Consider the following 140535-nt stretch of genomic DNA (forward strand, 5'->3'; position numbering starts at 1 on the left):
AGCAGTGGTTCTCAACCTGGGTTCGATTGAACCCTACGGGTTCGGTGAGTCGGTCTCAGGGGTTCAGTGGATTCTCCGCCACAGAGGTCCACCCCTCAGTCGAGACTGCAGTTAGTAGGCACAGTCATTGGAAGAAGGGTTCGGTGAATGAGCATATAAAACTGGTGTGGTTCGGAGCCTCCAACACGATTAAGAACCACTGCTTTAAAGCAAGTCCAACTTTGACTCCAATGATGTGAAAGTGGGCTTTCTTACTTGAAATCATGTCAACAAGTACTGTCACGCTATATCTACGAACAAATTAAAATAAAATACCAGGTAAAAATTGGAACTTTTACTCATCCTATGAGTGAATTGAGAGTCGCATTTTGTTGCAATTTGAGGGTCGCGTGTCTGTAGCCACACCCCTGCTCTGACGTCACCACGCCCACATCTCACATGGACAGCAACCTCCTCCAGTCTGATGCATTCAAACTTCGGGACCAGGAGAAGAGATGTAATTTGAGCCATCAACCTTGTTAATAGAATCCTTAAACAAGGCAACGTAGAAGAAAGAAAAGAAACCCAGATGAGCACTGACGATGATTGTGGATTATTGTGGATTTTTTTCAGAGTGGACCCGTTTTGAAGCAGCAAATGGTCAGTTCGGAGATACACATTAATTTTAATGGGGGTATCACCCCAGAAATCCACACACGCACACACTTGTAATGATAACATTGCGCTCAAATATTTTTGTTTTTGTTTTTGCTAACAGGTCCATACGTTGCGAAATATGATGAAGGCAAGGTATATATATAATAGGATTTAAAAAACGGTACAGTACAGTATATTGTCAATGATTACCAAATAATAATCACCACATAGTAATAGCGGTGAATAAAATGCAAAGCAAGTGTGAAGTTTCGTGTCAGATTTCGCCCTAAATTTAATCGAAATACTTTGAATTGAGTAATCTAATTGTATTCATGCAACAGCAAATTATTGACCGTGTTTTAGCACTGCCAGTCAGGTCACCTGCTAATCTGGAAATCAGTCATTTGACACGCGTTTGTGTGTGCGTGCGCGCGTGTGCGTGTGAGTGTGCGTGCGTGCGTGTGTGTGCGTGCGTGTGTGTGTGTGTGTGTGTGCGTGTGTGGGTGGTTGTGTGCGCGTGCGTATAAAAGAATGCAAAATGAAGTGTTGAAATTATTTAAATGTAAAAGCTAAATATTTTATTATTTAGCTTTTTATTTAATAAAAAACACCTCCTTAGCAAAATTAAACAGATGTAAAAAAGGATCATATGATTTTGACACTTATTGTGTAGATCGCAATACTCAATACTTTGTGGGGGAACATTATGCACATAAACACAAATAACATCCATCAATCCGTTCTCCAAAACGCTTCTCTTCATGAGGGTCGTGGATATGCTGTAGTAGCCTATCCTAGCTATCTTCCTGGATCCCAGCCTATCGCAGGGCCTCCATAGAAAAACAACCATTCACACTCACATTCAAACCCTAGGAAAACTTCAATCAGCATTCAATCAACCTACTGTGCATGTTTTTTGAATGTAGGAGGACACCGGACTATGCCAGAAAACCCACACAGGCATGGGGAGAATATGCAAACATCTAACTGAAAAGCCCAACATCAAAACTAACGAGTCACCCACAGTGCCACCACAAATAGTATCGCGAAAAAACAATTCACATAAAAGGACAAAATAATACAACACAACAGATAAAACACCGACATTTGTGAAATCTTAACCTTTTTTTCCTGCATATACGTTGTTGTGTGAGTCAGTACTAGACGAATAAAGAAGAAAAATAGAAAATGAAAGATGGATCAAAATTAAAGATACTTATTCATTTTAGTACTACAGTGTATATTTTTTTTTGATCAGCGCTCTTCTCTAAAAAGTGTATGTTACACCACAGCAATTATTTTGGTCTTTCCTGACTGTATTTCACATTTTACAGACCAACGTTCATAGGGTGTACTGCTAAAGATGTCACAATATAAGAGATCTTTTCAGCATTGAATGCTCCAGTCCAAACAAATAAATTTTCATTCATCTCCAGATGAGAAGCATTGAATGAGGCTTGGCCATGGCTGCCCATCGAATCATCAGCATGACGAGCAGCAATCACCTCCTCCCTCGCTGCAAGTCTGAAGGGATGCTTGTGGATCTCGGCAAGGGGACTCCAGCTGGCCTCTCACAAGTCGATCAATTGTTCTCTTCAGGTATTATTCTTTCAAGTAATCATTTCATTTGCTTTCATGTAATTGTTTTGACCTGCTGAGTGGTGTTGTCTTAATGTTTGGCACATATGACATCATATATTACTCCAGGAAAATCTTGCAGTATATGAAAGTTAGATATCAAAGGAATGATACGGGCAGACTATATCTTCTTTTACTTTCGGCTTTTCCCTTCAATGGGTCGCCACAGCGAATCATTGTCCTCCATCTTCAAAGGTTTGATTCGCATTTTAATTTTGGCCAAGCTTTTACGTCGGATGCCCTTCCTGACCCAACCCTCTGTATACTACATACAAAATGTAAACATGTATTGTTCTTCCTGAAAACTTTCATTTGAGAGAATTATTGGAATGAGGGCGGAATCTTCTTGAAGCCCTTTCAGCTTCAATCGCTCCTTGCACAATTTTTAAATTGTGCCAAGCTAACAAACTAACAGTCAAAGAAACAAACAAGCTAACAGAAAGTAGAAATTGGGGGGAGGGGTCTCCTTTTTCAGAATCAGAATCAGAATCAGAATCATCTTTATTGCCAAGTATGTAGAACACACAAGGAATTTGTTTCCGGTAGAACACGCTGCACTAGTATCATCGTCAAAAAACTGCTAAGTGGCACTATACAGTTCCATTTTGACTACTGTTGAAAGAATTCAAAGAGTTCAAAGAGTTAATGGCTTGGGGGAAGAAGCTGTTTAAATGTCTGCTGGATTTGGTGCGCATGGATCGGTAGCGCCTGCCTGAGGGGAGTAGCTGGAAAAGGTGGTGGGCAGGGTGCGGAGGGTCCAGTAGGATTTTCCGCGCCCTAGTTTGGATTCTTGCAGTGTGCAAGTCCTCGAGAGTGGGTAGGGCGGTGCCAATGATTTTTTCCACCGTCCTAACTGTCCGTTGAAGTCGGATTTTGTCCATTTTTGTGGCGGCCCCGAACCAAACGGTGATGGAAGAACACAGGATGGATTCGATGACAGCCGTGTAGAAATGTTGCAGCACCTCCTGTGGCAGGCCATGCTTCTTTAGCAGCCTCAGGAAGTAAATTCTCTGTTGGGCCTTTTTCAGAATAGAGTTGGTGTTGACCTCCCACTTCATGTCCTGGTAGACTGTGATTCCCAGGAACTTGAAGGTCTCAACGGTTGACACAAGGCAGTTGGATAGTGTGAGGGGTAGCTGTGGTGATGGATGTTTCCTGAAGTCCACGATCATCTCAACTGTCTTCAGCGTGTTCAGCTCCAAGTTGTGACGGCTGCACCAGAGCTCCAGCTGCTCCACTTGTTGTCGGTACGCAGACTCGTCGCCGTCTTTGATGAGACCGATGACCGTGGTGTCGTCTGCGAACTTTATGAATTTGACAGCTGGGTGCGTTGAGGTGCAGTCGTTCGTGTAGAGAGAGAAGAGCAATGGAGAGAGGACGCATCCCTGCGGGGCTCCAGTGCTCGTGGTTCGTGTTGTGGATGATATATTTCCCAGTCTGACCTGTTGTGTCCGTCCTGTCAGGAAGCTGAGGGTCCACTGGCAGATTGTGGGGGACACACCAAGCTGGAGAAGTTTGGGGATGAGGAGTTCTGGGATGATGGTATTGAACGCAGAGCTGTAGTCCACAAACAGGATCCTTGCGTAGGTTCCTGTGTTGTCAAGGTGGTTGAGGATGTGGTGCAGTCCGATGTTGACTGCATCCTCCACAGACCTGTTTGCCCGGTAGGCAAACTGAAGAGGACCTAGCAGAGGTCCGGTGATGTTCTTTAGGTGGTTCAGCACGAGGCGTTCAAAGGACTTCATGACCACAGACGTCAGAGCAACAGGTCTATAGTCGTTGAATCCCGAGGGTGCTGGTTTCTTTGGAACTGGGACGATAGTAGACTGTTTGAAGCAGGATGGGACTTCACACTGCTCCAGGGATCTGTTGAAGATTTGTGTGAAGACCGGAGCCAGCTGGTCAGCGCTGACTCTCAGGCAGGAGGGGGACACTCTGTCAGGTCCTGCCGCTTTCTTGATCTTCTGCTGCTTTTTTTTCCTTCGCTGTTCCCTTCCTTGTGGAAACGTGCACAATTTCAGACTGTGTTGTGGAAGAGAAAAAAAGCCATTTACCAACTGATGAAAATGTTTGATGGAGTTTGGGTCATGCCTCTCAAGCGCTCCCACACCAGGCATGTAAGGTATATCTGGACCTTGCATGCTCAATGTCCTCAAATTGCTACATGTCGCAACATATATTCACTTCTTGTCTCATAGAATTGGGTCATGATTTGTTGTATGAACTCTGTCCGGATATTTTTTTTGACTATTGTTGATCTCTTTTGCTTTCAGTGCCTTCTCCCAGTGCCTTAAGACTGGAAACGTCCGCCTCTTATGGAGCTGCACAGGAAGTGGTCGCCATTAAGGATTATTTGCCCAGAAGTTTAACAACCCTGAAATTTTCCAAAGGAGATCGACTCTTTGTTCTGGACACATCAGGGGGCGAGTGGTGGTACGCGCATAATAACAGAGAGATGGGATACATCCCGGCTGCTTATGTTACTTTGCTCAACTATAGGAATGGTTCGCTAAGTGACAGTGGAATTATTGACAGTCTTGGAGAGGAGGAAGGGATTCTGAAGGACTTTGAAGCATTAGGCGAGTGGACAGGGACTACTGTTAAATCCTTGCCAACTAACAACATGCATTCATTTTCTAATAATGCCATCATCCATCCCTTAGATTGGAACTACAGAGAAGCAAGTGTCACAAACTCAGCTGACGTGATTCTTTTTGACACTCTTGCGCATCCAAGCGCCTCCAACTTTGATACCAATAATTGCAGTCACCCCAACCAGGCAATCCAACACCGCCACGTGGATAATACTCTTTCAAGGAATAAACGTTCACAAAGTCTCTCCCAGCTCGCGGTTCTACAAGCACAATCAAATCCAAACATACCTTCCTCTTGTTTCTTCATGGGAATGAAGGCCCCTTTGCCAGAAGAGTTTCAGAGCCGTGAGGACTTCCGTACAGCGTGGCTCAACCACCGAAAGCTGGCCAGATCGTGCCATGACCTGCAATCGCTTGGCCAGAATCCAGGGTGGGGACAAACCCAACCGATTGAGACCAGCATCGTGTGCCGATTGGGTAGCGACGGAGGGGTTGTTGAGCTGCCTGACACCCATATCACCATGCACATTCCTGAAGGTCACATTTATCATGGTGACCAGCAGCAGGTCTCCATGAGAGCCTTACTGGATCTCCCCTTAGAACTCAACAATGACCGTTGCTCCACTGTCAGCCCGGTGGTGGAGATCAAGCTGACTAACATGGAGATCAGGTCTTTCGTCACTTTGGAGATTCAAGTATCTGTCACGTTAAAGGAGAACAGTGGGCACTCTGCCAAGATACTTTGTGTTCGGAGTGACTGCAAAGATGGGCCTTACAGACCTATTCAAGGTTGTTACATTTATAATGACATGGTCCAAGTACGAATGGACAGTCTTGAGCCATGCATGTATGTGGCGATTGTGGTTCAGTCCCTGCATATGAGTCATGGCCTGACCGTGTGGGATCACATGCAGAGAAAGGTAACACTTGCTGTTTATGGACCCAAACACATCCATCCTTCCTTTAAAACAGTTGTGGCTGTGTTTGGTCATGACTGTGCCCCGAAGAGCTTAGTGGTGAGCGAAGTTGGTCGCTTAGCTTGCTCCAACCCTCCAGTCACCCTCCAGTTGTGGGGAAAGCATCATTTTCTCCTGGGGTTTCCGCAAGACCTCCAGGTGGGGCTGTACCCCAACGTAGCCAACTATCAAATAAAAGCTTGCGATGCAGTTGGAGTGATCCGGGGATTCCAACTTAAACGAGGCAAGGTCAGCCGGCTCATTTATATGGTGTCATCACATGACCCCAACACCATCTCGGACTTCACTCTCAGGATCCAAGTCAAGGACACACTGGACTGCATCATCACCCAGTTCTGCATCCAAACGCCACAACCATCTCCACCGTCTGGAATAAGGCCGACAGGCCCGAGGAGATTCTTGAAAAAAAGGGAGATGGACAAGATCACCCTGTCACCACTAGCTGTCACTTCTAAATATCCTAAATTTCAGGATCGCTGCATTACCAGCCTCAAATTTGGCAAGCTGTTTAAAACGGTAATACGGCAGCACAAGAGTCACTACTTACTGGAGTACAAGAAAGGCGATGTGATCGCCCTGCTTAGCGAGGAGAAAATTAAGCTAAGAGGACAGTTGCGTACAAAAGAGTGGTACATTGGGTACTATCAAGGAAAGATGGGGCTTGTCCATGCCAAGAACGTTTTGGTTTTGGGAAAGGTCAAGCCCATTCATTGGTGTGGGCCGGACCTGACAACAATGGTACTGCTGGAACAAATCCTCAAACCTTGCAAATTTCTTACATACATCTATGCCACCGTGCGGACAGTCCTGATGGAGAATGTGGCAAACTGGAGGGCGTTTGCTGATGCACTGGGCTATGGGAACTTTTCACTTCATTACTTCTGTCGGACTGAGCTGGACAATGAGCCGGAGAAGGTGGCATGTGTTCTGGAGAAACTCAAAGAAGAGTGCACCAATATTGAGAACCGAGTTACGAAGTCGTTTCAACGGGAGTTGATGATGGTGAGTAAAAGTATCGTTTTAGCAACAAGTGGGTACGGCAGTTTATTGTGAAACCATTTTCAAAAAGACGCAGGACTATCAATAAGGAAGACGTCAAACATACTTTTGCAATGCATGTCCAATACATCAGTTGGATAATTCACCAACGAGGGACATTTGCAGGTTACATGTGTATGTTCGAATGTATATTTACAAAGTCAATACTTTCAGTATAGCGTCGTGCACAGAGTTCAACACAATAATCATTGCTTTTAGTACAAATAGGGCGGTGGCTATTGAGTGTTAACTTCACTCTGGTCAAGACTTCAGGCCTACTGCTTCTGATACCATTTTGATCCTACATCAGAAGCCAGTTACACTTCATTCCCACCCTCCTCACCCGCATCTGAACCTCCCACAAAAAGCATTGAAAATATCAACTGAGAAAGACGGTCGGAGAGAAGATACAATGTGCAGCCTTATTTTGACTTTGATCTCGAGAGTCTTTGTGTCGTTTGTTGGGTCTTCATTTTTACTAGCAAAAGAATTAATTGAATGTATAGGTTACAATAAATCTTAAGGAAAAGACACTGTTGACACTTTGGACCGTAATTGAAAGCTGCTTGTTCTCACGACTGCTGCAAAGCATTCTGGGTCTATGAGCTGCGTTTCCCGATAAGTTTCGCGTGCAGAGTGTCTCAAATCCAGGAACCGTCACCAGTCTGACATAATTATTACTCAATCAAAAATTCTCAGACCCTGAAAGAAAATCCTTGACTAATAATTAAGCTTCTCATTCTTTTTTGTTGCTCATAAGTGAAGCCAGATTAAAATGCATGAGCAGCTTTGGGCTAGAATCCGGTTGCCAAATGGGGGATGGCGCTGTGAGAAGCTGTGGGAGGTGAAAACTGATACCGAAAGGAAACAAAAAACGGGGGCGCACCCCGATCATATCAGGTCGCTATCAGTTTCATCATTCATCAAGACAAAAATTCTGTCTACCTTCATTTGGAACACAAGTAACAAACTGTTTCTTCATCCTCTCACCACACTCATGGCTTGCAAAATCACTAAAAAATTGATTTTTTTCCTGTCTCTTCCTTTGTAAAATGTGAGCAGGCGACCTGGTTGGACATCCGACACTTGCTCTGCAGATCTCTTCAATCACCGGACTGGGTTACAAGAGAGAAAAGTTAATTAGCAGAATCATGTACATTTTTAAATGTCGGATGGACACGAGCATCAGACACTTGACAATAAATTGATCTGGACTATCCAGAACGGTCCTCGGTTCAACTTTAACACCGATCGCTGCAAAGTTTGTTTGACCAGCTTGACCACTTCCGACCACCATCATCTAGTAACTTGTACGTATATCTCAGTGGAGGATGATGATGGACACCAATTTGGTGCTTCGGTTCATATCGGTTTCAGGTTCTGGCTCTTGATACCTCCTGAACTGTTTTGAAACAGCATCTGTTTCACGGTGGCATCTTGTTACTGGCTTAAATGACTATCCAAACTGTCCAAAGCAAAGCTGTTTCATCGCATGTAAGGCCATTGTGCCCGTGCCACAGACGGAAGCCTACAGTGTACGTGTGTGTATCCTGCTATATTTAGAATCAAGCCTTTGTGCAGCTTAAATCAGCAGATGAAGGGCCGCACGTTAGAAGGCTGCCGCTCTACTCTGCCAGGTGGCAGACAGAGAGGAGAGTGTGCCGGCCGGTCAGGGATGATGGCGTTGGATGAAGTACCGTATTTTCCGGTATATTAGGCGTGCCGTAGTATAAGGCGCAACATCATTGAATGGTGTGTTTGCATACTTTTTCCATATATAATGCGCTCCAGACTATAAGACGCATCTTCAATGAATGCCAAACATTTTCCAAATATAATACAGTAAAGTCTCGTTATATCGATATTCAAGGGAGTCCGAAGAAATATCGATATAATCGGGACTATCGATATATCCGACCCTGTTTGCATGTAATTTTCTCCTCGTGTGCCTAGAAATAGTATCGATATAACCGGGACTATCGATATATCCGATATCGATATAACGAGACTTTACTGTATATGAATATATGTAAGTTTTCCAAATATAAGTCAGACCACATTATAAGGTGCTACAGTAGAGGCTGGGGTTATGCACAACTTATTCTATAGGGGGAAATGAAGTTGGTGGCTCCTGCCAGTAGTTGAGAGACCTGTTGTGGCTCAATATTACTTCACATATAAGGTGCACCTGCGTATAAGGCGCAGGGTTGTCTTTTGAATAAAATCAAGGCTTTTGCGTGCGCCTTATACAGCGAAAATACATTAAATGAAAGGGATCTATGAATGTTTATCAGTCTTGTGAAAACTGATCTAATGGGTGTCAGGATTAGCGTTGCAAAGTAGTCAAACATTTCCGGTTAGTTTACTGTAAATTTTTGTGCGGCGCTAAATTGGGACTTGCAGGACATACAGAGTAAAACTTTATGGAATGCTACCAGCATACATATAAACATTTCGGTTGGTCATATGGACACATGCATGCAAAATGCAGAACATTCAGATTTATTTATAAAGTCTGACTTTATCAATTTTTGAATATCTTATGGAACACTAAATTGCTACATTGAACCAACGCTTTCCATCAAAACATATGAGCAAAGTCCCATTCTGTATGTCAAATGACTATTTCCACAATCTTCCATCCACCTTTAAGAGCCTTGAGTTTTAGTTTCCTTTAACCCTACCTGCTATCCAATCAGGCTTTGCTCAAGATGGACTGCCAGGGTCTTGTCGCCAGATTGGTTCTGGACTTTGTCTTGTTGACCACAGCAGTGGAGGTGGCATCCCGTTGGAGGGAACTTGCAGAAAAACTGGCCAAGGTGTCCAGACAGCAGATGGAGGATTACGAGGCACCGCATCGTGATAAAAGTGGCGTGCTGGACCATGAGGTGAGAACACCCTTTGGGTGATTGTCATTTAGGTCAGGTATTGAAAGCTGCATTTTGGCCATTTTATTACACTAAGCAGCGAAAATAATCTACACCGCTGGCAAGATACGCCTTCAAACGATGCAGTGCTAAGTAGGGTCACAAAGCTTTGTAATATTTCTGGAAAACTTTTGTGGATTTCAATTAAAATATCCCAAATGTAAAACTTTTCAAAGTAATTGTTTGAATGAATTGACGTTTATGGAAAGTAAGGGAAACTCAATGGAAAAAAAAAGGTAAAATTGTAATTCATTATATCATTACACTGTACATTAGAATATGCGAATAAGGCGTGTACAGTATATTCAAAGAAGTGCTGCGAGAGGTGGACAGAGAGATGCGCCATGACAGTGCTTGTCTGCTGCATGGTTAGTTTTACGATGGGAGGGTCGTGATAGGGATTCTGGGTAATCTGGAGAAAAAAAATTCTAACATCCTCAAAGTCATTGCTGCTGATTGAAAACACGATGGCAAATTTCATAATATTTGAAGACAATGGGTGCCATATTACTACTTTTGGGTTAAAGGAAAGAGATTGACTATTGCTGATTTCCCAATGAAAAGAAAGTGTGATTGAGCACATTTTTTGCCACCTGGAGGTCAGAGTGACATCATGGAGAAAAGTTTACCTTACAATCTATCTTGACTTTCATCGTTCACACAAAAATGGTCGCAATCTGTTTTTGAAGATTGATCAAAAATTCCTCTGTTTAACATGTAAATGATTCCCCATAACATTTATATTGCCACTAAACATTGCCCTTTATCCAATCAGTCCATGTGGAAACCAGCCTATGACTTCCTATTGACGTGGGCAGCACATGTCGGGGACAGCTATCGTGATGTCATCCAGGAGCTCCACGTGGGTCTGGACAAGATGAAGAACCCCATCACTAAGAAATGGAAGCACCTGACTGGCACGCTCATCCTGGTCAACTGCCTCGACATCCTCCAAAGTTCAGCTTTTTGTCCCACCGGCTACGGTGACTTTGCTGTCTGATTTAACATGATTACTACTGACACAAACAGAAAAATACAAGGACGGTGTTGAAATTCTTCAGCTAAAAGTTGTCAAACATGCTCAGGCCAAAAAAAAAATAGCTTGGCTCATTGATGGCCTCATATCTGCCAGCTAAAAATGCTTCATGTGAAATAGGAAAAATGGAAGCAAATAGTGACTTTTGGGCCACTGCTACAACACAAATTTCTGTTAGAGGTGATAATTATTGTGGGATTTTCGGTAGCCTCTGGTCCTGCAGACTAATCATTCAGTATAAGCCAATTCACATCTCTTCGCCAAGCCCTGAAATAATAAGAAGCTACGTAAAATGGTTTCCTATTGTGTATGTACTGCTGTATGTCAACAAACTGTTTTTAAACTCAAGCAGAGGTTTTGAGACAAATTCAACAATATGCATTTGTTTTTCATAAGGTTTGTGTAAAATTCTGTGCTGAAAATGTAACCGTAGTTTTTATTCATTGCTGCCTCTCTGCCAGGACTACCGATTTCTTTTGTTTTTAAATGTCAATGCGATATTTCCAAGTTCAATAAAAATAAAATAACGACTTTGAGACTGCCTGGTCAAGTCCAACCTAGTCTCAGAAACGGAATATTTATAATATTTATGATTTCATATCATTTACGATTTATATAATTTGAATCTCTAAACTTGAAAACATAAATTGAAAGCCTAACTGTGTTTTTGATGCCACGATTGCCACGTTCTCAAGTGACGAAACATTTTTGCCATCTAGTGTCCAAGAATGGTAAAAAGCCCCGATGGATGAAAACAAACTGCAGACGTCAGGATTTTAAAAAATGAACAGAAATAAATAATAAATGACGGTATACAGACAAGTAAAAAGTTTATATGTTTAATAAAAACTTTATAGCTTTGCAAGGATGCCTGGGCTCAGTCTGGTGAAAATTTTGTGTGCAGAGGAAATAGTCCAGGAAGGGTTTCAGCTTTTGGATTGGATTGGGTATTCCTTTATTAGTCTCACAGTGGAGAAATTTACATTTCACAGCAGCAAAGTGATGAAAGGAATTTTGAGTTTATATAGTCAAATTGCATGCGAACACGCCCACTGTTTTTTTCTTTTGTTTTTCCCCTTTCAAAACCGGATATCAGTTGTCATCCATTCTTCTGCAAACATTTTGGTCGCTACTAGTGATGGGAATTCCATCTCTTTTTAGAGAACTGCTTCTTTTGGCTCGGCTCACCATAACGAGCTGGCTACTTCGGCTCCTCAAATGGCTCTTCTGTTTGTTTGTCGCTTAAATTAATTTACTACCCAAAATAAGGTAAAATTATATTTAAAACGAATTATTAATCTAAAAAAAGCATACAATATATCATTTGATTTTTTTTTAACATGGAGTGCTACAAAAAATGCTTTTAATATACATTAATATGCTTCTGAACATATTCAACATGGAGTAACACATGGAGTGCAACAAAAAAAAAGTACAAAAAAATACCCATCTCAAAACAAGGTCATTTTGATTGTGTATATTTATAAACGTTTAACTATTTACAGTAAAACATCATACGTAAGCTTTGATTACCAATGATGAGTGTGTGCGTGCGTGTGTGTGTGTGCGTGTGCGTGTGCGTGTGTGTGTGTGTGTGTGTGTGTGTGTGTGTGTGTGTGTGTGTGTGTGTGTGTGTGTGTGTGTGTAAAACTTCCCCCACGGGTTTTGACCAATCACGTGCGGCTTTAACAGAAGGTGCTCCAATGAGCGCCTACCTGTTAGGGACCGGCTCCAGCCGTTAACCTCAAAGATCCTGCTCTTAAAGCCAAATCGTTTGCGAACGGCACATCTCTAGTCGCTACATAGCTTGTTTTTCACTCACGCGTAACGCGAGAGAGTGAGTTAGCAAACTCAGCACCGCGACATTGCAGACGTGCGTGGGGACTAATTGTGACATTTACACTTTTTGTCACGAGTGATCGTGGGGTGACACCAATCCGCGAATATGCGGGGATGCGGAGGTTAAGGAAGGTGAGAAGATGAATTCACGATTTCGGCAACCGGAGCGCCTCTGCACCACCCTCCAGAGCCGCTGCCCTTTTTGAAGCATCCTTCCATCCCAGACTTGATGTCGCGCATGCAGGCTCTAGTCTTACAAGATGGGGACTAGTTTCTCCAACCTGGCAGCCTTCCAGTCTCTACACATCGTCATGTTAGGCTTGGACTCTGCGGGTAAAACCACCGTGCTCTACCGGCTCCGATTCAACGAGTTCGTCAACACGGTGCCCACCATCGGCTTCAATACAGAGAAGATCCGGTTGGGCGGTGCAGGCACCTCTAGGGGCATCAGCTGCCACTTCTGGGACGTCGGCGGCCAAGAGAAGCTGCGGCCCCTGTGGAAGCCCTACAGCCGCTGCACGGACGGCATCGTGTACGTGGTGGATTCTGTGGACGCCGAGAGGCTGGAGGAGGCCCGTGCCGAGCTGCACAAGATCACACGATTCTCCGAGAACCATGGGACACCGTTGCTGGTCATCGCCAACAAGCAGGACCTGCCGCGAGCCCTGGACGTGGCGGACATCGAGCGGCAGCTGGCCCTGTCCGACCTGAGTCCGTCCACGCCATATCACGTTCAGCCCGCCTGCGCCATCATCGGCGAGGGGCTGCATGAGGGCATGGACAAGTTGCACGAAATGATCGTCAAGAGGAGGAAATCACTCAAGCTGAAGAAAAAGAGGCAATGAGGGAAGCGATCATATTCATTTCACATGACGGTATTGAACACGTTGCGAGTCTCTGTATGTGATCATTTAGAATATTGATTTGAGTACATTTCGGGACAAAGCACTTGACAGTTCAGAGCGGGGGCTGTTTAGTGCTTAACACTTGTCATTAAAACGACAAATCTTAATTTCTGACTTTGCCTTTCACACCCAAATTTGAGGTGGCCCACTGGGCTTTGCAGAGAAGTCTTGAGCATAAACTATCATAACATTTCCCCCTTGTAATTGAACCAATTCACTGCCATTCACAAATTTATTCGGGAATTGAAAATATGACATAGAGCTCCATTCCCGAATGTGTTTGGGTTTAGTTTTTTTCTTGTTTGGGTGCCGATAAGCGCTGACCATGGCCACTGGCAGTGTTTTTCCCTCCCACAAGGGGGCATCATTTCACTTTTTCCATGTTAGCGCTTTGTTCCTGATTCAGCTGTTGTTAGAGCGCTATATCAACCAATATGTATGTATTGCATTGTATTATGGATCCTCATTTCAAGCTCATATAATTCCAGACCCATAAAATTTAGGAATTAACTCGTTTTTTTTTCTGATGAAAGAAGAGAGTCGAAGGTATCTTACGCTGCATTGAATTGTTATGTAGTCATAAAACTCAATATTCTGTGGGTCCTGGAATTTTAGTGACAATGACAAAAACCCTGGCACTGCAGTGGACACATTTTTGCACATCGTTTGGCAGTGAATGAGTTTTAAACAGGATCCTCTGTACCATATAGCTGCTTTTTGCCATTCAAAACAAACCGTATGCATACATGTGTGTGTATGTATGTGTGTGTGAGTGAGGAAAAATAAGCTGTTGGAGTCACTGAAATTTTTGAGCAATAAAACTGAATGTCATTTTGTTTTTCTTTAGCTCATATACATACAAACTGAATATGTGAAAAAACTCAGGCATTAAGTCCGTGATTATTTTCAACAAATATTGGTTGCATTATTAGTACATTGTATATTGGATGCAAATTTGGATGTTAACATTACATCAAATGTGCAAATCAACTGAAAAATGTTTTGTTTGCCGGGAATCAATTTCACAATCTGCCATTCAAAAGACATGCATCCACACAGGCAATCGGAGCCACTTGAAATCTACAAGATGAATGATAACTGTAATTTTTGTCCCCGTGGCGACATCACCACCTCGTCATCCATCATGGATGTCAGAAGAGACCATCCCCGCACGTGGAGTCCTGGAAGACAAGATGATGTCAAGGTCATGTAGGCTTTAAACAAAACAATCACTCATGTGGAATCCCCCAAAGGAGTGAATTGAAGTAGGCCCCAATGCCTTTGAACTTGCTACTTGAATGACTGTTATATTGTAGCATCTTATAAAAGCTTATTTTGAAGTGCCATACTTTGCACATTTGCTGGAGGAACTGTCATTTTATTCCACCTCATCTCTTCGCAATGTAACCACCAAGTAGCGGAAGATGCAGCATGCGGGCAAAATATGCACAACGGCAAATACATTTTTTGTCTTCTGTGTATCATTGCACCTTGAGCAGTTTTACATCGAGGCTATCCATACTGGGGTACATTTTTCTTTACAATAATGAATAAAGAAAAAATAAAAATGCTTTGCTCCACTCTCTGCTATGTGTCAATGTTTAATTTGAAAACATATCAAATTATAGTGCTCAATTAACTTAAAAAAAAATCCATATGAACAATAAAAACATGATTGATGAGCACGAGTTTGGTCACATCTGGTTTAAGCCTTTAACACACTTCTGTTGGCGAGAAATGTTGCTCAGTAAGTTCAGGTACTTTTTAGGCCGAGTAATTCTAAAAATTTTCTCCCGCCTCCCTCCTATTCACGTATGGGATGCCACTTGCATAATGGCCTTCATTTTGGAAGACATCCATTCTCATGTGCACTTGCCATAACAATTGACACATTTTGACCCAAAATGTCTACATTATTTTCTATTCAGTCCAGAAATCTATACTTGAAAACTCAGTCTTGAAAAATTGCTTTAATAGTACATCTGCAATTGAATCAATTTCCTCGTTCAGACATTGTGGGTTGACAAAATCGCTATTAAATTAAAAACGATATACAGTAAAGTCTCGTTATATCGATATCGGATATATCGATAGTCCCGGTTATATCGATACTATTTCTATGCACGCACGGAGAAAATTACATGCAAACAGGGTCGGATATATCAATAGTCCCGGTTATATCGATATTTTTTCGGACTCCCTTGAATATCGATATAATGAGACTTTACTGTATTTGCTTATGCAGCTCGTTACAGATACAGTATGCTAACTCTGGCCAGCATGCTCTTCACTAGCGACTAGTGATATTATGATTGGCTAGTGACTAGCCATTCATGGGACTAGCCAATCATCATTTGTGAAAACTCTGACGCCGCCAGCGCCTTCGAGCAGGCCTTGGGTTGTCAACTCGAACTCTGATTGGTTAAAGCAACAGTTTCATCGACATTGATTTTTATACTCCAGGGCCTGCAGAACTGATTGTGAAGGCAAAGTGGTTAAATGCTTAAATACGAAAACACGTCTAAAGCAACACAACAGGGGAAAAGCAATGAAAGGAAACTGAAAGACAATTTAGAATTATTTAATAGGAATTCATGGACAAAATATAATTCACATTAGTCCGTGATTCATTTTTAGTCCTCCTGACGGCCCACCACTGCGTAATTGTAACCAATAATAAAATACAGTGAGCTCAAAGACTATCCACAATTTAAAACGATGGCAACACTGGTTACACCCCTGCCTCCCACCCCCCACCCCGCTTAAAAAGAAAAGTCTACCAGTAGAGCCATACACGACACTATTTAGCTCTCAACTCATATCAACCAGCAGCAGAGAATCGACTCATAGACAATTCCCAAGTGAAATGTCTGCCGGAACGCCAGGAGACACTTTGTTCATTTTTATCAACGGAAAAAAGGTAAGTTTTCCGATCTTCCCCCCCAGTGTCGCTCAGTGGACGTCAATGTCCTGCTTCAACTTGTGTCAGATTTACAAACATACTTCATTAAGTAGACTTGTACAACCTAAAGAGACACGATTGATGAGCAGTTTCTTTTCATTATGTGCAAACGAGACGGCACGACATGGAACGGTGAGCTCGTCGGTCTCTCGATGCAGAAGTGCGATTCCCGTGTGCACTTCCCATGTTCTCCCCGTGTGGACGTTGGTTTCCTCAGGGTGCTCTGTTTTTCTTCCACGGTCGTAAAAAAACATGCATGGCAGTCAAATGGAACATTCCTCGACCCCAAATATGATAGTTGTTCATCTATGTGTGCCCAGTGATAGGCTGGCAACCAATTCAGGGTGTCCCCCACCTTCTGCCGAAAGACTGTTCTGGTTGTGATGGGCTCCAGCACGCCTGCGACCCTCGTGAGGGTATTAGAGGATGGATGGATATGTGCAGATGACGTGCACAATATTAGAAATACATTTCACAGCAGCAATAACATATGATATTGGCTCAGTGTCAATGTTAATTTTGTTGGTAGTTTTGTAAACTCATCAGTTGTTCAGATTTAGCCAAGGAATGCCTGGTGAAGCAAATTTTGGATAACAGATTGGGATTAAAAATATACAGTGGTGAATAAAAGTGGCGGATTTAGTTATACATTTCCTCTGATTGTTCAAGTGTAGCTGGTGTGTAGAGCTGAGTCCCATATCTACGCACACCTTCATAAAAATAAAAAACAATATGAGCGAAAGTGGCTGCCTTTCCAGCAGCTCCTGTTTTTTGTTTTTCTATTTCTTTCTTTCCTTTCCTCTTCCTTTCATAACTTTGCTGCTGTGTTACTTTCCGGTAGAGTGAACGCTGACACGAATGGCAGCCGCTGCTCACCCGCACAAAAAAATCCCATGTCTGTAAAGTGTCCTTGAGAGTTTTGAGAGGCGCTTAGAAATTAAATGTATTATTATTATTATTATTATTATTATTATTATTATTATTATTATTGTATATGAATTAGTAAGTGTCACACCTACCCCGGTTCCACCTGGTGGTACGAGAAAGAATAACTGAATGACATTTTGATATAAATTTTAATCCAGGACAGTATATTTATGAAGTACAGATCAATTGAATTATATTTTTACCGACAATACATTTAAAGGTAGTTCTAAGAGCTATTTTTGTACTTTGAGAGCCAAGTATTTTTTTGATATAACAAGGTTAAGAACCACTATTATAAATGAGGGACAAATTGATTTCCGAATTTCAAATATAAACAATTTCATTTTCAGCATTTGTTTGGGCTCGCAGCTGCACACCGGGAAGAAATGTGTGTTGAATTTACTCAATGATACTTTTTTTCAAATAGTTGTATCCGACCCTGTTTGCATGTAAATACATTATTATAACCGGGCCTACGATATAACGAGACTTTACTGTACATTATTTGGGCCCACGTGGTTTTATTTTGTGCAAGCACTTGACAACATAAAATTGAGTAAATTCACCACCAACAACAACAAAATTCAGTTCACACAATATGTTGGCATACTTTGCTCTTCAACATCCAAGTCGTCATATAAACCGAGTACTGTACATTAAGTTGATGAACATGTCCACTTGCATTTGTGATGCATTTTCCCCCTTCCCACGAAATTAAATTGTTGAAAGTAGCGTGAAAATCACTTGACTTGTGCTATCAACAGGTGACGGAGAATCATGTTGATCCGGAAACGACGCTACTGTCTTTCCTCAGAGAAAAGTGTATCCTTCTCTTGCCCTCGCACAAACAAGATTACAGTACTGTATGCGGTCAGTCATCATAAGAGATCATGTGAGTGTTATCCAAATGTTACTGATTATTGCAACTTGACCATGATGTGAAGTGAGGCTAACTGGGACCAAATATGGTTGCGGCGGAGGAGGCTGCGGGGCCTGCACTGTGATGGTCTCACGCTATCGACCTGCAAACAAAAGCATTTAGTATCCTTCAAAATACACTCTTCTGCTACTTTTACCGTGAATCAAGGTAAAGAGCATTTGCTTCATTAGATGCTGAGGGCGGTACAGGACACTGAATATACAGTACCTGATAGTCAATAATTGTTCGCTGCGGTGTGGACTTGATGAAGCAATACAGTACTTCAATGTGAATCCAGGTAATCATTATACAACAGTGGGCAACGGTGAAATGCACTGCATATTTGCTCACTCACTCGCTTTTCATTGAAAGTGCCCATTTTATAACTGCATAGAGAACACCTTTTTTCAATTAGTATTGCAACACAAACCGAAAAGGGGGGGGGGGAAGGGAACATACAAATATCACATCCAGTAAATGAGTGAATGTAATTTCTAAACAAAGTGCAAGTGAATGCTGGAGAGAATTACTGTAGATTTCTGAATGTCTTTTATTTTATTTTTTTCTTTAAAATACTGATAAATATTCACCCCCACGCGTAAATTAACAAACCTTATTTCAACAATATAAAAATCATTTCTGTCAAGCAGAATGTATCACTTAACGTTAAAATTAACCACGATGATTGCGGGCTTGCTGTTTGGGTGAATATAAATATGGACAGGAATGGCAATTATTGATAAAATTTGACAATATTGCTCCGTTTTCCCATCAGTACTTCACAGACCGTTGGGAAAGGTTTGAATTGGTCATGAAATATGGCATAAAACAAGGCCTTTCGTAAGGAAGGAATCTCGTGACCTTTGCACATCGAGGTTCTTCATTTGCTGGTTTTCACATGTTTGATAATTCAAAGAGGAAAAATGACCCTAAGAAAGTTTGAACACCCTTACCGTTTCGTCAGTCATTACTCTGCCAATGCCTGCCTGCTTCCGCTCTGCCAACTTCATGGAGCCGCCATCACCACGGTGGAAGGCATCGGGAGCACTAAAACCGGGATCCATCCGGTCCAGGTCAGGCCTTCATCCTATCCCTCAAATGATAACTTAACTCATTCACTGCCAGACGATGTGTAAAAATGTGTCCAATCCAGTGCCAGGGTTTTTGTCATTTTCACTCAAATTCCAGGACCCACAGAATATTTAGTTTTATGACTACATTCAATTCAGTGTAAGAAACCTTAGACTCTTTTCTTTCATCAGAAAAAAATGTTAATTATATGGGTCTGGAGTTATATGAGCTTGAAATGAGGGCGGCTGTCCAAAATACAATGCAATGCGTACTGTAAATATTGGTTTATATCGCGCTTTAACAACAGCTGAAGCTGTAACAAAACATGGAAAAAAAATGGAAATGCTGCCCCCTCGTGGAAGGGGAAAAAACATTGCCAGAGTTCTGAGCAGCGCTTATTCTGCACCTCCCCCCCAAGAAAACGCAAAACCCGAACAAATTCGGGAATGGCCCTGAATGTCATATTTTCAATTCCTGAATAAGATAAGCAGGCGGACATAAGGGCAGTGTTGGGTATACATTGGAAATGTTTTGTCCAATGTATGTAGCGGCATTGAGGGGGCCTGTCCTACGAGACATGTTTCACTTTAGGGACACCATAAAAAAGTCTAATTCAAATTCAAGTCTGTGGGAGCGGGTGGAGGGTGCTGTTGCTCCATGCCCAAACGTGCGGTCTTCATCAGCATTTGTCATCGTTTGTCATCTGCATCGCATGTTGTGTTTATAGGAGCGAATTGCCAAGGCGCATGGCTCACAGTGCGGCTTTTGCACTCCGGGTATGGTGATGTCTATATACACCCTCCTTCGAAATAACCCTCAGCCCAGCCTGGATGACATCACCCAGGCACTCGCTGGTACTTCCAGACTGATAGGATTTGTATTTCACTCTCCTACTGTAAATGAGCAGAGGGCATTGATCAGACATGTTATTATACATTTGTCCTTGGGATTCAGGAAATCTTTGCCGCTGCACTGGCTATCGTCCAATCATTGATGGCTGCAGGACCTTTTGTCAGGTCTGTCTGTTCATTGAACCCATTGCAGAAATTAGTTTTTGGTAGCCAAACATTGAAACTGAAAATATGTTTAACCCAAGCAGGAGGCCAATTGCTGTCAACTCAATGGAGGCATTAGCAGTGGCAGTAAAGAAGAAAACCCTGAAGTGAGTTGAACTGCCATTTCTTTACTTGGGATTTCCCATGAAAAACTTTTCATAACCTCCGGTTCAGCATGCATGACAAATTCTTTACTTGGACATGTGATGTTTTACAGGGAACTTCCTTGTTTGACAAGTCACAGTTCCTGCCAATCGATGAAACACAAGAACTGATCTTTCCCCCAGAACTGATTGTAAGTGTCTTCACACACAAAGAGTTCCATTCAACATGTACAGATTGGAGCAGAATAGTGGTGGAGTGGTTAGCAAGTCCGTCTCACAGTTAAACGGGCCCATGTTGGAATCTTTGCTTTGTAGAGCTTGTACACTCTTCCCCTGACTGCGTACTTTAGGTTTCCACTGACTTCCTCCATTCCATTACAAAAATCATGCTACTTTGACTTTGACTATTCAAATGCTTCATATTTTTCAGAAATGTGAACATGAGTGTAAATGGGTGTTCATCTATACATACCTTGCAAATGGCCATGTATCTCGCCAAATCAGCTCATGCTAACCCAAAATAAAAGAGATAGAAAATGGACAGATGGATGCCAAGTACTGGACTGCTCATTTGGCATGTTGTTTTCTTGAACGCAGCTGATGGCGGAGACCTCTAGCCCGCAGACACTCACCTTTCGTGGAGAGAGAGTTACATGTGTGTCCCCTGTCCTGCTTCAAGAACTGATCCAGTTGAAGACCAGCAACCCAGAAGCTCCACTTGTCTTGGGAAACACTAAATTAGGTCAAACTGAGTATCATGTCATCTGAGGAGAAGAATAATGAATCCAATTTACTGACCTCTGTAGTCTGTTTTAAAGGTCCGGATTTTAAATTCAAGGGCGTCGTGCATCCATTAATGATATCGCCCATCCGAGTCTTGGAGCTGTTTGAGGTGACTGAGACCACACACGGTGCGTAATGTCCGTTTGACTCTCCTTTGAGAGACAATGATTGTTCACATCACCAGTTTTTGGTTCCTTATAGGCGTTTGGGTTGGAACCGGCTTCCCACTTTCCGAGATCTGCTCTATTTTGAAGAAGCTCTGTCGCCAGTTTCCAGAGGAGAAGACAGAGCTTTTCAGTGCGCTGATCCAACAGCTGCAGAATTTGGGGAGCCAGCAGATCTGTAATGTTGCTGTAAGTATACCGTGATCTCTCACTTATCACGGTTAATAGTAACTAGGATGCCATGATAATTGAAAAACCCAAGTGAAAAACAAACGACTGAAGCAGTACCTTATACACTACTTAGGATTGCATTACCTTCTGAGTGAGGCGTCCTCAAATGCAACTCACATTTTATTCTCTCACAGTGTTGCCACGGTTAGCCTCCATCTTGCTCCTGACCACCAATCCCTGTGGGTTTACTTCTGATTAGACAATTAACATTTTGCTTCTTTAGACCCTTGGAGGACACATCATGAGTGCATATCCAAACTCAGACCTAAATCCAATTCTGGCTGCTGGGAATTGCATCGTGAGCACAATCTCCTCTGGTGAGATTTTGACAACAGAAACAGTGGACACATTCGATGATCAGCACTGGCTCACATGATTCCAATTGTCAATCACCAGGAGGATGGCGAGAGGTTCCCCTCAATCAGGAATTCTTTCTGAGTTTTGGGAAAACAGTGCTGAGGCCAGAAGAAATTATGGTCTCTGTGCTGATCCCATTTTCCAGAAAGGTACAACTGTTCGTTTGAGAATATCTAAAAAGTAGAAACACTCATAACAACATAAATATTTGATCCCATGCTATGTTTGTGCGACAGGGAGAATTTGTTCGAGCATTTCGCCAGGCTCCAAGGAAGGAGTGCGCTTTTGCCACAATAACAACTGGGATGCGAGTGTTGTTCTCCGAAGGATTTGGATTTGTGGAGGACGTCAGTATATACTTTGGTGGTGTCGGACCGAAAACAACCAAAGCGGCCCTAACTTGTGCCGCTATTGTTGCACGGTAGGCCGTATTTGTTATGTGACCACATGATTAAACAATAATACATTGTTTATTCTTTATATGTTTTTTTACTGTTTTGTGTTTCTTTTTCTCAGTCCACAAATATTAGGTCCAAGGCAAAGAGACAAAATCTTCATTCTTGAGGAAGTTTAACTTTTTAAAGCCTTGTTATTTAATGGTGTTGTATTGTGTATTAATCATATTCAGACCTTGGAATGCCGAAACCATTAGCCGGGCTTATGAGGTGCTCATGAAGGAGTTTGACTTCGCACCTTTAATTCCGGGAGAAAAAGTGGAATTCCGTCGCTCTCTAACTCTTAGCTTCCTCTTCAAATTCAATCTTGAGGTCCTGCAGAGCCTCAGAAAGATGGTAACCACCTGCCTCAAAAGCAATCTTGTTTAGGCTACAGAGGTTTCAAAAAAAAAAAAAAAAAAATATATATATATATATATATATATATATATATATATATATATATATATATATATATATATATATATATATATATATATATTTTTTTTTTTTTTTTTTTTTTGCAGAATGTGATTGAAAATATTCTTGTGGAGAATATTGAACCACTACCCAGAGAAATCCAGCAGAGCCAGCAGAAGTTCCAGGTATGTCTTGAGGGCCCAAAAACATCGTCCCATCGCTACTGGAGAAGATGAGCTAGGTTTCAAACATGTACCAATGAAAGTAGGTAGTATATTTGCGGAAGACGATTACGATAAGAGGAAATTACAGTAAAGTCTCGTTATATCGATATTCAAGGAGACCGAAAAAATATCGATATAACCGGGACTATCGATATATCCGACCCTGTTTGCATGTAATTTTCTCCGTGCGTGCATAGAAATAGTATCGATATAACCGGGACTATCGATATATCCGATATCGATATAACGAGACTTTACTGTATGATGTAATGAATAGGAGGGATTTTAGGATGGAGCCTTGAGGTACACAGATTATGACAGTTAATAGATAAAGTTGAACGAACAGATGAAACCAGCAGGAGGGATTTAAAGGAGTGTAAGATACCATCAGATGTGAGTTTATTGAGGACAATGCTGTTGGATGTGTATTGAGGCTTAGTTTTGCTGTACTGTACTTAAAGAAACAAGTTTGGAAATCAATGTTAGAGTTTTTTTCAAAAGCGTATATGCAAGCTGTGTTAGCTGCTACAGATGTAATCCAAACCTGCAATACTACCCAGTTTTAGTACCACATTAGGTCTGTTTTTCATGGTCCTATAAAGTAACGGCTCCCAATTGTTCAGCAAGTGTCTAAGGGCCAAAGTGACCAGGACCCCGTGGGCCGTGCCATCATCCATAGCTCCGCCATAAACCAGGCCACAGGTGAGGCAATTTACTGCGATGATCTACCGAAGACTGATGGCGAGCTTTTCCTGTGTCTGGTCACCAGCTCACGAGCGCATGCCAAGATCATGTGAGGAAAACAGACCTGGTCACTATCATTTGTTCCACATGATTTAGAAAGTTTTGTCGTTTTCTTTCTTTCTTTTTTTTAAGTCATGTGGATGTGAGTGATGTGCTGCGACTTCCAGGTGTGGTTGATGTAATCACAGCAAAAGATATTCCTGGGAAGAAAACCCACATCTTCTCAGGTTATGCTGAAGAAATCCTCGCTCAGACACAGGTAAATATCACAGGTTGGGAATAGCTGAGTTGGCGTTTCATTCAAATTCAATCTCTTTTCATCAATGGATGCTATAGTTTAGTGTTTGCTTTCAAAAGTTGTAGCAGACGTACACATTCCACCATGACATCTCTGAGCCATTGGTGAAAAGAAGGCTTCGATCCTCTCCTCTTTCATCTAAAACTGCTTAATGCAACAAAGAGGGTGCAGAAAGTGTTTAAGATTGAAGACTGTCTGTGTCTTTCGTGTTGTGTCACATTATTTGTTATTTATTTATTTATTTTTTTACTTCAAGATGGTGCCACGAGTGGCTGACTTTAGAACAGCTCCTGTATTTTATTTTTGCTGATGTGAAATGTAAATTTCTCCACTGAGAGACAAATAAAGGATAATCTAATCTAATCTAAAGCATGTCAGAAAATATGTAGAAACATTGATCAGTTCAAGTGTACGTGTATCTTTGAATTCTCGTTTTGCTTAAAACATGCAGACATTTTGCTCTTATGATGGATAATAAATAAATCTAAAATCTAATTGTAGTAAAATTTCGAGAATATTAATAAGGTGGTTAAAAAACATTATTTGGTCTCTACAGGAAGCAGTATTTGAATGCAAGAACATAGTCATTTGTTCACCAAAACTGCTTTACTTCTGAAATATTCACGCTCCCTTCAACTTCTGCCTGGCGTCTTGCTTGCATGTTCACATTCTGATTCTGCATAATGTGTCCAGGTGTCGTGCATCGGTCAGATAGTGTGTGCTGTTGTGGCAGACACAAGAGCTCATGCCAGAAGAGCCGCGTCAGCAGTGAACATCAGCTACGAAGACTTGCCTGAACCGATATTTACTATTGAGGTGTGTTTACCAATTATGGTCCTCCAGGCCCACTATGCACAATGTTTTAGATGTCATTAAGATGTGCAGAAGCCACATCACAATCATGATCATTTAAATAAGGTTTGTTAAAGGAAGGAGACATCCACCACAGTATGGATAGTAGTCGGTGAAGTCTGGTTGACCGTAGCGACATACGAAAGCACGATGGCGTCTATATGAAAGAGCGTTTGAGACAAGTGTTCCACCCCTCTATGAAACAGGACGCCATCAAGAGGTCATCCTACTTTGAACCAAGGAGGAAGCTTGAAAGAGGAAACGTGGAAGAGGCCTTCAAAAATGTCGATCTGGTTCATGAAGGTAAACAGCATTCAAACTCAGTGCAGTAGATGACTTCAAAATGTCAACTTTTTGATATTTTGTTCAGGGGTGATTTGCATTGGTGGCCAGGAGCATTTCTACATGGAGACTCAGAGCATGCTGGTTGTTCCAATGAGAGAGCAGGCGGAGGTTAAAATTTATGCGTCTTCTCAGTGGCCGACATCGGTTCAGGTACGTTGTATCCATCTGTCATACATTTCTGCCCGCTTTACATTAGATAGGGTTGCGTGTCTCCTCTCTGCAGATCGCCGTCTCTGAGACGTTGGACATTCCAGCCAACCGAGTTACCTGTCATGTCAAGAGACTGGGTGGAGCATTTGGCGGCAAATATTTTAAAACCACGATACTAGCTTGTATCACGTCTGTGGCTGCGTGGAAGTGGGTCTTCATCTGTCAGAAAGTCAAAAAATGATTTCCTTTACGAGTCTCAAATTTCACCAGAGATTTTTTCCTTTCAGGACTAATTGTCCAGTCCGCTGCGTTCTGGAGCGAGGTGAGGACATGCTGATCACTGGTGGACGACATCCTGTGCTAGGAAAATATAAGGTAGTGGACATATTTGTCCAAATGCTCTGACTTTTGAAGTTCGGCCACTTGCAAGCAAGTGTGTTTGTTTCAGGTTGGCTTCCAGAAAGACGGAAGGATCCTCTCGGCAGATATCCAAATTTGGACCAATGCTGGCAACGCGGTGGATGTATCCATCTTTGTACGTAACACTTTTCACCAATGATGGTGATGACGATGGTGATATACTCAGATGTTACCGATCTTCCAGGTAGCGGAGAAGCTCCTGCTTCATCTGGATAATGCCTACAACATTCCAAACCTGCGCGGCCGAGTTTCCGCCTGCAGAACCAACCTGCCATCCAACACCTCCTTCCGAGGCTTTGGGGTGCCTCAGATCGCCTGCGTTATGGAGGCCTTGATCAGCGATGTGGGGCTCGTGCTACAGTGTCCTGTGGATCAGGTCAATTAAAATCAAATCCTCTTCACGCAGAACTAAGTTGACTTATTAGTACCCCGATTGACAAATTCTTCAAGTTACTGGCTTTCACTCTTTCGATTTTTTTTTTGGTTGGTGTTGTAACATACAAGTTAAGTGTCACGATTTGGTCGGGAGACTCCTGATTTTGACCAGAATACTCACGCCTCACGATTAGAGAGCCAAATCACCCGGTTTCCCCAAAAAATCTAATGTTGTATTTTTTGCCGCTCTAATTTGTCACAGTTTTATAACAATACCATTTGTATTTTGCCTCAATCACCTTCATTTTATGCCAGCGCTCAAAAAATGGGAATCGAGGATAGGTCGTCTCGCAGTGCATGTGATCTCATACATTCCAGAACAGCAAATGAATAAACATGGCAAATAGGAGCAGCAAGAGTCCAAAGTTTCCTGCAAATAAACGAAGACAGGAATGTGAATTTCAGTCAGGTTGGCAAACTGAATATTCTTGGATAAGAGCAAGCGATCGTGGAGTGTCATTTGCATTTAATTTTATCAAGCAACTATTGACACAATACAGACAGTTCATTTGTATGGTGAAACAAAAGAAAATATAAAATACAATATGCATTTTTATAGCAATTGAATGTATAAATAAACAGTGAAAGCATTTTTGTGTTTTATTTACTTCTAATTTACACTTTTGTAACGCTCACATTATTTTAACATGCACCACAGAGTCACAGGTATGAAAATCTCCCTATTTAGGATTTCTGAAACTTAACATGTATGTTGTAACCAAAAACTGTTGGCTAGCGTAATGCAAGCACATATGAAAAATCATATGTCAATATCAATCCTAGTTTAGTGAATAAAAAAAAGTTTGTTTCAAAGGAAAGGATTTATGGCTTTTGAATAATGTTAACGGATAAGGTTGACTTGATGAACAATTACTTGAATTACAAGTGTGCTCATGAATTATATCTGAGCCATTAATCAAGGCACCAAAGGCACTTAAACGTCTAACTAATTGATGATTGATCAGGTTCGGGAGATCAACATGTACAAGGGGCCGTCAATCACCCACTACAAGGTGGAATTCAACCCGGAGAACTTGCTCCGTTGCTGGGACGAATGTAAGGCCAAGTCAGACTTCTGCGCTCGCCGCATTGCTGTGGACACATTCAACGAGGAGAACCGCTGGAAAAAGAGAGGGCTTTCTATCATCCCAATCAAATATGGCATAGGCTTCTCAGAGGGTGTCATGAATCAAGTAAGCTGTTTGTGTTTGTGCGCCGTCTTCAAAAAACAAGGTGGAAGACGTTCTGTGTATTTAGTCTGCGGCTCTAGTGAACATCTATCAGGACGGATCTGTTTTGGTAACTCATGGCGGGACAGAGATGGGTCAAGGCGTCCATACCAAAATGCAGCAGGTAGTTAAAGGGGTATTGGCTCAGAAGCAAAAAATCCTGAATAATCATTTAACACTTGTTTGTGGGCAGGTGGCGAGTCGGGAGCTTCACATCCCAATGTCAAAAGTCTACATCGGTGAAACCAGCACCAAAGCTGTTCCCAACACATTTATCTCTGCTGCCTCCTTTGGCACCGATGCCAATGGCATGGCCGTCAAGGTCGGCGACCTTTACCTGTTACTTTGACTGCTCATTTTGTTGGACTTTTCTCTGACTCGTAATATTTCTTGGCCTTTTAGACTAACACTTACAAGACGATCAAAACAACAATTCCATCATGTTAGCCTTGTCTTCTAATCAATCACTAGCCCACCAACTGCACGCAAAATCTGTTAGGGTGAACAATTGAATTTAGTGCCTGGACTTTTATTAACCCTCATATTATGTTGAAAAAAATCACATTGATTATGTCATGGGTCATTTTTACCTTATGTAAAAATCTTTTACCCCTATGTAAAAATCCACACAAAACTGTTATTTGTTTCTGAGACGTTATAAACATACTTGAAAAGAGATACAACATATTTCCGATCCCAATGGGATATTTTAGAACTCTTTTGAAGAAAGGATATCCAGTGCTTTCGTGAACACAAAAACGGACACGGGTAAAATTGACCCATAACAAAATATGAGGGTGAACTGAGGCCCGAGTGGTGGCTCCGTTCATACTCCCATAACTGTGAATTATTTTAGTCGAACTCTTGGTCAGCTTTCTAATTTTATGTTGTTCAGCCCACAGCTGCAGAATTTGCATATGTTTATTTGTAACTTAATGATACATATGTGAGCACATTGTTTAACCCTCATATTATGTTACGGGTCAATTTTACCCGATTCCGTTTTTGTGTTGACTAAAGCACTGCATATCCTTTTTTCCTTTCTTCAAAATCCAATGTTGTCTCTCTTTTAAAGTATGTTTATTACATCTCAGAAACACAAAACAATTATTTGGTTGTTTTGTATGGATTTTTACATACCGGTAAAAATGACCCACAACATAATCAACTTTTTTTTTTTTTATATATAAAATGAAGGTTAAAATTTGCATTTCTTTCTTTAGAATGCGTGCCAGACTCTTCACCAGCGACTGGAGCCAATCCGACAGAAGAACCCAAAAGGAACTTGGGAGAGTTGGGTGGGATGAATTGAGAAATTGGATTGATGAAGGCTGATCCTCACGCCGAACAGCTTCAAAGTACTCGATGAATTTCTTTGCAGGTCAGGGCAGCCGTTATGGAGAAGATCAGCTTGTCTGCGACTGGATTTTCCAGGTGAATGTCCAACGTAATAGGTAGAATTGACATCTTAAAAAGACAACAGGACATCCGTCTGTGTAAACTCTCAGTTGTACAGGAGTGGTCAATTGATGAAAAGGTTTCCTCAGTCATCATCTGTACTTTTTTGAAGGTGTCAGACGTTTTGCTCCTCATCCGAAAAGCTTCATCAGCAAACTAAAGTTAAAGTGAAGCTATACTGAAAAAAAGGAGTAATCAGATTAGCTTCAGGGAGTAGTCCACGGCTCCCCCCAACGTTAGAGCAGGGACCTTCAAAGCAGAGGTCTGGCACCGCCACCTCTTGTCGTTTAGGGATATGTATAGGGCCAGAGCTACCAGCACAACTTTTGCAACTTGTATTTGCTTTAGAGGCGACGGTGGTTGTGGATCCCAAAAAAGCGGGCAGGAGGGAGCAGCAGGATGTATTTGACAAATTGTAGTAAAATAAAGTCAGCAGGAACAAAATCTAAAATATCAAAGTCATCTGAACAGAAAAGTACAAAGTATCCAAGAAAACCATGAGTAAAAATCTGCCAAAATGAAACAAACCTGACCTGACCCGGAATGGTTGTGCCGGGACTCCTTTTAACTGCCACTGATGAGGATGACCAACACCTGTGCAACTGAGGCCGGGGCCGTCAGTGCTATCCGTTGGTCGCCAACCAGAACGTGACAGTCTGCCACGGATTGGAACGACCAACACCTGTGCAAGTGCCGGCGGGGCCGACAGCGCCACCCGTTGGCCGCCAACCAGATCGTGACAAACTTTAGTTCACTGACATAGCTTTTCGGATGAGGAGCGAAGCATCCGACACCTTCAAAGAAGTACAGCTGACGACTGAAGACACTTTTTCATCGACACAACAGGACAGTACATCAAACACAGTTTTAGAGAAACGTGAAGAAAGTCAATGACATGCCAAAAAGTACTATCTATGGCGCTAGTAAGGGTCCATGTAAGCAAATACTGAGCAGGAAATGCCTGTAAAGCTTCAGTTATGCCAGCGAAATGAAAAACAATTGATTGGCCATCAACCTACTTACATTTCAGTTTCTGAGTACTGCTGGCGAGAGGCGGTAGGGGTGCCAATGTCCGTGCCCCATTATCAGAACTCACAGTATTCACTTTAATGACAGTGGGGTGTTTGTGAGTAGGGTGAGGATTCAGCACTATTGGATGAATCAAGCTTTTGAACTTGTTCAATTTTAGTTCAACCTGGCTATTTTTCATTGGTGTCGTACTTGCTAAGGGCTAGCACTTCAAGGCATCATCTGCTTACAGCTAGGGACCAAGTGGATAATTCCCGAAAAACAACACCAGAAAGAGTGAATCCTTTGTTTTAGCATTTGTCGACAGGGAACTGTGTTACAGTGCAATTTAGGACAAACCAAGCAGTTTGGTGTGAAAGGAACAACTCAAACAACTGAGCATGTGGTCATACTGTTTTCTGTGTGTTCAGGGGCCCAGACAGCTATATAGATTGGGACAAGATGGAGGGTCAGCCCTTCCCTTACTTCACATATGGGGTCTGCTGTAGCGAGGTAGAACTGGACTGCCTCACCAGAGACTACAGGGTCCGTTCAGCAGCAAGTATTAGTCTGTTGCTGCAATAGCATACACTCACATGTTGTTTTTTTGGGGGGGTCTTTTTAGACTGTGAAAACAAACATTGTTGTTGACGTTGGCCAAAGTTTGAACCCCTCCGTGGACATCGGCCAAGTAAGGATATCCAAAACCTGACGCAATTGAGAACAGCCTGCTGTTTGTCTGACATGGTCATGCAATTTATTACAATATTTCTTTTGTGGCAAATCGCCTCGTGCAGATTGAAGGCGCATTCATGCAGGGTCTAGGTCTTTTCACAATGGAGGAATTAAAGTATTCCCCCTGCGGCCTTCTGTACACCCGAGGACCATCGCAGTACAAGATCCCAGCTGTGTGTGATCTTCCGCTGAGCTTTAACGTCCACCTCCTCTCTGACTCCCACAATCCCCATGCCATCTATTCTTCCAAGGTCAGAGGTCACGTTGAGCAGGTATTTGTTTTTGTTATAAGTTAACTGTCGGCACTTTCACCTATTGCAGGGTATCGGCGAACCCACCCTCTTTTTGGGCAGCTCAGTGTTGTTTGCGATCAAAGATGCTGTCGCAGCAGCACGCAAAGAAGTCGGCCTTTCGGGTCCGTTTTCTTTGGACAGCCCAGCTACCGCAGAGAGGATTTGCCTTGCATGCGCATCTCCATTCGCCCAGGTGGGAAGCTGTCCTCTTCTTAACTCATTCACTGCCATTCCCAAATTTATTTGGGAATTGAAAAGAATGACATGGAACGCCATTCCCAGATTTGTTTGGGTTTTGGTTTTTCTTGCGGGGGTGCCGATAAAGTGTTGCTCAGACCTCTGCCAATGTTTTTCCCTCTCATGAGTGGGCATCATTTGTACAACCGCCCCCATTTCAAGCTCAGATACGTCCAGACCAATGTACCTTAGAAATTAAGTATTTTTTCTGATGAAAGAAGATGGTCTGAAGTTTCTTATTGTCATGATCTGGTTGGTGACCAACGGAGGGCGCTGTCGGCCCCGCCTGCACCTGCACAGGTGCTGGTCATCCCGATCAGATTAGCGACCAACGGGTAGCGACGTCAGCCCTGCCGGCAGCCTCGCAGGTGCTGGTCGTTATAATCACTGTCACTTAAAAGGACACCCGGCACGACCATCCGTTGTCGGTTCATTGTTTGCTGCTTGTTTGCTGCAGGCGTTGTGTATGTGTTTGTTTAACCTTGGCGGTCTTTTACTTTTGGTCTTCTTTTGCTACTTTGTATTTTTTCCATTCAGATGATTTTGATGTTTTACATTTTGTTCCTGCTGACTTTAATTTAATACAATTTGTCAAACAACCTCCTGCTCCCTCCTGCCTGCTTTTTGGGATCCGCACCCGCCATCACGACCTTGCAAACCGTGACACTTATACTGCATTGAATGTTTATGTAGTCCTAAAAGTCAAAATTCTGTGGGTCCTGCAGTTTGAGTGAAAATGTCATAAACTCTGGCACTGGAGTGGACACATTTTTGCACATCGTCTGGCAGTGAATGAGTTAGTATACATCAACGTCATGACTTATTTTGAAATATTTGGGGTGTTTTTTCTTTGTGTTTGTTCTTTCAGAATGGGGTTTGAATCTTGAATTTTCCTTGTCTCGCATTTATTGTGTTCATGCTTGCTTGAATGGATGAGAATTTAATTTAAGTCACAGTGTTGTGTGGCGTCACAAGACAGTTAATGGTGTTATGTAGTATGGAATTTTCGAAGATGAAAGTTTCATGCAAAATGGATTAGAGTTGCTTCAAAAAGCTTGTAGACAATTTCTCTGTCTGGTGCTGAACACAAATACCTCTCATAGCCTTTTCTAGTCAGAAGAGAAAAATCACACATTTAAAGAAAAAACATAAAAAAATGAAAATTGATCAAATTTACATGTACAGTATTTTAGAAAAAGATGGTTGCTATTCGACTTCCTTGGGTTTGTAATTATATTTATGAAAGCAGTATAATAATAACCATACTACCATTCAAACAATCATGTTTTATATTGTTTTTAATTATGCATTTATTTATTTTGTTTTAATTTTTGTGGTCTTTCAGAATCAAGAGAAGAACATCATGTTTCCAAACCTGGGCTAAAAACATCTAAAAGGCTCAGTCATTTATGGCGACTCTTGACAGTTCTCTTGACTCTTGCACGCTGGGTCCGAGAGGACATTAATTTAATCTGTGCTGTATGTCATGCATATTAGCATATTTGACAATAAAGCTGACTGTGATTAAAAAAATTCCAACATGAATTTTTTAAAATTACAAAAAAAAAAAACAGTAAATGCAAACGAAGAAAGCATACATTTTTGGAAAACATTGAAATTGGAATGATGAGCTTAATCGAAAAATGTGGAAGGAGTAGCAGGTCAAGAAAGTGTGAGAAATAAAATAGAATGCTCAAAATAATAATCCAAAATACATTTTAAATTGTAGAATAACAACTGTAAGGCCTCAGCATTCACGCAATAAAAATTAGACCCAATTCTATTTTGTTTTTCTTTTCGATCAAAGCGGAAGTGAATGTTTCAGGCGCATGCGCAGAGGGTGGAGCCTGCGGAAGTCTTGACGTTGAGGTCTTTTTGTTTGGGGCTCTCTAACATTCCCGACGCTCCATTCGAGTCCTCTGGTTCACAACCGTTTTTTATCTGCATTAATTTCGGTGAGTAGTCGAATGTGTGTTGGCTTTGTATTGTCTTGGCCGTCATCAGATGATTAAAGACGACACGCAATGTGATCCGATGGCGTTAAAATAATTCGTAGTTACACGTTAGCGCTTGCCGTCATGGGCTACGTTCGAAAGCTCATTATGCTAAATTAGCCCAATTTACGGATTTTAACCCATTCGCTGGTACGTTGCAAAGATTGCCAGGTGACACTTGGCCCACGTTGTTTTTTTCACGTGAAAGGGCTCCCTAAAATAAATCTCTTCACGTGAAATTCGTCCGCTGTCAATTTAGTAGTTCAGATTAACCAGGTCGTTGCTGGGCCCAGCTAACTTATGCTAGCCCAGCGCATGGTAAGGGTAAGGCCCTCGGGGAGCTAACGCTAACAGCTAAAGCCATATCTTGTCCGTTCTAGCCAGTTAGTTTTCTTATTTACAGCATTGTATAAATACATTCAATTTTAGTTCATTTGTGCAACGCTTTCGATGTAGCTGCGTGGAATGTCTTAGTCTTTGTTAGCTCTTGGTGACATTTAAATGTTCGGTGAACTACATTCCAAGTAGTTAGTCAGAGCGCACCTGGAAATAACACTTGTGACATAGGTCAACCAATTTAAACCCGGTCTCATCTTTTGCAAGGTGTCTTTTATGAATAATCTAAAGCAGCAAAAGCCGACGCTAACAGGCCAGCGTTTCAAAACTAGGAAAAGAGGTTGGTGGAACTTATGTATGCTCTCCTTGTGATTTTTCGTGTTCTCACAAGCGCGCGCTCTCCCTCTTTAGATGAAAAGGAGAGGTTTGACCCTACTCAGTTTCAAGAAAGTATCGTACAAGGCTTGAATCAAACTGGCACTGACTTGGAGGCGGTTGCGAAGTTCCTTGATGCTTCTGGCGCCAAGCTTGACTACCGCCGCTATGCTGAGACACTCTTCGACATCCTGGTGGCCGGTGGAATGCTGGGTATGTTGTGTGGAATTGCCATCAAGAATCCTTGTATTTAGCTGATTTCTAATTGTACTTGCGTTCTTATGCAGCCCCAGGTGGAACTCTGTCTGACGACATGACCCGCACAGAGTTTTGCCTCTTTACGGCACAAGAAGACCTGAAGACGATGCAAGCCTATGCTCAGGTAGGTAGAAAGTTTAGATAATAACTTGTAGCTTGGGATGGATGTCTTTCTATTAATTTCTGTAAACATTCAGGCAAATTTTAAAATAATTATAATAAAGTTTTGGTGGGCATTGCGTGTACAGTGAGACCTCAGCTTATGAAGTTTACACAAAGGCGTTATTTAGTCGATGCTTTCACGTGACTAATAATGCGTTTTATTCCGCATCTGTGGAATCATCGGACTCGCGCCTTTTGTTGTAATAAAATCTGCCAGCACCTACGGGACTCGAAGTGGATGCTGATGACATTGAGGAGCTTGTTGCTGACCATAATGAGGTCCTCAACACAGAGGATTTGCGCAAGCTTTTATTGAACATTTCCATCCAGAAAAGGCTATGAGAATCATCAACATGATGAATGATAATGTGATGCCTCAGTTTCGTATGACTTCACAAGTCAGAAAGCAACATGTGTCAATTAAGAGCCATCGACCATCACAAATGTAAATAAAGTGACTTTTTTTTACAGTGCAGTGTTTCTTTCATTACAATACAATAGCACATTTATTATACATAGAATGAGGTATGTTGTGTGTAGTTTTAAGGCTTATTTAGTTGAAAAGTATATTTTATGGAAACCTGGGAACGGATTATTCCCATTTTAATGGTTTCCTATGGGATTCCCAGACTCTGTCTGGGAACCAATTAAGTTAGTAATCTGAGGTCTCACTATCACAAATTGGATTCAAAATGGTTGAATGAATGCAGCTGCACCTGTTTATTCAAGACATTAACTTTAAAATGTTTTCACCTTTGGAACTTGGAACCTTTGGAAAATGCCATCGTACCATCTATTGATTAACTTGCTTGCAATGTTCCCCAAAATAATTCCTCCTCAGGTTTTTAACAAGCTGATCAGGCGTTACAAGTACCTGGAGAAGGGTTTTGAGGAGGAGATCAAGAAGGTAAGCACATTTATTTTCAAGATCGGAGTTGGTCGTGAAGGCATGTTGTGAACGACAGGTGTTATGCGTTGGACGGATGATCATGACTGAGACTACAGCCCCCCACAGTGTCGCATTTTGCTAAAAGACAACTGCATGAAGATTGCTAATGCCTCTAAGTTACCATCATGTTATTGTGTGCACAGTTGCTGCTCTTTCTGAAAGGGTTCACTGAGTCTGAGCGCAACAAGCTGGCCATGCTGACTGGCATTCTGCTGGCCAATGGCAACATATCAGCCTCCATCCTCAGCAGCCTCTTTAACGAAAACCTTGTGAAAGAGGGTAAGGGGCTGGTGTGTCATGCTGAGCGTGTGTGGGTGGGACTGTCTTCATCACAGACATACTCTTTTGTTTAGGAGTGTCTGCAGCCTTTGCCGTCAAGTTGTTCAAGTCGTGGATCAATGAGAAAGACATCAACTCAGTCGCTGGCAGCCTCCGCAAAGTGGGCATGGACAACAGACTGATGGTAAAAGATTTTGTCATGTGTTTATTTCCCTGCGCCGTGTTTTCTGACACTGCTGCCTCTTCCCTCCAGGAACTTTTTCCTGCCAACAAGCGGAGCTGTGAGCATTTTTCTAAGTACTTTACCGACGCCGGGCTGAAAGAGCTTTCCGACTTCGCCCGCAACCAGCAATCCATCGGTGCCCGCAAGGAGCTGCAGAAGGAGCTCCAGGAGCAGATGTCTCGCGGAGACCCACTCAAAGAGGCAAGACAACCTAGCTGGGAGAGACACACCTTTCTGGTTGTTCCCCAAGATCAACTTTAACGCTATCCTGCTTCCACAGATCATTGCGTTTACCAGGGAGGAGATGAAAAAGGCCAACCTCTCTGAGCAGGCCATGATTGGCATCATTTGGACTTGTGTGATGAGCTCTGTGGAGTGGAATAAAAAGGAAGAGCTGGTGACCGAACAAGCCATCAAACACTTGAAGGTTTGTTGACGCCCTCTGTGCGTTCATGGCCTTGCACTTGTTCAGCACAACAGATGTGATGTGATTTTATTTAGCTTTTTTTCTGCTCAACAGCAATATAGCCCTCTGCTGAAGTCCTTCACTTCCCAGGGTTTTTCTGAGCTCAGTCTGCTGCTAAAGATCCAGGAGTACTGCTATGATAACATCCACTTCATGAAGGCCTTTCAGAAGATCGTGGTGCTCCTCTATAAAGGTTTGCCGCGTCCATGCGCACACACACAACCTCTGCCACTCAACTGTTATACGTGTCCATCTCCAACTGAATTTGGTGTGATGTGAAAAGTAGTTTTGCCTGCTGAGGAAAAAAAAGTGGTTGCTTTTTTTTCCTGAAAAATCACTCATTTAAAGGACAAGTGACAAAATGTTGTTGTTTCCTGACATCAGAAAAACGTTTTATAGCATCTTAAATACCCAAAACACGCAGGCTGATATTTTTTGTCAAATGCAAAACACCAATAAAAATGAGTTAGTGTCCCAAAACTACTTCAAAATGACCTCGGAGATGGTGAGTTTCAGAAGGTCCCGCCCCCTTGTTCGTGACGTCACGCTAGGACGTCTTGCCTTGCTCTAGAATCAAAACAATTGCTTCAGATTCGTAGAAGATGCTTTGTTGTTACTCATCCAGTTATGAATATCATTCAAATAGTTCTGAAGAGGAAAGTGTAAATGTTTGCAATCAATTAAAGAAGTCCCTCCGTATCAATTCGAGCCGTCAGGACTCCAATGTAGCGTCCCAGAAAATGCACAAGATGGCGCCTAAGCTCCGTTGGAAATAGGCTGATTTGTCTGCTGGGAATCTGTGTCAAGTAGTATCAAATAGTAGTCATGGTGCAACAAACAATGAGTGTGTGTTTTCCTTCTAATTTCGCCATCAACAAGAAGTTTTCAGACCGAACAAAGTACCCATAATGCATTGTGTGTCGCTTTCTCAGTCAGGGGCGTTCCTGACATGATGTCACATCAGGAATCGTCGCCAATGCAAAAAAAAAAAAAAAAGACTTCCTGAATATTCAGTGCGAGTCTTAAAACGTTAAAATATAGCAATATGCGGTGGAATCTTTGTAAAATATGCTCAGAAGTCATTTGAAGTGATTTTACAAATTATGGACACAACTTGTCCGCAGGCGTCGGTTGTCCTTTTATTGATATATTGTTATTGATTAGAAAGTTTGAGTATGTCACTGTTGCCAGCAATTCCCATTATTGTAGGGCTTCCTCAGCCCCACACAAATGAAGTGTCCATTCAAGTCCCAACATTTGCTCACACGCAACACTTGAGATTGGTTGATAATTTGTAAAAATAAGACAATGGAAACTGGCAAATGTTTATGAAATTCGTTTGTGACAAAATACCATATTTACCATATTTTTCCGGTGTATAAAAGACTCACCCCCGCTCGTATATAAGGCGCACCAGACTATAAGGCCCACCCACAATGAATGAAGAAAGCCAAATAAATATAATACATATATGAGTTTTCCATATATAAGGCGCTACAGTCAAGGCTGGTTACGCACTACTTTTACGGGGGGAAATGGAGTGAGTGACTGCTGACAGTAGTTGCGAGACCTGTTGTGGCTCAATTTTATTTCAAGACGGCGCCGGGTGAGTGGCTGCCTTTCCAGCAGCTCCTGTATTTTGTTTTTCTACTTTCATTCCTTTCATAACTTTGCTGCTGTGAAATGTAAATTTCTCCACTGCGAGACTAATAAAGGCAAACCTGCATATAAGGCGCAGGGTAATGTTCAGTCAATGAGTGAGGCTGTCGTGTCACCTGTTTTCTTTTTAAATGGCGACGTTTGACGTATCAATATGACCACAGGGATATTTCCATTGCAGGGAGGCTTTTTAAGGGAGATTGTCCAGTTGATTCTAATCAGTTGTTGCGCAGTGACCTTTTAAAGGCCTTTGGGTTGCCCACATCAACTTGCAGTCATGGTGATTTTCCCTCCCCTTTTCGTCTTTCTCAGCGGATGTATTGAGTGAAGAGGCCATCCTGAAGTGGTACTCTGAAGGCCACGTCGCCAAGGGGAAGAGCGTCTTCCTCGAGCAGATGAAAACGTTTGTGGAGTGGTTGAAGAACGCGGAAGAAGGTGAGAACGCAAAGTGACACAATGCATAGGAGACTTTTTGTGCAGCAAAAGCAAATAATGTCACATATTTAATTGATGCTGAAATCAGTTCTAACATGAGCACAACAAAACAACATTGGCATTTGTATGCTGGTTGTTTGTTACTTTATGGATCACGACAATTTACAACGTTGTACAGATGCTCCCCGCCTTACGAACGAGATGCGTTCCGAGCGGCCGTTTGTTTAGTGAATTTGTTCGTCAGTTGCTTCAGTGCTGTATTTCGTATGGAATGTATGTTGAAGTCAAATCTGAACGGGAAAGTATAATACACAGACGCTTTTACAGTCGTAAAATAAATTCACACTTACTGTAGTACGACAACATATATCCTTGTGTCTTCAGTAGACCATTACCATTACTGAAGCTGCTGGCACATAATTACTGAATTGCATGCCAGCAGCCCTTTTTGTTATGCATGATGCACAGGACGCAGCCAATTGAAAGCAAAGCTCGGCTTGAAAAAGGCGAGCAATACAAAACCTGACTTGCAGCGTTTCTTTTTTTTTGACATACCCGCAAAAATATTCATGTACTGTATTTTTTTTTTTTTTTGTAACTGTTATTTAATATATTATGTATTTTAATTATCAGCCGATTAATCACCCAACATGCTTTATTTTTTTCTGCCAAATACCAGCATTGGCCGAAAGAAATCCAAATTGGTCAGGCCCTAGTTTGGTAAATGGCTCATGCTGCGATCAAGTCATTGAAATGTTTTTTTTTTTTCATGTAATATTTTTTTTCATTCCCCTGTAGAGTCTGAATCAGATGAGGAGGAAGCAGACTGAAAACCTCTGACACCAGATGAGCTTTCCTTCTCCTCGCCCCTCGCATACCACCATTTTTTTTTTTGTAGAAAAGGGATTGGTAGAATGTCAATGCCCTCCTGACTTTTCTACCTCCTGTTATAGTTCCCTCACAACCTGCACATATTATTTTAGAACCGTTTTTAAAGGGCTCGGTCCTTCTCTGTAACTGTTGGTGTCCTCTACACTTCCCACTCTTGTCGTGCCCTCTAATTTGGACAGCAAACATTCCGTAGGATCTTGTGGCCTCTGCTCACTCTGGCCTTCATGACAATTTACCACAAGACTGTGAGGCCAACTGACATTTTTTTTGCCAAAGTTCTTTTTTTCCCTCCAAATCTTTTGTTTTCATTTCTTGAACATCTCTTCACTTTAAACTCGGCTCAAATCATTTTGGCCCATTGTCACTCAAACTCCGCCTTCTTTTCGCCACCTCCCCTCGTGTGGTCCCACTGGTTAGTCATTTGAAAGACACGCCCTATATAATGCCTCGCCAGCAATCAGATTATTGGTTTCTACTTTCTTTAATCTGATGTAAACCAGTTGACTTTTTTTATGAAATAAAGCTTATGAAACGATCACTTGTGTTTTTAGTTGACCAAGGAAGTATTCTGATGCATATCCACACCACTGATGTGATGAAAATGTTTTCCCGCAATTCAACATGCATCCGAGCAGCTGAATGATGAGGCTTTTTTCTTTCATGGTACAAAAATATTTATTTTTCCAGAAAATGATTTGATGTGCAAAGGTATCGAGCCACACAAATATAGTAATGTTACACATTTGATGTTGAGGTAAACTTGTTAGAGGTAGTGCAACATTGTATACATTTGTGTTGTAAATATGCAAAATTTCTATACACCTTGTACAAAAGGGCCTTGTGCATCATTAAGAGTGATGTTTTGTGCAAAAAGCAACATTGTATGGGTTTGATTAAGGTCTACCTCCTGCAGCAATAAGTACTATGGGGTTGCAGAGACCAAAATAGTGCAACCTTACACAAGGGCTCAGGTTGCAGCTCAACCAAAACGCAGGTTGCTTCACAGGCACAAATGATGACAACCGAAAGTGCTGTCCAGTGTCAATTTTCTTTTTTCCCTAACTTTTAAACATAAATATTTTAAATATGTACAAATGTAAACTTGCATGACTGTTCCATGTGGGTCCGAGGCCTTACGCTTTAGTTGAATGCTTGCCGTCTTTGAGCTGCTGAGACATAAAAAAACATTTGTACTTGAGTAAAAAGCAGGCAACTTCAGTTCCATGTTGAAAGAACAGGTCGTTCCCAATAAACATGTACTTCTCTACTTTTGTTAAATATCAGCTTTATCTGCGTTTTAGTGCTCCAGGATAAAATTGTGCAGACTGATGAAATTCACATAACTAACATTCACATTTATTCGCTGAATTAGAAAACATCTACTTTTGACTCTTGCCTTTTTCACCCTATGAATATTAACGTGACAAAAAAAGATGTAACTTCTCAGAAGGACCATAAATTGTGCTTGGAACTTGAATGACGTCTTATGAAAAAGGGATAACAGTGACATCACAGGTCTTGACCATCCATTATACAATCTGAGATGCAAGATATTACCAGTTTGTGACCTTCAAGACAATTATTTAGACTGCATCACCTACATCAACTTCATGGATGTGTTTAACCCCAGCATACAAACTACCACTTTATTCCATAGGGCAGGGGTGCTCACACTTTTTCAGCATGGGAGCTACTTCTGAAATGACCAAGTCAAAATGATCATGTATTTACTGAGAAATATATTGAGGATTCTTGCAACTTATGTTAATGTATAACCGAATACGTTGCACAACATAATTATGTACATTTTTGCCATTACCTGAGTTCACTTTGATAACTGGCAGACGAGACAAACGCACATTGAAAATGTCATTGTGGAAAAATAAGTACAGTATTCCCATTCCGTATGAAAGTGATTTTTTTTTATTCTTGGTCCAGCTCCCCCACTCATTTTATACCCTATTTTACGTTCCTATCTAACGACTACCTTGTTCTTAATTTTGCAACGCTCATGTGAGTTGTTTGAGCACTCAGTGTACCTCATAATGAGATGTCATCTGATTGGTTGTCCGGTGTAACAATCAAGTAAAGGTATAGCTGGTAGGCTGACGTCTAGTTTTTTTTTTCTTCAAAACAACTCATATGTATTTGTATAGCATCAATTCATGACAATGCCACATCACATTGTCATCCGATCGATTAATAGTACCTTGGAGATCGACTGGTCGATCGCAATCGGCGGATTGATCACCCCTGCGGTCGGATTTAGGATTGAAGCGTCATCAAGATATTTTTTTTTACCAACAGTTTTGCACAAGTGCAACAAGACGAAATTAAACACTAAATTTCCTGTCTGCTAAATGACAACGTTTGCACGTAAAATACTTATTGGTAGGATATCTTTATTCAAAAACGCGATTAAAAATATACTGGGATTGTTTTTGTGTCAATTATTGCGGATTTTTCAGCAAAACTTTTTGGGGTGAGTGTTATTTCTAGTAAAGTAGCCTGTGCGACTACGTTTTTCCACTTTGATGAAAATATATTTCTCTCGTTGGCGCGTTTTTTTTAGTTCGGTTAATCGGTTCATCCGCTTGACTAACCTGCTTCCTTTGGTTGCTTAGACAAAAGGTGCAGATGGCCCGCAGCGGCTGCGTGCAACGCTGTACGGTGCTGTGCACGCCGGCTTGGTGGCGCACGCTCGGTTGTCCGTCACGGCATTCCTCCCCCAGCAACAACACGTTGGCCAGATGTGAGATGTAGTTACACGCCAAACGCAGCGTCTCCACCTTGGAGAGCTTCCTGTCGACAGGCTCAGTGGGGATGAGCGTGCGCAGGGTGGCGAAGGCCGTGTTGACGCTGTGCGTCCTGTCACGTTCGCGCGCGTTGGCCGCCTGCCTCTGTTTACTCACACCAGGTAAGCGCCCCTCTCTGTCAGTTCTCCGCCTACACCTCCGCCTTGCAGGTTCCGGTTCCTTTCCGCGGCGTGGACTGCAGGCGCCAATGGACTTCCCATCCGAACCGTCGCTCTCGCTTTCCGGGTCGCCTGGCTCAGATGCAAAGCCATCGGCGCGCTCGCTGTTTGCGGACTTCATCCTGGCAGCCTGGCGTGTGAACGCGGTGTGCACATCACTTTATCCTTAGGGTGAAAATAGCACCGACTGCCCGAGCAGCTGCTCCTGATCCGGTGACTGAGGGATCCGCTCCGGATCAGCATAGCATTTCTACTGAATGACGGCTGCTTTCTGGGTCGCCAACCCGAGAAGAGAAGAGAAGAGAAGGCAAGACAGGTGGATCGTGCAGCAAGAGGAGTGGACGATGCATGGTGGCAAGGCGAACACCTGTTGTGGTGGGAACTAACCAAGTACACATTGGCCCACATATATAATTTACAGGTATTTCTATAACAGTGGCAGGCTGTGCATGTCACTCCTTAGTGATTAGTCTTTAGTAGTGCTTTCTGAATCAATCAGCTTCGAGTGTGGTATGATATTACTACACGTCCACCAGAGGGTTCCGTTGGCCAAGAAATAACTGTGACTTGAAGAAACTTAAATACATGTACTGTCATAATAATAATAAATGTCATTTATAAGTGCCTTTCAAAACTCTCAGGGGCACTTTACAGCCATTCGCGCCAGAGTTCAAACTGTTTGAATTTTTACTGTGAACGTGTGGATTCATGATGGCTTCATAATAGTGCAATAATATTTGTTATTTTGTTTGCTTCAGATAACTTTGGAGCTGTCCAACTTTCATGATGTCCATTTATTCTTGATAACTCCGACTTGAAAATGGCTGTAACAGTGTATCTGCAACCAAGTTCATTTCGTCTCATCCTTCAGCCATTTTGGGTTGACAAAACCACGATTAAATAAACACAAAAAAATTATTTGCTTATGCAGCTCACTACAGATACAGTGTGCGTGCTCTGGCCAGTATGCTTTCACTAGCGACTGGTGATACGATGTTTGGTTAGTGACTTGCCAATCCTGTGACTAGCCAATCATAGTTTGCAAAAAAAAAAAACCTCTGGCGTTTCCAGCGCCTGCAAGCAGGCCTTGGGTTGCAACTCGAACTCTGATAGGTTAAAGCAACAGTTTCGTCAATACGTATTTATTTTTTGCTCCAGACCCTGCAGAACGGATTGTGAAGGGGTCCGGTAGATTTCTGACCTTGGTAACAAACAAATGATGACTGAAATATGATTGGTTGAATGCTTCAATACAAAAACACACGTCTGGAAGCAGCGCAACAGTGAAAAAGTAATGTAATGAAGCTGAAAGACTATTTGAAATGATTTAATACGAATTCATGGACAAAATATAATTCACACCAGTCCGTGATTCAGATTAAAAAAAAACGTTAAAAATAAAATTCGAGGTACAAAATGAGGCCAGAGTGCCGGCATGCAGACTTTGAAATACGGCGTTACCTAGCCCATTACGGAGTTAATCACAGACAGATAAACGGCAGGGCATTTATTTGCATTTATTATTGTCGAAATTATCTTTGCCACCAGAGGACAGCAGATGGCTGCTGAACGAGACCGTCAGTTTGGATTGACTTTACCGTCCACGACAAAAAAAGGCGAGTGACACAAACACACAAAACGTGGTGTAAAATTATATTAGATACACTTTTGTCTCACAGTGGAGAATTTTACATTTCACAGCAGCAAAAACAAAATACAGAACCTGTTGTAAAACGTAGCCACTTCGCGGCGCCATCTTGAAATCAACGGCCGGATTATTGTCGAAAGTGAATGAATTATAACCTCTGGATCAGTGCCACCGAAGCAGCTGCAGAAGCCTCTGCTCTGTGTTCCAAGAGTTCGAAATCAGCAACAAACGCTCAGGCAAAGTTTATTTGACATCATTCACTGGTCATTAGCGTGGAAGTGGTGCAAAGCTAATGTGGCCTCATTAATCCTTTAATCCTCATTTTCTTGAGACCTCCTGGCCCCGAATCCGGGCAGCAAAGGTAAACGTTGCCTCACTGCAGGGCAAGCCGTACGGAACACCAAGAACAAAACTGCACTTTCAGGGAGCATAACAGACTTAGCCGAGTTTTGCAATTGGGCCTTCATTCCATTAGCTTGTTGTAATGCTCTCGAGGGAAAGTTCCATTATTGCCTTTTCTTTCCAATCGTAACACATTGAAGTACATGTACAAAGAATGTGTCCTCATTTGGTAGTTTTTTTTAAATCCGTTATTTATTGAAAATGCAAATTGAAATGATTTGTTGAAATAGTTCATTTATATATCCTGGGTAAAATGTCACACCAACGTCGTTTGTAGCTATAAAAGGGAAGACTAGGAAATGCCCGTTTGCTGTTCAGGATATTATTATAGCAATGTGACAAAAATGTAAGTGCCCACTGAGGCAAGTTTGACATTACGCAAAATTAGTATAAAGTGTAAAAAAAAGAGACCAAAGCAAAAACATCAGATTTTGCTACTTGTAGGTATGTATTTGAATAAAATTCATAATTATTCCAAAAACATCTCATAACTCCCAAATTCTATATACATTTAGATTTATTATATGAACTGGTATATATAGATGTTCTTGTGCCGGTCCCAAGCCCGGATAAATACAGAGGATTGTGTCAGGAAGGCCATCCGACGTAAAAGCTTGGCCAAAACAAACATGCGGATCAAACCTCTAAAGATGGAGGACACTGATTTGCTGTGGCGACCCCTTGAAGGGAAAAGCCGAAAGGAAAAGATGTATTTTTGCGGGAAATGTAAAATCCCCCCTCACCCCCCAAAAAATCATCCGTCCTTGCTTCTGTGTGCTTCAACCACATCCACATTATGATAATTGTTTCTCTCATGGTAGAAACAAATATATTATTTTTCTTTATTAGTATTTTCTTTAACTAGCATTAGACAATGACATCACAAATTCTACAGGTTGACGATACATACTGTACACAACAACAAATAAATATACGGAAAGATGAGTTAAACAAAAAAAAAGTTACTGGCCTTTTTAAATTAAATATAATGAAACAAAATGGTATTAGCAACTTTAGGTGGGCATTACACAACATGATGCTAGTGAAGAGTTAGCCGCCTTCTTGGGATGGCACCTTCTCCCGGAAGCACATATTTTTCTTCAGGATGAAGATACCTCAAATCACCACAACCTTGACTCACAAATCTAGTTAAACAACTGGAGGGAAAAAAAATATTACAAATATACGTATTTTTTTAAATATATGTATTTATTTGTTTATTTCTCTTACCTTCCTTGCGCAAAGAGCACCTGAGAATCTGCTGCGACATGCGCACACGTTGGGCCTCACACAGCGGGTGCCATACAAACACTTTTCTTGACATTGAGCTGAGGGATGAAACACACATGCGCGCATACACACACACACACACACACACACACACACACACACACACACACACACACACACACACACACACACACACACACACACACACACACACGGTGCCACAATGTTGTAAATCTCTTATTTTTTGTCTGTGAAATGAAAAATACAGTAGGTGATACGGTGCGGACGGGTTAGCAAAACTGTCTCATAGTCGGGTTCGATTCCGGTCCCAGCATTTCTATGTGCAGTTTGCATGCCCCAGTGCCTATGTTTGTTTTCTCCGGGGATTATGGGTTCCTTCCAAAATGCAAAAAAAAACATGCATTGGATGTTGTCATGTATTTCGTTTTTCTACTTTCATTCCTTTCATCACTTTGCTGCTGTGAAATGTAAATTTCTCCACTGTGAGACTAATCAGAATCAGAATCAGAATCAGAATACCTTTATTCGTCCCGCAATGGGGAAATTTGCAGTCCACAGCAGCAATTGAATAGGGATGGGGTTGGGGTGGGAGTGAAAGGATAGAAAACAAGATATTCTAAGCATAACAAAATAAAAATGTCAACTGTATACTGTGCAAATGTAGATGTGCAAAAACCGTTCTATAAACAAGACTGTACATAGTGCAGAATCAAGAAATGCATTTAGATATATTGCAACAACCCATATTTACAAGTGTCCAGTTTTTTTTTTTTTTTTTTTTTCACATGTTCACCGGTAATAAAGGCATATCCAATCCAATCCAATGTTGAATGAATGCTCTAAATTGTGCTTTGGTGTGATTGTGAGTGTAGATGGTTGTTGATCAATCTGTACCCTGCGATTGGCTGGCAAAAGTTCAGGGTGTACCCCGCCTATGGCCTGAAGACAGCCGTGATAATAAGTTGTCGGATAATAGAGGGATACATTAAAAAAATAAATGTAGAAGTTGTTCAGTTTTGTTGTTGAAGTACAGTATGCACAGCACTTTGGCACTTTGTATGCAGTGTTGGCCGTTTGAAAGAGTTGAGAAATCTTGACCCAAGTATCGTTATTGTTGTTTTGTATGGCCTTCTGTGACTCATTATAGCTACTGCATTTAGAGGTGTGCACTGCTTGCTCGGATCAAGGGTTCAGAGCAAGATGGTATGTCGGGTATGTAGACAATGAGCTTGGTATGCTATCCAGGCCTCTTGGTTTGAAACGATTTACCAAAGCATTTGAAAGCAAGATTGGAAGTACATGTACATGTTTGTTTACAATTCCAAACAGTATCATTATGAATAGAAACGAGTTTCGGCAATTATTAGGTGGAAATATGGCATAAAAGGCAACTGGTCCAATGTAGTCAGACCTCAAATAGCGAGCACTATACTGTAATGCGTGCGACACAATGAATCTTTCCTGATATGATTTACACAAAGACAACTTGAGTTGTTGTCTCATTACCATCCACGTGTTATGTTACTAACTGGCCTTTCTTGATATTTCCCGTACCGGTAGAAGGTGTGCTCTGTAGCTTCCGAAAGTGTAACTACTGGTGGTACTTTCATATTTTTCTGCTTGTTATTGCTGGTAGTGAGTCATATCAACAATTACTACGAGATGGGAAATATTTCTTAGTTGCGCAGACACTGGGTCTTTACAAGACAGCAAGGGTGTCAAACTCATTTTTTTGCTGCGGGCCACATTGTAGTTATGGTTTCCTCTTAAGGGCTATTATGAATTTGGGGGAGCCATTTGAAATTTTCATCCCCTCCTCATATTACATACAGAGCGCACAACAAATTGAATGACTGGTTTTCAAATTTGAAGTCAAGACTAATGACTGTTATTGTGGTTTTCATACGGCAAACTGAAATTTGGTTCGGACTTTAGAAAGGATTATGGAATTTCATGAGTTTGATTTGCTTTCGCCGGCCGAATAAAATGTTGTGGCAGGCTAGATCTGGCCCCTGGGCCTTGACTTTGACACCTGTGCATTCCAGTATGTGGTTATGTTGTTGATTCAAATGCTTTTTATAGTCAACCTTTTATATATAAACTGGAGATTCTATAAACCTTTTAAGATTTTAATGGCATGTTTTTTTCCATATTTAACTCATTCACTGCCAGATGTGTGCAAAAATGTGTCCACTCCAGTGCCAGGGCTTTTCATTTTCACTCAAAGGACCCACAGAATATTGAGTTTTAGGACGACATAAATATTCAATTCGGCAAGAATGCTTAGACTCTCTTCTTTCATCAGAAAAAAATGGTTCATTCCTAAGTTATATGGGTCTGGAGTTATCGGAGCTTGAATGGGGTCCGGTTGTCCAAAATACAATACAATACAATGCAATACATACATATTGGTTTATATATCCTTTAACAACAGCTGGAGCTGGAACAAAGCGCTAACATGAAAAAAAGGGAAATACTGCCCCCTTTTGGAAAACAAAAAACATTGCCAGAGGTCATGAACAAAACCTGAACAAATTTGGGAATGGCTCTACGTCATATTTTCAATTCCCGAATAAATTTGTGAATGGCAGTGAATGAGTTAAAAGGTAATTTTTGTCATACATCTGGTTCTGAAGTGTGTTCTCATATGTGCCCAAACAGCACTGATGAAAAATTGGGCCACCCGCCTGCATTTAAGTTGGCCATCCTTGCTCTAACCAGGTTTCTTTCAAATCATGTCCATTTCACCTCAAGGAAACTTTAAGGTTCCTTCCTTACAGGATTTTTTTTTTCATTCTTCTTTGACGATGTCCATGCTCAGGTGGGGGTTCACTCGCCTGTAGTTTTTTTCATGTCAGATTGTTTCTGTACCAGCTTAATGTGGAACGGACCTTGAGGTAATGTGCACGTGTGGGGCACATCGTGATTGATACTCACGGATGTGGCACAACATTCCACCCCAGCCCGGAGTGCAGTGGCAGGTGTTTGGTCTGACGCACTCAGCCCCATTCAGGCACTTTTGCTCGCAAATAGCTGCAAGGACCAAACATATAAAGCCGTGGAGATTCAGCATGGATGAACAACTCGTAATAGTAACAAAAATACACACACAGACCCAGAACTTCTTACGTTTGTCACATCTCTTTCCTTGCCAACCTGACGGGCAGTCACAAACATTGGGACCAACGCAACGGCCGCCGTTCATGCACATGTGCTCGCACACGCCTGGAGAGAAGGTGGCAACAGTTGTGGGAAGTAAACAAGTACAAATACTCTGTCACTTTAATACAAACAAAACCTAGCAATGTGTATTTTTTTTTTTCTGTCGGTCGATCGGTCGAGCTATCTAGCTAGCTATCCATCCATCCAGCCACTGTATTTATTCATGTATGTATGTATTTATTTATTCATTCGTTTATTCATTTGTTTATTTGGTGTTCACAGCATTAGCAAAACTATGGGACTATGTTGGATTAAATAGCCAGTTGGCATTCAAATTTTTCTCGTCCAATAGGAAGAATCATATGGTGGTCGGTTAAATTAATTGTTGTTCATCTAGTCAAGTCAAAATCGACGTGTTTTTGGATGGCCAGGCTAACGTGTGTGTGATAACGTCACTCATTAGCTTTTTTGGGGGAATTTGTTGCAGCTATATAATTCTAAATTAATGATAATTTGAAAAAAAAAACGTTACCTTTAAACATTTAATATCTTTTGTCTGTAGTGTATTCAATGTATAGGCTAAATGTGATATGAAAATCATTTTACCCGGTTTTCAATTTGTATTCTTGTTTAACACAATGTCCAAAAGTTTGAATGTTCTCCTCGTGTCTGTGTGGGTTTTCTCCGGGTACTCCAGTTTCCTCCCACATTCCAAAAACATAGATGGGAGTATATAGGAAAACTAGAATTGTCATTGGTGCGGTTGTGAGCATCAATTGTTGTTTGTCTATGTGTGCCCTGCCATTGGCTGGGAACCAGTTCAGAGTGTACCCCGCCTACTGCGCAAAGACAGCTGCGATAGGCTCCAGCATGCCTCGCGACCCTTGTGATGAAAATGGATCGATAGATGTCCCAACTTAATTGGAATTTACTTGGTTATTTTCTGTGACTGGATTTTTATGTAGACATCACTTTCCACAAGATTGCTACTTGTCAAGAAGGCAATGTAAAAACAGCCGGCGACTGACTTTGTTCACAGCGTGTGCCGGTGTATCCCTGCAGGCATGAACAGATGTTATTCCTCATGCACAGACCACCATTCTTGCAAGGTGGTGTGCAGATGGCTGTAAACGAAGGAACTACCATCAGTGGTTCAGAGGCCAAATGATAGCAATAGTTGTCATCATTATGCACGTACCGTTTTGACAATGGGAACCGTAAAAATCCGGAGGACACTGGCAGATGTTGGGCCGAATGCACAAACCTCCATTCAGGCAGACTGGAGAGCAAAGTGCTACACAACGCCAACATGGAGAGATCATGGCAGTATAATTCACATTCGGGATTCAATGGGAACATTATGACCCATCTTTTAGTGAAAATGTTTGATCCGTGTTATGTTGTGCCCTGCTGTATGCATTTTGTCAGCATTGTACGGTAAATATGTTGTTTACTAACTTGTCTTAAAGTATTAAAGTTATATTATCCAGTGTACCAGTGATATTGCAATTTGTTTTAACATGAAATTGATAGCATGGGCCAAAAACCAAAGTATAGCCCAGGCTGTCTGCGACCTGTGGTATTGAATTGCAAGTAGACACGCAGAACGCTAATTTCTTATCCATTGCTCACCAGTCTCACAGGAAGGTCCACTCCAACCAGGCTGACACTTGCACTCATCTGGCGAGACACACCGCCCACTGTTGTGACAGTGGCGGCTGCAAACCACTATGACCAACAACACAAAAATATGCAAACCCTTCACTTTTGAAAATAGCTAAGTATATGTTATCATAGATTTGAAAGGGGGGAAACATATTGAAATGTTACCTTGACTTCAAAGTTTCACTTGTGACATTAAAATCTGACTCCGTTGAACTAAACAGCATGTACAGTAAAGTCTCGTTATATCGATATCGGATATATCGATAGTCCCGGTTATATCGATACTATTTCTATGCACGCACGGAGAAAATTACATGCAAACAGGGTCGGATATATCGATAGTCCCGGTTATATCGATATTTTTTCGGACTCCCTTGAATATCGATATAACGAGACTTTACTGTAGTTGTATTAAGTGCATCCTGTCTACTTGATATCTAATTTAAAACAAATTCTTTTCTTACAGACAGTCTTTTTTTGTGTTTTTGACGAAGGCGTAAGTATATGCCGAAACATGTCAGGTAATTGAACACCGAAAAAACAGTGTCTGTAAGAAAAGAATCTGTTTTAAATTAAACTGCATGTATATACCAAATCAATGTTTCACATTGAAATATCAACAATACAACTCAGAAAAGTTCCAGTAGCTGGGAACTCACTGGTCTCGCATCGTGGCCCAACGAAACCATAAGGACATGAGCATGTCTGCAATCCTGTGCATGTGCCCCCATTTTCACACGGCAACCTGCACACAGCTACACGCATTGACGTTCATTAGTGGTAAGAAGCTGTGTGGAGGCTCTGCTGGACCCCGATGATCAAATGAATCTTTACCTTCTTGACAAGTCTCTCCATGAAAGCCTGTGGAACATCGACAAATCCCCGGTGCGATACATGCCCCACCATTCAAACACTCCGGTTCACAAATTGCTAAAGGAAAAGAAAAACATTTGAAAGAGATTATATCATTATCTGTGACAAAGCAATTCATTTTTCTGTTGTGAATTTGTTTGCCCTTTCTTTTTATGTTCATGATTCCTCCAGCTGCTCATGACTTGTCCAGATGTGCCCCGTTGCCTTGTCAATCTGTATTTAGTTCCCAGTTTTCTTTTGGTCTGTCTGAGTCCATTATCCAATAATGTTTGTTGCGTTGTTGTGGTAATGTAATATATCCATCCTCACTTGGCGTACAGTGATGCAACCTCTGAAATAATTATGACTGCCTAGGTATTAGGGATTTTAGGGTGTTTTCATCTTCATAGAGGCGCTCATGACAAAGCTTGTGATTTGAATCGCCCGTAAAATACAAAACGCGCGTTTTCCAACATGACACAATACCAAATCTGCAGGACTCTCGCATGCAAACATTTTTGTATTTGTGGCATATATACTTGCCCTACAATACATTTTCATTGATGACATGATTAGCTATTGCAGAAAGTGTGATCAGTGTATTGTGGAATTTGTTTAGGTTTTAATTGTTGCTACTTTCCCAATACATTTCAATGAAATCCATAGAGACACTTTGGCTGTTTGCATATCGGTCCTAATGTCCTGTATGCAGAGTTACAAAAAAATACACAAAAATCAACATTGCAACAACCCTCAAATTTAACAACTTGTATGAAGCGACCTCAACAGCGAGTATTTAAATGGAATTAGCAATTTACCAGTTTGACACTCTGAATCAGAGTAACCTGCCTTGCAGAGACACGTGTTGGGAGCAGTACACTCCATGTTCCGTCCGCATGTGTGCTTGCAAACAGCTTAGAACACATGAGCAGAGGACAATTGAAACACAACCACCAAAACAGTCACATCTTGTTTAATTAATAAACTCAAACGCACCTCGACACTTCCTTCCATCGCCGGTGTAACCAGGAGGGCAGCGGCCACAGCGGGAACTGCCGTCCAACGATGTGTGGCATTGTACACCAGGAAAACATGGCTGGTCAACACATGGCAGGATGTGTTCCTTTTCCGTCACATGACTACTGATAGGAGCTGGGATGGAAGACGTGCTCTGGGCAGGTGGGGTGTGAAATGGCGTCGTCAAGGTCAATACTGTCTCTTCCCTGTCTGCAGATAACTCTGACTTGGGCAGCGAATAAGACAAAACTCCAAGAGGCCGTGCAGGTCTCGTCCAAGGCTTGGAAGCAAAGTAGTTGATAAGTGGAGGTTTTGTGTCTCCAGGTTTTGCCGCATGGCCAGGCTGAGTGATTACACGACGAGATGCTGGAGTTACTTTGTAGGGTGCAGTTTGTTCTGACAGCTAAGACATGGCCATAAACAGAAGATGGTTTAGTTTTTGAATCATATGATGCTTTCATCAAGATGAGACTCACTTTTGGGACTGTCACGCGCGGTTCCACAACCCCTTTGGAGGGTATCGAGTCATCTCTGTCGATGGCACCAGAAGAAAGATCACTCATTGTTGATCGAACAACAACAGTGTCCACCTGCCGCCTCCCGGTACCACCTCCCCTCCTGACAGTTGAAGCTTGACGTAATGTGGCATCTCTAGTGACAGATAAACGTTTGGTGCCATCTCTGGAGGGTAGGGAGAGTAAATGGGGGCTGGACACCTTGCTGGTAATGTGTGAGGATCGGCTCCTTGGGCCTGCTTTCTGCTCAAGTGAAAGGTGGTAGGATGCTAAAGAAGATCATTGCATTTTTTAAAGATAAGAAAACCTTTATTAGTCTCACCATGGAGAAAATCCAAATTTTGATTGAGTCACGAGTAAAAGGAAATTGTGTTCCCTCTACCTGCCTTGCCACTCTTCAGACAGACCCGCCCATTGCCGTGAAGGCCGGGTGGGCAGCGGCCACAAACGTAGCCGACATGCGGCGGCCTTTTGTTGATACATAGGACCCCAGGAAAGCAAGGCTTACTGCTACATGTTGCTGTGACAGTCACAGTCAGAAAAAAGAAATTAATACACAGAGATAAAAATTCCCAATTCCACATATTTTATTACAACTTTTTCCAGAGGCCTGCCTCGAAGTAAAACCTCACCTGGAGCTGTTTTTCCTGAGTTCTGTATCACAGTGGTTTTCTTCTCATTAGCGATGCTGTTTTGAGATGGACCAACCTTGACTGGGTCACGTTCTATCCCGGTTGTATTCTTGGAAGTGCTGCTGGTTGTATTAATCTGCAGGACAGAGCTCAGACTAATTCTTGAAGCTCTCGTCCATGCTGTGGGTTGGGGCTGTGGCAGTCCAAATGGTTCCGCTCTTGGCATGATTTTGGCAATCTGGATTCTTGGGGGAATTGTAGTTGCGCTCTGCATCCGAACTTCTCTCACCTTGTGGACAGTCATTCCTGGAGCCAATGTAGGTTAATGGTGGTTTGCCTCATGTCCACTTTATAATAACAATAATAATACATTTATAATAGCCTTTCAAAACTCTCAAGGTCATTTTATGAAGCAGACTGATTTGATGAATGTGTCCAAAGCTTGTGGGAGTATGAACATTCTTACCAGGACATTTTGTGCCATTTCCCAGCATGCCTTGTGGACAAGGACCACAGTTGTAAGAACCATAACTGTTAAGACAATGGACTCCTGGCAAACATGGTGTCCGCTTACACTCATCTATGTCTTCCTGGCATGTTGGACCTGCAGAGAGATGCAAGTTAAAGTGAAGCACAGGACAGATGGTTAATGAAACCATGTTACCTTTCAGCCCCTCAGGACAGTTGCATCTGAATCCATCACGAGTGTTAATGCAGGTTCCTTCCGCACAAGATCCGAACAAACATTTGTTTACGTCTTCAAGACAGAGTTCGCCCTCTTTCCCGTCAGGACATACACACAGGTACTTTCCACTGCCAGCAGGGAAAGTGAAATCAGTTGCACATGTGCCGCCATTCTGACATCCGCATGGCACCACATGGATCTATGCAGGGGCAACCCAGAAATGTGCAGCTGATCAATATAATCCTTCACATCATTTTGGTGATTGTTGTCTTTTATTATGTGGAGCTACCTGAAGCTTGAAAGTGCTTTGGGCATTGCACTCATCTGATAGTGTGAAGTTAAAGGTCGATTGAATTGACTTGTCATCGGGAGGTAATGGGACCTTCCAAATAAGGAGCCCAGCGGGTGAGAGGATGGCATCCTTTGGTCCAGTGACTAGCTGAAAGAGCAGGGCTGAACCTTCTGGGTCTGATGCGGCCAACTGGAAGACAAAGTTCTCTCCGGCAAATGCACGGAGCTCATCCTGAGGTTGATGGAAGGTGGGTGGCTGGTTGACTTGAAAAAAAGAAAATCACATTTATTAACAATTATATAAGACAGTTCTGTCCAGATTGTTCTGTTGAATCTATTTTTGGAGACTGCCAGTGTTGGCGAGCCTTAATATTCCTGTGTAGGTTCAACAAAAAGCACAAGCCGAGAAAGCACCTTTCAACGACTAATAGAGGGAAAACAGGTTCCCTGTGGGTTGACCTCACATGAAGATCTACCCCCTGTGTGTCTTTTAGCAACAGAAGCAGTGCCTCTAGAACGCAAATGATGCAATGTCATTAAAGGACACAAGCATCGATGTGTACCCTCCATTGCTACTACTGCTGAACGTTGAAGCTTGCAGTCATATGAGCATGTTGGTGGTAATTATGGACATTTCTGCAGTCACTTAGCGACTGATCTCCCCACTAATGACGAGACCGTAAATCCTTATGGACTACACTATATACATTATATGGACTATACCTTGGTTGAGAGACCAGGTATATTTTGAGGTGTCCGGGTCGCACAGCAGGCACAGACTTCCTGGATTTTTGTCTCCTTCTGCAAAGCACATTCCGTCAATGTTACACGTCCGGTCCTGCCAGAGACACATTTACAAAGAAATATACCATCAAAAGCTACATCTCGACTTGCAGCTTGTAGTAAGTGTAGGTCGGCTTCTCTTTGTGACCATAAAATCTGGTCCAGTGACAACCAAGCCCACTTGGCTTTTTGTGTGGTCACTAGCAGATGTCATGTGTTGGGAAAGGGCAAACAATGTATGCTCGTGGCATCGGTCGACACCCCGCACCCACTGACCATCAAGTTCCCGTCCACAAATGCAATTCACCATCAGTTAACATGTGAAGACCAAGACATTATGGCATGGATTTCTTTAAATTACCTTTAATTTACAAATTCCGGAGCCAGATTCTGTGCACACCTGACAACTGCTGTCATATATTGTCAGTACCTTGCCTAAACTGTAGTGCGAGCCGTCGTTGGTCACCTGAGAAGAAGGTTTGGGGAACAGTTAGGACTGCATATAACAGCCGAGACAAAACTCTAGTTAGGAGATTAAAGCAGTCTACCATAATTTCCCAACGCGCATATGGTTTGTCATCCATCATAAAGTCTTCTGTGTTGATGGCTTTACTGCTCAATGAGGGTACGCCACAGTCCAAAGCGTTGGAGCTGAGGAAAGTGGCTGTTGTTCTCTGTTTTTCGGCTGGGAGCCAAACACCATTCACATACTGGAGAGACACATGTTCACATTTAGAGAGACGGATATGAGCTCATAGTGTGACCGACCACTCAACCAGCATGGACAAAATAGCTTACTTTTATCTTTTAATATTGGAAACACTAAATATTGCATGCCATACTAAAGTGAATCACGTAAATTGATGGAAACATAGGCTTGAAAGGAACCTGTGGATCGCTCACCTTCAGTCTGGTGGCTTGACATCTCAGGTCAGGTGACTCGATAAAGCCCTGACCGAAAGCTCGTACTTTCCGGCAGTCAAATGTTCTGAGGTCACATAGTCCGCCGTTTTCCAGAACGATTAGCTCTACTGGCTGGCCTTTATCAATGAGAAACAGAGACAGGAATTTTCAATAACAAGCATTCAACTCCAAATATTATGATGGAAGACACTCACCGATGGTCACACTGCAGTCATATGAACTGAAGCTTTGGTGACAATGGCAGCCAAATTCTGTGCACTCTCCATTGCCGTTGCAGAAATTGGGGCAGCGCAGTGCTGTCACCACCCTCTCAGGGCTCCCGGGGTGACGCAGCATTCCGTGGTCTCTTTGGGCCCTGTTTTCCAGCAGCCTCCGCTCACACTCATTCGCTAGGTAGGGTAGCATTGCCTCCTCCCAGCCCAAGTCATCTTTTAATTGTAGGTCCAGGATGCAGAGATTTACAGCCTCTTCAAGGCGACGTCCCAGCAGCTCACGGCACACAGTGCCAATTGTGGAGTTGGACAAAGCCGTGTGGCACACCTCCAGTGCTTTGCCAGAGGTCAGGCCACTTGGTGTGGGCCACCGAGGTTGGACTTCAAGTCGCGCTGCTACGAGATGATCCTCGGGGAAGAAGTAGGCAAGGTGCTCCAGGTCAGCCTGGCTGACTCCTTGAGAGGCCGACTGCAACTTGAAAATGCTCTGTCTCCTGAGTCTGTCTTCAGAACGTGAAGGGTCATCTCTGAATTCTTCATCATTGTGCACATTGAAATGATAGGCCCTGCCCTTTAAGGGCTTACTGGAGGACTTATTATTGCCTCTCTTTGCCACAATGATTGCATCTCTTTGGGGACTCTTGACATATTCCAATGTCGGATCCGATGAGGGAAACAGAGTAGTATAATCCACATTTTCCTGTGCAATGCAGCCAGAGTGAGTCTGGAGACCAGACATATGCTTGAAGGAGGAAAGAGAACTGTATCCTTTCGGGCACTGACAGAAAGGTCTCATTTCTTCATGTCTCGAACCTGGGGGCGTTTTATCGAATAAGCTCTCACCAGGAGCTACCCTAACCAAAACATATTTACATGAGTAAAAGTCCAACAACACAGCAACAGTAAATGATCCTGTGACTCACCTCCAGTTCTCTATGAATGCACGCAAGTCATTGTGGATGCCTTCGAAGCCATGGATGTCATTATTGCTGTTGTGATCAAAGGTGCCACAGAGGCCTTGCGTCTTGCCATAGTCAACACTTGGCGCCCGGACAGACAAGCTCATCCCCCAGTTGTCAACATCGGCTCGAACAAAGGCCCCAGAGGGAAAGATAATCTGCAATTGGAGTGGCAGCAGCCAATATGAATCCTTATATGACACATCACAATGTTTCTAAACAATATGTGCCAGTGGGCACTGACGTGAATCAACCCCCTGACAAAAACGCGTGTGTTTGGTGTTGCCCCACCAGAAATGCTTCAAAAGACTGATGTTCTTCAATTTTTACGAAATAAGATCATGTAGATATTTTCCAAACCACTATGCCTTTGTTGAATGACATTTAAGGGTTTGTTTACTAGTGGTATCATTCCAGTGTCCTTCCCATTTTGGCTCACAGTATGTAAGATGACATGGTGAAATGTCCTGTGTCACGCAAATACTGATCTGATTTGCAAGACTGGATACCTACAGTGACCTTCTTCCCGTGATGAGATTCCAACACGCGGACACGGTGGCTACTGTTGTGCTCAACCCCGAGGCCTTTCACAGTGAGCTTTGGCCTCGTTTCCCGCTGTTGGCCATTGCACATGTCAACGATGGCCACAACATTACCCTCTTGCGCCGCAATGCCACAGCTGCAAGCCACGGCATAATGTCGGCTGCCGCAGTCCCACTGCCGGGTGTGGACCTCAAAGTCTCTGGCGAGGCTCCGATACAACACAAACGTGCCGGTCTGGTGGTTGTCATAGTGCCTGTGCGATGACGTGAGAGAGAGCTGGTGAATATGTCTTTTGATGAGGTCTTCTCTATCCTTCAAATACCTGCCATCCAGTGTAATGACATGAGGGTCTGTCAGTGAGTAGCAAATAGAGGTGGGAACATCCCGAACTGTGACCTGTTGGTGGGAATATGACACCAAAGACAAAAGGGGGTTTTCCATTGACATTTTGACCCCTGGCTTTGATGTTTTCATGAAAAACAGATGGTGAAACAAGTTGTTAAAATCAAACCTTATGATCATGTAAGATCATCATTGACCTCTCCAAAAGTCTCATGAAGTAGTTAATAGCTTGTAAATCTTATGTAAGGAGAGAATACTGCCATTCAATTAAGTTGTACTCCAATGTTACATTAAATTGGGTCGCTTTCATTAAAGTCTTGACCTACACTGATCCCGCAGCATTCCCCAAGGACCTCCGAACTTATTCTGAACTATTATTATGAAGATGATTTGGAAGCTCTTCAAAAATCTCAAGAGTCTCCATTAATGTAAATTCTCATGTAACATTAAGGACGTTCTGATTTTTGGACTGATTTGGAACAGTTTCCAGATGTTTTAATAACATGTCTGTGCCGAGCTTTGATCAAAATACCCGAAGGATTATTACTTTTTTTAATAGTGAAAGTCACACTTTATCTTGTGCAAGTCAGCAATTGTATATGCTCATGACATACCGGACCATTTTATGAGTCCATGTTTTTTTTGTGGCTGGAGGAAGCCTGAATATGGTTTACAGATAACAGATTTACTTGGTTGCCCAGGTTCACAATAGACACTCTAGAGATGCAAATATTTATGGCCAGGCAATTCAAGAATACATTTTCCATAATTTGTATGCACAGTTTTCTAAAACTTTCAGGATTTCCAAAACAAGCTGGGAAACCCTGAAACGTGTTCTCAAGAGCAGTAGCGAAGGAAGTTGGCACCACAACTCAATAGATTTTTTTTGTCTGGAACATTAATAAGAACTCACTTTCAGTGATGCTGGAATGTAGTTCCTCCACACTTGTGATGTGCTGTGTTCAGGCAGAGAGCTGACCAAACTGATTCGGTTTCCATCGCGCATGAAGTCAGTGACAGCGGTGATGAAGAATGACGCCTGGCCGCAGCTTCCCTCATTGCAGGCAGTCGGACGGAGCTCCACCTGGCAGGTAGACAGCGCCACATTGGAGACCTCGTATCCGAGGCCATCTGTGGATAACAGTGCGAAGAGGGTAAGGCGTTTTTTTTCCAAAACAACCTAGGAGTGCACCGCCATGTAAGGAATCAATATTACGTGTTAATTACGAGTTAAATGGCTGTGCAGAATTCCTATATATTTTACACATTTCTGATTAGTTAAAAGCAGCTAATCTCACCTGGTTCGTGCACACCCAGTACCAAAGGGACTCCACACCGGTTGAGGTCGTGGCAGGGGAGAGGCACGGTGCTGTGGATTCTGACCTCATGTTCCTCTCCATTCTCCGCTATGTGGAGTGACTCCACAGAAAACTTGAGAGAAAAATCAAACAGAGGTTTGCAACTTTCCAGCTTCCACTTCAAACCAGATTGCCTGTTCACCTTCAGCCCAGCGTAGAAGTCCTCACTCTTTCGAGCTGAAGATCGACTATGGTTAACATTGAATCGGAACGTGGACACGCTGCATGAAAACTGCAAGATAAAAATCAACAGTCTTTGACTTGTGAGGTCTCACATGAATTTTTTTCCCCCGGACCGGACAAAATGTTGTCATCCATCAAAACTTTTCCCTACTGGCACAGTGACAACATTAAACAGACCTTGGACCTCGTTCTCCAATCAAAGTTATGTCGCTAAAGGCCCTCTGAGCAAGCTTACTGGAGCATGTTGTAGACACGACTAATCCCACCCCAGAGCCCAAATATGGCAGCCCGGTGATACACAGCTGTGCAGTTGCAAGCTGCAAGGATGACTTCACCCCTGTGTCACTGCTTCATATTTCACGGTGACAAGTAATTGCTCCAGGAAATGAAGTGCTAAACACATTGTCATGTGATTATCAACAGTGTGCGTAATGCTAAAAGATGTTTCTTGCTCCTCCAATCGTTATAGCGATGGCGCGTAAAAAGCATGTCGCCACCTGTTCCTTCTACTGACGAGAATATTATAACCTTGCAACTGGCAGTCTCACTGTGATGTGTTGTCACAGTCTGTCTTCCTACTGTGTATTTATTACCACAAGGTCATTTATTTTGGCGAGTCCACTTCCTGGGGCCTTCTGTTTGTCTTTTTCTTTTAATTATCAGACTGGACCAGATCATTTTTGGAGAGTGTTCACACACCTGCAGATGATCAGCACATTCTTGCTATTTTGAAGTTTGGTGGATCAACTTTTGATCTTGATTGTGTTTTTACCAGTGCCAGCCTGTCTAGCCTGGCTCTGCGGTTTTTGCTCCACAGACTACTTGACTCCTCACTTATGCTTCATACCATTCCTTTTTCTTGCCCTCAAGCTTGTTACCTTGAGCAGGAGGTTCACCTTCTTGTTTGGAAGGCACCATGGTGTCTCGAGCTGGATCATCGGACCGCGACATCTCTCGCGATTTAAACCGTCCCTTTAACCTCTGCCAAGTGTCGCCGGTTCACTTTTGGATACATTCATCATTCAAAGGCACCGGCCTTTGTTTTATCATCGCTCCATGGCTCATTCTTTAAAAGTTTTGAACAGAGAGGTTCCGATATTTTCCTCTGAGGCTCACATATTGGACCAACTTGACATTCTTCATTTTCATAGGCAAGTAGTTATGGTTTTCTTAGTTACAGTACCTTGAAAAATGTCTACATTACAGCTTACTGTGAAAGGAATTGAGAAAATAATGTATCTGTAGTAAACTGACCATTTTTAGTTTCCAGGCATCACAAAGGATGCAAATGTCCCTAGTGTTGTAATTTGGACATTTAAGGTAAGACCAAAGATCAATACCAGGAGTGAAGAAGACAAAGCGCAACTGCAGCTTCTTATACAACCCTCCTCCTCATTGCTCTCTGCTGCCCTTTGAACCGATAAAGCACTAAACCTTGGTTACGAGGGGTCAACTTTATCCACCAAAGGGTCAATCTAAAAAGGGCATCTGGAAACTATTACCGTTTCTCCTAGTCTGAAGTGAATACCATCTATCTCCAGCAGCGAGAAGGTCTTCAATGTGGACTCTTGATGGATTTCAGCCTTCATTCTGTGGTTGACGTGCCGTGCCCAAACCACATGGAAGCCGAGCAGTTGCCTGGGTGCCGGCAGGATGAAGGAGCATTTCAAATAGATGCTGTGGCCGATTAGTTCAGCGCTGATGATGGGCCGAGATGGCAAAGATGGAAGGGTGGCTATCGGCAAAGAAGCAATCTTACAGTTAGGGCAGCTGCATAGTAAGCTATCCACAAAGTTATTCTTCTCAACTTAGTTCACCTTTGCACCGACCGTTGACTTCCACCTCACCCGGTGGGCAGAATCCAGGTGTCAAAGTTGGAGCAACTGAACGGCAGACAGATTTTGGTTACACTTGTACAGACACTCCAATCGGGACTATGAAGAAAATATGGACACCTTGCGCGCAGTACCCCATGCATCCTTGAGTGGGCTGCAGGTAGTAGAGCAAGAAGTTTCCACAGTTGCGAATCGTGATGGGGATCCGGAAGAGGCAGCAGTCCTTGGCGCTGCCATGAAAGAACTGCCAATTGGCACAGGCAGAAAACTGGAGTACCTCGCCGGGCCTGGGTAAGGATTTGCCCTTCAGTGAGAGCCACACGGGCGCCTGCGTCCCGCAACGATTCATCTGCCCAAGAGAGATGAAATAGTAAGGGACTTGAGACTCGTGTACCTTTGTACCCTTTCTCTTCGGCCTTCTGAGACCTTTTCTAAACATTTTTTTCCTGACAAATGTAATTTGGACACACAGCACCTCTACGCAGGTGGTCGGAATCTCAGCCGGCTTGTTGTTGATCTTGAATCGGTACCAACCCGGGACCAGCGAGTGGTCACAGACCAGCTCCTGGATGGCTGTATTCTGGATCTCAGTGGAGTCAAAGTCGACGCTCCGATTGGGGTTTTGCAGTGTGCGATGCCCCCCTGCAAAACACTCTGGTGCTAAAAAGACAGAAAGGATATACTTTTTTTAGTTCAATTCCTCAAAGTGACTGTGATAAAAAGGACATTTTCAAAGATACAAACTTTTTTTTCTACATAGAACACTTTCAATGCTGTCTTGATGACATTAACCTACTTTGAGGGGGGTGTCCCATTTCATGTAAGATTCAGTATCAAGTGTATTCATATTTTCTGAAGTCGAGTCAGCACATCACCAATCACTTATCAGAAGTTAAAATTACAGATCTTTGCTCAGCGTCCCTACTCAGTCGTGCGGTGGTTATGATCTGAATTAACCAGAATGTATTCGAAATAAACCAGAATTTGCTACATTTTAAGTTTCAAATATATGTTAGCAGAATCCTGACTAAAACAACCAGATTTCACATGACAATACATTTAGTTGAATATGAAGATGTTAAGACATGAAAAGGTTACGCTTTTCCCTTCAGGGGTCGCCACAGTAAATCAGTGTCCCCCATCTTCAGCGGCTGAGATGCTGTTTTTAATTTGCATGGTGAATGAGATTTTTTGGGGAAAGAGAGTGAGACTCTGTTTTCAACTGTGACATTGTGAGTGTGACTTTCTTTGTCTTTTTTCAAAAATGCTTTTTTTGTGTTAATTTGTATCCTGGTTCAGGGGAGAAATAATATCAAATTCAACATTGATGATTTTCCTGTTTAGCGAAAGAATTGATGATTCAAGAGCACCATTCAAATTCAACAGACAGCAGTCACTTTCCAGAATGTTCTACTCCCATTTGTCAACACCTGTGCAGGTCAGAAGAGAGTCGACATCGTAATCCAAACAAAATGAACAGGATGTTCTTTCCCCAGCTTCAGCGCGAAAAAACTGTTACTGTCCCCATTGGAGCAAAATAAACACGCATGATTTGGGCGGGGGGGGGGGGGGGGGGGGCTTGGGTTAGGGGCAGTATGTGTTATTGCTCACCTCAACACCATCTTAAAAGCCGATGCTGGGATGTCAAAGGTCATACAAACAGACATGTCAGTTGAGAGACAATGGTTGAGACTGGCTCCAGGCAAAACTCCTTAAATCGGATGCTTAATGAGTTTACATAGTCTCAGGGGTAGAGGGCTTCTTTATTAGCCGCCGTGGAGTAAAGGAGGGAAGGGAGTGTGAGTTTTGTGAGGCTCGACTGACCAGATGTGCTCTTTCCAGTTCCTGTGAACACAAGATAATTATCTGGGAGCGTGGCTTTTGAATAAGTATGGGTTTTTCCCTCCCTGAAGGGCCGTCACTCAGTTCTGGGACATGGACCAGGAACACTTACTGTCAGTTTAAGAGAGCCTGGAAAGGTCCTTTAAAATTCTTTTTACTATGCTGACAGTAAACTTTGTCTGCAAGCTTTGATGTCTTACTATAGAAAAGGGAAGATTGGTAATTGAGTCGTGATGTTATATGGAGAACAGAGCAGAGAAAAAAAAAATTAAAAACAAAACAAGAACAAACCGAATGGCTCACATCTAAAGGATGTCTTCAGACTTACCCGAAGCAAGTTGGGATCTGCGTCAACATGCCCGTGAGGCTCAGCTAATGGATGTGTGTGTGTGTGTGTGTGTGTGTTATCTATCCATCTATCCATCCATCTATCTATCCATCCATCCATCCATCATAGCATGAACAATTTACCAATTTTATTATGACATTTTGCTTCAACTGACTTTCATTCTCACTAAAAACAGAGCAAGATGAATAACATTACTTTCATTTTTATCTTTAGTTTGAAAAGAGTTAAGACTGGTGTAATTCAATTGTCCATATGTGCCACGAGGGGTATTTTTAAAGGTGGTTTCTTGAATGGATTAATGGCATATAAAATTATTTAACTGAGGAAATTAAATTTGATATACGAGTTACTTGAAATATTACTTGTTTACCTCTGGCAAAGAGACCACTGGTCGTTCCCAGATCACAGTTTGAGGACCGGCCATGAGAGTCAGATAAGTCAGATAAGTGGTGTAAATCACCAAAATGATGTTACTGTATAATGGTCCTCCCTCCTGACCTCGGTGTGGATTCATTTCCCACTGATGGCCGGTGTGAATGTTTAGCATGAATGCATGGTTTTCCGTATGCGCCTTGAGATGCAGTCCAGTCAGCTGGGATAAGATCCAGCTCGAGAACATGCAAAGCATGGACGAATGTAACGGTCCTGATGCGTAATCCACTCACCGTTTTGCGCAAAAGCGTGTGTCGCCAGAAGAAGCACGAATAAATTAGATCTCAAAACGTGCCGTGGACTCTTCATGGCTGCGTATAAAAAACCCACAACAGGTGGCCTTCAGTCGCACGGTTCCATCGAAGGTCTCACGCAAATGTTGCAAAAAGTGTCGCGCTTTGTGCGTGCGCAAGAGTGGGAGGGGAGGGGGCAACGAGGAGAGTGAACCCAGTCAACATAAAAACTCTTTAGCAACCCCTTGAACGAACACGCATTAGAAACAGCAAGAACGATGACAAAAGATGGATGCAAAGAAGAGAACAGACGTGTTCTCGTCCTCATAATGATAAGAATATTTCATTTAGTAAAACCATTAACTTTAATCCAAATGTGTCGAACTGGATAGTTGGTGATTTGCTTGAAAAGATGGCTTGTACTGTACACGCTTGTGACAGTATACCGTCCCCATGCCAACGGCTCTAAACTGAAGAATTTCTGGCTCAACCTATCTGTTGACTGCACAGAAAAAAAGGAAACAAATAGAGCTGAGAAGAAAAGCAGGTGTGCACTCGTGTTCTCAGTCACACTGAGAGCACGAGTATTTTCACGATACGTTTTTCAGGGCTGGGTGACATCTGGTCTTACGTATTTCGAAATAGGTTTCACTCGTTTGCAATTAAGAGCGGAAACCACACCTTTACCTATTGGAAAAAATAAGACGCATAGTAGGCCCATTTTATTACTGTACTGAAGTAAATTTTCCAAATGCCGAGAAAACGGAGCCGCTTTTAGGAACAACTAAGGGAACACGAGCGACGAGAGCAATAAAGTTTAGTTGAAAAGAAAGTTATTTTCGAGACCTGTTTGTTGTTAAAAGACAGTTAATGAGAGGAGGTACGTACTGCTATCTATGGAAGAGGATTAGGGCCACGGGAGAAAAATATATGCATGTATACGGGTGGCAAGATTCTCTCACCTTAAATTCAGAATTATGACTATTAACAGAATCGTGTCTTTTAAAGTCGGAATTCTTACTTTCATCTTAGAATTCTGACTTTAAATCAGAATTTTTAGATGAAAGGCAGACATTTGCAGGTTGGTATTTCAGTACTTTTCAGCTTGTACATGTTGCCATGTCATCTGGGGAAGGGACGTTCCTGAGTTTGGTGTGATAATTGAAAAGTAAATAAATTGATATTTGATCATAAATACGTTTAGTTCTCATTGCCTATACGTATTAGTGCAAACGGTGAGAGCTTTTGGATAAAAATGCGAAAGTAACAGCTCAAATATTTGTGGATCGTTTCGCCTTTTTTGTAATGTAAGCTCATCTGTTTGTGATATTGGATCTTTGACGTGCTTCTTATCTGTCAAACAAGCTATCGTTGGAGTTGTTGCAGAATATCATAGACTCGGTGAGTGCACACGATCCATGGAAGACTTTCGTCTTTTAACCACTCACACAAACGCATTCATTCGCCTGGGTATTTTGCTTGCCATTTATTGCCCAAAATATTTTGTAAATGCAAGAAAAGTAAGCCTTGTTTACAGAGTGTTTTTCCCTGGTTCACTGGCTGTCTATGTGCACATTGTCACATGTCATGAGGGCAGCACACGTTTGCGTCACTAAATGAGGCGATTGAAAATTTACTGTACCGTGGAATAATTATTAGCGTGACTTCCACAGTACCTCAACACTTACATGTATTAATGAGCATGATGATCTAAATACGTATTGGAGAGGTGTTACTGCCATCGCGTGGATCGTTATGGGAGTTGTTTGGCCGAGAGGTCACATCAGGTTTGATTTCCAGCCACTCCCCCCTTCTATTACGTTATTAAATAATAATAATAATAATACATTTAATTTCTAAACGCCTTTCAAAACTCTCAATGACACTTTACAGGCACGGGATTTTTTTTGTGTGCGCGGCTGAGCAGCGGCGGCACCACTTCAATTTTGAATTTAATCCGGCATCCAAAAGAAACAGCAAATACATATTCAGTACAATCCCTCAAATGTCCTTGCGAGCTGGGTTATCAATCGTCTCCAACCCCTTTTTGAGATCTGAGCGACACACGAAATAAAAAGAATCCTGTCCTAATTTAATTTTAATGTGTAAAACTTTTGGACCAATAGAGACAATAATGATAGTTTCTTGCTGTGCACAACATGATCACCGAGATACAGTCTAAACATCCAAGTTACATGAAGATTTGCCTGACAAGTAGTGCACTCTATGAAGCACATTTGAGTTGGAGGTCATAACAATTATTAACTGGATGTAAAGATTGAGGGGTGAAAGAGCACCTCTGGATCAGACGATTGGCTGCCGGCAGAAGAGGAACATCTGCAAATCAACCGTGAGTGTCCTTTGTGTTTTATTTTTTACTCTTTTACTTGACCGTTTATCTGTCTGTTCTTTATCGTAAGAAAATGTGTGTCATGAAAAGTACTGTATATGCAAGTCCAATTTCACAACCTAGATACTCTGGTTCACTGAATTTACTGTACGTACTGTAATTTACTGTACTCTAGTCTTTACATTCCCTGAGGGCCTGGCATTGGGATTCAACCTTTCATTTGCAACACTTTAGATTTTAGAGTGTTCAGTCACCCTGACATGCATGTTTTTGGAAAGTGAAAGGAAACCAGAGTACCTTGAAAAAACCCACGCAGGCCCTGGGAGAACATGCAAATGGACCTGGGATTGAAATATAAACACACACATGAATTATATAGCGCATTAACAACATCTGAAGCTGTAAAACAGCGCTTAACATGGACAACTATCATATACAGGAAGTGACCTATGACCTCTGCATTGTGAGACTGACACTCTAAAAGGGTAGAAAAATGCCAATCTTATTTGGGGCATTGAGTACGTATGTGTTTATATTTCAATCGTCGGCGTGCTTGTGAGGTCCATAAGGAGCAATTTCAGAGTTGATGTGCAATGACGATTCAGGAGTTTGACATCTTTGAAGAGCTTCTCGAAGGGAAGCAGTGTGAATACAATGTGCATTGTCGCTGGGGAAGTTGGGCCTCCCCCCACCCAAGGCTCCGCAAGAGTAAATGTCTGACTCGGTTTTAGTCACATGTGTACGGAAAAGGATTAGGGCCACTGAAGAAAAAAAAATACGGTTGGCAGAATTCTGACTTTATTCTCAGAATTCTGACTTTAAAGTCAGAATTATTTTCGTTGCGACTTTAAAGTCAGAATTCTGACTTCCGTACATGTGGACCATTTCGCCTTTTTTTGTAATGTAATATAACCTGTTATTAATATTGGATCTTTGACGTGTTTCTCATGGCGCGTTATTTACCTCTCGACAACAGTGACAAATTGAATCAAAGTCCAGTGTGCTGTTTCACGTGTTAATGAAGAACGTTAATTAGGAGCATTTTATTTGTAATTTTAGGTAAAAAAAAAAACTTTCGTAGTGTTTCAATGTAGCGCTCTATTTTGTACTTGTACAGTGATACCTCGTTTTACGAACCCTGGGCTTACGAACTTTTCGGTTTGTTTAATGCTGATGAAACCGGCTACTCCATTCTATCAACCCGTCAATGAGCATCACAAAGGTAAATAAAATGACTTTATTATATAGTACAGTTTATTTATTTAATTATAATGCCATAGCACATTTATTATACATAAAATAAGGTATATTTTGTGTAGTTTTCAGGCTTAGAAAATTAGAAAGTAGAAAAGTATGTTTTATGGGAACGGATTATTCTCATTTTAGTGGTTTCCTATGGGAAATTATTTTTTGGGATACACACTTTTGCCTTACACACTCTGTCTGGGAACCAATTAAGTTCCTAAGCCAAGGTATCACTGTAGTTCGTAACAGTACTCTTATTGGAGTCCAGTAGCTAATTTACCCACCTTTGCTTCATAGGAAGGGTCAACTGGGATGGTGTCTGTCTGTAGGGTGACAATGAAACAAAAAAAAACCCAAAAAGTTATTTGATGACCAAGGGAACGGGCTATCTTATGTAAACTTCTGTTCCAATTAAGATAACAAAGTCATAAGAAAGCAATACCAACATCAGTCTAATTGTTGATTCAAAACACAAGACAAACGTGCCAATGGAGAGGAAGACGTTAAACAATGCTGGATTTTCTGCGGAATTCAAAACTGAATGAAGCCACTTTGAAATAAATGCAAATGAGAAAGTGGCCGCCTGGTATGAAATCATTTTGCCGTGTATTCATCTTAAAGTTCACATGTGTGTGGCTGACGAAGAAGCATCAATGGAGCAGATCTCTGGCTTGACTGTGAGAGAAACTGTTGAGAAGGTGGCCGCTTCGCTGGGCTGTCCGACGACTTCTGAACGGGTGGCTGCATTCTTGGACGATCATGACGAATTAAGACACCTCAGAGAGAACTTTCTCATGCCCAAAATAGCAGATTTGCCTACCTGTGAGTGGACATTGCTTTTTCCCCTGTCTTTGTATTGTAAAAAAAAACATGTTAAAAGACAAGACAGCACCAATACACACAGCGTGACATTGTTGGTATGACCCACAGCGGATCTGTCACTGGTCGATGGCACCAAAGACAGCATCTACCTGGTTGGCAACTCGCTGGGCCTGCAGCCTAAAATGGTCAAGAAGTACTTGGAGGAAGAGCTGGACAAGTGGGCCAAAATGTACAGCAACTCATTTCTGCCACAATGGTGACAAACATTTGAATTTTGTTTTATGGAGTGTGTGTTTGTCAGGGGCGTGCACGGCCATACGGAGGGGTCAAGACCTTGGGCTTGGGCTGAGAACAACCTGGAGGTGCTCATGGCAAGAGTTGTTGGTAACACAATACAATACGCAAAATAATTAAATTGGGTTTGCCACCATATGGTTTCCATTGGTAAAACTTTGGTGGCCTTATTTGTTGTTTGTTTTTGTACTGCAACGAGTACATGTGGCAGTTGGATTAGCCTTTGGATTGGATTAGCCTTTATTAATGTCGCAGTGGAGAAATTTAAATTTCACAGTAGCAAAGTGATGAAAGTAAGAGGAAAGGAAGAAATAGAAAAACAAAATACAGGAGCTTTTGTAAAGGCAGCTACTCTCACGGCACATTGTTGAAGTCAAAAGAACAAAAAAATCTAACAAAATAATATGAAAACAGAAAGACAGTCATTCAATCTTAAATACTTTCTGCACTGTATTTGTTGTATGAAGCAGTTCTAGATGAGAGGATCAAAGTGTCCTTTTCAGCAGTGGATCAGGGACGACATGGTGAAATGTGCACGCCTGCTACAAGCTAAATGTTGAAAGTAAACACGAAGCTGTAACATCCATTGACGAAAAGAGATTGTCTCACATCTCCTGTCCCATGTAAATTCGCTTCAATTCCAAGCCGCGTCAGTTGCACATATGCTCCTTCCTTCTCAATTCAAGTTCAATGTAACACTCCACGTTCCCACATATTTGAGCTATGTGTTTTGAAATGCAACCAGGACAAAAAATTGTGTTAAGACCCATACTAACTCATTAGCAGTAAAATTGCCATTTTTTTTCTTTTCAGGAGCGCGCCCAGAAGAGGTTGCGTTGATGAACGGGTTGACGGTCAATTTACACCTGCTGATGGTGCAAAAGCAGACAAATTCATTGATGTAAAACATGGCGACTTGCCTCACACATCTGACTTTGCCTTGGCAGCTTTCCTTCTACCAACCCACGGCTGTGCGACACAAGATACTTCTGGAAGACAAAGCCTTTCCTTCGGACCACGTGAGTCACGCTGAAAGGACGCGTCCACTTTGATGGACGTCTTTGTCATTCATATGAGTGCTTAGCCAGATTCGCATTATGTTACAATGCTGTTTCTTGTCAGTATGCTGCCGAATCTCAGATCCGATTACGAGGATTTGACCCTGAGCAGAGCATGCTGCTGCTGAAACCCAGAGCGGTAAATTTCGAAGACCGAACCCAATTTAGCGTTTGCAAACATAATGAAACGGCCTCAATTGCACCTGTGTTTCATTGCTATCATTGGTATTTTTCAGAACAAATCCAATTTTCAATAAATAGCTAAATCTCGGTTTCCAGGGGGAGGAGACTCTACGAACTGAGGACATCCTGGAGGTGATCGAGAAAGAGGGCGCCTCTGTGGCGTTAGTGATGCTCAGTGGAGTTCAGTACTACACTGGTCAGCTGTTCAACATGGCCGCCATCACCAAGGCTGCCCAGAACAAGGTGAGAAAAACATACAATATAAGTTCACTTGTATCTACTGAATATAACGACAACATTGTTTGGGCAGGGCTGCCGGGTGGGTTTTGATCTGGCCCACGCAGCAGGAAACGTTGAGCTGAAGCTGCATGATTGGGGCGTGGACTTTGCTTGTTGGTGCTCTTACAAGGTCACCGCATACGTTACATTGACACCGGCCGCGTATGATGACCAACTTTGTCAATTTATCTCCATGTTTGTCCAGTATTTAAACTCAGGTTGTGGTGGGATTGCCGGGGCGTTCATCCATGAGAAACATCAGTACACCATCAAAGCTGCGTAAGTGTTCTTTTTTCTCGCAACTCCTATCACCAGCCACTGACTCCACTTCTGTCTGTAGAAGTAGTGCGAAACCCCAGCCTCTACTGTAGCACCTCATAATGTGGTGTACCTTATAGTTTGGATTTTTTTTTTAAGATATTTATATATTACATTTGGAAAACCTTTTTCATTCATTGAAGGTGCGTGCGCCTTCTACTCCAGTGTGCCTCATATATGGAAAAAGTTTGAAAATGCACCTTTCATTGGGGGTGCGTTATACTTCGCTGTGCCTCATACTCTGGAAAATACGGGGACCTCTGACCTCTGCATTTCCTCTGGACCTAGTAGCATTTTATCACTCTGTGTGTCTCTGTGTGCTTGCAGGCTGACGGGCTGGTGGGGTCACGACTTAAAAACTCGTTTCCAGATGAGCAATGGTAAAAAACATTTCTGGTTTCTTCTTCACCACCGCAATCTTGTGGTGGTGAGTTTATGGAATCATATTTTTGCCACACCAGAAACTTTATGTAAAAACATGTAATGAATGGGCGATGTAAAAATACACTTTCTGTATTTTCTGGTGTATAAGGCACACCAAAAATAATTTTCTTCAAAAGATGATCTTGCGCATGTGTGCTTGCATGTTAAGTAATATTGAGCCACAGCAACTCGCAACTACTTTCAGCAGCCACTGACTCAATTTCCCCCTATAGAAGAAGTATTTACTCCAGCCTCGACTGCAGCACCTTATAATGTGGTGTGCCTTATATTTAGAAGACTTTTATACATGTATATATTATAATTGGAAAACTTTTTTTCATTCACTGAAGGTGCGCCTTATAGTTCGATGCACCTTATGGAAAACGTTTGAAAATACACCATTCATTGGGGATGTGCCTTATACACCAGACAATACGGGTACATATTTTCGCTCCGTGTGTCTGAGGAAATCTTCTAGTAAGCCTCATTTTTGTAAAAAGCTCAGCAACTCCAGGCTTCGCGCCATTGCATTCAGAAACACCTGCCTCTACGTCCTGCTGGATAATTGGACCAAGGTCACAACATAAGTCGGGGAGTCCCCCGCGAGGCCAACATTGTAACATTTTGTACTTTTCATGTTTTTTTTTACATGTCATGTTTTTTCATGATCATTTGTACATTTTTATACATTATGCGTGATGCAGAGTTGGAGCTGCAACCCGGAGTGAAAGGCTTCAGGCTGTCAAACCAGCCCATTCTCCTTGTCTGTGCTCTGCAGGCCAGTTTGGAGGTACTGTGCTGTGGACAGTGTGTGTGTGTGTGTGTGTGTGTGTGTGTGTGTGTGTGTGTGTGTGTGTGTGTGTGTGTGTGTGTGTGTGTGTGTGTGTGTGTGTGTGTGTGTGTGTGTGTGTGTGTGTGTGTGTGTGTGTGTGTGTGAGAGAGAGAGTTTGTATGGCTATTTTTTGTGAGGTCTACAATGATTTTATACCATACATATTGAGGACATTTTTGACAAGTGAGGATTTTTGGTCAGTTCTCACACGTTTTTCATTGTAAACGCTTCACGAGGGTCTATATATGAATCTCTCATAGCTGCTCACCCACAGAAAAACTTATCCTGTGACTGTAAAGTGCCCTTGACAGTTTTGAAAGGCGCTTATAAATTAAATGCATTATTATTTTCAGAGAGGTCCTCACAAATGCATCAAAGATGATTTTTTTGTGTGTATTTTCATTTCACTTGGATACACTTTTTATTCTCTACCGCCATCTTTTGGATTTTTATATTTTCATGTTACATGGAAACTGAAACTGTAGAAAACAGTCTCATGGGATCATTACAAAGTAAAACAAAGTCAAAAGTCAAAGTCAGCTTTATTGTCAAATATGCTAATATGCATGACATACAGCACAGATGAAATTACTGTCCTCTCGGACCCAGCATGCAAGGCACTTATAATTACTTCAACAAACATAAACATGAAAACAACAATGAACAATGATTTATTGTTCTGAAATTGAACCCATTATGCGAACCCAACATTGGAATATGACCTCAGACCAATCCAAAATTATGCCTTAAATCAAATAAAAAACGAAATAAAAAAACAAATAATTTCATGAAGTACAGATTTATCAGACTAGATTCGCCTTCATCAGGGTGTTTGTGTGTGTGTGTGTACGTGTGTGTTGAATTTTTCTTATTAGTTATTGTCTTCAAATTACAGTACGAATCACTTTATTTATAAATGGTGACATTGTCTGACAGGTTTTTAACATGACTAGCATGCAGCTGCTACGCAGGAAGTCCCTGTTGCTAACAGGCTATTTAGAGTATCTCATTGGCCACTACTATAATGAGGATCCCACCCAAGCCTGCAAACCTCAAGTGCGCATCATCACGCCTTCTGACCCGCAGCAGAGAGGCTGCCAGCTGTCACTATGCTTCTCTTTGCCCATCCAAAGAATCTTCCAGCAGCTGGAGAAGAGGGGCGTGGTTGTGAGTAGCTTTGAATTATCATCCTATTACACAGTAGTCGGCGAGATGAGTTCGCAGGCACACCTGCAAGAGGTGAAAAGACACAAAGACAGCCCATCAAACAGAAGTACTTTGTCTAATGTATTCATTTAGTGTAGTGAAGTACAGTATAATATTTGAATACATTTCTGTATATTTATCACATTTGAGCTTTTTAAAACTGTTTAATGTATTCCTTAGCGCCGGCTCATGAGAGAATGAAATATGGTACACCCACCTATTTAAAATTGCATTTTCTGTGTAGCTCTCTCTTGTTTCTATTTATAATTGTATTTTATTTATTGTATTCTATTTATTATTATTATATAATAATTTATTATTGTATCTATGCTTGTCTGTGACCGTAAAGTGTCCCTGAGAGCTTTGAAAGGCACTTGAAACAAAATGTATTATTATTATTATTATTATTATTATTATTATTACCATTATTATTACATTTGAAAAAAACAAAACTTTATCATTTCTGATTTCATGTAACAAAAGTCTAGTTTCACGCTAAACATGTAATGACAAATTATGTTACGGTAAGTCGCACATAGGAGAGGGAGCCCAATAAATTCATCCTGATGGACAAACTGTATTTCTTTAAGTTCTATTTAATGAGTTTTTACTTATTATTAATTATTTCACTTTGACTTGCAGGGTGTAGGAATGCGGACTGCTATTTTCATTATTGAAACTTTTGAGAGATTGTGCACACATGGATGGCATTTCCATCCATTTCATTTGGGAAAGATAGGGACTGATGTGACATTGTTTCCTTCTACCCCACCAAGTGTGACATGCGCCAACCGAGTGTGCTGCGCATCGCCCCGGTGCCACTCTACAACTCCTTCAGTGACGTCCATCGTTTCATCCAAAGTTTGGAAGCATCTGTGACCGCCAGCAGCCAGTGAGCCACCTACAGTTAAAAAAAATACTCTTAAAAAGACAATAAATAAAACAAAACAAAAAACGATGAACTTTTCATTTTCATCGCTTGCTCAATAACATGCAATTGCTTGCTCAATAACATGCAACGTGCAATTATGCATTCAAGCTTAAAAAGAAAGTGCCACCAAATTGTGAGAGTAGAACATATCCCACAAGCAGTAAAAAAAAATGTTTTCTTCACTGTTTTTTTATGTTCTTGGTGGTACACAAAATTTCCTCTTTAAATTCATAACATAAACTGTTTTTCAATGTGTGGCCTGCGATCGACTGCCAATCAATCTTTGGCAGGGTCAAAATCAATCTCATACTTCAAGAGAACATTCTGGAGATTAATCACAAGAGTCAAAGATTGTATTTAATAGATATTTATATTTTATTCATCATATATTATTCAACAGTATAAGAAAAGCTTCAGCTATTAATAACTTTCAAAATAGAGTTATTTAAAAGTTCTCACTGATGAATAAATGAAAATATTGTGATTACATTTTTTTACAAGTTGCCTAATCTGTCTACATTTTAAACAATGGTAACCAGCAGGAAAAGAAAATTACCGTGAGTGTCAGAGCGCCACATTTCTTACTTCAAATGTTGCTTGACAACTCGTAAAGCTAAATACTGTGTATCTCTGTACATTCGATTGGATAAATTCCATTATACAGTGACCTTTTCGCTATAAAAAAATACAAGGCAGGTAAACAAGACAACGTGGTTAATTTAAGTCACACACAATTGGAAGCGCGTATGTATATATATATATATTTTTTTTTTTCAAAGATCTCCAAGAGAACCATGGCTTGCAGAAGATCCAAGACTAAAATACTTCTACAAAAGAAATATGGCAAATGAATTTGCAAATCTTGAAGCTTAAAAATGATCACCAGGCAATGATGTAAAGATTGTGTTTTACTATTATTTTCATTAGCTTCTGACCACTTCACTCTCTCTTAATACTGTCTAGTTGCAGTAGTATGACAGTCACACAATCCTTTTTTCAACTCACTTTCCTAAAACATGCTGCTAAAAACAAAACCAAAAGGAAAATATCAAAAACTGACCATAAATCACGAATTGCATCGGAGAAAAGACAACAATTCACTTTAAGTGACAGGTAAACAAAACGGATGCAAGAACGACAAGACAAGTGTGATCAAACACGTATAGTTAATCTAATAGTTAATGTCGAGGAGGCAGTTTTCAATTGAGAAAATATTTATTCTGACTTGACAACCCCCCCCCCCCCAAAAAAAACAAACAAACAAACAAACAAACAAACAAACAAAAACGGTGCTTATAAGGACACAGGTCAACTGTTGGTTGCATCGTGTGCTTGTTATCAGTGCACAACAAATAATGGACACCCTGTAAGTCAGACCTTCTCTCGGTTATATTTTTGTTTTGTTTTGTTTTCTTGTCTCATTGTCGGCACAAGATTTTTTTTTCATACGGATCGTTTACTTCTCTGGTAAAACTGTACTGATGGCAAATGAAGCTTCGAATTTGCTTCATGCATGCAATTGTTGTACTTTTTGAATGTTGCTGTGCCGATTACCATTTTGTGTTTTGGAGCCTTTTACTGAGCGAGTTGCTTGTTCTGTAGCCACAAAGGGACTTAAGTCTTCTTGTAACGGTCCCAAGCGCGGACAAATACAGAGGGTTGTGTCAGGAAGGGCATCCGACGTAAAAGCTTGGCCGAAACAAACATGCGGATCAAACCTCTAAAGATGGAGGACACTGATTTGCTGTGGCGACCCCGTCAAGGGAAAAGCCCCATTAATTGTTGTACTGTACTTTCACTCCTCTAGGTGGCACTATTGATTTAAATAAAAATGTTAAAGAAATAATCAGGCATGTGTTTTCAGTTTGATATTGATCACAGAGTCCTGTTGGAGGAGAGTGGCCTTCTCACCTCCGCGTGTTCGTTAATATCGGATGAGGAGTATTTTGTTAATCCAAATAAAAGCTGGAGTCGATGAACAGTACCTTCGAATGGTTTATTTGCAGAATATTCCGGACACACATGTTTACAGACAATGGCTGCATGATCACGAGTGTGTTCACATCATGGACACACAACATATTTATTATATCAGAAGGGCGGTATCACGACTATGACGTGACACCGAGGCGGCATTCTTCCAAAACAATTCCTAGCTTTTATCAGTCTGTCTCCACAAAGTCTCCAGTATGCAGTGCATCAAAGTTAACTAATGGCTCCAAGAATGAACTTGGGTCACTCTGCGTATCAGAAGGTTATACGTACAAGTTATGTAAATATGGCGGAAGACACACATCATGACATTATTGAACATGCACATCATATCATTACATTGTTGAAGACGCAAATTATGACCTTTTTGTCATGACATATCATTGAGAAAAGCAAAATACCATGGCAGAGGCTTAAGTAAACAAATTATGGTTATTATTATTATTATTATTATTATTATTATTATTATTATTATTATTATTATTATTATTATTATTATTATTATTAAATTCATTTTCCTATCAGTAGAACATGAAGCAAAAACATGCAACAATGACCACATGTAGGTTGTTGAAGGATGTTTCCTATCAATGCGGTAACAGGTGTCTGCCAGGGAGGGATCATAAAAGAATTGACAGAATTGAGTTGATCATGGGAGACACCAAGGCCGTTAAATATTGTGCATCTTTTTTTGTGTTAGATGGAATAGAGATTGCAACATAGCCATGCAAGATAAATGTCAAGCAAGTGACAAAAACGTCTCGTTAGTGTACAACAGATCATTCATTCAGTTTTTTCTTTCTAGCACCATGGATCGTGCAACATCATCATACTTTGTTCTTACTGTCTTTTGTAAACAACATCCAGGGTGGGGTTTTCAAAATTGCCTGCTGACCTTAACACACTACATGAATAAAGCCAATTTCAAACTATCACAACTATCCCTACATCGATAAAGCTGAAATATTCTGCTCCCGTGTTGAGCTAAATTTAGTCTCCTTCGCTCTTTATTTTTCTAACACACTAAATTTCTCACCTCAACTGGTTGAAAACTAAGCTTAATTGGTGGTAGGAAATCTTCCCATAATTACTTTAAATACAACCCCCCCACACAGAAAAATAGCAACGAGTCCAGGCAAGAGTCGCACTTATATACACACGTGAAAACATTAGTAAAACACACACACATTCTCATCATAGAAATAAAACATTATCGCTATCACTTTCAACCAAGCTAAATATCTCCAAGTTTTTATCTAGTCATCTGCAAAACCACTTGACTTCATCCAACAACGCACCTACACACTGGCACATTTGGGGTGTTCAGGCCAACATAGTGAAACGAATGTCCACTTCTTGTCAACAATAACACACCTCCGCCCTTTCATTCTCAAACCTCCCCTCACCCATTTACACACAAGACATAATTTGAGACTGCATCACCTCTCTCGCGCGCGCACACACACACACACACACACACACACACACACACACACACACACACACACACACACACACACACACACACACACACACACACACACACACACACAGGACACATTTTGAGCACCTATGCAGTTCAGTTGACAGGGGCTTCCAATGTCTAGAAATGCACGTTCAAATTCACATCATGAGCTGCAGGGAATAACGCTAAAGACAAATAGGATAGACACACGTATGCACACACGCACACACATGCACACCATCAACCTATACTGTCGAAAAGGCTGCAATCTTTTTCTGCATTACTTCAAAATCGACCTCCCCCTAACAGGAAGCCAACAATACCCGATATCCTGACAATTAATCAGAATTTTATACAGTTCCTATGTAATCCTGCAGGTGCACTTATGTGTTTTTTTTGAGCTGGCCAGCAAAATTATATTATGATATCCACATAAGTAGATGACTTATATTAAAAGCTATTTACAAACTTCTTTGAGAAACGATTTTCTTATTAAGACCCTCGGACCATTTCATCCGTGGTTCAACATTTTTACTGATTAGTATTGTCAATTTTCCACAACAAATTCTTTGTTCGGACGAGGTAGCGAGCCTCCATTCACACAGTTTACATTCTTTTTTTTTTTACTCATTCTGTCTCTCATTCTTTCTCTCTTAATCGTCCCACGCACATCACACGCATTCCTCACCTTTTCACCCTGCATAGCAACACTCATTCAGAATGGTATTTGCCGCAGATTGAACCATTCGCTTTCCCTATTGAACTTTCCCTACATTGTTTTTGTTTCCGAATTATTTGTCAGTCTTCAAAGTACTTGATACAACCCAAGCAAAAGTACCAATCCTTAATTTATCAGAAGCGCTCGAACTTTCAAAAGTACAGTGGTACCTTGGTTCTCGAACGCCTCACAGTTCGAACAAATCGGAGTTCGAACAAAATATTTGAGATATTCTTGCTTCGTCGTTGGAACGCCAATACGACGCGTGAGTGCGTACGCGAGGGTGGGGTGCTGAGCGGCGTACGGGTGTATCCGTGACCAACTGTTGTCGCTTGTGGACATGCTGCGTTTTGCTCTAGCGTTTAATATAGGTGTACGAAGAGTTTTAGCCACTAATCATGCCTCCAAAGAAAGTAAGTGCTGCTAAAAGTGACAAAAGAAAAGTAGTGCGTACAACTATTGCATTTAAGAAAGAAATAATCGCAAAATATGAAGGTGTGCGAGTGTCTGATCTGGCTAGGGAATACAGCATGACGAAATCTACGATCAGTACGATATTAAAGAATAAGGAGGCTGTGAAATCTAGTGATGTGACTGTGGGAGTGAGAGCAAGTGTCATTGGATAGATATTTTAAGAGAAAAGAACATCCTGTAGCCGAGTCATCCGTAGCTGTCACGTTCCGAGCGAGAGTGACGGCAGCTGACTCGTCGGAACGTAGTGGAATGTTTGGGATCCCAAATCAGACACGTACTAACCAAGCAGGATGTTTATTCACAAATAAAAGAAAACACAGCGAGTAAGAAGGCAGGGGGTGATCTGACCCGCTTACTACGCCAAAAAGCAAATGGCACACAAGGGTGCAAAATTACGCAATCCCGGAAGATGACATAAATTTACGGGACACAGGCAAAATACCTCGGACCGGATACACTCGCGCATCGCAGGAAGAGTCCAGGTACGGTGGCGAGGTGAGTCAATCATCCGGCATTGGCGAGGTGATCGCGTGCCGTATAAATGCCCCGTGTCCGTGATTAGAGAATTGACAGCAGGTGGAGGGCGGCCGGGAGAGGCAGCCCCGCCCCTCGCTGTCAACTCGCAAGTGACAGGAGCAAAGAGATGGTTTCGGTGTTTGAACAAATCGCTTTTCGAACAGGGTCCTGGAACGAATTATGGTCGAGAACCGAGGTATCACTGTACTTGCAATCATTTCAGCAAAAGTACTCAAAACCTCAGACTTACAAAAGTGCTCGAACCTCATTTCTTCTTCAAAAGTACTAGAAAAAAGTCAATCCTAAATAAAGTACTCGATCCTTAATTTAGCAAAAAGCACTTGATCCTCTTAACAAAAGTACCTGGCCCCGATCGTAGATCAGCATACTCAATTCTTTATTTCAAAGGTGTTTGATTCTTTTCGCAAAAACACCCGATCCTTTGTACTCATTAGGAATTATAGTTTCTGATTCTTTGACAGAACAAAACAACCTTCCTCCAAAAAGAAAAAACAATTGCGCATTCCACTGTTCATCCAGCCACAATTTATCTTTTTAGAATCTCAATTCAAGACGTAAATCTTACCTTGATTTCATCCAACAGACAGAAGATCAATTTGGATAATTGTCCTCTTACCTCGTCAAATCTTTTGGGTGCCCGATGTTCTGTCTGTTGACAAAAACCTCAGTCCGATTTTACGTCGGGGTACCCATTTGTTGGAGAGTGGCGTTCTCTCCTCCGCGTGTTCGTTAATATCAGATGAGGAGTATATTGTTCATCCAAATAAAAGCTGGAGTCGATGAACAGTACCTTCGAAGGGTTTATTTGCAGAATATTCCGGACACACGTGATTTACAGACAATGGCTGCATGATCATGAGTGTGTTCACATCATGGACACACAACATATTTATTATATCAGAAGGGCGATATCACGACTGTGACGCAACACCGAGGCGGCGTTCTTCCAAAAAAAATCCTAGCTTTTATCAGTCTGTCTCCATAAAGTCTCCAGTATGCAGTGCATCAAGGTTAACAGATGGCTCCAAGAATGAACTTGGTTACCTCTGCGTATCAGAATTGTGGCTTCCGCTGCTCACCCACAAAAATCCTGTGACTGTGACTGTAAAGTGACCTTGAGAGTTTTGAAAGGCGCTTAGAAATCAAATGGATTATTATAAGGTTATACAAGTTATGTAAATATGGCAGAAGACACACATCATGACATTATTGAAGATGCACATCATATCATTACATTGTTGAAGACGCAAATCATGACCTTATTGTCATGACATATCATTGAGAAAAGTAAAATACCATGGCAGAGACTTAAGTAAACAAATTATTATTATTATTATTATTATTATTATTATTATTATTATTATTATTAGTATTATTAAAATATGATTATATTATCATATTTGACAATAAAGCTGATTTTGATAATTTCAAATAATCCTTCAGTCCCATCAAGAATACTATTAAAAATAAAATACAAAGAACACCAAATTTGGCACAGAGAAAATGTTGCGTGGGTTTTCTATCTATGAAGGTTAGGCTGTTGTACGTGATTGCAGATACGTTACAAGCAAATTGGGTACAAAAGTGCAAGAAATGTGTGTCATTTAATTTATTTGGCACTGTCTGCAGCTATTTACGTAACACTGATAGGCAACCGGCTTAAGACTGTCGAGATCACAACGCAGACCTATCAGATGACAATTATTTCTGGGCTGGAGACTTAGCTTGTTCACCTTTAAAGGACAACCGACGTCACTTTTTTGTTTTTTAACTGACATCAGAAAAACGTTTTATAGCATCTAAAATCCCCAAAACACGCAGTATATTTAGTCAAATGCAAAACACCAATAAAAATGACTTAAAGTGTCCAAAATCTGCAAAAAATTGAGCTGCGAATTGGGCATTTTCAGAAAGTCCCGCCCCCAGTTCGTGACGTCACGCGAAGGCGTCTTGCATTGCTAGTGAATCAAAACAATGGCTTCAGATTCGGAGAATATGCTGTTACACATCCAGTTATAAATATGATTCAAATAGTTCTGAAGAGGAAAGCATACATGTTTGCAATCGATTAAAGAATTTATTTGTGCCATTTTGAGGCAACATTGGGGGGGAAATCTCTCACCCAAAAAAAAGAGGCACAAAATGGCGACCTCCTGTGGCCACCTCCGTTTCCACAGGCTGATAAATTCCTTAAATGGCGCTTGGACGCCGTCTTCTGGCCTTCTGGTGGCTTTTGGGTGCAACACGAGGTCCCCAGACCAAACAAGTACAGCAAAATACATTGACGTGATGGAAGGACCGCTACAATGCATCTTTTTTATGGTCAGGGGCGGTCCTTTAGTGACGTCACGTACGGACTCGTCACCAACTCAAAAACAAGACTTCCTGAATATTCAGAGTGAGTCTTAAAATGTAAAATATAGCTATATGCGGTGGAATCTTTGTAAAATACGCTCAGTAGAAGTCATTTGAAGCCATTTTACAAATTATGGACACAACTTGTCCGGAGACGTCGGTTGTCAGTATTAGTTGCTGTCTTTCTCATCTGGAGTCTCCCTGGAAGGTGTCACATCCAATATAAAAAAAGTGTGTGTAAGGGGGAAAATACTGCAGTATGTTTGTGGTGAATGTGCTTGTGGTCAGCCTCCGTGTCTGCAATTGACCACCATCTTATTTTTTTACACTTTACTGCTCCAAAGAGATGTTGGGAACAAAATGTAGGAGATAGACCACAGTAGGTAGTACACACAAGGGGGGAGGAAGAACGAGCAGAACAGCATGACCACTCCTAAAAAGGGGAAATGAAAAGCGGGGGGATAGAATTTAGTTTAAGAGAAGAAAATGTGTAGGCAGTCAAATGAAGACAAAAGAAATGCTGATGGTGCTTTTTATTTTATATTCCATTTTTTTTCATTTTTAATACAGTGCAGTAATGAAATTGCACATTTGTATGTTAATGAGCTTCTTTATTCTTACTGCAGTACTTTTTTTATTTCCTTTGTGAGCAACACAATAAAAAAAGATTGTGATATTCGCAGCGCTCCATTCTTCCAATCTGCCAATTTATGAAAATTAAACCTTATAATAAGCACTATTTTCATAATGCACACCAACCACGGCTGGCGGAGTGATCTTCGGCGGAAGCACACGACCGAACAGCACCAGAGGTTAAGTTACCAACAGTCCTCATGGAAGGTGACTCTCCTTCCATAAGCCATCAACGACCATCAAAAAGGTAAATACAACTTTATTTTACAGCACAGTTTATTTCTTTAATTACAGTCCTCATGTAATGCGCCTCTTTCCAAACATCAATTCCCTTTGACCTTCGACCTCCAACGCCATTCCATCAAGCCATAAATGACCATCACAAATGTAAATAAAGTGACTTTATGGTACAATGCAGTGTATTTCTTTCATTACAATACAATAGCACATTTATTATACATAGAATAAGGTATGTTGTGTGTAGTTTTAAGGCTTATTTAGTTGAAAAGTATATTTTATGGAAACCCGGGAACGGATTATTTCCATTTTAATGGTTTCCTATGGGGAATCTTTTTTGGAGATAGACACTTTTCGCCTTACACACTCTGTCTGGGAACCAATTAAGTTCGTAAGTTGAGGTGTCACTGTAATTTCAATATTCAATAAAAATTGAACAAAGGAGAAAAATGCAATGTTCAACAGGTGGAACGTTACGTCATGGAAGTGAAAACATATTGGCAATTGGAACTGATCTGTTGCTATTGTTTGCCCCTTTTTTTAAGTATGGGATGGTTAAGGTTTAAGATATATCGAGGAAAATGTTTCTTTAGCCGTCATCTGTAGTTCTTTGAAGGTGTCAGACATTTCGCTCCTCATCCGAAGAGCTTCATCAGCGAATTAAAGTTGTGCTTGTAACGCTGGCCCTAAATCCCTAATGGACAGATGTGGCAGTGGGAGTGCTAGACCTATGCTGATAAGTCCCTGCTCTAAGTAGGTAGGGGCAGCAGTGGACCACTCGCTGAAACCAATCTAATTACCTCTATAGTTCTATCCCTGGCTCTGGTTCCACCTCATTAGCCAATCTGGTTACCTCTCCAATCAGGTGACCTCTATTGTTCTATCCCTGGCCCTGGTTTCACCTCATTAGCCAATCTGATTACCTGTAGTGTTGTATCACTTTTATCACTTATCACACTTTGTTTTATCACTCAAATTGCATAGAAACATAATTTTGGTTTGCAATGAGAAAATCAAAGCCTTACCTCCAGCATAGACGACTTTCTTCCAGGCCTGCGACTCCAGCACTCGGTCGTGAGGGTAGAAAGTGTGACTAATCATGAATAGAATCATGGCCACAGCGATGACTCGTAGCACGGCCGTGTTATTGCCCGACAGCAATGAGGCACTGGCTAGCACGCCCGATGAGTAGATGCAGGGCAGTCCGCGATACATGAATGGGATTCCTGAAGGCAGAGATGAGAAATTCTTGAGTTTAGAGGTTCTCTGTAGGGGCCATATTTTTTATTGTTTCTAATGAATTGTCTTGCTGTAACATTAAAAAAAGCATCCAAGTACAAAACTTTACTTACAAAAATTACTCCTCCTTATCGTAGCTATAGTATACTGAAAAGCTCTGATATTAATGTGACATAGCACATGACTGTTAGAACCGGTCACTTAACTTGTGAATCACTTTACATACAACTTTATTCTCATGGAAAATAGATAAGTTTTAAATATATCAAGTGGCGCTACAATCAAACCCTCAACTTTGCTTTACTCTGTTAACTCATTGACTGCCAGACGTGTAAAAATGTGTCCACTCCAGTGCCAGGGTTTTTGTCATTGTCACTTGAATTACAGGACCCACAGAATATTGAGGTTTAGGACTACATAAACATTCAATACTGCGTTAGAAATCTTTTACTCTCTTCTTTCATCGGAAAAAAAAAGTTAATTCCTATATTATATGGGTCTGGGGTTATATGAGCTCGAAATGAGGGCGGCTGTCCAAAATACAATGCAATATATAGTACATATTGGTTTGTATAGCACTTTAACAACAGCTGAAGCTGTAACCAATAGCTAACATGGAAAAAAGGGAAATGAGGAAAAACAGTACCAGAGGACATGGCCAGCGCTTTATCAACACCCAAGCATGAAAAAACAAAACCAGAACGAATTTGGGAATGGCCCTTGACTCCATATTTTTAATTCTTTTATGAATTTGTGAATGGCAGTGAATGAGTTCAGCTCCTTTCTAATGCGATGCGAATCCTGAGAACTTTCTCATCTTCAACACTTGGCCCTCAATACATCGGGCATCTATTTCGTGCTTATTGAAACACAGAAAGAGCTCATCTGCGCACGTTGGGAAGCCAGCTTCTGTTTTAGAAACTCACCGGTCGAGAAGAAACAGAGGCGAACAAAAACTGAGAGGATGTAACACATGCAGAGGATGCGATCCAACAGGTCAGGCGTTCTCAGCAGCAGGGATGTGGCGATCCCAAATGTTGTGAAATCTGCAAAATCATCCAGCTTTGCACCTTGACAAAGAAAAAGGGACAAGACAAGACGAGTTTAATTAAATAATTGTTGGCATTGTCATCTTCAATGTGGGAATGTCAGCGTCAGCGGCCATTCAGCAAACAACATTCTCCACTGCCTTGTCCCTTGATCGCTGAGGAGGACGTGCTTTTGACCACACAAGGAAGAGGTGAGTCGGGCCACGGCTGTATTGAGCGAGGTGGCATTCTGAAGCGCGGGGTCAACCATTTTAGCAATTTCAGATATGCACAGAAACCAAAGCAATGGGATCACATGAACAATTGAGGCCATCCAGTGGAATTAGTCGACCTAATCACAAAGTTCATTTGACATAATACATGAGAGGGCAAAACAACATTCACCTGCAAAGTCATGCAGAAAACACGGCACGGACACAAAGGCCCCTAATATGTGCAGCCAACAATAGATGATGCACCTCAGAGCTATTTTGGGCTTTTAGGGTGGGAAAAATGCAGTTATCGTGACTCGTGAGATGATGAAAGAAGTGCTGAGCTTTTCAAATGAAAAAACTGAATGAAAACTCAAAGGCTTTACAGGCTATATTCTCCCATGTATGAAAGTCAAAATTTGAGAAACATTTTGTGGTCAGGTGCTTTTCAGAAATATCACAAAAGCTGAATGAAACCTAATAAAAATATAATGAAAGCTGAATTAAACATAATAAAAATGTTCACCTATATGCAGGTACTTAACATTTGGTATTTAACTCATTCATTGCCAGACCTGCAAAAATGTGTCCATTACAGTGCCAGGGTTTTTGTCATTGTCACTCAAATTCCAGGACCCACAGAATATTTAGGACTGTGTAAACATTCAATATGACATTAGAAACCTTTGACTCTCTTCTTTCATCAGAAAAAAAACAGTTAATTCCTACGTCTTATGGGTCTGGAGTTATATGTTGAAATGAGGGTGGCTGTCCAAAGTCCAATGCTATATATACATATTGGTTTATATAGCGGTTTAACAACAGCTGAAGCTGGAACATGGCTAACATGGAAAACAGGGAAATGCTGCCCCCTTGTGGATAGGAAAAAATTAGTCAGAGCCAGAGGCCAGCACTTTATCGGCACCCAAATGAGAAAAAACAAAACTCGACAAAATTCGGGAATGGCGCTCTGTCATATTTTCAGTTCCCGAATACATTCATGAATGGGAGTGAATGAATTAACATAAGCAATTCTAAGCTACAAACAACTTCCTGCTCTAAGATCAGAATCAGAATCAGAATCAGAATCAGAATCAGAATCATCTTTATTGCCAAGTATGTAGAACACACAAGGAATATATATATATATATTGCATTATTTAACAGCAATACACATCTTTTCTCACATCTGTGTTTGCCTTCCAGACTTTGTTTTGCCAAACTGAAAAGTCCAGCAAAGCACTGAGCAGAGGTCACTTCACTCATTTAAGTTGATATTTGGCAGGCGATCGACCACAACACTCTACTTACCGAGAGCCGAACAGGTACCAAGTCTCCTGGCAACAGCTCCATCTGCCAAATCCAGCAGGTAGCCAATCAGAATTAACCAACATGCTGTATGATGGTGCCTAAACAAAAAAAATGTTATTTGATGGGAGTAACATGCATGAGGATATGCAAATGAGGATGCCAAGAAAGGGCACAGCTATTAATGTCTGTTCTTATTATACTGTATTTGGCTGTTTCTATATTTGGAGTAGCACTACCGGTACATCATAGCATTTACTGTATTTTTTGGAGTATAAGGCGCACCGGAGTATAAGGCGCACCCCAAATGAATGGTTTATTTTTATTTTCCATTTACGTAAGGCACACGGGAGTATCTTCAATGAATGAAATTTTTTTTCCAATTATATAAATGAGTTTTCCGAATATAAGGCACACCCCATTTATAAGGTGCTACAGTAGATGCTGGGGTTACTACTTCTTCTACAGGGGGAAATGGAGTCAGTGGCTGCTGACAGTAATTGCGAGACCTGCCGTGGCTCAATATTACTTCACATGTAGTATAAGGCACACCTGCATATAAGGCGCAGGATCATCTTTTGAAGAAAATCAAGGCTTTTGGGTGCGCCTTATACACCAGAAAATACGGTCCATTTCAGCATAGGCGGGCAATGCATTCTGGGTGATTCCATTACGTGTCCCGTAGCTGCGCTTGTGCAGTCTGGACGACTTTGCCAACATATCAGGAAATACGTATGTATCTAATTAAGTGTCTTACACACGAATTGTGGGTGTTAGTGTGATTGTTTATTGTTAGGTAATAGTGATGGGAATTCCGGCTCTTTTCAAGTTCTTTTGGCTCGGCTCCCAAATGGCTCCTCAGTTTGTTCGTTTTTTTGTTACTTAAATTAATTAACTACCAAAAATCATGTAAAATTATGTGACAAACGAATTACTCATGTAGAAAATACATTATATCAAATATTTTTATTAATATGGCTTGATTTATATATGCACTGAGAGCATCCAGTAACCTTCACCTTCCCTGTGGTTACTCTGGTCTGATGATCAGCTGTCACTAATTTGCTTTTCATATTAATAATGATATCATACCAACTAGTAAAAAATGTAACAATTGAATAATAACAGCATGCTGTGATCCCATTGTCCACCTGTCTACCCTAACGCCCCCCCTCCCCCCTTATCCTCACTGCTGCGTCTGTAATTCTCCCCTCCCTCCTCTACCATGGATATCGACCAATCAAGCGCGGCTTTAACCAAAGACTCGGGCGGGGAATAGAGGACAAATAAAAAATAAAAATAAATAGGACAAAAAACGTCGGCTCCCATTTCCTGCTCCTTATTAGGAACTGGCTCTTTGTTCACTTCACATATCCGGCTCTCGGAACCGGCTCGTTCGCGAACGACACATCACTATTAGGTAATGTTGAACATTTGGGCCATTATTCAAAATGGGACGTGTTTGGCACAAAGACAACAATACTCATCCCCGAAATAACACGGTATTTTTCAATGAGTAGAAATGCATGGACTCACCCATCAAGACTGCTGAGGATGGAGGAGATACCCATGACCATGTTGGCAACTGACAGGGCATTAGCAGCATTTCTACGAGCAAATTCCTTGATCTGGAGTCCCGTGGCCTGATCACTCAGAAACAACTTGTTGGTGCATTGGAAGAGACCTGCGACCATATTACAGCGGCAGTTAGTAGCCATCCCGGTGAAGCGATGTGCCAGACTAAAGCTAGAACCCTACCCACCCCACAACCGTGGAGGTTGACCTGAATGTGCCGAAACGTCTACCATTCGTCCCAGCCTGACTCAAATCTCAGCTGTGAGAAGCAAAAACTGGATACTAAACGACCTGTCGGTAAAAAAGAGTCTGCTATCGGATGTAAAAGCATCACTTGTTTTTTGGGCGGACAACGACAATACAAAGCATGCGCCCATTTACACAATTTGTGTCCTCCACCCACACAATCTAAATTTTGTTTACAATTACAATTACTGGGCAACAGTACATTTTAATCAGAGACCCTAAAGTTGTATTTTCACCCTTATTTCCAAAACCTCTTTCGCACATCAGGTTTTCATTTTTTTGGTTTGAACTTTGAAGTTTGCTCGGCATGGATTTTACCATGTCTTGTGAATTTACAGAGTAATATTTCAGATTTTTTTTTTTATATCTTGTTGAACCTAAGTCTTAATTCTGAAAAAAATATATTGTTACTATACAGTGAGACCTCAACTTACAAACACCTCAACTTACAAACTTTTTGTCTTACAAACGTCAAATGTATGAAAATTAAACCTTATAATAAGCACTATTTTCATAATACACACCCACCACGGCTGGCGGAGTGATTTTCGGCGGAAGCACACGACCGAACAGCACCAGAGGTTAAGTTACCAACAGTCCTTATGGAAGGTGATTCTCCTTCTATAAGCCATCAACGACCATCAAAAAGGTAAATAAAACTTTATTTTACAGCACAGTTTATTTCTTTAATTACAGTCGTCATGTAATGCGCCTCTCTTTCCAAACAGCAATTCCCTTTGACCTTCGACCTCCAACGCCATTCCATCAAGCCATAAATGACTATCACAAATGTAAATAAAGTGACTTTATGATAAGATGCAGTGTATTTCATTCACTACAATACAATAGCACATTTATTATACATAGAATATGGTATGTTGTGTGTAGTTTTAAGGCTTATTTAGTAGAAAAGTATATTTTATGGAAACCCAGGAACGGATTATTCCCATTTTAATGGTTCCCTATGGGAATTTTTTTTTGAGATACACACTTTTCACCTTACACACTCTGTCTGGGAACCAATTAAGTTCGTAAATTGAGGTCTCACTGTATATTACTATTATGTTGTTATATATGACTGCTACATATCAGCTGTTGTTAAAGTGCTATATAAATCAATATGTATTGTCTTGTATATTGAATATTATATCATTACAAACATCTGATGTGTTAGCAAAAAGAAGCACTGGCAGATTCAGAATCAGTTTAAAAAATAATTGCACAAATTAATCTGCATCTCTGGGCATGGAAAAAAGGGAAATGCTGCCCCCTTGTGGAAGGGAAAAAACATTACCAGAGGCCATGGCCAGCGCTTTATCGGTATCCAAGAAAACAACTAAACCTAAACTAATTAGGGAATGGCGCTCTATGTCATATTTTCAATTCCCAAAATAAATCTGTGAATGGCAGTTAAGGGCTTTCGAGGATCGGACTTGGGCAACCCTGGTCAAAGGGGTCACAAGGGTTGCTGGAGCTCATCCCAGCTGTCTTTGGGTGAGAGGCAGTGTCCACCCTAAAATGGTCTCTAGCCAATGGCAGGACACAAATACAACACACAAGCATAATAATAATAATAATAATAATATAATACATTTAATTTATAAGCGCCTTTCAAAACTCTCAAGGACACTCACGCATATACTGTACACTGTACAGACAATTTAGAGCACATGCGTCAAAGTCAAGGCCCACGGGCCAAATCTAGTCCACCACATCATTTTATTCGGCCCGCGAAAGCAAGTCAAACTTGTGAAATTCCATGATGCTTGCTAAAGTCTGAACCAAAATTTCAAATTGTAAAATGTAAACCACAATAAGTCATTATTTTTGACTTGAAATTTGAGTTATTACTAGCTTATAAATTAAAAACTATTCATGACTTTGTTGTGTGCTCCAGACGTAAAATGTGGAGGGGATTAAACATTCTAACGGCTTTCCCCAATTCATAACGGCCCCTGTGAGGAAACCGCAACTACAATGTGGCTCACTCGTTTGTGGAATGTGGAGTACTCATACAAAACCCAAACAGGCACAAGAGCATCCAAACTCTGCAACAGAAAGCCGCAGCCCAGAACCTTTGCAAGAGAGGTTGATATACTATAAGCACTTGTTCAGTTGTTCATTTTGCTGCCACATGATCAATTAAAGTGCCTTTTTTTCTGTCAGTATATACACACACACGCACGCATTCGCAAAGAAAAACAGGCAGTGCTTACGAACAATGGACATTTGGGTAAGGACGTACATTCACTATTGGCTACAGTGAGAGTGTGAATGAATCGCCACAACTGCATTGACACGTGCCAGACGTGAGATCAATTTGTCTGCTCGCACCAATCAAGAATGGTGACCTAGCACAATGTGGCAGCAGCTAATGGGATCAGTCTATTGACAAGGGCCACCCAAGCATCGATTTGAAAGTATAAAAAAAAGCGTTGTTCGAGATTACAGTTTTACAGAACATACATTACACTCAAATAGACGATGTTTACTTTTGGCTTCATTTACAAGTTCTCTTGTGTTACAGTGGCACTCAATTCTGCAATACGGATTCGAAGAGCTAAATACACAACACATACTTTGCAGTCATTAACTCATTCACTACCAGACTTGTGCTAAAATGTGTCCACGCCAGTGCCAGGGTTTTTGTCATTGTAATTCAAATTCCAGGACCCACAGAATATTGAGTTTTAGGACAGCATACACAGTCATTGCAGCATAAGAAACCTTACACTATTTTCTTTCATCAGAAAAAAATAGTAAATTCCTAAATTATATGGTTCTGGAGTTATCAGAGCTTGAAATGGGGGCGGCTCTCCAAAATACAATGTAATACAGACGCTCTCCAATTTACGAACGAGATATGTTCCGAACGGTCATTTGTAAGGTGAATTCGTTCGTAAATTGATTTAGTCCTATATTTTGTATGGAATGTATATTTAAGGCTTATATAAATATGTTTAAGGCTTGTATATGTAACCTGTATTGGTTTGTACTGAAAAAAAAACATTTAATAAAATATACTTAATACTTATAAAAATGTGTACATGTACAACTGGAGAGAATACTTCATATATTACGACAAAAATGTTTATATGTGCCGTTGTTCGTAACTCGAATGTTTGTAAGTAGGGGAGTATCTGTACACATATACTGTATTGGTTTATATAGTGCTTTAATAACAGCTGAAGCTAAAACAAAGGGCTAACATGGAAAAAAAGGGAAATGCTGCCCCCTTGTGGAAAAGAAGAAACATTGCCAAAGGCCATGGCTAGCGCTTTATTGGCACCCAAGCAGGAAAAAAGAAAACCCGAACAAATGTGGGGTACGGCACTCTACGTCATACTCTCTACGTTCAATTCCCGATTAAATTCGTGAATGGCAGTGAATGAGTTAACAGAGTCAGTGAGATGCAATGACAGCTGTCACCAGTTTCTCTCATGTCGTGGTACCGTCCAAGACAGTGTGCTCAGATTATGACTTCAACAGTTGCAATATAAATTTAAATAATGCATTGTAGCAGCCCGTATAGCAAATTTCACCCTGAACTTCCTGTGATTCCATAGGCAGGGCAGTTCAAGAGACTCTTCATCTGAAAGAAAACAGCGGATAAGACAAGAGCAGAGAGCCACGAACAACTTTTTCACTGGAAGAAAGCTTTTACTGAAGTGAAACGTCTAATTCTGCATGACACCTGAATATACTTTTAGGAACACTGGCTTGTGTGTATCACAAAAGACAAAACATGCAGCTTGTCTTATAAGAGTTGTTGTCGTTGGGATGACAATATATCGCTGGAAATGAAACGCATAAAGATTTAGCCCATTTCAAGCAGCTCGCTACATCTGAATTGCCAATGGATGTATAATGGCAAGTTCCATGTTACATAAGACATGTTACCTATGAACTCATTCACTGCCATTCACAAATTGATTTGGGAATTGAAAGTATGACGTAGAGCGCCATGCCCGAATTTGTTCGCTTATTTTTTTTATGCTTGGGTGCCGATAAAGCGCTGGCCATGGCCTTTGGCCATGTTTTTTCTTTTCTACAAGGTGGCAGCATTTCCCTTTTTTCTATGTTAGTGCTTTGTTCTAGCTTCAGCTGTTGTTAATCAGAATCAGAATCCTCTTTATTGCCAAGTATGTAGAACACACAAGGAAGTTGTCTCCGGTAGAACACGCTGCACTAGTATCAACATAAAAAAAACTGCGTCACTATACAGTTCTATTTGGGTTACTGTTTAGAAAGTTAATGGCTTGGGGGACGAAGCTGTTTAAATGTCTGCTGATTTGGTGCGTATGGATCGGTAGCGCCTGACCGAGGGGAGTAGCTGGAAGGGGTGGTGGGCAGGGTGCGGAGGGTCCAGTAGGATTTTCCGCAACCTTGTTTGGGTTCTTGCACTGTGCAAGTCCTCGAGAGTGGGTCGGGCGGTGCCAATGATTTTTTTCCGCCGTCCTAACTTTCGGATTTTGCGCTATATAAACCAATATGTATGTATTGCATTGTATTTCGTACACCCGCCCTCAACTCGAGATTCATATAATTTAGGAATTAACTCTTTTTTTCGATGAAAGAAGAGAGTCTAAGGCAGGGGTGTCAAAGTCATTTTTTGCCGCGGGCCACATTGTAGTTATGGTTTCCTCTCGAGTTCCGTTATGAATTTGGGGAACCCATTAGAATGTTTAAATCCCTTCAAATATTACATATAGAGCACACAGCAAATTAATGAATAACACGTTTTCAAATCTGAAGTCAAGAATAATGACTTTTATTGTGGTTGACATCCAAAAATATGAAATTTTGGCTCAGATTTTAGCAATCATCATGGAATTTAACAAGTTTGATTTGCTTTCGCGGGCCGAAAAAAATGATGTGGCGGGCCGGATTTGGCCCGCGGGCCTTGACTTTGACACCTGTGGTCTAAGGTTTCTAACGCTGTATTGAATGTTTATGTGGTCTTAAAACTCAATATTCTGTGAGTGCTGGAATTCAAGTGACAATTACAAAAACCCTGGAGTGGACACAATTTTGCATGTCTGGCAGTGAATGAGTTAACGATTGAAAGACTTAATGAGAGGACAGAAAAACAACAGGAATTGAAAAATAAAGCAAGACAAGACATACATTTGAGCGCTAAAATGACGGCAATGCACGTGGGCTATACGATGTGAATACAGTGATGATTTAAGAAAACGTCATCCCATTTATTCAGTGCAACCTTAAACTAATCCCCAGTTTGCCCAGATGAGTACAGTAATTCAAATTAAATCGATGGACCTACCGGAGGATGGTGTCAGCAGGATCATGACTGGCTCTGAATAACAACGGCTGAAAGACAATGTGACAATGTATGTGAAAAAAAGCATCAAATCAGAATCAGAAAGCCTTTCAACATCCCACAGTGTTGAAATTTGCAATCTATAACAGCAAAATTGAAATGGAGTGTGGCATAGAGACAAAGTATTGCATTTACAAAAAAATGAAGACTGAAATGTACAAATATTTCACGTTTCAAACTTTTTTCTCCCCCAGGCCCAAACTGTTGCTTTAGTTATCATTTCCAAAACATGATCAAAAACATGCACTGCTTTTTTTTCAAATGTCTCTCCTAATATTTGGCACCTGTTGGTGCAGCACTGCATCATCAGGACCAATAATCTCATCCATACATTTCGTGCCAAATTCCCAGAAATGCAATCATATAAATGATCTAATGCAGGGAGGCTCTGTTGCAAATGTCACAAACAATACTGTTTCACTTTAAATGTGTCAATTTGTGAGACTATGAGTTGATCATTTTACATATGCCACCTTACCTGGAGGGAACCCCAAACAGGAGATAGAATATACAAATTCAACAATCGGTGTAGATTAAACACGCCCCCAAACTGCGCGCCCTTTCTTTCCAACTGCTGCACTGTATTTCTCGTTTTTTTTTTCTCTTCCTATTCTCGTCACTCTCTGTCAGCAGCATCAACAACACGTTTACCTGTCAACGTCGCAGGAGGGTCACCGACGCAGCCTTTTAAAGCGCAAGGTGCAAAGCGCTGGAATCTTCCACCGGATGTGACGCAGTCCATGCTTCGACCAGTTTCCATCATGCAGGGCTCGACTGGTCAGCGCTCGCGGACAAAGCGTGCAAGAATGTGCGTGGAGCGGGATAAGTGCGAAACGGAACATGCGGCGTAACATTTTTGGCATTGCACGCATCGCTTAAAAAAAAAAAAAAAAAAAAAAAAACACAATTAAATAAAGGCAAATCCAATCCAATCCAATCCAATTCCGTGGTGACTATTCAATTTAAAGCATTCACAATAAGAAGTATAGAAAGTTACAAAATTAAGATGGAACGAATGCATTGTGCATGTTCACGTCACACGAATCCATATTTTTATATAATAATACATATGTGTTTGTATATATTGTATATATATTAATATATGTATCGATTTATTTTGGAAACGTCTGAAGTGTCACAATTTACTATAGCTCAGTGACGGCCAGAAGTGTAAAAATGTGTCCAAAATAGACAACCGATTTGTTACCATAGCGATGAGGATGTATTGACATGGTTGGCTACTTGAAAAAAGTGATGCAAACTTCGACGGGCACATGACAGAATGTCTGCTGCCACTTTGTTACAGTGGCAGCAGTTGTGAAAGCGCAATATTAAGGTATTGTGTAATACCACTACTACTACAAATAATAATAATAATAATAATAATAATAATAATAAGAAGAAGAAGAAGAATAAAAAATAACAATAAAACAATAATAATAACGATAATAAATTAATAATAGTAACAACAATTGCAATAATAATAAAAATAATCGCCATGATAAAAATAACAATAGCAATAATAACAAAAACATAATAATAATAACAACAACAATAATAATAATAATAATTTGACAAATTTAGTTCTTAGAACATTTTTCAAAATAACTTTACTGTTTTACACTAAGTAGGCAAAAAATCAACAGACAAGCACATAAATCTAACAAAAATAAATGCACATTTCAAAAAGCAAATACCTGTATAAGTTCATTCTTTAAAATACGGGCAATTATTTAAAAAAAATCATTGCTGTTGTTAAGGTTAACGATAAAAATAAACGCATTGCATAGAAGCGTGCATGTGTTGACCAAAATGTGATCATAAAGATTTTGAGACTTTGCCCAGGTGGTGACAAATACATTACAATGATTCTGATTGAGATCTTTTTTTACTACCCCTCATGGGTCATAACCATTCAAATAGAAGAGTGACAAAAGTAAGAGATGAAGATTCCTAGCACGACCTCCTTTTCTGATGGACAAGTACCATCTTCGACTTGGAGGAGCTGGTAAGTAAGCTCTGCCATCTAGTGGTGAACAGTGTCGTTCTTGAAATTCCTCATTTACAGTTAATTTTTATTGTCCAACACGAATGAAAGGCAATCCCGAATGTCTCATCTCCACCGCCACATCTTGGAAATTTGGCTTCCTTTTCATCCTTGATGCTCTCCTTTTCTTTGAACAAATGTGAATGCTTTTATTCTGGCACTGTACTTGACACAATAGCAACACACGACCAAGTTCAATATTAATACAAGATAATGTGTGTTATGGGTAGGGGGGGTTACATTTGTGGCACACAAAATAAGTACAGTAGTTTTTTTTTACTTCCAAACATGCAGTCATAAGCAACGTTCTGATAAAAAGATTTTATCTTTATTTTATTTATATACGGACACTTTGAAGCTCTGCTCCGTACTTTAAATTTAAAGTGAGCCATATCTTTATCACAGATTCCAACATGCATTTACAAATTTCACGAGAACTCGACGTGAGTTCCAGACAAAGAATCAGAATCATCGCCTAACAATAACCATGAAGAGATGGTGGGCGCCCTTAAGCTCGATGAATACAAAAGACACGAGCCTGTCGGCTCAGGCGCAGAAGTCTGGTGGGCAGGTGAACCTAATCTTGTAGTCCTGGCATTGTTTGTTGGGCTGCTCATCGTTCACACATGCGAAGCCCAGAGTAGCGTCATACCTGTGAAGTTCATTTTATTCAAGTAAGAACGAGTTGTGTTTGAAATTATTATAAGATACAGCGTCTTTGACTTTTCACCTCAGCTATGTCAGCACTCTTGTGAGCGATATCATTCAATCGTCCACTGTGATCGTATTCTTGCACATTTCATAAAGTTGAAAATTTACTTCCAGTCGCATAAAAAAAATTAGTGATACCTCGGCTCACAAACTTAATTGGTTCCCAGAAAGTGTGTTTAAGGCGAAAAGTTCGTCTGCCAAAGATTTATTTTCCATAAGAAACCATTAAAAATGAGAATAATCCATTTCCAGGTCCCCATAAAACATAATTTTCTCCTAAATAAGCCTTAAAACTACACAAAATATACCTTATTTTATCTATAATAAAATTGCTATTGCATTGTAATTAAAGAAATAAACTGTACTGTATAATAAAGTTATTTTATTTACTGTTGAGTGTGCGTGTGTAAATGTGTGTGTGAGGAAAAGGCATGATTGGGGAAATTTCACTGATTGATATCACCTGCGAAGCGATCTGATCATGTGATACCCGGAAATTGTAAAGCCTTTTTAAGAGCATGGCCAGAATAAAATGTTTGTCGAGTTCCCAGACCAATGATTGACATGGCTGTGAATCATTTTTCTCTCGTGAGTATTTTCAATCGCTACGAAAAGTTACCATTTTGGTTACTGTTAAAACGCTAGGACTGCTGCCAGAATAACTAGCGCAACATTTACCTTTATGACGGTCGTTTATGTAGTTGCCTCTTGATGATATACGAGTGAAGCTGCCGTGCTATGCGATCATACCCTCACTCACAATGTCCCCTGCTAACAAACCACGTCTGCACTGACTGCACTGAAAGAAAGTGTGTGTGGAAAACTAGTCCGCCAGCCACAGAGGCTCTGTTTGACCGTGTGGTTTGGCGTTCTTCCGCCGAAAACTAGTCCACCAGCAATTGTGGCATTCTGTATGTTTCCTGAAAAGTAGTTCGTATGCCAAGATTATATTCTCGCAAATTTAATGTTCGTAAGGCGAAAAGTTCATAAACTAAAGCGTTTGTAAGCCGAGGTATCAATGTATTATCTTTCAGCATTCTATCGAATGATATAAACAAATTCTATCATACTGGTGAAAAAATTATGTAAATGTTTAATGTTTGGTTTATTGTTGGAAAACTTTATTTAAATTTGCCAATTTATAATGTGCACACAAATAATGTGTGTTGCCATAATTAAACTCATTACATTTGTTAAAAGTAAACAATTTAATTCAAGAGAGATTCAACGATACGAGCAAATCATTATTTTCTTGTTCGACTAGCGATGCCTGGCTATCGACCAAAAGTAGCATGCGTTGCTGCGAGTCAGTGTGCGTGAGTCTCCGAGAGGCACAAGAAAATTGTCAATTTCCTTCTTCCTCCCACCAAAACGGCAATCCTAATAAATCCAGAAGTTGTATCATTTACCGAACCCGCTTGCTCAAAGCAACATATCTCCCACTCTCAGCATTTCATTAACAAATGACACATGCACGTCGAGTGTTTGACTTTAGATGCAGTAGCGAGCGATCGTTTTTGCTGTTTTGGCCCACTCACGTTTGAAACACATCGCCGGTCTTGTGTGCTGGGATGCCAGATACTGTCATTGCCTCCACTGCTATCGGTTGAGAGCAGACCGCTGCAGCATTCACCCTTTGCACCTTGTCCAGAGTTTCGTAATCGCCGCCGTTGGTGGGATTGTCTACATTGAACCAGCCAGACCTGCAAGCTGTCACGTGAAAAACACATGAGAAATAAATTGCTCAAAAGACCAGTGCCCGTTTTTTTTAATATTGCGGTCCAAAAGAAAGAAAAAAAAACTGACTGCGACAGAAATCAGATGAACACGTCAGCAACACTTCGTAATCCTCGCATTGCTTTTCAGTCTTCTGATTCTCATTGATGCACGCCACACCAAAAGTAACGTCATAGCTGCAATTTCAAACCAGGACAAAAAACAAGTCACACCGTGCACGCTTTTCTTTTGAAATTGAGATGTGAATGTGAACTCACAAAAGGAAGCTGTCTCCCGTGTGTTTCGAAGGCAAGCCGTCTTTTGTCCTGGCTTCGATTTGGATGGGATTCCTGCAGACCTGATTCGGGTACGCCTTCATCAGCTGATGTAAGGCCTCCACATCACCTTCGTCGGATTGGTCAATATCGCTATTGAACCATGGTGTGCGGCACTCCGACACTGAGACATGGATCAATACATTGAAACCAAGTGATCATGGGACGATAATTAGAACAATTTCTTTGTTAGATACATGGGTAGATGGATGGATGGATAAATAAAGGGAGGGAGGGAGGGAGGGAGGTCGATATTTTATCTATCTATCCATCTATTCATATATCCATCCGTGTATCCATTTATCCATCCGAATGCCATCCCTCCCTCCATCCATCCATCCAAATGCCATCTATCCATCCATCCTTCTATCCCTCCATCTTTCCATCCATCCATCCATCCATCCACCCCCCCCTTTCTCAAAATATTACAGAGACTGATTGTGAGGCTGCATGTGGCGTCCGTTTTTTTTGCATGGACGCCATTGACTTACCTTGACAAAACTCTTCGGGACACGTGAACCTGACCTTGTAGTCCTCACAGCTCTTGTCAATCTGATCTGCATTCCAACATGCAAACCCAAGTGTTGGATCCAGGCTGTAAAAAAAAAAACGTCTTTGAATTGATGATCGGCTCGACGATGTGACGCTGAATTTCCTGACCGTGATCTCACTTTAAGAATGTCTCTGGAGTACTGGAGGCAGCGCCTCCGGAAACAACCTGGGCTTGGATGGCTATCGGCCGGTGGCAGATTTCTCCAGGGTACTTGAGGAGCAGATCACCGAGGAGCTCAAAATCACCATGTCCTTTGGGGTCATCCAGGTCAAACCAGTCCGTCTGGCACGCTGTGGGAATTAAAAACACAGAACACCCTCAAACTGAAAATTGACATTTCATATGTCTTTTTTGTTCACAAACCTGAACAGAAATCTCCAGAACAGGTGAACTTGACCTTGTAATCGTCACACAGAGTCCAGGCTTGCTCTCTGTTGAGGCACAGAAGGCCCTTGGACGCATTGTGGCTAAAAAACATGATTTAAATCACATATTACAAGTCACTTCATGATTTCCCATGTGAATCTCATCCACACCAAAGTAACATTAATGTTCATGAAAAAGGAAGATCTTTCTGGATGTCATAAAATAAAACCTGAAAGAAAGCAACGAGCAACACAAAACAGATTTTAAATCACATTTTCAGAGAGAAACCGCAGAACATCCCAACATTATTTTTGTATGTTACCATTTTACTCTATTCTAGTCTTTTTTATACCCCCTCAAATGTTTTGTGATGAAATTAAGGATATGTCAGGTTTCCTGGTCCCTCTCCCCCTGTAAGTCGTTGTTTATGTTCCGCTGTTGTTACCGGGAGACGTACCGTATTTTCTATAAGGCGCACCTAAAAGGAAAGATGCTTTCAAACGCTGACCATGCACCTCTTAATCCGGTGCGCCTTATGTGTGAAAGACATCATTGAAGGTGCTCATTATAATGTGGTGCACTTAATGTATGGAAAATATTTTTAAACATGTCATTTGTTGAAGATGCGCCATATATTCCAGAAAATACGGTAATTTTATGTGTTTGATAATCTTGGGCAACAAATCAGATTTTGATCTGTTTTCCACTAAAACTAACTAAATATACAATTTTAAGTTTCATGTGGCAAGTTCAAAAAAGTAAAAAACAAAAAAAAATGGCCATACGTGTGGAAGATGTTCCATGTGTGCGGAGACTTGATCCCGGCGACAGTCTGAGCCTCCATGTCCACTGGATCAGAGCATATCATTCTCCCATGTTTGCTTCTCAGGTCACTCAAGAGCTCCGAATCACCTTCTCTCGAAACATCTCCATCGTCAAACCAGGCAGTCTGACACGCTGGGGGGAACAAACTATTCATTATGTCTAGGATGAAGAAACTTACAATATGGAGAAGAGACTTACTTTCAAGTGCATGAATGGTAGATAAGTGCAGATCTGGAGGCAGACAATGGGTGTATATTTATCAAAATTAAAACTGCACAGCAACATATGAGAGTCTTATTTTATTACCTGAGATAAGGAAGCAAAGTGCAATGCTCTGCACAAAAACGACAAAAAAATATTTGTAGGTGAATAGAATGAACATAAGGAGAAAACATACTGTATAGAATCGACTTACCTGAAAGAAAATCATGACTGCATAGCAGCTGGTTCTTAGGAGAGAATGTTAGATTATAATATAAATTGACATGAAATACTCTTTTTGGAGTTTGCTCAGAAGCTTCACCTGCCGAAATGAGACTGAATGCAACATTCATGATAGATCATCACGTCCTCTAGAATCCTCATCTGACCAATGGACTCGCTCCGCTGGGATTTTGTTCAAGGGTAGGTGTTGCTTTTTTTTTCGGGCGGGGAACATCTTCATTTCAAATTCCGCTTCGAATATAATCTCATTTCTTTTTAATAGAGCTCACAAAGATTGCAAGTCACAAAGGCGCAAGGCACCACCCTGTATTCAAATGTGCGGAAGAAAGGTCTGGATCGGACATGAATATGGAGTAAATGTATGCAGGTTGATTTATATGGATAATATTTAAAAATAGCTTAAATTCTGACCTAAATTAAAGGGTAACATTGTGAGTAAATTGGATTGACATGCCTGGTTTCAGTTGACTTTAAAGTGAGGATTCTCACTTTAAAGTGTGAATTCTGAGATGAAAGGGAGAATTTATTGTCTTTTCTTCGTCGGCTCTAATTCTCTTGCATACATTTTTGACCCCATGTCCATGGGAGCATTTTAATCACTCTCTCTGTCACATTTATTTTCCTCATGATGAAAGCAGTGGAACAAATGAGGCCTCATGATGCATTGGCCAAAAAACAAACCATTTGGATGGAAAGCCTCATTGCTTCATGATGCCTCAGTTTGGCATCACTAGTTTAGATGGGGCATATGTCGAGGGATAGTTACTTCGATAAACATTTGCTTCTTTATTGGAATAATGTGGGAAAAGCAACTTTCTAGAAAAGCAAAATTCTAAACATTTGATTAAACTGCCCAACTTAAAATTTCTCCCCATTTGAGACGAGGATGTCCGACGCGAAAAGCGTCTACAGCTATCTGTGATGTCCTCTCCATTGTTTTGAACTTGTCCAGATCAACTTTCACTGAACTATTCTTAACTGTACTTCACTTACGGATCACGTAGCCATATATGCAGAAGTCTGGATTCTTCATTCAGGAAGTGAACCCGTGGTTCTTCAGTGTTATTAACAATGCAAGATAATGAAGTTGGTAAAAAGAGTGAATTGAAATGGGTGTAACCTGAAATCAAACACTAAATCGCACTTCCAAATATGCTTGGGGACAATATTCTGACTTCCCAGAGGGTGGGATGTATCGAGGGAAAACAGCAACGCCCAGGTGACAAAATAAAGATCACAATATCACAAACAGCACATGAATTTTGTTTTTATTTAAGAAACACAAAGGGTAGGTGCACGTCGCTTCAACACTGCGTCATTGGGTTATCGTGACATAAACAATATACGATGTGGTAAAATTTGATCACTTGAGCCAATGCATCAAAAGTTCAGGGGGAAAATATTGCCTAAAAGTGCACCTTTTATTATGAGGTCAAATCAATGACCAAAAAAACACATGACAATGCTTCCACTTAGCAACAGTGTACATACTGTATGAAAATCCAGTTTTAGAACTTAGCTTGAAAGCATCCAAACTGGACCACAGTCTGGACTCTTTGCCCATATCATCACATATTCACATTCTAAAAAATACACAGCGGCAATTTGCTGCAAATTTATAATCAAAGTTTGTAGTCTGATGCTGAAAATAATAAAATTTCTGGGAGCAAATTGGGGCATGTGCTCAACCTTGAGGCAGCTATGCAGGCAACACGTGCCACCCGGAGGAGTGGGGGGCGGGGGTACGCTAAATCTACAGAGTGAAAGTAGGCAAAGAATAAATAAGAATGAAGCAGTACTAACTTACACAATGGTGCTCATCTAAACATTTAAGCAAAAAACATGTTCTCTAAAAAAAAATAATGATAACATAAAGGGGGAGAGCCTTCCTGATCGAAGGCACACGGTTCACAGTGGCTCACCCCCCAAAAAAAACAGCCTGACATTTGGCACCGAAGGTTCCGTTTGACTAAAGCATCACAAGAACAAAACATTTCAATGCACCTTTGGGATAACGGGCACACCTTGTTGACTGATAAAAGTGGCTTTCAAAAGCGACAGAGATCATACAACACTCTATTTTTTTAGATCTACTCAATTCAACAAGGCTGTGGTGTCAAAAACATCCAATCGTTTCATTGTGAAACCCAGTAGCAAACACTGAAGTAAATATAAGTGGAGACAAACCATTTTCCTTCTTTTTAAAATCAGGCAATCCACTTTATTTGGTTTCTTGCAAAAACCAGGCTATCTTGTGTCGGATAACTTGATTTTACTTTACGGTTACAGTGACAAAATAATATTACATCCTTGATATCATTTATTAATCTAAGTGACCTTGAAAAGAGAAAAAAAGGAAAAATAACCACGACTACAGCCTCTGATATATGCTAGTGTCTGATGTCATTTAGCACCAAGTTTTAATTTTTTTTTGTGTTGGAAAAAAAAACCCAAAACAGACAGTGACAATACAAGTGCTCCAAAACTAATGTCAAAAGGCGGCCAATTTTTGTTGCTGATGACCCGAGTTGTGTATCGTGGAACTGTAACGTGCTCCGATCGCCCGCTCTGTCCCCAACAGCAAAACAAACACCCTCAAGCCAAACTTTTGGAGAAGCAGTGTTAGATGACAGAATAATTTCTAAGAAGTGCAGTAATGGTTAGTTGGCAAGTCCCCGCCCCCACCCACAAATATTATAGATATTCATATGCATATAAATAGAAATTCAGTGCTGTAAAAACTTCTTCAACTCCATAATATCTGATTTCTCAGAGCTAAAACTACTGCTCAAGGTATGTAAACTGCATGTTATCCTTCCAGACTTAAAAAAAAAGGAGGAAGAGATTTTTTTTTCAATTTTGTTTGATTTGTTTTGGTTTCCAAGATCTTACCGCAAGGTCTGATTTTTGGTAGCAGCTAAGCACCACGTTTGTGTAGGATTCTACGTGCGTCAGTCTCTCTCTATGAGTGTCGATAAAAATCACTCCACAGTCTTGATGTGTGTTTTTGTGTACTGCCTATGAGTATTTGCGAGTTTCTCTTTGCACACGTGTGTTGTGTCTATGATGTGCACGGCTGCACGCTGACACCGTGAGCTGCATGGCCTTGCAGGTCGATGGTCCGGGCCTGTTGACTTTCTCGCCGGGCATTTATCAGGGACAGATTCCTCACACATCCCGTCATTCCAGAGGAGAACTTCCCTCCTGTCATGGCCGCCATGTCTGGAGCTCCACCTGTTATACAAGCATACACGTTCACTAACCAGTCATGACTGTCCCCTTTCGATATTTTGGATTTCACATTTTGTGGGGTGGAATGTAGCGGACAGGGTGGAGGAGGCTTGACTGTTATTGTGCAGGTCACCATGAAGTCCACTCACCTAGGTAAAGAGGGCCTTTTGTATTGACCATGATGCTTTTTCCCTTTGACTGTCCATGGAGTGCAGTTCCTCCATCGATTTGGATGTAGCCGTCTTTTCCAGTCCTGCACGGCAAGAAAACCAGCACAATTTGTATTACTGTGCCATTTCTACCATGGATCTGTCATGATCTGGTTGGCGACCAACGGGGGGCGCTGTCGGCCCCGCCTGCACAGGTGCTGGTCGTCCCGATCAGATTGGCGACCAACGGGTAGCGACGTCAGCCCTGCCTGGAGCCTCGCAGGTGCTGGTCGTTCTAATCACTGACACTTAAAAGGACACCCGCACGACCATCCGGTGTCAGTTCATTGTTTGCTGCATGTTTGTTGCATGCATTGTGTATGCCGTGCATGTGTTTGTTTAACCTTGGCGGACTTTTACACTTGGTTTTCTTTTGATACTTTGTATTTTTTCTGTTCAGATGATTTTGATGTTTTACATTTTGTTCCTGCTGACCTTTATTTTAATACAATTTGTCAAACAACCTCCTGCTCCCTCCTGCCTGCTTTTTGGGATCCGCACCCGCCATCACCACCTCGCAAAACGTGACAGGATCGGGTCGCAAAGTCAGCAGCCTTAGCAGGGAAGCACACAGTTGCCTTGCAACAAGTCATGCAACTCTTCTGGAGTGATCCCAAGACAAGCTGGGAGACATTATCTCTCCGGCGTGTCATGAGTCATCTCTGAGGCCCCCTGCTCGTTGGATATCCCCAAAACACTTCACCAGGGAGGCGTCCGGTGGGCATCCTAATCAGGCTGCTCACACGCCCTGTTTTTTTGCTTGTATGATGGCTGAAACTGCATTCCTGGCAGTCCATGCGAGCTGCCTCCAGAGTCCCATGTGCCAAAAAGGTCCTATAGGACACTTTCTTCAGCTTGACAATTTCCCCACTGTGGGGCTTTTTGATTCTGATTCTGACATGCATCCCTTATCGATGGTGTCCACCGGCGGGTCCGGCATTGACAGGCACTGACGACAATTTGTAGTGTTCGTCCATAATAACAATTACGCCTACGTGTGTATGGATTATGATAGTCTCTTTTTGGAAACTGCACTTAACCTTGTCTTTGTTAGACAAGTCTTTTTTGTGACTAAGGGACATTTGACTGGACATTTTTTTTCTTAGCTATTGTCCTGCTTTAGCTTCATCTGCCTTTCACAGCGTCAATTTGTACATGATTTAACTTATTATTTTCAATTGGATTTTGCTTTCACCATACGTCATTTCAGACTGCAATTTGCAGCTGGCACTGAAGGTCATCATGCTGTCCTTTGAGTAACATTATTATTATTATTATTATTATTATTATTTTTTTTTTGTTCTTTTGACTTCAAGACGGCGCCGCGACAGTGGCTGCCTTTCCAGCAGCTCATGTATTTCGTTTTTCTACTTTCATTCCTTTCATCACTTTGCTGCTGTGAAATGTAAATTTCTCCACTGTGAGACTAATAAAGGCATATCCAATCCAATCCAATTATTATTATTATTTTCATTATTATTATTATTATTATTATTATTATTATTATTATTATTATTATATGTTAAATTATTACTTATTTTACACAATGTATTTCAAAACAAAAGCAGCTGTGTCAGTTTGCAGTTGATTCCACATTTTACAATTGAAATTTTCAAAACATAGCAAAGTTACAAACCGTGCACATGCTGACGCAAACAGAAATGCAATCTACCTGACTGCTTTAACTTTGTGCCATTTGCCATCATTGATGGATTGCCGTGAGATGATCTCAGCTTCTCCACTGCCCAACTGGTAACTGGAGATCAATAAATCATCAAGAAAGACTTCAAGTCAAAGCAAAACTGTCAAGTATATTTACAGAACTGCACGGCCAAACCTGAACATGGGGTATCCGTTGCGAATTCCCAGAGCGATAAAGTCCTTGCCTCTGCCGCGTTCCCCATGTTCCTGGAGGTCAGATTGTTTACTTGAGATGAGATGAGGATAACAAGCCGTGTATTCATCGGAGCATACGATCGCAACATTCATCTTTCATACAAAAATGATATTACAGTCATTGTCACTGTTGACATGCAAAGACAAGCTGATCATGTGGTGACGTGCACATATGATTAGTGTGGAAACAGCCAAATGTGTCAACTCATAAGTGTGTCTCTCGTATTGGAGTGAATACCTTTTTACTAGCATGCATCTTTCGCATATTGAGTGTGCCATTGGTTTCCTGGAGGAAATGGAGGGGAGGTTAGAGAAGCAACATGCATTTATACTGTGTAGGCAGAGCATGCCCACAGATGACCCAGTCAAGAACCAGAACGAGCCTGTTCAAATATTTGGCAACCAGTGAGGTGAATGAAAAAGCAGCAGTGCATTATGGTTGATATTCATGGTGTGAAATGTTACATCAACGTCAGCCCCCTCTGAGCCAGTTCTTTACACATGATGTGATGGAATAAGTAGAGTTTGAAATCAAAGATGGACTTACGACTCCCTGCCATAGGATCAGACCCTCGGAGGAGAGGGTATTGATCTCAAATTCAATCGTCTCTGGCGCATCATGTGCACTACAAATGCAAAATATAGAATGATGATTATTATGTAGGACAAACAACAGAGCAAATAAGTTGAACAACTCAAAACTAAGGTATTACCGTCTATGTAGAATGGATTTAGGAAGGGCAATATATCCATTGTTGTCAAAATGAGCTGCATACTGATAGGGAGAATCTATGTGTGATAGGAACAAAAAAATAAACCCCAAATCAATATAGCGTAGAAATAACAGGCAAGCTTGTCATCCGCAACATTATGCCGCCCTCCAGTGGAAAATATTTTCAGGCCTGGTGAGTGAGACAGGCTGGGTTAGACAGTAAATGTAAATGGTAAAGGAGCACACTTGATTTAGTCACAGAGAATATTTGGAACAACAGTTAATGAATCAATAAAATATGTTTGAGTGTCAGTATTTCTCTTTAACTCATTCACTGCCATCCCCGAATGTATTCGGAAATTAAAAATATGAAGTGGAGCGCCATTCTTCAATTTGTTCGGGTTTTGGTTTTTCTTGCAAGGGTGTCGATACAGCGCTGGTAAGACCTGTGGTAATTTTTTTCTCTTCCACGAGGGGGAACCATTTGCCTTTTTTTCCATGTTACCGCTTTGTTCCAGCTTCAGCTGTTATTAAAGCGCTATATACTGTAAACCAATACGTATGTATTTCCTTCTATTTTGGACAGTCACCCTCATTTCAAGCTCATATAACTCCAGACCCATATAATTTAGGAATTAACTCTTTTTTAGGATGAAAGAAGAGAGTCTAGTTTCTTACGTTGCATTGAATGTCCTGCAATTTGAGTGAAAATGAAAAAAACCCTGGCACTGGAGTGGACATATTTTTGCACATCGTCTGGTAGTGAATGAGTTAAAATATACTCGCCCTGATCAATGTGATCTGTGTGATCAAACTATGTGCAAATGATGACAAAGATCGGTCCATTCAGATGACGTTGCACGATTACATCACATCGTTTGACACGTTCCATTTCCCACCACCAACAATTGTGACTCCATGCAGACAATAAAACATTCAGTACCGAGTACATGACATGTCATTCAAACGCCAGCCCGTGCTTTCATTTGTTAATAGAAGTGCATACATAGAGGACAATTAACATTTGGATTCGAACGGTTATTTAGTCTTTGTCAACAGGCAGAAAAACAGGCATGAGTGATTATCACATATGAACGGACACGACAAAATGAAGAATAAAGGGAATTCCAGGATGTGAAACTGAAAATCCGCAGGTCCTCGCTGCGTTTAGCATGGATTCCCACTTCCCAGCTTTCCAATGTGACTCCCAATTGGAGTGCAGGCACATGTTTGGTATGTCTCAGGAGGTTATGGGGCCTCTCGACCTCAGACGGGTCCCTGTTAGTCACGGTCAGATCAGTAACTCTCAATGTTCGCATACTGTACCATTAGCTTCGCTAGCCTCAGAATTCCACCCGGCCTCTGGGAAGCTGGAGACGCGGCCTGTGAGCGCAGGATATACACATACATATATAGGGATAGGGTATATATAGCCATGAGATTATAGTGGGTCGGAAAAAGTGAATCACTAAGGGGGATAAATACCAAAGAGAGACACTGTTGCTTCACATTGGTGAAGGAGTCACACATTGTTTTTGTCAAACTTGTGCCGTGATAAATCAACAAAAGAAATAAACCCTGGCAATTTTTTTCTATATTTCGCCTCACAGCGAGAGTACCTATCCATTCAATACTTACTTTCTTCACAATTGACTCCTGTGAATTCTGAGCGGCACACGCAGCGTCCGTTCAAGCAGCGGCCGCCATTTTGGCATTGTGAGTCACTCAGGCACACGTCTTTCAGGATCTCGCAACGCTCACCTACAGGGTCAGCAAATGATCACAAGCAGTAGAATGTGCGCAAAAAAACAAAATAAAATAAAAATCAAGACAAACATATGGGAATGTAATTCCACTTGGTAAAGGATTTGGCAGACAGGTTATTTGTGAGCACAAACCTTCAAATCCATCCCGACAGAGGCACTGGTACTCATACTCAGCACTGGGCATGCAGCGGCCTCCATGCAAGCAAGGACGGCGGTCACAAAGGCTTCTATCCACACATTTGCGGATCGCTCTACTCTCTGTAAAGCTGTAAGACAGATCTACCTTCTTGTTGTTGATTAAGACCTAAGCAGGAAGTGCGGGAAATGTAAAGTTACCAAATCTGGCATATAAAGCAAAACTGCAGTGGCTTCCATTAACCCATTTACTGCCAGATGTGTCCAGTCTCGTGAGAGGGTTTTGGTCATTCTCACTTGAATTCCAGGACCCACAGAATATTGAGTTTTTGGACTACATAAACATTCAACTCAGCGGAAGAAACCTTAGACTCTCTTCTTTCATCAGAAAACAAAACAGTTAATTCCTAAATTTTATGGGTCTGGAGTTATTTGAGCTTGAAATGGGGGCATCTGTCCAAAATACAGTACAATACATACATAATGAATTATATAGCGCACTAACTACAGCTGAAGATGGAACAAAGCGCTAACATGGACAAAAGGCAAACACTGCCCTGTCCGTATTGGACGGGAAAAACATTGGCAGATGTCTGACCAATGCAATATCGGCACCCTGCGCAACAAAAAACAAAACCCGAACAAATTTGGAAATGGTGCTCCATGTCACACTTTTCAATTCCCGATTAAATTCTGGAATGGCAGCGAATGAGTTAATTTGGCGTGGCGAGAACTTACCTCTCCAACACAACCTTCAAACATATGGCTGATATTTGCAGGTTTCGGCAGGATCTCCACGTTGGGGACACCTCCCAGGAACATTGAGGTGTGGATATTGAGACCCTGGGCTTTCCCAGGAGAAGTGGTAATTTCTACTGGGCCATGGTCAACTCTGAGTTGACCATCTTGCTTAATCCGCTCCGCCACAACTCTGTGCCATTGGCCTAAAGAGACTGGTTGTGGACTGCGAAGGATGGCCTGGCCTGAAAATCAAGATGCAGAACCAAATTTGGATTACGACCCTTTGGATGAGTCTCTTGAAACAGGTGTTGCTTCTTTCTACCACTAATTAATTTAAACAGAGCTTATGGACGGCGGTTTTTCCAACAGTACAATTGACAACACAATAAAGAAACATACCAGGTAATAAACAGAAAAAAACTCATCTTTGTTAGGAAGCACTGGTGCACATGCTTCTTTTCATGTATTTATATATAAAGTCTTTCAAAATCTTATTGGTTCCGAATCATACTGGTCACATTTAGCATTGAGGTCTATTCTTTGAACAGTTCGACTGACTTTCCAGAAAAAAAAAATCACTTGAGATCGATAATTTCAAAGACGCAGTCCACCTTACCTGTGCCAAGTTCATATTTGAACTCAACATGTCCATCCGCCATGGAGATAGCCACAAAGTCCTCCACTTTCATCTTTTTTCCTCCACAGAAAAACATCAGGCCATTTCTGTCAATGGGTTTGAATTCCAGTTCAACTCGAAGGTCATCGTGGACATTGGTCAGCGGAGGATAGGAAATGTATGACTCTTCTCCGTCAAACAGTGGAGTGGTGACCAATTCCCCTAGGGAAGATGACAGAGTAGGGTATTAAATCAACTATTTATTTAAGCACATGTAAAATTCAGCACATGAAAAATTCCTATATAGATATAGTAGAGGATATCTCCGTTTTGAAACGTGATTCACGTTATGTGTGAAGAAAATCATGAAAGTTGCAAGAGATAAAGAGGAACCATTCAAAACAAAAAGTGAAAGCATTTAGAGATCAACTTGGATGACTTTTTAGACCATGTTCAGAATCCCATCTGTGCCACTGTCATACGGGGTGCTACAAGGATCCATTTTGGGGCTCTTGCTGTTTTCATTGCATTTGTTCATCTATTCTTCCATTTTCCAATCTGCTTATCCTCTCGAGTGTTGCGGGTGACGTGGAGCCTATTTATCCTCTCTTTGGCACTATGTGTGGGCTGAAACCCTTAAAGGACAACCGACGTCTCCGGACAAGTTGTGTCCATAATTTGTAAAATGGCTTCAAATGACTTCTACTGAGCGTATTTTAATAAGATTCTACCGCATATAGCTATATTTTATGTTTTAAGACTCGCTCTGAATATTCAGGAAGTCTTGTTTTTGAGTTGGTGACGAGTCCGTACGTGACGTCATGAAAGGACCGCCCCCTGACTGAAAAAAGACACATTGTAGCAGTCCTTCCATCACGTCAATGTATTTTGCTGTACATATTTGGTCTGAGAACCGTGTTGGACCCAAAAGCCGCAAGAAGAGGGCATCCAATCTCCATATAAGGAATTGATCAGCCTGTGGAAGCGGAGGTGGCCACTGGAGGTCGCCATTTTGTGCCTCTTTTTTTGGGTGAGAGATTTTCCCCCAATGTTGCCTCAAAATGGCACATATAATTCTTTAATCGATTGCAAACATGTATGCTTTCGTCTTCAGAACTATTTGAATCATATTCATAACTGGAGGTGTAACAAGAAAGCATTCTCTGAATCTGAAGCCATTGTTTTGATTCGCACGCAATGCAAGACGTCTTGGCGTGACGTCACGAACTGGGGGCGGGACTTTCTGAAAATGCCCAATTCGAAGCTCAATTTTTTTTGCAGATTTTGGACACTTTAAGTCATTTTTATTGGTGTTTTGCATTTGACTAAAAATATCATACTGCATGTTTTGGGTATTTTAGATGCTATAAAACGTTTTTCTGATGTCAGTTAAAAAACAAAAAAGTGACGTCGGTTGTCGTTTAAACCTTAACAATTACAGCATTGCATTTATTGCCTGCTGGATTACCTGAATTAAGAAAGCGTCGTCTTTTCTTTTGATTTTGGGCCAGCAGATGTGACTAGAGTTTCTGAAGACTAAGTGGAGCCACAGAGGGAGTTCAGTTTTGTCTGTTTCTATACCCTGAACTGGACGTCAGCCAGTCGACTGCACAGAATGCCTAGTGATGAATATCATACACACCCACATCCACACTATCACTGAGCGGGAACTGATCCCAGGCTCCCTGCGCACAAGTCAGGCAAGTGTACCACTATACCATCAGTGACCTGTTTGGCATTGTTTTGGTGTTGATTATGTTTATCTTTTTATGTTATTAATGTCTTGTTTTAATTGTCTTTGTTTTTAAATGTCACATTTTTACATTACGTGCATTACTGTAGACACAGCCGTGGTTGTATTTAAAGTCCCTCATCTGTGTAGGCTGTCAGTCGTAGAGTAGTGGTCTATACTTCTTTGAATGCGTCGGAGTCTTGTATGCAAATAATTTTGACTCGACACTTGCTGTCTTACCATCCATGCATTTGTTTCCAAACTTGCCCAGATGGCAGCGACAATCGTAGCCCAGACCACTTTGACGATTAATGCAAGTAGCATCAGGTCCACAGGCCTCTGCGAGACCACAAAGTCACAAAAGGTCAAAGACGTTGCATACTCGATCGCATCAGTCACTTGTTTGTTAGCATGTACCGGAGTGGCAGTGAAGTGATGAGTGATGCTGGCAGTTGCTGCCAGTGAATCCTCTGGGACAGCTGCACGTATACAAGCTGGTGTCCGAGTCCTCACACCTGCCTCCATTCTGAAGGGAGAAATCATTTTAAAAAATGAGATGTGGACAGGAAACAGTCAGGACCTTCTAGAAGCCAGCCAGAGGCTGACCTGGCACGGGCGATCTTTGCAGGTGGGACAGTTTGTAACACCAGTGGAGCTGCGGTCCATGTCCTTGAAGATCACCTCTTCGCCTTGAATTACCAGCTGTCGAATACATCCTGCACATGTCCAAGTCATGGTGAGTGATAAATATAGTACACTCCTACCACGTTTGCCAGACACTGAGTTCCAACTCCTACCAACAAAACCAGTCTTGACGGCAGCAGTTTTGCTCAAAAGAGTGTAGTTGGGGTAACCGCCTACATGCAGCTCCTCGTTCAAATCCAAGCCCTTGAACTTGCCCTGAGGAAAGGAAAGAGCAGCTATGGTACACAAATTCCATGTACTGTATGCTATTTTAGTGGCGACGTCAACAGGGATACCTGTGAGCTGCCATTAACAGGCTCCCCTCCATCTACAATGATGGAGCCCAGGGTGCGGTTGCGATACAGTTCGACTGTGTGAAATTCTCCCAGCTTGATAGGATTGGGGTCACGAATGGTGGCCATGCCCGAACCCACGTCAAACCTATGACGACACAACAACTTGCTGCTGGCACTTCTTCAATAATCACCTTAAATGAATTTTTCAAACTGACCTGAACTCTAAACGGCCACCTACAAGGCCAAGAGAAATGAAGTCTGCTCCTGTAGACCTTTTCTGACCATTATAAATGAGCATACCTGGGAATGAAAAAAAAAGCAGAAAATACATTTAGAAATAACTTGGATACATGTTTCAATTCACTCACAAACTGTGAACAGGAAAGAACATGGGAAGATGTGAAGGGTAACAAGTCAAAATGAATATGTACATAATTACCATAACTCAATACAGTAACATATTTTTATCGCCGTTATTCATTGGACACTCATCAGACCTGAAATGTAGCTTTTGTAATAAACTACTTAACCGTTTCCAAAGGCATTATTAATCAGTTACTTAAAAATATGTTTACTTTATTTATATGGCTGACCATCAAGCCTTCTCTGCTGTACTAAAAATATCTGAATCACAGACTGATGTTGATTATATTTTGTCCATGAATTCATATTAAATAATTCCAAATTGTCTTTAAGCTTCCTTTCTTTACCTTTTCCCTGTTGCGCTGTTTCCAGACATGTGTTTTTAACCAATCACATTTCAGCCATCTCCTGTTACCACGGTCAGAAATCTACCTGTATGCCTTCACAATCAGGGCCCTGTCGCATCAAATATGTTGTTCGAACTGTTGCTTTAACCAATCCAAAAAGTTGTATGGGTACACCAACGCCTTCTTGAAGGCACTGGTCAATGTCACAACGATGTGTTAGGGTCATTATTAATGAAGCAGGAATCAAAAGTAAAAACAAAACGATTCTTTAATCTTTGGGACGGCGCAAAATGTTTCTGCCTGACCCGAGGGGAAGGCAGAGGAGGAGAGCCAAGAGGGAAAAGAAGGGAGGGGCTTGTTGGGAGAGATTTTATAAAGACGGACAGGATGTGACATGTGACAGGAAGTCCGAGAAAATAAAACAATGTTTATGGAAATAGAAAATATGTTAGAAATGTGTTCATATAGTGAATTGCCCTATGACTGGCTAGTCACTTACTGGCCAATCATAGTCCTCTCTGATCACAAGTCGCTTGTGATAACTGCATACTGGCTAAAGCTAGCATACTGTATTGTAGTGAGCTGCATAAGCAAATACATTGTGTTGATTTAATAGCAGTTTTGCCAACCCACAATGGCTGAAGGAGAATACATGGATTTCTCTTGAGATTGACTGTTAACGTCATTTTCAAGACGGAGTTTTCCCCCAAAAAATTGACATCATGAAGAAAAGTCGGTCAGTTATTTCCTGGCTAATGGTAGCCTCTAATGGACTTGTGGTGAATCACAACACACTTTTTTTCAATCTGGATTGATTCAGACGTAGCACTACTGAAGGCCCAGCGATGAAATCCATGGCCCGCCACTACTTTATATTACAAACTGCTTTTTATTTCGATTGACTGTTTTCTTTCAATGACCCTTTAAACAAATGCTTATTGATTGATGAATGATGAGGTGAGGTATGTTTCTCAGATTACTACTCACATTAATTGTTTTTGGATCACTTTATCTCTTCAAGCCGATTACTGTTCACAACTAACCTTGTGTGCTAACTGAATGAATAAACTAGAGCTTCACAGTAAACTAACAAAGGATTGCTTTAAAAATGAAAGAATCCCGCTGTTCATTGAGGTTTTGAGTGCATGAATTAACGGCTTTTTGAAAGCTGTGCTTTTTGAAAGCTGTGTGCTAAAAGCAGCATGCGGTGGTGGGCAAAGTGACAGGCTGAGCCATGTTGAAGACTTAACTGAAGCACATTCCTCAACCAATCATTTGAAGATCATGAGTGTGCCATCCTTCTCCACATGCTGGGAGCGCATGCGTCCGCGATAAGTCGATCGGAGCATGACAGATACATTGCAAATATAGGTTCAGATACACATAGCATTTTATTTCCTAATTGCAAATTGATATCAGTTTCTGGATGAATGACTTTGATAACTGCAGTTTAAACACAAGAACCAAGCAACATGCAGCAGCTCTGAGCTTGTTGCAAGACGTTAAAGCTGGATGCAGCATCAACATTGGCCTTCATTTCCTGCAGCTTCAAGCACTGTGACTCACCAGCGTACAACATCAGACCTTCCCAACGCATTGGGTGATGGGAAGTGGTCAAGGAGGAGAGAAGGACCAAGACGTTATGACATTATACATGAGGCTATACGGTCGACAACAATGTAGAGGCTACAATATTCCTGTGCGATAGAACGTCATGTACTCACCATCAACATTATCGGGCCTAAAGTTGATTTTGATGCTAAAAGCCTTGTAGGCGTTTTTGAGAGTGGGCAGGGTGAGATAGGACAGCGGCTCCTGGGCAAAGTATGGCATCACTCTTTCTGGAATAGGATACAGTCTCACAGTCAGACACGCATGCGACCAAATTTGCCATCACACCACTTCGTGTAAACATTACACACTAACCATGAACATCCAATTTAGTGAAGGCTTCTACTTTGCCCTGTTTGTTCGATGCGGTGCATACATATGTCCCTGAATCGCTATGCGTGACCCGAGGAACCGTCAGCACATTTACTTCCTGGAAGCACTTTGCAGGTAGTTCACCTTCAAGCTAAAGGTAGAGGACATAGACACATAAAAGCAGGGTGTAGGCCATGTAATATTTCCTTGAAATTCACTGCAATGTTAGTGTTAAAAAAAATCACAGTTAATGAATCATAAAACAAAGGAGGGTATTTGATTCTTAAACAGGTACTCAAGAAATAACTACATTAGGGAACACGTGGAAAAGGGAAACTGGAAAACTGAAAACTGAACAAAGTGAGGCATTGTGGGAGTCTTAAATTTCGCAGTTCCGTCAGAGGGAGTGACATCATATTTGCATAATGTCCCATTTTCATTTGATTGCCAACTAATGTCTCCATACCATAGAGTAGCACAAAACTAACAAACAATGGAGCAATGACAGAGATTTTGGTTTCCACGCTGGAAATATATTCACTATTTTGAGATTCTTTGAACTCTAAATGTGATCTTGAGTGTTATCGAGCTTCAATAACAGTCAACAGAGACACCCAAGTTTAACCACTGCCAAAGATATGTATAAGAACATGACATATGAGGTATATGAGTTTTTGGAATGTGGTAGGAAACCGGAGTCCCTGGACAAAATGCGCACAGGCACAAGCAGAACATAAAAATAGGTATGCCGATACTGCAATCAATTCCCGGACCCCTGCACTGTAACGCACACATGCTAACCAGTCGAGCAATGTGTTGTAATGTCCTTAATATTATCATTCAAAAATACCAAATGTATTTTTAATTGTCACTTTTAAAAATGCACTTCCAATTAAGTGTCAAACTAGGTGTTAAGCAGGATTTTGCTTTCTGATTGCTTTAAAAACATGTAATCAGGAATGTAATAAACAAACAAGTAATATGTCAGTTTTGATAAACTTCTCGAAAATGGAATATAAAATGAAATTAAAATTCTACTTTTGATTTCAGGTACTTTCAGAGAAAACAAATCAAGCAGCTTTAATTTCGGTTACCTTGGACCATTTGATCTCAGGAGCAGGATATCCTGATGCCACACATGGCAAGACTGCATCAGACCCAACAGTTACCTCCTTCGTTTCAGGCAACACAGAAATTTGAGGGAGTGCTGTGAAAGAAACAAACAAACAATGAAACCATGAGGAACCATCACCAGTGATTTTTTTAAATTGCCCCAGTGTGTGAGGCAGGTAGAATTTAGCTCTGCCTTACAACAAGCGATCATGCTGTCATGTGACCTGAGCTTTCTTTATGCACATTGCCATTGAAATGCCCTCAATTAGCTCATTCACTGCCAGACGATGTGCATCTTCAAAATTCTTCTTTATACATTTAAAGCTATCCAGAACCTTGCCCCCCCCATACCTACCTGACATTCTTCAAATTTCTATTCCCTCTCCTTCCCTCTGATCCCCTTCCTCCCTCCACCTCTGTGTGCCCCCCCCCCCCCCTGCCCGTCTCAGCACGATGGGTGACAGAGCCTTCAGCTCCTCTGCCCAAAAACTTGGGAACTCATTTCCTCCCAACATTCGTAACATCGATTCTCTTCCTACCTTCAAATCCCATCTCAAAACTCACTTAATTAAAATAGCATTTTCTGTGTAGCTCTCTCTCTTGTTTCTATTTATAATTGCTTTTTTATTTATTGCATTATATTTGTGATTGTATTTTATTTATTATAGTACCTATGCTTGTCTGTGACTGTCAAGTGTCCTTGAGAGCTTTGAAAGGCTCTTAAAATGTAATGTATTATTATTATTATTATTATTATTATTATTATTATTATTATTATTATTATTATTATTAAAATATGTTCAATCCAGTGGCAGGCTTTTTGTCATTTTCACTCAAATTGCAGGACCCACAGAATATTGAGTTTTCGAACTACATATTGAGCGTATGAAACCTTAGACTGTCTTCTTTCATCAGAAAAAAAGAGTTAATTCCCAAGTTATATGGGGCTGGAGTTATCTGAGCTTGAAATGGGGGTGGCTGTCCAAAATACAATGCAATACATACATATTGGTTCATATAGCGCTTTAAGAATAGCTGAAGCTGGAACAAAGCGATAATGTGGACAAAAGGCAAATACTGCCCCCTCGTGGAAGGGAAAAACATTGCCAGAGGTCTGACCGGCGCTTTAGAAAGAAAAAAATAAAACCTGAACAAATTTGGGAATGCCGCTCCACGTTACACTTTTCAATTCTCGAATAAATTCGGGAATGGCAGAGAATGAGTGACTTACACTGGACATTGAGGACCACCTGGGACTGCACTGAGCCCACATCATTGGTGGCTGTGCAGCGATACTGTCCTGCGTCTGCCTCAGTCACCCGCTCAATCTTCAGCATGCCACCCATCACCACGATATGGGTTGGTAGAGCCCCGCCCACTTTGCTCCACCGGACGGTGGGCTCGGGATCACCGACGGCTTGGCATTCAAACTCCACCGAGTTCCCAATAATGACGGTTTGAACTGAGGTGCGCACATTGATCATCACCTTGGGTAGTGCTGTGGAAAAAAAGGAAGACAGTAAAAAAAAGGCTCTTATGAAGAGTCACATTCTGTAGATTGAACTTCAGTCTACCTTGAACAGTGAGCCTGGCTGCATCTTGAGCCTGACCATATATGCTGCTTGCTCTGCAGATGTAAACACCTTCATTACTCTGCTCAATGTTTTCAATCCTGGAGAAGGGTATAAAGAAACGTAATGGCTCATTTTCAGAATTCAACATCAATATTTACCAAACTAAATGAGTGCACTTCATGTTCTGAGCCCGTTCAACGACAGGTTTAGTGATATGTTATTCACAGAAACCATAAGAGTAAACGCAGCCGCGCAGTCATAAATTGGAGGGAATGATCCTGCACTGGATGTTAATATGCCAGAATAAATAGCTGCAACAAAAAATAGGCACATACATACAACAATTGAGATTGTTTTAAAACATTTGGGAACAAATAGGCTTGACGTGGGAGTGTAGTATATAAACTGCCCTATATGTCTCCAAGGTAGAAGCACACCTATTGTACCCACATACACACCTATTTTAGGTGTGTATGTGCCTATTGGGACTCGCATCTTCAGCACGGCTCCAAAATGTTGAGGCTTACTGGTGAGATCTATCGAAATTGTCCATCATAACAGTTCATGGATTATATGTTGGCTGTGTCACCTGAGCACGCCGTCCTTAACGTAGTGGTTTGGGGGAAGGCCTCCTCCTTCTTTCAGCCATTCAATTTTCGTTTCTACCCCACCAGCCGCTGAACACGTGAACTCCACGGCGCTGCCCTGAGCCTTCACCTCCACTTGTGGTGACACACGTACCGCCAATGGCGCTATAAAAGGGAATGCCATAAAACGCAGTTATCTTGTTAGCCAGACGGTCCACTGATTAAATATATTTGGACAATTTGCCAGTCAAGAAAAGCTAACATGATTATCCCATCTCATGTCAAAAATAATGGAATAGGTCTCACAGTTCAAAGACCTTTCGAGGAAAAAGTAGAAGATTATGTCTAACTTACATCGGACGCTGACTTTAGCCATGACTTCACTGTGGCCAACTCTGTTGCTGGCTACACACTTGTAGCTCCCGGCATCCTCCGCGGTAGCCAGATTGATTTGGAGATCGCCGTCGCTAACCTGGGCCCTGGACGGCAACACACCATCTAACTTGCTCCAAACGTAGCTTAGTGGAGGAGTGCCATGAGCCAGGCACTGCAACCTGATCACCTCCCCGACACGCACAGCCACATCATCAGGCACAGAAGTTGCATACGGAGAGGCTGAGGGAAAAAGTGGTCCAGGTTTATCGTGAGATAGATGAGGTTGATCGCACAGCAGTAACAACACCGAATGTAGCACAGCACTCAAATGTTGACAAATGCATCTAAACATGACATCCTCAACAAAACTGGACAGCCAGTAGGATTACAGAGATGCAAATAACCTCAGAACGTTTCTGGACTGTATCTTTCAGACTGGAGTCTGAACCATCCCGCTTTTTACTCTTGACAAATTCAACTTTTTACTTGTAAAGGGCTGACCTGAATGGGAATGTTAATATTTGTTGCTTTTAATGCTCTAAATAGTAAATCATTGTTGTGGAGAAAGTTGTACACTAAACGAGCAATGCATTAGACATTACTTGCTATTAGTAGTTATATTTTCTTTTTTTTTTCATTGAAGGTGCCACTTATATATGGAAACAGTTTGAAAATACACCATTCATTGTGGATGCGCCATATACTCTGCTGTGCCTTATACACCGGAAAATATGGTAATCAGTATAAGAAATGTTTTTATGTTATCCAATGTACAGAAAAAAAACAACAAAAAATCTACAGCATCCATAGATTTGTCTCGAAATGTTTTCATTTGTCTCTAAACTGTTACTTACTTTCTACATCCAGCGTAATGGTAACTTCAGTTGTTCCCATGTTGTTTTCAGCACTGCAGATGTATTCCCCAGAGTCTTGGCGTCCCACATTGGGCAGGACAAGGTTGCCGTCTACCACCTTATGTCTCCAAGGCATAGGTGACCGCAATTTTGACCATGTTATAGTTGGGGCAGGGAAACCTTGGCGTACAAAGCAGATAGAAAATGTTGGAGGAATCTAGTCGCTCTCGGCTTAATTTGGAGTGGCACGACATAGATGTTTATTTATTTATTCTTAGTTTGATTACCATGGGCATCGCAGCGCAGGGTTGCGGTATGTCCTTCCACCACAATCATCAGTGGCTTGGGAACGTTGACTTTGGGCACCAAGGGCATTTGGGAGCCTCCCTGTACAATGACTTCTACCCTGGTCTCGGTGCTATCATCGTTGTTGCGTGCAACGCACACGTATGTGCCACTATCTTCTGGACGAGCTACAAGTATCTGGGCCAGAGGAAATTTGTGGTGAATGTGATATTTGAGTTCCATTTACGCACATGTGTCAAAGTCAAGGCCCGCGGGCCAAATCCGGCCCGCCAAATCATTTTTTTCGGCCCGCGAAAGCAAATCAAACTTGTTAAATTCCATGATTATTGCTAAAATCTCAGCTAAAATTTCATATTTTTGGATGTCAACCACAATAAAAGTCATTATTCTTCACTTCAGATTTGAAAACGAGTTATTCATTAATTTGCTGTGTGCTCTATATGTAATATTTGAAGGGATTTAAACATTCTAATGGGTTCCCCAAATTCATAACGGCCCTCGAGAGGAAACCATAATTACAATGTGGCCCGCGGCAAAAAATGACTTTGACACCCCTGCATTTACGCATGTCGAAAGATTATTTATCTGACAGTACCTGCATGACTGCATTCGATTCTGCGGGAACGGGACTGCTTAACTTGATCTTGCGGTTGCTGTCCAACCTGTGCCACGAGACAGATGGGCGGGGCTCTCCTGAAGCCTGACACTCCAGGTTAATAGGTTCACCCACCCTGATGACCACTGGCCCAACAGGGGTGACAGTTGCAACAGGAGACTCTGATTGGCCGATAAGGACAGATTGATTAACATGCCATTCTGAGTCGTGAAAAATAGAGCATAGATTACCGTGTACATGTATGTTATGAAATTACCTTTCACAATCAAGGATGTAATAGTGTGGGTGATGCCAAATGGGTTGCTGGCCACGCAACGGTAAGCACCATGATTCATGGGTTGTGCATTTACAATGGTAATCACAGAACCATCGGGGCCAACATTGACGTTGTCTGTGGGGGGAGAATTGCAAATATTCAAATTCAAGAGGAAATACTAACTAAATGGCACGTACGTCTCAGAAAATCGGTTGAACCAAAGCATATTTTCATACAGTAGCAGTTTGAGTGAGTGCTTTTAGAAAGGGAGAGATTTTGGTCAATACCTGGGAGCGGTTGGTTAGTCGATAGTTTCCACTCCAGTCTGACAGGTTGAGCTCCGCTGTACAATTTACACCTGAAGCTGGCCGTTTCGCCAACACGAACTGCTGCACTGTGAGGCTCAATGGCGATGATTGGACTTTGAAGACCTATCAACAGACAGCAGTGTATTTGGAAATATATATTTGTTGATGTCAATGAATCATCAAAATGAATTTATCATTGACAATGACACATTTTGGGAGCGAGAGTGCGGCATTGGCATATTGTGGCACCAACAAGTCTAGGAACACAAATAGAAATTGAGATTGTTCAATCTGAATGCAGTAATTACATTCAGCAAACAACCACTAATGGTTTCGGTCATGCACTGTCTAAGTTTGCCTTCACCTTCACCATATGGATGTGAAATCTCAGGGGAGCTTACGTGAGGATGACGACGTGACTGAGACAGAGATGGAAGCCCGGTGAATTTGCGATCCAGGAGCGCTCTGCACTTGACAGATGTACTCTCCTGAGTCATCCGTGGTAGCTGACAGTATACGAAGCTGACTGCCAACAACCTGTACACAGCAGATGCAGTTAAGTGAAGCAAATGCAATTAATAGAAAAAATACGATGCTTTACATTTAACCTTTCCAAATATTGACGCATGTCAATATGCCACATTTGGTTGTGAAGATTTTGATTTTTACACTGCTCATCTTAACTGAACTCAACTGGCTTTCTGGAGCACTTTAAAACAACCATTGCTTTATACGAATCACCACACACACAGCAGAAATAATTCAAACAACAAAACAATGTGTATGGGCAAAGCCCATACACACAAAGCCACTAAAATATTTGTGTGGATAAAAACATTCAAAAGGACTCTATATAACATATATGCTCCCTCTTTTGAGTACCAGTTAAGGGCGAGCAGCAGCCTTTTTTTTGACAAACTGGAGATACTTAATGGAGGCTGAATTCAAAGTGAAGTGCATTACAATAATCTAGCCCCGATTAAGTGTGAGAACCTTGTATGCTGCACTGATATAAAACATATGGGCGTGCTGGCCTATTCAAATCTACCTGGTGATTGGAAGACAGACTTCCACTTGCTCTTGTCCAAGTTACTCGGGGAGGAGGATTTCCAGAGACGATACAATTGAGGTACAGGTTGTGACCCTCGTGGACGTCTGCTTCAGATGGCTGGATTCTCACAATTGAGGAACCTTGATTCGCTAAAATGAGCACAAACATACCACGTGAAGACCTCGGCTGCTAATCGACTCCAAGAATGAATGGACAGAAGAGTTCACCTTTGAGCACCAAAACTTTAATGGGTGCACTGTTGGAGCCCAAGGGGTTGCTGCCCACGCACATGTACGTGCCTGAATCTGATACTTTGACGTCTGGGATAAGTAGCGTACCGATGTCGGTGCGGTCCATGCTAGCCTAGGGAGTATGTACCACAAAGTGAGGAGATTAGAATGACAAAATGCACAACATTTTTCATCGTTTGGCTTATTGCGACAGCATAGCAAGCAACTGGCGATGAACACTGGCTACATATCTGGATCTAGACCTTTGAGACAAACATAAATAAGACGCTGTGGCATCGCTAGCTAATGCAACACAAAAGCGCTACTGCTACTGCGAATTCTACTGGATATGTTTGACACACAGATTATTGCATTAAAGGATGACTACATAGGGGCTGTTAAAAGAGACTACGACATACGGTGGTTGTGTGATTAAGCCTGACAGATACTACAGAAACATGTCCTCAAATGAACATAAAAGAAAAAAGTAGGGACAAAGCCCACCCATCTTGGGAAACCTCTTGGTCTTTTTAAACCAGATCTTGACTATTGAGCTTCTAGGCTGAAAATGACATTTTATTAAAATTCCTGGATTGGGAAGAGGCAGTGGGGTGGGGCTGTTGGGCTGGGGGTGGGGTCAGGAAAGGCATTTCCGCATATGGGGGCTATTTGGGCATGGACAAAGCTGTCCGAATGTAAGCCGGGCTACACTGAGCAGTAAACGTGGCAGGCCCTGGCTCAGCGCGTGTCTGAACACACCGGCAACTTTACAAAGCCAGCCATGTGCCAGAATATACAGAATTTCTGGTCGGTTGCACTGCAGTCTGGTTTTGGCTGGGAACGGCTGAAGTAAGGGAATGGCACAACTAAACAGGCCCCAGAGCAGGGTGCAGCCAATAAAGAAAACATTGAGGGGAAAAGATGCATGAAATGCTTCCACTGTCTACTATATGCATTCTAGTGTTCACAGATGAAGTTGCTTGTGGTATGAAGAGGACGGTACAAAACAAAGGACAATGGATCATCAATAATCATTTTTTGTGATATTTTTTATGTAATTTATAACTTTCAGGGGGGTAAAACATCCACATATTGCCAAAGCCTTAATTCATTAATGTTGGATTGGATTGGATTTGCCTTTATTCGTCTCGAGGTGGAGAAATTTACATTTACATGTTGCTTTGTATTACGACAAGAAAGCGCACCCCGCAACCCTTGTGATTATAAGCGGATGAGAAAATGGATGGATGAAAGCACGCGCTGCAGGCATGTACATTAAGAAGACAATTGGATCCAGTAAATTGGTTTTAATTTTTTTTGGCCACCAACTCAGAAATTAATGGTTCCTAAAAGGCATGAATCAAGGACATATTGGATCATGCACTTAGGGAACAAAGTGTGAAGATGGTGTGAGTGGAGGACAGTAGCTGCGATCTACAGGATAGGACAGAGAGACAGTGGACAGATGGACAGACCTGCAGCTCCTCATTACGTCTGTGTAACACATCGATACTGTTGCTTTTAAACTGTTGGAAACCGTGAGAAGGAACGGCCTGAGTAAACGTCAGAACAAGGGGAGGTGTCAAAAACAAAAAGGATGAGGTGTGGGGGAAGACATAAACAGGGAAGGAAAAAAAATAGAGAAAAATGGTCAAAACGCCGAAACACTCACGGTATTGGAATCACCTGTGCAAGAAAGGGTTTGTGAGCGCACGCAATCATGTTAGCATCATCTTAGGTACACATTGTCATCTCACCTGGGATGGGATTTGTCCTCCGTTTTTAAGCCAGGTGAGCTTCGGGGTTGGTGATCCGATTGCGCGACAGTACAACCTCAAGGTGTCCCCTTCATGGGCGTCGATATTTTGGGGACTAACTTGGACTTGAGGCTGTGTGCCAAGTCCATTGCCGTTCGATCCTTAAAAAAAAAAGAAACATTAAAAAAGGGCAATGATTGTCAGATATTACATTCCTTCAGGTTTTTTTTTCTTGTATTCTTTTGGGTGGAGGAGCAATCTGCTCTAGTCATTGGATCTTTTTGATGTTGTGCAAAAGGGACTGCTGTGAAAAAATAAAAATAAAATGACAACACCAATCATGGCCTCAACCTCTTAATAATAATAATAATAATAATAATAATAATAATAATAATAATAATAATAATAATAATTCATGCGCACCAAATCCAGAAACAGCTTAAACAGCTTCTTCTCCCAAGCCATTAACTCTCTAAACAGTAACCCAAAGAGAAATGTATAGTGCCTCCATTTTTCGACGATACTAGTGCAGCGTGTTCTATCTGAGAAACATTCTTTATATATATTTAACATACTAAGACAAAGCAACATTAATAAATTAGGGCTTTGGCAAAAGGTGGACCGCCCGCCCCTGAAATTTATAAATTACAATACATATATGGTCTTGTGCAAGCTTTTGTAGGTCAAATTTTACCAATTAAAATATCACAAAAAACCTGATGTGTTAGAAAAAAATACACTTTTTACAAATCAACAGCAATAATGTATTTCATTTTAAAGCTAAGTCTGATTAAAATTTCCGGATTTGTTATGATCCTTATGCGTTATTCTAATTTGAAAGGACACATTTTGCCTTTGAAATAATTTTCCAAGAAGTGTGCAATTTTCAGCCCAAAATGTTTCCATGGGAGTAGTGTAGTGAGTCAGAGTTTCATAAATGAAGATATTGAGAGCATACTTTTGACAAAAAGAGAAGCCCATGCTTTGTGTTCGCCATGGGTGTTCAGAGCTTTGCAAGCATACTCCCCCTCATCTGCCTGGTCTACTGTTGTAAAGGTCAACACATTGCCTCTTATTACTGCCCTGGGACTCATTCTGTTCCCGGGACCGCCTGGAAAAAAAGAAGAAAACACACACAGACACACACATAAAATTACATCCCGCCACTCCACCAGTGGGGTTACAACAAATCTATTGGAGGTCCAACCGGTCATACCGATCCATTCAATGGCAGGATTTGGTTTGCCGGTCACTGTACAGCGAAACTCAGCTCTCTGGCCCTGATGGACAGTCAGTGTGGAAGGGCTGATGGTTGCCACAGGCTGGGCCACCTCAGCAGCTACAAAAGATAAACCAGTAAGACGACCAATTGAAGGAATCTGCCGTGGGGTGCCGTATGGGCATTCTTAGTAGTCTTGCTGTGGCAGAGTTTATGAAGGAGAAAGAAAATGGCACGGAGCCATTGGTGGGGCCTCAGAACGTAATGCTGCCTGTAGGAGTTTGGCAGACTGATGTCCTGTAAGCCGCCAAAGCGAAAGAAAGGCTTCTTTCAGCAGGACTACAGCAGTTTCAGTATGTCAAGGCCAGCTGAGAAGCTTTGGGACGCTTGAAACTCGGACATTGTGACCTTCAACATATCAACTGCTTGGAGAGACTCCATCTCATTCGTGGGAAGGAAAATGTGATTGTGATTACTTTTTTTTTAGTCTGATTCACTCATTTCATTCAATTAATCTCCTATTTTTACATCTGTGTAAGATCTCAGTCGTACAGCAGTGGTCCATCGATGAGAAGGTTTCTTCAGCCGTCATCTGTACTTTTTTGAAGTTGTCGGACGTTTCGCTTCTTATCCAAGATGCTTCTTCAGCGAACTAAAGTCTTACTGGTAGTATCGGCCCTATACATATATCCGTAATGTCCAGACATGGCGGCGCCGGACTCACCTATGATAGGTCCCGACTTGGGGGGAGCAGAGGACCACTCCCTGAGCCCCCACCGATTGTTCCTCCATTCCTGACTAACGACTGGCCTGTTGGCCCCACTCCCTCCGGTATCACCCCATCAACATTACTAATGTTGCCTAACCTGTGTTGTCTAAGCAGGCTATTGTATGAACGATCCAAATTGAACCTCACCCCACCAGACCGGTTTAATGAAGGATTTAGCTTTTTTATGAAAATTGCTTCTTTTACTCCCCTTTCAAACCATCTATGTTCTTTTGCTAAGATTGTAACCTCCTCTCCTGTTTTTAATCATTGTATTAAACGTTATTGTCAGCCCTCAATCCACCCAAAGTCATAAGCATAAAAAGTACAATTCAAATTTAAATAATATATTATATACAAATATTTCTAATAAATAAAATCAAGATCGCAGTCAACAATTGACACTGCCAATGAAAATGATGATGATAACACAGGAATCACCATCCCAGATTAGAATAACATACACGTCAAAATAATGGAGGCTTTCAGAATCAGAAAACCTTTAATTGTCCCACAATGGGGAAATTAGCAGTCCATCATGAAAACAGCAAATGAGCAACATTTGCCACATTACGCTAGTTTTGCTATGAGTGAGGAGGCAACATGTATCACTTTATCTGTGTTTATAGTCGCCTCTTCCTCCTCAGGAAACTGAGGTCTTTTGGAGTTCAGGGGTCACTCCTAAAGACTTTCTATGACTCTGTGGTGGCATCAGCCATCCACTATGGCATTGTCTGCTGGTCAGGCAGCATCACCACCCGGGACAGAAAAAAGACTGGAGCGCTTTGTCAAGCGGGCCAGTTCTGTCGTGGGCTGCTCGCTGGACTCTCTAGAGGAGGTGGGCAACAGACGGACGCTAGCTAAACTAAAAGCTATGACAGACAGCCCCTCCCACCCCCTCCTGCCCATCCTGACAGCTCTGGGTAGCTCCTTTAGCCAGAGACTATTACACCCGCGCTGCAAGAAGGAGAGGTACCGCCGCTCGTTCCTACCGACTGCTGTCAGGCTTCACAATTCCCAATGATCACATGTGGAAAAAAAACAAAAAAAACCTGGACACTTGTAAATATGGGTTGTTGCAATATATCTAAATGCATTTCTTGATTCTGCACTATGTACAGTCTTGTTTATAGAACGGTTTTTGCACATCTACATTTGCACAGTATACAGTTGACATTTTTATTTTGTTATGCTTAGAATATCTTGTTCTCTATCCTTTCACTCCCACCCCAACCCCATCCCTCTTCAATTGCTGCTGTGGACTGCAAATTTCCCCATTGCGGGACGAATAAAGGTATTCTGATTCTGATTCTGATTCTGATTTATAGTCATATTAATTCTTCCACCTGAAATAAAACTGTCTTCCTAAATTGAGCTTGACAAATCCATCCCATCCAATTTATTTTCCTAACTGTCTATCACTATAGAAAATAAAGATACCGAACTTCTGTTCCTCTTTTGGTTAAGTTTGTATTAAACTCAAAAGTAAAATATTACTGTATTTGATTTCCATCAGTAAAACTGATGTTCATAAATATGTGACGCGGCACTTTTTTGGCTAAAATATTCAAAACGGCTGTAATGGGATGTATTAAACACAGTATGATGTTTGAAGCCCAGATCAGATCAGTTTCTCAGTTCAGGATGTTTCTTTATAAGAATAAGAGAAGGCGGGGCGAAAAATGGAAATAAGAAGAGACATCTCCAAAGTCTGAATGTTGGGACACTGCTACTTTTCAGAGTGATGAAAATTGTTGGGGTTTTGGAGCAAACTCAATTCAATCAAACTGATTTGCCATTTTTATATCGATTTGAAAACAAATGAAAATTAACATTTTTATCCACTGATACAATTTTACTATCAAACCATTTTCCATCATCTAATGAGGAAAATATATTTGAATCAAACAGCCTTCTGGATTAGACTAAGTTTGTTCCGAGGGTCCACCAGAAGTTTCTGGTGTCTTAGTCTTAGTTTTGTTTACATTCTTTGGCACTTCAGGCCTCATATTATCTGGCTCCTTCACAAACGCTCGATATAAAAATGGCTTTATCTTCCTGCTAGACCAAATCGAGTCGAGCCTGTTTGGGGCCATGTTGCGCCTCTCCGACTGATTCGGCAAACCCCAATTCAAAAACACAGTGCTCTCAACATTCATGAGGAATTGACCATAAGGCTGAACTGATATTTTTCTCTGGAGTGATAGAGCCTTGTAAACCAAGAGGAGAGACCAAGTAATGCTCATGTACAATCTAGAGCATGTTTGTGACTCAAACAAAGAGCGCAGTAGATTGTACATAGGGCCTACCAGGCCAAACGTGCGTCGTCTGGAGGAAGAGTGCATGCAGATGCAGAGGGAAGTGTACTTCCAAAGAGAGCGGAAACCATGCCCGTGCTGACTTACGCTTTCTGTGTCCTTCAAACATTTCATAGGCTGTGTAAAACATCTGTGTCTGTGAGGCCTCTAGAGATGGGGGAGGGAGAGGGAGAAGGGGATGCGGTGAGGGGACAGTTAAACTGATTGGTCAGTTCTTGCGATTATTGATCTTCCCGTCTCTCCAAGAGACATTTGCCAGTCTGAGGCCAAGCATAGCTGTAAAAATGCTCAAAAATCACTGAATTTTTCTGGTCAAACCAAAAAAAATCAGGTTCATTTTTGGAGCGATTGGGAGACTCCAGAAATAGGAAAGGTGCATTTAATGGAAAATAATCGCCGTGGAACTTACCGTAAATAAAAATGCATCATTATGAATGACCCTGATGTATCCCACCAGGGATCGTACAATGATTTATGGAACTGTATCTGCATACGTTTCATATGAATTCTTTAAAGGACAACCGACGTCACTTTTTTGTTTCTTAACTGACATCAGAAAAACGTTTTATAGCATCTAAAATACCCAAAACACGCAGTATGATATTTTTATTTAAATGCAAAACACCAATAAAAATGACTTAAAGTGTCCAAAATCTGCAAAAAATTGAGCTGCGAATTGGGCATTCTCAGAAAGTCCCGCCCCCAGTTCGTGACGTCACACCAAGATGTCTTGCATTGCTGGAGAATCAAAACATTGGCTTCAGATTCGGAGAATATGCTTTCTTGTTACACATCCAGTTATGAATATGATTCAAATAGTTCTGAAGAGGAAAGCATACATGTTTGCAACCGATTAAAGCATTTATTCCGTGCCATTATGAGGCAACATTGAGGCAACATTGTCTCACTGAAAAACAGGCACAAAATGGCGACCTCCTGTGGCCACCTCCGTTTCCACAGGCTGATAAATTCCTTATATGGAGCTTGGACGCCCTCTTCTAACGGCATTTGGGTGCAACACGAGGTCCCCAGACCAAACAAGTACAGCAAAATACATTGATGTGATGGAAGGACCGCTACAATGCGTCTTTTTTCGGTCAGGGACGTTCCTTTCGTGACGTCACGTACGGACTCGTCACCAACTCAAAAACAAGACTTCCTGAATATTCAGCGCGAGTCTTAAAACGTAAAATATAGCTATATGCGGTGGAATCTTATTAAAATACGCTCAGTAGAAGTCATTTGAAGCCATTTTACAAATTATGGACACAACTTGTCCGGAGATGACGGTTGTCCTTTAAAGGTCTCGTATAATATTCATCAAACATTTCACCATCAATTTAGTTGCATTCCGAATCAGGAATTGTGCTGTGGTCAGACCGGGGTAATTTGAGTTAAGAAAAAAAATAGCAAAATAATGACAACCAACACACTAAAACTATTTTTTTAACAAAATAAAATAAAACTAACTTTTTTTAGGGAGCGGGTAGGAAACTAATGGAAACTGTTACCACAATTTTTAATGATACAAAGTGTCCTTCATTTTCATCTTTCTCAATTCATTTAATTTCCACCTTTGGGATCTGATTTTGGTCTTACAGCACAGCTGTCGTATTAGAGTTGTGGTTGGTCCTTCTGCCATTTGAAGTAATGTCTTAGAACAGAAACCAATAAAAATGAACAAAGGAATGAGGCCGTTCCACCATGAACTTGCATGGTTGTTACTGTATGGCTTCAATGACTATCCTGCTTTGGTCACTTACTGTCAGTCAGCCCAAAACGCAAAGTGAGACAACCCCTTGTATGTATCCATTTTATCTATCTATCTATCTATCTATCTATCTATCTATCTATCTATCTATCTATCTATCTATCTATCTATCTATCTATCTATCTATCTATCTATCTATCTATCTATCTATCTATCTATCTATCTATCTATCTATCTATCTATCTATCATCTATCTATCATCTATCTAGCTCTCGCTATCCATCTTTCGTGTACTCAGTATAATGGGGCTTCATATCTCTCAATTATTATACAATGAGCTGATTGTCTGTGGACGACTATACATTACCTGTCTGATTTGATTTGTGGAATGCTGTTATTAAATATTTTGGTTGCATTTTCACAACAAAAAAACTTGGGGGGATAATTTTTAATCCGGCATGAAGAAAGAAAAAAAACTAACAAAAATACATAAAAAAAACATTTTAGATTTAAAAAAAAAATGAAAACTAACAAAGAGGCTTTGCAATTTAATTGAAATTAATGTAAATGAAAACAAACAAAAAAACTACATATCAATTAAAAATAAACCAACTAAATTTTAAACCTGCTATCAGCCTGGCATAGGCACTTGAACGTCAGCTTTCATACACGTCCCTCTTTGATTTAAAAAAAAAAAAAGCATCTGGCTCATGCATTTCGGGGTGTCAACTTTCAGACTTACCTCTTACATTTATTGGAAATTAAAGCTGACCACGTGTTAATGGAAAGTAGACCAGGGTGCTACCATAGCACAATGTTGGGTGGGTAAATTAGTAAAATAAAATCAAATGCAATGACAAATTGACTGTTTTTTTTTCATAGAGCTTCAAAACACACACAAAAACTCACACAGCATGACAATGAAACAAATATGCGGGTATGGGGTGTATCATTGCTACACATGCAGGTTAGTAGCAACATCAAAAGAAATTGTGAGTTATATTACAGATGCTATAAACATACAGCTTGTGGTCATTTTTGAAATGGCATTTTATTTATGTTCACAATAACAGGAGCTCTTTTCTTACAATAGAACAATCTCCTTGCCATCACTTTAACTCATATTTTATTTTCCACCAAATGTTTTCACAGTTATGATAAATATTACAAATTTAAAAATAAACAACTTAGTGTGGACGTTTACATGTGAGATGTTTAAAAAATATATATGTCAAAAACATGTTTCATACCAGCAACTTGAAGTATATTTGTGAAATAGAGAAAGCATCAAAGAGCATGGATAAAGAAAAAAAAGTGATGCAAATAAAAGTTGATGGGCTAAAATGAAGCATAAAAGAACTTACTGTATTAGGTTTATAAAGCTCTCATAAAACTCTACACATGGTTCGTAGTTCGTTTGCCAGATTGAAAATGTTCTGGACGATATTTCAGTCAAAGATGTGTCAACAACCTTAAAGATTAGAAAACCACAGTTGTTTGCATGGCTCTTCTGCGTCTTGAATGGAACACAACCGTGCCATAAATGTGACTCGTGCCGGCACTCGGGAAACACTGGCTAATACAGGAGCGAGTTAAAAAGTCAAACACAAGTTTTGCCAACTGCATGGCACACAGCACCATTTTGGTCACGAGCATCCATGACCTGCATTGTTTCGATGTCACAGCTAATTCATGAAAGAATTCTGGGCGTCTTTCAGTTGCTCCTTAAAGACGTCCTCTTTCATTGTCTGAGTCACAAAAGCACCTGAAAGGCCTCCACATTAACTCCTCACCATTACACTCTTCAGCTCTGACAGGCCGGACACCAGGGAGCCCAAAGGTTAAAGATTCAACACCCTGCTAGTAGAATCTCAAGCCGTAGGAATCAGCAGCTCAACACCCATAGCAAATAAACCATTGATCTCATAATACAGTGAATGTCTAGTCCCAAGTTTTCATTTTAAAACACCACAAGCTGCATTTCAGCAGACAGAGCAGGAATTTCCTTGAATCAGACAAAACTGCAGTAGCAAGGTTAAAAAAAAGGTTGTTGCAGAGCCGTGACAGGCCATGAATAGAATGCAATGACAAGCAAAGTCTTGAGAGCAAAAAGCCAAACTATTGGAAGTTAAGGCTGAAAGCTTCGAATGCTGTTAGCTAGTAGCCAGCCAGGTGTTCAAAGAGCACAGAAAAGCAGAGAAGCATGCACCGTTGCAAGGTGAAGCAAGGTGAAGGGGCGGGGAGGAGTCAGAGCTGGTTGGACGGTGGAGGAGGCTAACGGTGCCAAGGATCACAAACCTGGCACATAGAGGATGGCTTTGCCCTCGTCCATAGCGTACATGTTGGAGCCCGTGCAGACGTACACGCCAGCGTCCTCTGGCTGGACGTTCTGAATTGTTAGGATGCCGTTGAAGTCCATCGCTCGGTTGGGAAGCTTCCCGTTACCCTGACGGGTCCAGACCAGGGTGTAGGCCGGCGACTGCAAGACAGAATGTTTAGCCATGTCAGCTTAACTATTCACTGCTGCTAAGAAATCTTGGACTCTCTTCTTTCATCAGAAAAAAAGAGTTAATTCCTAAATTATATGGGCCTAGAGTTATATGAGCTTGAAATGGGGGCGACTGTCACAATTGGTTTATATAGCGCTTTAACAACAGCTGAAGCTGTAACAAAGAGCTAACATTGACAAAAGGCAAATGCTGCCCCCTCGTGGAAGGGAGAAAACATTGCCAGAGGTCTGGCCAGCTTTAATCGGCACCAAAGCAAGCAAAAAAAAAAAAAAACTAACAAAAAACAAAACAACAAATGGCGCTCTACGTCATATTTCTCAATTCCAGAATAAATTTGTAAATGGCAGTGAATGAGTTAAATATCGCTCTTTATGAGGTTATAGTCAATAATATGTGGCTTTTCTTTGTTGATTTGATACAACATAGGTGAAGTTATCCACCGTATTATTATTATTATTATTATTATTTGCACAATGTTGAATAAATGTATACAGTTGACACTTTATTTTGTTATGCTTAGAATATCTTGTTTTATATCCTTTCACCCCCTCCCCTACCCCATCCCTTTTCAATTGCTGCTGTGGACTGCAAATTTCCCTATTGTGGGACGAATAAAGGTATTCTGATTCTGAAATGAACATGGCATCATCAGCCAATGATAAATTTATCACAAGGATCTCCTTAGTACCTTGCTCTTTGCTGTGCAGATGAAGTTTACAGTCGAGCCCACCCGGACTGTTTGAGCTTTGGGCTCCTCAACTGTCACCTCAATGGATTTGATTGGGACACCTAAGAAAAAGAAAGTAGAATGATGAGCTGATCGTCACCTTCGCAAAGTCATGGGCCATGTCATTACTTTTCAGAAAACACAAAAAAAATGAACCAAATCCAAATTAGACATTGATGTACAATGTCATTTGAGTGTGGCATTGAATGCCGGAAGATTGCATGAATATCCATTCTTATGTTTTCTTGCATAAAATTGTGTTATTTTATACGAACTCTTTAGGTTAGGCTGATGTTAAGAAACCTGCCTTGGGACTACGACAAAAAACTAGCATTTATGATAAGTCTGGCACATTCATACAAATGATGAGTAGCGTTTTTGCTTCTTTGAATGTTGCTGTGCCGATGACCATTTTGTGTTTGGGAGCCTTTCACAGAGCGAGTTGCTTGTTCTGTAGCCACAAAGGGACATACGTCTTCTTGTGCCGGTCCCAAGCCCGGATAAAAACAGAGGGTTGTGTCAGGAAGGGCATCCGACGTAAAAGCTTGGCCAAAACAAACATGCGGATCAAACCTCTAAAGATGGAGGACACTGATTTGCTGTGGCGACCAAATGAAGGGAAAAGCCGAAAGAAAAAGAAGAAGTGTAGATTAATGTGCGCTGTCCCAATGGAATTAAAAAAACACCTGTTTTACTCCGGATGTCACTGATTTTTGCAGCGGTGGTCTGGATCATTGGGAAAGGATAATGTGAGAAAAAAATCCATACAGATACAGAATTGAGTTTAGGATGGGAAAACTGGCAGATCACAGGCAACATGCCTGTTGATTAATTTCAAAAATGTTTTTTTTTGCCGTTTTTTTCATTTTCAAAAAATGTCATCACAAACTGCCAATAAACATTCAATATATTGTAGGTTTTCCATAAGAAAGGGAGGGAAAAATTCCAGAGAAAAAAAAAATGAATAAAGTAAATAAAAATCAGCAATTCTGCATTTCAATTGTACTTTTATGTAGAAATTCGACACTAGATAGCATACATACCTTAGTTGGATCTTAAACTGTCCTGTAGTACATTTGAATAGCACTGATAAATAATTGGGGCGCCCACTAGTATTTAAGTTTCCCATCCCCAATTAAGACCATTATTTCAAGACGGTCAAAAAATATAAAGATATAGTGAAAATTTAGACCGGTAAATCACGCAACGTCTTGACTTTAAGCTTGTAAAATAACGGTATGCATGACCCCTGTTTTGACTGCTGATCAGGTGTATGTTGTACCACAAGGGGAAGCAACTCATTGCAACACAACTCATACATACTTGTGACAACAATTTCAGCACGGCTCCTGTTAGTGCTGCGTTGGTCTCGGCAGGTACAGATATAAACACCGGCATCGCTTGGCTGCACATTGCTGAGGTACAATTCTGCTCCTGCATACAGTTGACCAACACCAGTATAGTCGCTAAAACCACCAAAGCCACAAATAAGGAATGATTCGTAGATATCTCAATGTCATGATTGAGGCATGGACCTTGTCTGCGACGCTCTGCACTACTCGAGACGGGCCGTCCGTCCTCCCTGGACCAGTAGAAGTAGTGTGGAGTGGAAACAGATACTTGACACCGCAGTGTGACTGAGCCACCCTGGCTTGTCAGGACCCTGTCTGGATACACCCTCACCACCAACGATGCTGCATCTTCAGAAAGGCCAAAGCAAATTTATGAACAGACCCAAAGATGGTAGAAAACTTAATTTGCGAGATCCCAAAACAAACTTACAGTCAAATAAAAACCTACGGACAGGACGACCAAGTGATACTTTCCAAGCCGGATGTTCTTTTTAAATGGCAATATCAAGTACAAACAGTAAAAGAAGATAAATATAACTGAAAATAATACTCCGACAAAAAAATGTGGAGACCCACAGTACAGTGTTGAATAAACTACAACCACGAATATCGAAATGTACACCTCACACAGCAGAATATAATCCTGTGTCTGATAAGTATATTGTGCAGCTTTTCTCCTTTTTTTGTTATCTTACCATCATATGGCCGACACTTCTGCCTCTCCTGTGGGTTGCCAATATAACCCGGTGCACAACTGTAGATAGTTAATTCAGACGAAGTCAACATTGGGACATCAAGACAACAACAAATAAGAAAATCACGACAAACGATTTATCATTTCACAGGTGAACACAAGTTGCACACATTTGACATGACTGAAAAAACACAGTTTACCTACCGCTCGCAGTACTGGCCAGTGTAGCCAAGCTGACAGGCGGTACACTGGTAGCCTCCATTTCCTAGGCTCTCACAGGTAGGCGAGAATCTGTCAAAAAAAAACAAAAAAAAAACAATAAAGATCAGTGGACTGCAAAACGGCAACAACAAGTCATAAACAAAAAAGTAGTGTCAATGTTATGATTCTACATATGACGTATTTGTGATGATATGGCGTTCGCATCATTGAGCATTGCAAAAGTGACTGATAAAAAGCTGACAAGATCGATTGCTACCTTCATTCGGTGGCTGCCAACTCGTTAGTGAGAAAACTGCTAGTGTTTACATGGTCAAGCTGTGCTAAAATTGCTGGATGTTTGTGTTTAATACACTGAGCAGTGTTGTATTTATATACAATACAGTAATAAGTCTGTGTAAGCTCTCAGTCGTACAGGAGTGGTCCATCGATGAGAAGGTTTCTTCAGCCGTCATCTGTACAAAAGTGAAGGTTTCGGACGTTTCGCCTCCTATCCAAGAGGCTTCGTCAGCGAACTAAAGTCTGACTGGTCGTATCGGCCCCATTTATATATCCCTAATGTACGATACGACCAGTCAGACTTTAGTTCGCTGATGAAGCCTCTTGGATAGGAGGCGAAACGTCCGAAACCTTCACTTTTGTACAGATGACGGCTGAAGAAACCTTCTCATCAATACAGTAATAATGACTTGTTTTGGTCTTAAATGAGCTCATTTGCCTTGCTTGTAAATCATCTCCCCAAAAATATGGTAGCAGAACAAAATTTGGATTGTTTCAAGAGATACGGAGACAATTGGAGTGACAGGGCAATACATGTGTAGTATCGTCATAGCAGACCCTCGAGATATGAAAAGCAGGTTAAGTTTGCTGTCGCCGTGAGCATGTGAGCAGTACAAGACTTCAGCTATAAATAGAGGAGGACTGTGCCGTCCAAGCATCTGTGCCAGAACTCACTGGTTGTCCGGGTCAGTGTGAGGGCAGGCACAAGGCTGGCAGTCCTCCGGTGTGCCAGCTGTGGAGTCACCGAAGAAGCCGGATCCGCACTGCTCACAGAACTCACCCTGAGTGTTGTGAAGGCAGTTCTGAAAGGAAAAATGTGTTGTCACATGTGTCCCTAACACCTTCCCAGACACATTTGGATAACTTTCAGTTTCTTACAGTGCAGATGCCAGTCTCGGGGTGGCAGGAGTCTGAGTGACCGTTGCACTCACATAGCTCGCAGTGACCCAGGTACAAGCCTCCACCGGTGCGAGTATATCCGGGCGCACAGTCCTGGAATAAATTAAGATCATGCAGTACTCAAAGTCAGCATCTTTTACAGGAAAATTGAAGTGAGAAACATGAGGAGGATGAACCTGGCAGGAAAGACCCTGGTATCCGGGTGGGCAGCGGCACTGCTCCACCTCCAAGGCCTGCGCCAGGCCACTGTAGTTGGGCAAAGCCACTTCCATGCTGATGTCGGAGATACTGGACGAGCGCATCTCAGTGTGGTAGGACGCTCGGATCAGGATGTCATCCAGGTCAGCCAGAACCATCAATAAATGCTCTCGTGTGGCGGGCATGCCATCGGGACGGCGCCAATGATCCTAGAAATTGCAAAAGACAGAAAATAAACATGCGGCTGACTGTTGAAAGAAGGCTGAAGAGATTTTATAGTTATATTACTGATTTTAACCGTTGTCAAGATTCTCCAAAAAACTACAGAACTCCATTTCAGCAAAGTTTGACGATGGGTGACACATCAGCCCAAGATCATTAGTTAAAAAGTCGGTATGGACAAAAACACTCAACATTCATACATTTCCACTTCTTTCCAAGTACATGCTTCATTCACACAGCAGGGCCCAGTGCCCCCCATTTTTTTGTCAAGGGTGATCTTTTTCTGGCATGTTTAACAAAGAAATGTTTAATGGGCACCTGATTGTGACATTAGTTGTGGTGGTGCATGAAAGCATTAAATTAAAAGTGGAAACCGACTCATGAATAAGGTAATGAACTGATAATTAAACATATGTGGACAACAAATACGGCAATGTCCAGATCATTACGGCATTCCGACAAGACGATGGCTGTTTGTGAGATGGAAAGTGGAATTACACTGTAATGTGCTCCCACTTTCATTGGTTTGTATGTACGACCACATAAATCATTTGTGAAGTGACAGGAAATAAACTAGCACCTGGTTTAGGTCCTCGTTTTATTGTAATGATAAGACGATGGAAAATGGAACTGTATAGTGCCACTTAGCAGTTTTTTTTGACGACGATACTAGTGCAGCGTGTTCTACCGGAAACAAATTCCTTGTGTGTCCTACATACTTGGCAATAAAGATGATTCTGATTCTGATTCTGATGATAAGACGAAAAATTGGGCACCTTTTTGTCGGGTGGTTGTTTTTCTTACCTCACTGAAGACAACCTCAAATTGTTGAGTCTCTCTGCTGCTATGTTGCCTTCTCTGCCAGGGTTGTCCAGCGACCAGGGTGATGTCATTCCCCTATAGGTACAAAAAACAAAGTGTAAGAACAGATGAATCTCGCCAAACATTCCACACCAGTAAGAAGAGGCATACTCACAATAATCTGTACATCTGCATCTTCAATTAGAGTTCCTCTTGATCCAGCCACATAAGAGATTGTGTATTTCAGTTTGCCACCGTAAGAACCCACCTTCAAGAAAATTGAACAAAAATGAACCCATTTTGCTTCATAACAAAGTGCTCGTAAATGGAAATAAAAGGCCTGCAGGCTGCAAGACCAATCAGAAATGAATTTCGAAGGAAATAGATGCTCAAGATAAATAAGAAAATATTAAGTTTAATCAGTATAAATATTTATTTGCTTGTAAAATATAGATAACAGAACAAAGAGGTATTGTTGATTGGAGACATATGTTTCAGGTGCCAGGAGATTGAAGGGGAGCCGGCTGGCAGACAAAAAGGAAGGACAACATGGCCAAACGCTGGACAACGCAGATGAAAGGAAGTGACCAAACACTGACCAAACACTGACGCAACTTTTGATCTACCTTCCATCCCGCCTGGAGGTTGGGAAATACCTTGGGAACAGAGACGTGAACCAGATCCCAGGAAGGACCAAAGGAGAACATGATTTCTTTGCATGGGCCAAATTTGAATATGCAAATGGTACACCTTTAAATCTGGGCTGTTCAGTCTCAATCTTCATCTTTCGTCTCTCTTACTGATTTGGGGGCACATAAATATTTTCTGCGTCAGAGAGCTGAGACCCAGAATTCTGTATTAGATCAAATTGTTAGGAATAAATCATCTGTGAGCAACTTGCCGGCTTTTTTTGGTCATCCCTCTCACAACGAACGCGCCAATTGTTAGGTTAAAACGTTGCGCAATAAGGTAAATGTTTAATTCCGTTCAAAATTGTTAAAAGATTAAATGTAACTGTTCACGTTAATATTATCTTGAAATATTATAATCTAACAATTTGTAGATTATCACGTTATTGTGAAATGGAGGTGATTGTGAAAATACAGGGATTGACATTAACAGTGGTCCAATGGCCCATGGCCACTATCCACCTCTATACCGAGGACTAATGAGGACAGTCCAAATATCTAAATTGCTGCCACTAAAAATGGCCCAGAAGACTCAAACACTTCTCACCAAATCAGTGAAAGAATCAGGATATGGCGATCAAAAAAAAACCAACTGGTAAACATGACTGCATCAAAGGGCAGGAATTAGGATTAGTCTCATGTCAAGAGCCTGATTATCATTAACCTGAGCAAATGCATATGAGCCGCAGTGGGAACGTGAAATCGAAGGACAAAGGCAGCGATGCAAAGTGCTGCTTCATCACCAGATAACTATGTCCCATAATGCGTGGAAAACAACTGTGCTAACAAGAACTTTATTCACCTTAGAGTTTTAGGATATCATGCTGTAACACATGCACTTGAGGGCACGTGTCGGTACTGTCATAACACTTATAATGGATAATGGAATATGACCGGGTTCGTTGAAGCAAAGATAATGGTAACCTATATGTTTCATTATTTGTTTTAATGTATTTTATGTCCGTCCTCTATAGTGTGAAGGTCAGGAGCGCTAAAAGGGTGAGGGAGCATTGCCTTCACGGAAAATAATGTAAATAAAGAAAATGTTTTCATTTGGTAATGGATTTCTGCTTGTCCATGTTAGCGCTTTGTTACTGCTTCAACTGTTAGTGAAGGGCTATGTAAATCAAAATATACATAATTGTATTGTATTTTGTACTGCCGCCCTCATTTCAAGCTCAAGTAACTCCAGACCCTTATAACTTTGGAATAAACTCTTTTTTTCTGATGAAAGAAGAGAATCTAAGGTGTCTTACGCTGCATTGAATGGATATGTAGTCCTAAAAATCAATATTCTGTGGGTCCTGCAATTTGAGTGAAAATGCCAAAAACTCTGGCACTGGAGTGGACACATTTTTGCACATCGCCTGGCATTGAATGAGTTAATGAGGAA

General features: G+C 41.3%; 10 protein-coding genes and 1 long non-coding RNA gene across 36 annotated transcripts in view; 6 read left to right on the forward strand and 5 right to left on the reverse strand.

Moving 5' to 3' along the window:
- Positions 1 to 481: 481 nt before the first annotated feature.
- LOC148902964 (SH3 domain-binding protein 4-A-like) lies at positions 482 to 11371 on the forward strand. The gene is made up of 5 exons (XM_088991284.1): positions 482 to 639; positions 2073 to 2235; positions 4548 to 6847; positions 9583 to 9771; positions 10586 to 11371. Exons 2-5 carry the CDS (start codon positions 2100 to 2102, stop codon positions 10808 to 10810), a joined length of 2850 nt encoding a protein of 949 aa, XP_088847410.1. The 5' UTR covers positions 482 to 639; positions 2073 to 2099; the 3' UTR covers positions 10811 to 11371.
- Positions 11372 to 12665: 1294 nt separating this feature from the next.
- On the forward strand, positions 12666 to 14947 carry LOC148902965 (ADP-ribosylation factor-like protein 4C). The gene has a single exon (XM_088991387.1). It carries the CDS (start codon positions 12946 to 12948, stop codon positions 13528 to 13530), a length of 585 nt encoding a protein of 194 aa, XP_088847513.1. The 5' UTR covers positions 12666 to 12945; the 3' UTR covers positions 13531 to 14947.
- Positions 14948 to 16372: 1425 nt separating this feature from the next.
- Positions 16373 to 33125, forward strand: aox6 (aldehyde oxidase 6). Of its 2 annotated transcripts, none has more exons than XM_088993927.1 (35): positions 16373 to 16510; positions 18244 to 18301; positions 18424 to 18520; positions 19363 to 19471; positions 20197 to 20323; positions 20424 to 20485; positions 20566 to 20631; positions 20742 to 20819; positions 21226 to 21370; positions 21447 to 21539; positions 21613 to 21764; positions 22030 to 22123; positions 22203 to 22312; positions 22400 to 22584; positions 22792 to 22954; positions 23125 to 23202; positions 23865 to 24034; positions 24118 to 24244; positions 24977 to 25099; positions 25342 to 25438; positions 25506 to 25630; positions 25704 to 25837; positions 25918 to 26005; positions 26079 to 26165; positions 26235 to 26426; positions 27451 to 27678; positions 27743 to 27838; positions 27908 to 28036; positions 28938 to 29012; positions 29096 to 29148; positions 30612 to 30726; positions 30806 to 30871; positions 30978 to 31166; positions 31237 to 31401; positions 32791 to 33125. In XM_088993927.1, the coding sequence occupies exons 1-35, from the start codon at positions 16457 to 16459 to the stop codon at positions 32827 to 32829; spliced, it is 3969 nt and encodes a 1322-aa protein (XP_088850053.1). In that variant the 5' UTR covers positions 16373 to 16456; the 3' UTR covers positions 32830 to 33125. The 2 variants fall into 2 exon arrangements, with proteins under 2 accessions (XP_088850053.1, XP_088850061.1); XM_088993935.1 differs by having other exon boundaries at positions 20569 to 20631.
- Positions 33126 to 33270: 145 nt separating this feature from the next.
- bzw1a (basic leucine zipper and W2 domains 1a) lies at positions 33271 to 40007 on the forward strand. The gene is made up of 12 exons (XM_088993945.1): positions 33271 to 33400; positions 34043 to 34115; positions 34187 to 34363; positions 34438 to 34532; positions 35412 to 35477; positions 35663 to 35798; positions 35873 to 35982; positions 36052 to 36222; positions 36302 to 36448; positions 36542 to 36680; positions 38459 to 38581; positions 39380 to 40007. The coding sequence occupies exons 2-12, from the start codon at positions 34052 to 34054 to the stop codon at positions 39409 to 39411; spliced, it is 1260 nt and encodes a 419-aa protein (XP_088850071.1). The 5' UTR covers positions 33271 to 33400; positions 34043 to 34051; the 3' UTR covers positions 39412 to 40007.
- Positions 40008 to 40153: 146 nt separating this feature from the next.
- Positions 40154 to 42618, reverse strand: LOC148902968 (transcription factor 15). Of its 2 annotated transcripts, none has more exons than XM_088993964.1 (2): positions 42076 to 42618; positions 40154 to 40638 (listed from the first exon to the last, which is right to left on the reverse strand). In XM_088993964.1, exons 1-2 carry the CDS (start codon positions 42565 to 42567, stop codon positions 40606 to 40608), a joined length of 525 nt encoding a protein of 174 aa, XP_088850090.1. In that variant the 5' UTR covers positions 42568 to 42618; the 3' UTR covers positions 40154 to 40605. The 2 variants fall into 2 exon arrangements, with proteins under 2 accessions (XP_088850090.1, XP_088850083.1); XM_088993957.1 differs by having other exon boundaries at positions 40154 to 40641.
- Positions 42277 to 43364, forward strand: LOC148902969 (uncharacterized). Its single transcript, XR_016114674.1, has 2 exons — positions 42277 to 42389; positions 42617 to 43364. It is a non-coding gene; the product is annotated as an uncharacterized LOC148902969 (long non-coding RNA).
- Positions 43365 to 45326: 1962 nt separating this feature from the next.
- Positions 45327 to 64712, reverse strand: LOC148902970 (von Willebrand factor D and EGF domain-containing protein). 4 transcript variants are annotated; one of them, XM_088993911.1, is made up of 33 exons: positions 64562 to 64712; positions 62181 to 62365; positions 61826 to 62054; positions 61688 to 61753; positions 61373 to 61605; positions 59830 to 59919; positions 59628 to 59760; positions 59243 to 59460; positions 58310 to 58383; positions 57958 to 58240; positions 57409 to 57602; positions 56468 to 57339; positions 56253 to 56389; positions 55898 to 56059; positions 55711 to 55815; positions 55290 to 55404; positions 54565 to 54830; positions 54255 to 54474; positions 54057 to 54194; positions 53591 to 53896; positions 53341 to 53478; positions 52920 to 53227; positions 52423 to 52846; positions 52245 to 52340; positions 51409 to 51504; positions 51234 to 51329; positions 50542 to 50637; positions 50108 to 50203; positions 49938 to 50033; positions 48877 to 48972; positions 48685 to 48780; positions 45727 to 45824; positions 45327 to 45653 (listed from the first exon to the last, which is right to left on the reverse strand). In XM_088993911.1, exons 1-33 carry the CDS (start codon positions 64635 to 64637, stop codon positions 45642 to 45644), a joined length of 5850 nt encoding a protein of 1949 aa, XP_088850037.1. In that variant the 5' UTR covers positions 64638 to 64712; the 3' UTR covers positions 45327 to 45641. The 4 variants fall into 4 exon arrangements, with proteins under 4 accessions (XP_088850037.1, XP_088850045.1, XP_088850022.1 ...); XM_088993919.1 differs by lacking the exon at positions 52245 to 52340; XM_088993896.1 differs by having other exon boundaries at positions 61826 to 62365.
- A 4025-nt stretch (positions 64713 to 68737) lies between these two features.
- Positions 68738 to 74533, forward strand: kynu (kynureninase). The gene is made up of 13 exons (XM_088993985.1): positions 68738 to 68978; positions 69087 to 69207; positions 69280 to 69362; positions 70086 to 70147; positions 70220 to 70291; positions 70395 to 70469; positions 70610 to 70756; positions 70824 to 70922; positions 70998 to 71071; positions 71438 to 71490; positions 72238 to 72323; positions 73302 to 73532; positions 74348 to 74533. Exons 1-13 carry the CDS (start codon positions 68783 to 68785, stop codon positions 74465 to 74467), a joined length of 1419 nt encoding a protein of 472 aa, XP_088850111.1. The 5' UTR covers positions 68738 to 68782; the 3' UTR covers positions 74468 to 74533.
- Positions 74534 to 81751: 7218 nt separating this feature from the next.
- Positions 81752 to 94507, reverse strand: tmem269 (transmembrane protein 269). Of its 3 annotated transcripts, XM_088994011.1 has the most exons (7): positions 94341 to 94507; positions 93806 to 93852; positions 88237 to 88384; positions 86704 to 86801; positions 85079 to 85222; positions 83939 to 84139; positions 81752 to 82476 (listed from the first exon to the last, which is right to left on the reverse strand). In XM_088994011.1, exons 2-7 carry the CDS (start codon positions 93828 to 93830, stop codon positions 82367 to 82369), a joined length of 726 nt encoding a protein of 241 aa, XP_088850137.1. In that variant the 5' UTR covers positions 93831 to 93852; positions 94341 to 94507; the 3' UTR covers positions 81752 to 82366. The 3 variants fall into 3 exon arrangements, with proteins under 3 accessions (XP_088850137.1, XP_088850124.1, XP_088850132.1); XM_088993998.1 differs by lacking the exons at positions 93806 to 93852; positions 94341 to 94507 and adding an exon at positions 88463 to 90100; XM_088994006.1 differs by lacking the exons at positions 93806 to 93852; positions 94341 to 94507 and having other exon boundaries at positions 88237 to 88449.
- Positions 94508 to 95478: 971 nt separating this feature from the next.
- muc5.7 (mucin5.7) lies at positions 95479 to 100977 on the reverse strand. The gene is made up of 12 exons (XM_088991506.1): positions 100939 to 100977; positions 100831 to 100864; positions 100722 to 100749; positions 100614 to 100646; positions 100376 to 100547; positions 99588 to 99691; positions 99343 to 99514; positions 99163 to 99266; positions 98615 to 98795; positions 98427 to 98533; positions 98159 to 98330; positions 95479 to 96561 (listed from the first exon to the last, which is right to left on the reverse strand). The coding sequence occupies exons 2-12, from the start codon at positions 100843 to 100845 to the stop codon at positions 96456 to 96458; spliced, it is 1194 nt and encodes a 397-aa protein (XP_088847632.1). The 5' UTR covers positions 100846 to 100864; positions 100939 to 100977; the 3' UTR covers positions 95479 to 96455.
- A 1124-nt stretch (positions 100978 to 102101) lies between these two features.
- hspg2 (heparan sulfate proteoglycan 2) overlaps positions 102102 to 140535 on the reverse strand; it is a 96603-nt gene continuing 58169 nt past the window's right edge. For 10 of the 19 annotated variants that reach the window (XM_088994062.1, XM_088994023.1, XM_088994110.1 and 7 more), the window contains 50 exons: positions 138629 to 138721; positions 138457 to 138549; positions 137409 to 137639; positions 137212 to 137325; positions 137008 to 137135; positions 136039 to 136125; positions 135836 to 135894; positions 135324 to 135488; positions 135112 to 135222; positions 133750 to 133850; positions 132850 to 133030; positions 128928 to 128987; positions 125754 to 125876; positions 125496 to 125648; positions 124538 to 124698; positions 124256 to 124333; positions 122778 to 122913; positions 122548 to 122699; positions 121901 to 122036; positions 121479 to 121622; positions 121192 to 121326; positions 120915 to 121096; positions 120301 to 120496; positions 120014 to 120193; positions 119139 to 119399; positions 118787 to 118949; positions 118198 to 118295; positions 117855 to 118121; positions 116605 to 116717; positions 115514 to 115661; positions 115312 to 115428; positions 115154 to 115171; positions 113093 to 113177; positions 112878 to 113022; positions 112695 to 112797; positions 112504 to 112613; positions 112315 to 112423; positions 112138 to 112236; positions 110166 to 110387; positions 109547 to 109791; positions 108806 to 108977; positions 108546 to 108668; positions 108234 to 108290; positions 106909 to 106984; positions 106743 to 106821; positions 106434 to 106481; positions 106137 to 106207; positions 105972 to 106055; positions 104240 to 104343; positions 102102 to 104093 (listed from right to left, as the gene is read on the reverse strand). In XM_088994062.1, the coding sequence (XP_088850188.1) occupies positions 103921 to 104093; positions 104240 to 104343; positions 105972 to 106055; positions 106137 to 106207; positions 106434 to 106481; positions 106743 to 106821; positions 106909 to 106984; positions 108234 to 108290; positions 108546 to 108668; positions 108806 to 108977; positions 109547 to 109791; positions 110166 to 110387; positions 112138 to 112236; positions 112315 to 112423; positions 112504 to 112613; positions 112695 to 112797; positions 112878 to 113022; positions 113093 to 113177; positions 115154 to 115171; positions 115312 to 115428; positions 115514 to 115661; positions 116605 to 116717; positions 117855 to 118121; positions 118198 to 118295; positions 118787 to 118949; positions 119139 to 119399; positions 120014 to 120193; positions 120301 to 120496; positions 120915 to 121096; positions 121192 to 121326; positions 121479 to 121622; positions 121901 to 122036; positions 122548 to 122699; positions 122778 to 122913; positions 124256 to 124333; positions 124538 to 124698; positions 125496 to 125648; positions 125754 to 125876; positions 128928 to 128987; positions 132850 to 133030; positions 133750 to 133850; positions 135112 to 135222; positions 135324 to 135488; positions 135836 to 135894; positions 136039 to 136125; positions 137008 to 137135; positions 137212 to 137325; positions 137409 to 137639; positions 138457 to 138549; positions 138629 to 138721 (6489 nt within the window). In that variant the 3' untranslated portion in view covers positions 102102 to 103920. The remainder of the gene's footprint in view (positions 104094 to 104239; positions 104344 to 105971; positions 106056 to 106136; positions 106208 to 106433; positions 106482 to 106742; positions 106822 to 106908; positions 106985 to 108233; positions 108291 to 108545; positions 108669 to 108805; positions 108978 to 109546; positions 109792 to 110165; positions 110388 to 112137; positions 112237 to 112314; positions 112424 to 112503; positions 112614 to 112694; positions 112798 to 112877; positions 113023 to 113092; positions 113178 to 115153; positions 115172 to 115311; positions 115429 to 115513; positions 115662 to 116604; positions 116718 to 117854; positions 118122 to 118197; positions 118296 to 118786; positions 118950 to 119138; positions 119400 to 120013; positions 120194 to 120300; positions 120497 to 120914; positions 121097 to 121191; positions 121327 to 121478; positions 121623 to 121900; positions 122037 to 122547; positions 122700 to 122777; positions 122914 to 124255; positions 124334 to 124537; positions 124699 to 125495; positions 125649 to 125753; positions 125877 to 128927; positions 128988 to 132849; positions 133031 to 133749; positions 133851 to 135111; positions 135223 to 135323; positions 135489 to 135835; positions 135895 to 136038; positions 136126 to 137007; positions 137136 to 137211; positions 137326 to 137408; positions 137640 to 138456; positions 138550 to 138628; positions 138722 to 140535) is intronic. The other 9 variants (XM_088994029.1, XM_088994158.1, XM_088994150.1 and 6 more) reach the window with 6 other exon arrangements.

Source organism: Hippocampus bargibanti, linkage group LG01, assembly GCF_051943395.1.
Source record: "Hippocampus bargibanti isolate YZ-2025 linkage group LG01, ASM5194339v1, whole genome shotgun sequence".
In the NCBI taxonomy this organism is placed as follows: domain Eukaryota; kingdom Metazoa; phylum Chordata; class Actinopteri; order Syngnathiformes; family Syngnathidae; genus Hippocampus; species Hippocampus bargibanti.

Bases quoted from the DNA above. Each gene is read 5' to 3' on its own strand.
- LOC148902965 (XM_088991387.1), top strand. From the start codon at position 12,946: ATGGGGACTAGTTTCTCCAACCTGGCAGCCTTCCAGTCTCTACACATC.
- tmem269 (XM_088993998.1), bottom strand. From the start codon at position 88,508: ATGGTAGACGTTTCGGCACATTCAGGTCAACCTCCACGGTTGTGGG. The intron at 85,223-86,703 runs GTAAGTAGAGTG...TTCTTTGTCAAG, and splicing joins TGGTACCTGTTCGGCTCTCG to GTGCAAAGCTGGATGATTTT. The intron at 84,140-85,078 runs GTGAGTTTCTAA...CTCTGCCTTCAG, and splicing joins CCTCTGTTTCTTCTCGACCG to GAATCCCATTCATGTATCGC.
- LOC148902970 (XM_088993896.1), bottom strand. From the start codon at position 64,637: ATGAAGAGTCCACGGCACGTTTTGAGATCTAATTTATTCGTGCTTCTT. The intron at 61,754-61,825 runs GTGTCCATATTT...TCTGCCGTTCAG, and splicing joins CATGGGGTACTGCGCGCAAG to TTGCTCCAACTTTGACACCT. The intron at 51,505-52,244 runs GTAAATTGCTAA...CTTTTCCTTTAG, and splicing joins TGATTCAGAGTGTCAAACTG to CAATTTGTGAACCGGAGTGT.
- kynu (XM_088993985.1), top strand. From the start codon at position 68,783: ATGTGTGTGGCTGACGAAGAAGCATCAATGGAGCAGATCTCTGGCTTG. The intron at 70,470-70,609 runs GTAAATTTCGAA...CTCGGTTTCCAG, and splicing joins TGCTGCTGAAACCCAGAGCG to GGGGAGGAGACTCTACGAAC. The intron at 70,923-70,997 runs GTCACCGCATAC...ATGTTTGTCCAG, and splicing joins CTTGTTGGTGCTCTTACAAG to TATTTAAACTCAGGTTGTGG.
- LOC148902968 (XM_088993957.1), bottom strand. From the start codon at position 42,567: ATGAAGTCCGCAAACAGCGAGCGCGCCGATGGCTTTGCATCTGAGCCA. The intron at 40,642-42,075 runs GTTAGTCAAGCG...TTTATGTCTCAG, and splicing joins TAAGCAACCAAAGGAAGCAG to CAGCTCAAAGACGGCAAGCA.
- LOC148902964 (XM_088991284.1), top strand. From the start codon at position 2,100: ATGGCTGCCCATCGAATCATCAGCATGACGAGCAGCAATCACCTCCTC. The intron at 2,236-4,547 runs GTATTATTCTTT...TTTTGCTTTCAG, and splicing joins CGATCAATTGTTCTCTTCAG to TGCCTTCTCCCAGTGCCTTA. The intron at 9,772-10,585 runs GTGAGAACACCC...TTATCCAATCAG, and splicing joins GTGGCGTGCTGGACCATGAG to TCCATGTGGAAACCAGCCTA.
- muc5.7 (XM_088991506.1), bottom strand. The intron at 99,515-99,587 runs GTTTGTGAACAA...TAATTCCCACAG, and splicing joins TTCTGGAGATTTCTGTTCAG to CGTGCCAGACGGACTGGTTT. The intron at 99,267-99,342 runs GTGAGATCACGG...TTTTTTTTACAG, and splicing joins ACTCCAGAGACATTCTTAAA to CCTGGATCCAACACTTGGGT.
- aox6 (XM_088993927.1), top strand. From the start codon at position 16,457: ATGTCTGCCGGAACGCCAGGAGACACTTTGTTCATTTTTATCAACGGA. The intron at 26,166-26,234 runs GTACGTAACACT...CCGATCTTCCAG, and splicing joins CGGTGGATGTATCCATCTTT to GTAGCGGAGAAGCTCCTGCT. The intron at 27,839-27,907 runs GTAGTTAAAGGG...GTTTGTGGGCAG, and splicing joins TCCATACCAAAATGCAGCAG to GTGGCGAGTCGGGAGCTTCA.
- bzw1a (XM_088993945.1), top strand. From the start codon at position 34,052: ATGAATAATCTAAAGCAGCAAAAGCCGACGCTAACAGGCCAGCGTTTC. The intron at 35,983-36,051 runs GTAAAAGATTTT...TCTTCCCTCCAG, and splicing joins GCATGGACAACAGACTGATG to GAACTTTTTCCTGCCAACAA. The intron at 36,681-38,458 runs GTTTGCCGCGTC...CGTCTTTCTCAG, and splicing joins CGTGGTGCTCCTCTATAAAG to CGGATGTATTGAGTGAAGAG.